The 123,578-nt window shown below is 42.1% G+C and overlaps 5 protein-coding genes across 7 annotated transcripts; 2 read left to right on the forward strand and 3 right to left on the reverse strand.

Moving 5' to 3' along the window:
• Window positions 1–8,734: 8,734 nt before the first annotated feature.
• Window positions 8,735–13,282, forward strand: exosc3 (exosome component 3). Its single transcript, XM_033967108.2, has 4 exons — window positions 8,735–9,034; window positions 9,973–10,122; window positions 10,625–10,776; window positions 12,670–13,282. The coding sequence occupies exons 1-4, from the start codon at window positions 8,810–8,812 to the stop codon at window positions 12,875–12,877; spliced, it is 735 nt and encodes a 244-aa protein (XP_033822999.1). The 5' UTR covers window positions 8,735–8,809; the 3' UTR covers window positions 12,878–13,282.
• Window positions 13,283–14,788: 1,506 nt separating this feature from the next.
• On the reverse strand, window positions 14,789–20,973 carry LOC117371425 (polyadenylate-binding protein-interacting protein 2-like). Its single transcript, XM_033967110.2, has 4 exons — window positions 20,860–20,973; window positions 17,488–17,604; window positions 16,928–17,113; window positions 14,789–16,296 (listed from the first exon to the last, which is right to left on the reverse strand). Exons 2-4 carry the CDS (start codon window positions 17,596–17,598, stop codon window positions 16,231–16,233), a joined length of 363 nt encoding a protein of 120 aa, XP_033823001.1. The 5' UTR covers window positions 17,599–17,604; window positions 20,860–20,973; the 3' UTR covers window positions 14,789–16,230.
• Window positions 20,974–24,579: 3,606 nt separating this feature from the next.
• On the forward strand, window positions 24,580–47,149 carry matr3l1.2 (matrin 3-like 1.2). Its single transcript, XM_033967097.2, has 24 exons — window positions 24,580–24,782; window positions 26,896–27,451; window positions 28,507–28,740; window positions 30,374–30,435; window positions 32,213–32,251; window positions 32,419–32,507; window positions 32,886–32,932; window positions 33,012–33,125; window positions 33,549–33,671; window positions 33,952–34,146; window positions 34,621–34,745; window positions 35,113–35,235; window positions 35,327–35,585; window positions 35,893–36,042; window positions 36,480–36,552; window positions 36,628–36,644; window positions 36,719–36,841; window positions 37,539–37,667; window positions 38,378–38,500; window positions 38,761–38,888; window positions 39,849–40,290; window positions 43,262–43,427; window positions 46,143–46,258; window positions 46,800–47,149. The coding sequence occupies exons 2-24, from the start codon at window positions 27,083–27,085 to the stop codon at window positions 46,833–46,835; spliced, it is 3,282 nt and encodes a 1,093-aa protein (XP_033822988.1). The 5' UTR covers window positions 24,580–24,782; window positions 26,896–27,082; the 3' UTR covers window positions 46,836–47,149.
• Window positions 47,150–47,276: 127 nt separating this feature from the next.
• LOC117370907 (matrin-3-like) lies at window positions 47,277–66,896 on the reverse strand. 3 transcript variants are annotated; one of them, XM_055221679.1, is made up of 23 exons: window positions 66,728–66,896; window positions 63,667–63,847; window positions 63,009–63,358; window positions 60,437–60,843; window positions 59,401–59,462; window positions 59,287–59,328; window positions 59,163–59,212; window positions 58,505–58,536; window positions 58,246–58,359; window positions 57,338–57,463; window positions 57,030–57,146; window positions 56,689–56,819; window positions 55,689–56,014; window positions 53,528–53,561; window positions 53,180–53,243; window positions 52,991–53,060; window positions 52,517–52,551; window positions 52,306–52,428; window positions 51,887–52,011; window positions 50,808–51,771; window positions 50,674–50,731; window positions 48,361–48,470; window positions 47,277–47,508 (listed from the first exon to the last, which is right to left on the reverse strand). In XM_055221679.1, the coding sequence occupies exons 2-23, from the start codon at window positions 63,801–63,803 to the stop codon at window positions 47,476–47,478; spliced, it is 3,510 nt and encodes a 1,169-aa protein (XP_055077654.1). In that variant the 5' UTR covers window positions 63,804–63,847; window positions 66,728–66,896; the 3' UTR covers window positions 47,277–47,475. The 3 variants fall into 3 exon arrangements, with proteins under 3 accessions (XP_055077654.1, XP_055077655.1, XP_055077656.1); XM_055221680.1 differs by having other exon boundaries at window positions 47,283–47,508; window positions 60,437–60,795; window positions 66,728–66,874; XM_055221681.1 differs by lacking the exons at window positions 60,437–60,843; window positions 63,667–63,847; window positions 66,728–66,896 and having other exon boundaries at window positions 47,283–47,508; window positions 63,009–63,084.
• Window positions 66,897–68,278: 1,382 nt separating this feature from the next.
• Window positions 68,279–119,906, reverse strand: LOC117371415 (phospholipid-transporting ATPase ABCA1-like). Its single transcript, XM_033967096.2, has 49 exons — window positions 119,863–119,906; window positions 116,800–116,876; window positions 115,016–115,109; window positions 111,525–111,666; window positions 110,568–110,686; window positions 106,070–106,191; window positions 104,620–104,823; window positions 103,702–103,794; window positions 99,852–100,092; window positions 98,614–98,753; window positions 98,337–98,453; window positions 97,942–98,127; window positions 96,683–96,885; window positions 95,994–96,170; window positions 95,595–95,817; window positions 94,654–94,875; window positions 92,539–92,743; window positions 91,791–91,901; window positions 91,226–91,400; window positions 90,614–90,745; window positions 90,043–90,320; window positions 89,466–89,692; window positions 88,665–88,740; window positions 87,998–88,269; window positions 87,181–87,232; window positions 86,806–86,928; window positions 85,808–85,953; window positions 85,112–85,236; window positions 84,747–84,845; window positions 83,855–84,044; window positions 83,672–83,766; window positions 82,795–82,827; window positions 82,285–82,390; window positions 81,443–81,517; window positions 80,438–80,607; window positions 80,136–80,313; window positions 79,526–79,641; window positions 78,948–79,092; window positions 78,743–78,866; window positions 78,032–78,161; window positions 77,442–77,568; window positions 76,674–76,736; window positions 76,400–76,506; window positions 74,698–74,839; window positions 73,112–73,246; window positions 71,213–71,316; window positions 70,883–70,975; window positions 69,793–70,036; window positions 68,279–69,513 (listed from the first exon to the last, which is right to left on the reverse strand). The coding sequence occupies exons 2-49, from the start codon at window positions 116,863–116,865 to the stop codon at window positions 69,388–69,390; spliced, it is 6,873 nt and encodes a 2,290-aa protein (XP_033822987.1). The 5' UTR covers window positions 116,866–116,876; window positions 119,863–119,906; the 3' UTR covers window positions 68,279–69,387.
• Window positions 119,907–123,578: the final 3,672 nt, after the last annotated feature.

Here is a 123,578-nt window from a genome sequence, read left to right on the forward strand (position 1 = left end):
GAAAGAGAGAATCCAATGGTTTCAAAGTAGAGGCTGAAGTCTGTATGTACATCCCCATAATCCAGTACGAAGAGGAAGGTTGCTTGTACTATTTCTTTTCTGTAATGTATTGGAAAACAATATTTGTTTCTGTAATAAAATGATCATTTAGATTTTAAACTGTTACATAATTCTGAGATATGTTTTTTAAAGGATAAGTTTCAGGCCAAAATCAAAGATATTTATAAGTGTCGACTCTTTCAATGGATATTCCATTTAGCATATAAAGATTTGTAGCTTGCATGTTACTTAAATGTTTTTTTAGGAAAAAAAATTAAAATATTCTTAGTTTTACTTGGATTCAAAAACAGTTTAAGATTTAGGAGGGAATTTTGTATTTCATTAAAATCTTGCTGCAGTTTTAAAAGTGCCTGATCAGTAGAGGAAGCACTTGCAAACAAAACAGTGTCATCTGCATATAAATGTATATAGTTTTCTTTTAAATTGTGACCTTTAGAATTAATAAAAATTGTAAAAAGGAGGGGACCAAAAATTGAGCCTTGGGGCAATCTGATTTAAAACCATCGGCCACGACTGCCTGGGTTCTGTTTGTACATGTAGCATTGTCAAATTTAATCTGCTTCAGACGCTTCAGGAGGACTTCTCCTGTTTCCAGAACTAAATTTCTCATTCATTTTCCCCATAGATTTTCAGAAAATTAGTTAGAACGTAGCTGGTTAGCCTCTGCGATGCCTTTGAACTCTTAATATTAAACCTTTCTGAAAAGTTTATGGGAAAAATGTATGGAAAATTTACTTCCAGAACCGGAGCCAGCAGTCACTGTTTCAATCACTCACACCACATTTGTACTGAGCAAGATGCTGAAGTGTCTTGCCTAAGGAGACAACGGCAGTTTGCACTAGACATTGTCTTTCTCAACTGGAGCTGTTTTTTATTTGTTACCTCCAGTGGCTCGTGTGGCTCTGTGCTAGGATTTGGCACTGTATGAATCATTTGGAACAGTGTAGGCTCAGACTCATGTAGCATACCACACTGTCATTCATTTACGAGTAGGCCACACATTAACAAAGTAATTCTCTTTATGAATATCCAAATAATGTGGTTGTTCCTTTCCCAGAATTTTGGATCAAGGCGTGCGGACCCCATGACCCCACTTTTGCCTCTAAATGCCCCTAAATCACATCCTCTTTGTGGCGGCACTTGGGGTTAAGCGAGAATCTCCTTTATTTCAGTGGAGAATTTGAGAAAAGTTTTAGCACTAAAATCTGATAGACAGTATGTTGTGTAATCTTCTTTTACAGCGATTGTCTGGAGGGTTTAAAACGGCTCTGTCCCTATAGAACATATTTGCTGTGAGATTGGCCCCATGTAAAATAATACAACTCAAATGACGATGGCGGCTAACAGAATAATGTGAATTAATACTTAGGTCTAAACAGGTCTAAACCAGAACTAAAGACGGTTTAGACCAAGACACAAAGAGTGGATGAACCAGGACTCTAGCATCCATACCTCCTCCCTCCCTCCCCCCTCCCTGGGTGCTCTCCGTTTTTCCCAGAATGCCGTGTGGCTGCTCGGGCTGATGTTTTGGCACTGGCGCGGTGATTACCGTCTGTGCCAGAAACTGTGCCGAGGTTTGGGACCGAGAGCCCAGTCTGTGCTCTCACCAGAGGCATGCGGGAAACAGAGCCAAAATGGAGGACGAGAGGAGACTGACAACTGCTGTAGACCTGCATAATATAGTCCTGGTTTAGACCTGGTTTAGTCCTGTCTTAAATCTGGTTTAGTCCTGGTATTAGATCTAGTTTAGTCCTGTATTAGACCTGGTTTAGTCCTGGTATTGGACCTGGTTTAGTCCTATATTAGACCTGGTTTAGTCCTGTATTAGACCTGGTTTAGTCCTGGTATTAGATCTAGTTTAGTCCTGTATTAGACCTGGTTTAGTCTTGGTACCAGATCTGGTTTAGTCTTGAGCCAGTCATGATTTTTTTTTTTTTTTTAAATTGTAATCTTGAACTTGGCCTGATTTTTTGCTGGTTTAGTCCTAGTTTAGTCCTAGTTTAGTCCTGGTTTAGTCCTGGTTTAGTCCTGGTTTATTTCTAGTTTAGTCCTGGTTTAGTTCTGCTTTAGACCTTGTTTAGTCCTGGTATTAGACCTGGTTTAGTCCTGGTATTAGACCTGGTTTAGACCTGGATTAGTCCTGGTATTAGACCTGGTTTAGACTTGGTTTAGTCCTGGTATTAGATCTGGTTTAGTCCTGTATTAGACCTGGTTTAGTCTTGGTACTAGACTTGGTTTAATCCTGGTATTAGATCTGGTTTAGTCCTGTATTAGACCTGGTTTAGTCCTGTCTTAGACCTGGTTTAGTCCTGGTATTAGATCTGGTTTAGTCCTGTATTAGACCTGGTTTAGTCTTGGTACTAGACTTGGTTTAATCCTGGTATTAGATCTGGTTTAGTCCTGTATTAGACCTGGTTTAGTCCTGTCTTAGACCTGGTTTAGTCCTGGTATTAGATCTAGTTTAGTCCTGTATTAGACCTGGTTTAGTCCTGTATTAGACCTGGTTTAGTCCTGGTATTAGACCTGGTTTAGTCTTGGTACTAGACCTGGTTTAGTCCTGTATTAGACCTGGTTTAGTCCTGGTATTAGATCTGGTTTAGTCCTGGTATTAGATCTAGTTTAGTCCTGTATTAGACCTGGTTTAGTCCTGTATTAGACCTGGTTTAGTCCTGGTATTAGATCTAGTTTAGTCCTGTATTAGACCTGGTTTAGTCCTGGTATTAGACCTGGTTTAGTCCTGTATTAGACCTGGTTTAGTCCTGGTATTAGATCTGGTTTAGTCCTGGTATTAGATCTGGTTTAGTAATGTATTAGACCTGGTTTAGTCCAGTCTTAGACCTGGTTTAGTCCTGGTATTAGTCCTGGTATTAGACCTGGTTTAGTCTTGGTATTAGACTTGGTTTAGTCCTGGTATTAGATCTGGTTTAGTCCTGTATTAGACCTGGTTTAGTCCTGTCTTAGACCTGGTTTAGTCCTGGTATTAGATCTAGTTTAGTCCTGTATTAGACCTGGTTTAGTCCTAGTATTAGACCTGGTTTAGACCTGGATTAGTCGTGGTATTAGACCTGGTTTAGTCCTGGTATTAGATCTAGTTTAGTCCTGTATTAGACCTGGTTTAGTCCTGGTATTAGACCTGGTTTAGTCCTGGTATTAGACCTGGTTTAGTCCTGTATTAGACCTGGTTTAGTCTTGGTACCAGACCTGGTTTAGTCTTGAGCCAGTCATGTTTTTTTTTTTTTTTTTTTTTTTTTTTTGTGTAGTCCTGGACTTGGCCTGATTTTTTGCTGGTTTAGTCCTAGTTTAGTTCTGGTTTAGTCGTAGTTTAGTCCTGGTTTAGTCCTGGTTTATTTCTAGTTTAGACCTGGTTTAGTCCTGGTTTATTTCTAGTTTAGAAATAAACCAGGACTAAACTACAAATAAACCAGGACTAAACCAGGTCTAAACTAGAAATAAACCAGGACTAAACCAGGACTAGTTTAGTCCTGGTTTAGTTCTGCTTTAGTCCTGGTTTAGCTCTGCTTTAGTCCTGGTTTAGCTCTGGTTCAGCCCTGGTTTAGTGGTGAATGCAGAACAAAGTTTGGTGGTCCAGGCGCTTGTCCCTGTGGAGAACCTGTCCACACCGGTGCATTATGGGATGTGAATAATAAATAAATAAACACACGACAAACAGTTCATCCATATTCATCAGGCTTTCCACACAGACATGAAATCTACCGCCACAGGGAAGCCACAGGCACGCAGGTTTAGTCCCTGCTTTAGTCTGGGTTTAAATCTGCTTCACACCTAATGTCCTGGGTTTGGTTGTAAACTAGACCTTTTTTCCTGGTTTTGTCCATGTTTATATTTGGTTTAATCCTTCTTGGCATATTGCTTTAGTCCACTTTCAGATCTGGTTTGACCTTGTTTCTGTTCCTGTTTTAGATCTGTTTTAGTCCTGGTTTGATTTAGTATGGTTTTAACTTGTATTAGTCCTCATGCTGGTCTAGAGCTGTCCTGATTTAGATTTGGTTTAGTCCTGATTTAGACCTGCATTAGTCCTGATTTAAACCAGGTTTAGTCTTTACTTAAACCAGGTTTAGTCCTGTTTCAGACCAGCTTCAGTCCCACACAGGCCTGTGTAAGTTCCTAAAGCTGTCACTGTGTGTTGAATACAAACGTGAATAAAACATGGAGATGTTTTGTTCCTACTTTGTTCATTTGAGCGTTTGAATGTCATCTGTCTGGTCCACTTATCCTAACCTCTCCTAACTCCTGCCTCCTAGCTCCTATCTCCTATTTCCTAACTCCTAACTCCTGCCTCCTAGTTCCTGTTTCATAACTCCTGTCTCCTAGTTCCTGTTTCCTAACTCCTGTCTCCTAACTGTTGTTTCCTAACTCCTGTCTCCGAGCTCCTATCTCCTACCTCATGTCTCCTAACTCCTGTCTACTACAATATCTCCTCTCCCCTACCTTCTGTCTCCTGACCCTTACCCCAATCTTTTGTCTCTGACCTCCTGTCTCTGAACTCGTGTCTCCAAACTCCTAACCCTTAACTCTCCCTCCTGTCTCCTAACTCGAGTCTCATGTTGAACTCATGTAGACACCATTGTTGTCTCTGCCCTTGCCCATAATCCCCTGGTGTGACAGATGTCCTCTTTCCTCACCTCCTCTCCTTGACCCCTTACCTCCTCTCCTCATTCCCTCCTGTCCTTGTTCACTCCTCTCCTGGTGTAATAGATGCCTCCTTCCCCTTGTCTCCTCCTCTGCTTGTCTCCTCTCCTCACCTTTCTCCTTTCCATCCTTCGTCTCCCCTCCAAGTGTGACAGATCTCTCCTTCCCTCCCCTCCTCTCTTTGCCTCCTTTCTTTGCCTTGTCTCCTTGTCTACCTTCCTCATTGCCTCCTCTCCTCTCCTGGTGTGACAGGTGTTTCCTCTACTCCTTCCCTCCTCTCCTTGTCTTGTCTCCTCCTCTCCTTCCCTTGCGTCCTTCCCTCCCCTCCTTGTGTCCTCTCCCACACTTCTATTCTTGTTTCCTTTTCTACTCCTCCCTCCTCTTCATTCCTCCTTCTCTTCTCTCCTTGTCTCCTCTCCTCCTCTCTTTCCCTCCCTCCTCTCCAACTTCACTCCTCTCCTTGTCTCCTCTCCTCATCTTCCCTTGTCTGTTTCCCTCCCTCCTCTCTTACTTCCCTCCTCTACTCGTCTCCTCTGCTCCTCTCGTTGTCTCTTGCGTTCATCTCCTTCCCTTGCCTCCTTCCGTACTTTCCTTGTTTCCTCTCCTCCTCTCTTTCTTCCATCCTCTCCTTGTTTCCTCGTCTCCTTTCCTTTGCTCCTCTCCTTGTTTCCTCTCTCCATCTCCCCTCTCCTCTCCTTGTTTTTTTCCCTTGCCTCTTTCTTTCCGTCCTCTCCTCTTTCCCCCCTCCTAGTCTCCTCATCTCCTCACCTCCTCCACTCCTTTCCTTGCCTCCTTCCCTCCGTCCTCTCCTCCTTCCCTCCTCTCTCCTCTTCTTCTTGTCTCCTCTCCTCCTCTCTTTCCCTCCACTTCTCCTTCCTTCCTCTATTCGATTCCTCCTCTCCTCCTTCCCTCCTCTCCTCATCTCCTTTCCTTCCCTTGTCTTCTTCTCTCCATCCCCCCCCCCCCCCCCGTCTCCTCGTCTCCTCACCTCCTCTCCTTCCCTTGCCTTCTTCCCTCCCACCTCTCCTGATGTGACAGCTGTGCCTCATGTTTTTTTAATCCTGTCTTTTGTCCCTCTTTGTCTCCTGTAGGATCCACACAAACGCGCGCTCTGAAATATTCATCCCTGCGCTCCACGGGGCTCAGAGGCACTCCAGAAACTCAGGGAATTGGACCCACAACTGGCCCATTGCACTTTCATGAGAGGAAGAATACAACATCAGGCCTGTGGCGCACAAGTGATCTGGGTCTCTGGAGAGGTCAAGTCCTGGTTTAGACCCGCTGTAGACCTGGTCTGATCCTGGTCTGATCCGGGTTTAGTTCTGGTTGTAGACCTGATTAGGCTGTGTTGACACTTGTCCTGGTTTGGATTGGTCCTGATGTAGACTGATTTGGTCCTGTTCTAGTCCAGGTCCTGATTAGTCCTGGCTTAGTCCTGGTTTAGTTCTAGTTTAGTCTTGGTTTGGTCTTGGTTTAGTCCTAATTAGTCCTGGTTTAGTTCTCATTTTAGTCCTGGTTTAGTTCTCATTTAGTCCTGCTTATTTCTGCTTAAGTCCTGGTTAAGTCCTGATTAGTCCTGGTTAAGTACTGGTACAGTCCTGGTTTAGAGCTGGTTTAGTCCCAATTAGCCCTGGTTGAGTCTCGGACTACTCTTTAGTCCTTGTTATGTTCTAGTTTAGCTGAAAAAGAGAACTCAAAAGTTGCACTAAAATGAGGCTGCAGTTATGATTTCAATTTAAATGTAAAATTATACTACTCCATTATAAGTACATTTCAAAATCTACTCAAAAAAGTACTTTGACCTGTACTATAACTATAATATTTCATAGTTATCTTCCCCAACTTTTCACTTTTACTTCTAACTTCACTTTGAATCTGACACTTTTCCAAGCAGACCTGATTTGGAACTCGTCCTGCTCGTCTGTATTCACTTGTATCTGACTGTGTTTTAAAGTGTCGATAAAAACATAAAGATTAAAAATGGCGTCTGCGGTCCCCAGGTGAATCCTACAGACTAATTACCCCCAAAGGAACGGGCTGGACCTGCACCAGTCTGAGGCAGTACACAGCCAAGTACTACGAGCTTCTGTTTGTACTGAAGGCGCTCGCAAAGAGAGGGGCCTTTGTGAAATATGTAAATACATTTCAGTGATTCCATATAAAAGAGAAAAGATTTTGCACATAAGGAGTGACCTGCAGGATGGTAGAAGGCTCTGGAAAGTGTCTTGCTTCAGAAAGGCATGGGCAGATCTTGGGCCGGGTTTGAACCACAGCCCAAATCTCAAATATCTAATAATACTTAATAAACTTTATATTATTATTTATTATTATTATTAAGTACAACAAGTTGTAAAGTACTATATTTTTACACATTTTAGGTATTTTCTGTACTTTATCTGAGTACATTTTAAAGTGCATACTTTATTTTTACTTCACTATATTTGAGAGCAGTATCTGTACTTTCTACAGGACTGAAAAGTAAAAGTATTTTTTATTATGGTATAAGATGAAAAGGTTGAAAGTTTATTTTTAACATGTTCATAATTTGAACAAACAAAAATATTTAAATAAAAACAGATGTAATAAAAGGATCAGTTCAGTTGTTTCTGTTAAACCAAATTGAGCACCAATCTCTATCAAAATCACTACATTTGAAGCTTTATAAGACCTCAAAATCTGGACGAAATACTTTAATACTTAAGTCGATTTTTCAATGTGATACTTTTACTTTTACTTGAGTAACAACATCAAGTACTTCTTCCACCACTGCACACACCAGTGCACACTTGACTGTCTTGTATAAAATAAATACAAAATATTAGCTTAGAGGAAGGAAACAGGTGTCAGAGGCTTTTCTGTGCAGTGCCCAGACTCTGGAACAGCGCCCTCTGCCTGTCAGATCCTCTCAGTCTTTAACAGTTTAAAACTAGACTGACAACCCACCTCTTCTCCCTGGCATTTAACGCTAGCTAGACAGGATATACAGGTGTTTTATTGATCTTTTTCTATGTATTGTGTCATCTGTATATCTGTTTTTTGTTTTGTTTTTTGGTTTTTTTTTTTAATGTGAAGCACTTTTGTCAGCTCAAATTGTTTTAAATGTGCTATAGAAATATAATAATAAAATAAGTTGAACCGATTTGATAGCCTAATAAGTTCATCCAACATCTATTTCATAATTTAATACAAATGTGAACATCATCAGGTTGTTTGCTGCAGCTCTGTCCATGTCCTTTGTTTGGAGAGCATAGGGACTACAGTGGTGGTTCCCTGTGGGGGTCATGAGACAGGCCTCTACTTTGACAATGTTTAAATCCAGGCTCAAAACGGTTCTGTTTAGCTGTGCATATGACTGAAAGGTTTTTGTTTTTTTATTATTATTATTGTTCTGCACTCTTCTCTTTTAATGATGATTATTTATGTTTTAAATTGTTGTGTTGTGATTTTAATGTCTTTCTTTTTCTGTAAAGCACTTTGAATTACCTTGTTTACAAATTGTGCTACACAAATAAACTTGCCTTGTCTTATCTGAGCTGGATGTTACAAGAGAACTTAGAAGATATCGTTTTAAAATTCTGTTTAATATGATTTATTATTAATGATGGCGATATATTTTAGTCAAATTATGTCAGATAAAACAATAGAAATAATAAAACAGAGATTGAATACAAGTCCATTTCATTTTGCAGAGGGATCCTGGGTCGGTTGCATGGTTCTTTTGGGGGGCTCGACCCGCTGCACTAACGGAGGACAGCTGTGTAATATAAACAGTCCTTCAGCGCCACCTGCTGTCACAAAGTAGCTATAGCAGTTTGTTCTTTTCAGTCTGGGTTTAATTCAGTTTTACCTGGTATAGTCCGTGTTTAGTCTTGGTTCCCGACATCCTCTTGGTATAATTTTTGATTATTTAGTTTATTGACATGTTTTCTGCGCTGCCTGGTCTTGTGTATGTACGTGCAGTACCGCTCTCCGTCCAGACGGGGGCGGTAGTGCGCCTCTCTGCACAGATGCTCCCGGCACGTGGTGCGCGCGGACACAGACGCACAGACCCGCGGAGCTTCGGTGTATACAGTGTCTCGATGCACTGCCCCGCGTGGAGATGATATCCGCTCTGAAGGAGAAAGTGGGACAGGTGCTGCTCCCGGGGGACCAGTTCTTCTGCGAGGCCGAAGAAACGCTCTCTCTGTCGGCTACAGCGCGCAGAGACACCGCTGTGTGTGGACCGGGGCTGCGGAGGAGCGGGGACCGGGTGCTGGTGTGTGTCGGCGGACTCCTGCGCCACAAGGCCCCCAACGTGTTCTGGGTCCAGTCCCACAGCAAGAGGGTGAGAGCCGCTGATCCAGCAGCAGTAATATGTGGTACATTGGTCTGGAAACAGAGACGTGACCATAATAAGACAGAGGAAGTCGCCCTCTTTGTATCAGTTGCAGAAGAGCCAATAGTTAGGAGGTAGTTACTAACAGAATGGCAGTACTTACTTTTTATTCTGCCCGGTTTTCTTTGCTCTTTTGTATTTTTGTAAACATAATACTTTTTCAATACGGTTTTTACTATTATTTTGCAAAATTGGTACTTAAAGATGCACTGTTTCACTTTCCAGGTCGAGGACACTCCCTCCATTATTGCTTTTTCTCGAATGTTTCACGGTATAGCACAAAACTTATCTTTTTCTATAGAGACAGATGCCTCCAGGCCAAGCCAGATCTGTGGAGAGGCCCTGCTCACAATAGTAGTTCAGTTTGTAGAGTGCTTATCCTCTGATCTGAAGGTTGGCGGTTTGAATCCCGCTCTCAACATAAACATCATCAGTTGAGTGGTCAGATCCACTGATCCACAGGTTGGAATTGTGATTCCAGCTCCCACAAATGTGTCCTTGGACACTTAACCCCCCTCTCCCAGTGTCTGCATACATTGGTGTGTGAATGGCTGAAGAATGCATGTTTTTCATTGTATTTCTGAAACGTAAAACGTGCTATATTGTGGAACATTCTAGGCAAGGAATGTCATTGCCATGGAGTCAAGGAAGTGTCTAACCCTCCTCCAGAAAAGTTACATAGTGCACCTTGAAATTACTATCAGGATTATACTATAGTAAGTGGGAGTAGTAGGAACCCTAACCCTAGTTTCAGAGTTTAACAAGTATTTTATTGTTGTATCGTTCTTCTTTGTCCTGCAGTACTTGTCTGCAGTACAGTACCTGTCCTAGTAGTACTACAGTTTGTTAGTACTGTCGCCGTGTCCATATCGTGTCCTCTGTTTCAGTACGTCCCGGCGAAGGGAGAATGTGTGATCGGCATCGTCACAGCCAAGTCTGGAGATGTGTTTAAAGTGGACGTAGGCGCGAGCGAGTTGGCCTCTCTGTCCTACCTGTCCTTCGAGGGTGCCACCAAGAGGAACAGGCCCAACGTGCAGGTAGGGGGGAGTTAGACCTGCTTTAGTCCAGATTTAGTCCTGGTTTTGATTTGCTTTAATTCTGATTTAGACCTACTTTAGTCCTCATTTAGTCCTGACTTTGTGCTGGTTTAGTCCCATTTTAGACCTGGTTTAATCCTGGATTAGATAAACCTTACACCTGGTCTACATTTGCTTTAGTGCTGGTTTAGACCTGCTTTAGACTTGATTTAATCATGATTTAGACCTACTTAAATTTTGGTTTAGACCTACTTCAGTCTTGGTTTAGACTGGTTTTATTTCCAGTTTAGCCCAGCTTTGGTCCTCATTTAGACCTGTTATAGACCTGATCTGGTTTGATGTGTTGATCCTGTCCCATGATAAAGCTCGCTAAACTCAGATTTATCCTGGATAGGTGTCCCTAACCACTAGGATGGACTAATCCAGCTCTTTCTCTGAATAAGCTTGGTGCCCGGTTCAGTGCCCGGTTTAGCTCTGGTTCACTCGTGTTCTGTGGTTTCAGGTTGGAGATCTGGTTTATGCTCAGTTCTTAGTGGCTAATAAAGACATGGAGCCTGAGCTGGTGTGCATAGATGGGGCCGGACGTGCTAATGGACTCGGGGTGTTTGGCTCCGGAGGACTCATGGTCAAAGTGTCTCTGGGACTAGTGCGAAGGTGAGACAGATTTTCTAAATAAAATGTACATTATACTGAAAAATCCTACCACTCCTTTAGAACAACACACTATAGATGAAGATATACTGTTATGAATGAACAGAAACTCACTATTTCTTACACTCTGTTTTATTTATAGAGCCATTGTTCAGTGTTAAAGGTCCCATATTACGCAGCTCTTGTGAGCTTTAAACCATGTTAGAATGTTGTTACGTCCTCAAAAACAGACCTGGAGATGTGTTTTGTTTCATTCACACATATGAGTATTCCTGTACTATTAGCCTGTCTACATTTCCAAAGCTCAAAATGCTCTGTTCCACCTTGTGATGTCATGAAGCGGTAGTTTTCAAGTTTTTGTCCAGTAGAGATTTTCAATTCTAGAGTGAAATTATCCAAAGGATTCTAGTAAAGCTGTATGGAAAACACCATGGAGCACTTCCTCTATTATCACATGACATCACAAGGTGGAACAGAGTGTTTACTGTTTGAGAGAAGAACTCAGCCTAAATATGCAGGGTTTGTGTATTAAATATGTGTGAATGAAACAAAACACAACTCCAGATTTGTGATGAGGAAACAACATTATAACATAGATCAGAAAATGGTGGAATATGGACCTCTTTTTCTTTAGCTTTATGTTCTCTTGTGCTCTCTGATTGGTCACCGTTTGTTTTTTCTGGTACCGTACAGCTCTGATTGGTCGCTGCTTGCTTGTTCTGCATTGTTTAATTGTCTTATGCAGCTGGAGCAGGAGGAGACTAGGGGCCAGACGAGCAAAAACTCCTGGGGCGACAGCTCGGCCAAATTTTTATACTGAGCTGTTAGTTGATATAGCAATCATCATAACGGGCCTAGCAACAGCCAATTAGTGAACACTTTTGGACAGACATCACACTATTTCCTCCTCACCATAGGGTCCTTTTTGGTCAGAAATGATGCCTTGGTCCATTGACCCTCAGCTCATGTCTCAGCTCCTCTCTCTTCTGCTTCTTTCTCCTCTGTTTCTCTCTCCTCTGCTCCTCTCTCCTCTCCTCCTCTTCTCCTCTCTCCTCTGCTCCTCTCTTCTGCTCCTCTCTCCTCCTCTGCTCCTCTCTCCTCTGTTCCGCTTCTTTCTCTCCTCCTCTTCTCCTCCCTCCTCTGCTCCCCTCTCTTCTGCTCCTCTCTCCTCCTCTGCTCCCCTCTCTTCTGCTCCTCTCTCCTCCTCTGCTCCCCTCTCCTCTGCTCCTCTCTCCTCCTCTGCTCCCCTCTCCTCTGCTCCCCTCTCCTCTGCTCCCCTCTCCTCTGCTCCTCTCTCTTCTGCTTCTTTCTCCTCTGTTTCTCTCTCCTCTGCTCCTCTCTCCTCTCCTCCTCTTCTCCTCTCTCCTCTGCTCCTCTCTTCTGCTCCTCTCTCCTCCTCTGCTCCTCTCTCCTCTGTTCCGCTTCTTTCTCTCCTCCTCTTCTCCTCCCTCCTCTGCTCCTCCCTCCTCTGCTCCCCTCTCCTCTGCTCCCCTCTCCTCTGCTCCCCTCTCCTCTGCTCCCCTCTCCTCTGCTCCTCTCCTTTCCTCTCCTCTCCTCTGCTCCTCGCTCCTCCTCTGCCCCTCTCCCCTCTTCTGCTCCCCTGCTCCTCTCTCGTCTGCTCCTCTGCTCTGCTCCTCTCTGTGTCTCTTCTGTGGCCAAGACTTCTTCACCCATTTCCTACACGATCGAGGAGAGGAATCAAGGAGAAGGAAGCGAGGAAGGAGAAATGAGACACGGTCTTTCGAACTAGTTTTGTGTCTCGACCAATGCCTCACATATGTTTGTCCAACAGTGTTCTCTGATTGGCTGTTGCCTCGCAGATATCGCTCCGTTTTGTTCCTAGTTACTTCTTCATCACACTGCTCTCTGACTGGTCTGTGGTTTTGTGTGTTGCAGACTCCTGGCTCCAGGCAGTGAGCTCATGGCTGACCTTTCCGGGCTCTTCCCCTCAGAGATGGTCCTGGGTCTAAATGGTCGAGTGTGGGTCAAGTCCTCCAGCGTTCAGCAGACCCTCATCCTTAGCAACCTGCTCCAGAGCTGTGAGACGCTCAGTCCTGACCAGAGGAGGGCGCTCTTTCACAGGGTCAAACAGGGAACGCTATGACATGGACCAAACTGGGGCTAAAATAAAGACTAAACCAGGCCCAAGTTGAGGATCATACCAGAACTGAAACTTTAACTGAACCAGGACTAAAATCCAGAACTAAACCTGGACTTAATTAGTACTAAAACAAAGACCTAACAAGAACTAATCCAAGACTTAAAGGGGCTGTACCAAATTTTCCCATTATAAAAATGTAATAAACAGAACAAGGTTTGCAGTGGTCCAAAGTTATTCCTCACTTACCTTATGCATTCTGAGCATTCTGATTATTCACCACGATGAGTTTATAAGCGATTTTCACAACTTTCAGACCAGAGCAAAGTTTTCCCCTCATGGTAATGCTAATATCTAGCATGCTAACGGTGCACTTCCTGATTCCTGGACAATAAAAATACATTTCGATGCAGATGGTACATGGTCTCATTTCTACCACAAGAGTTGCTTATACACTATATCTACAGTCCCTGACAAAAGTCTTGTCGCTTATCCATTTTGTAGAAACAAAAGCTTATAACCTGACTTTAAATTAATCGATTGGTCTTAGAAATGTGTCATATGGAAGCTAAAACCCTCCCAAATTATGCTCAATATACTGTCTGGTGACTGGGCTGGCCAGTTCTGGAGCACCTTGATCGTCTTCGCCTTGAGGAACTTTGATGTAGAGATAGAAGTATGCGATGGAGCACAATCCTGCTGCAAAATTTGACCCCTTTTATGGTTGGGAATGTAAGAGGTAGCTAATACTTATTGATATTTTAGGTTATTGATATTGCCTTCCACCCTGCAAATGTCTCGCACACCCCCATACTGGATGTAACCCCAGACCATGATTTTTCCGCCACCATACTTGACTGTTTTCTGGGTGAATCTTGGATCCATGCGGGCTCCAGTAGGTCTCCTGCAATATTTGCGGCAGCTGTGATGTAATTCAACCGAGGATTCATCTGAGAAATCCACCTTCTGCCACTTTTCCAGTGTCCATCCTTTTAGCAGGCTGTGGGCCTTGGCAAATGCCACATGTTTTTTTAATTGCCTTTTGTTTTGTGCTGGTTTCTGTGCACTGATTCGACCATGGAGGCCATTTCGAGACGGAATTTTACAACCTGTTCTGGTTGACACAGGGACTTGAGGTGACCAGGCCTGGTGGAGCTCTGCTGCAGTGGAAAAGGGGCTGGCCTTGGATTTTCGAATCAACAAACGGTCCTCCCGAGCAGTTGTCTTGCTGGGTCTGCCGGACCTGGGCTTGTCAAAAACATCTCCAGTCTTTTCAGATCTTTTTCTTATTCTTTGTACTTGACGCGGAGACACATTGAAGGTTTCAGCCACCTCAGCAATGGATCTGGTCTTCAGCCTCTTGATAATTAACGCTTTGGTCTCAGGGTGGATCTTAGGCATGTTGTCAGAGGTCAAGTTGCAGTTGATGTGAAGGTCTGGTGTGCTGGGGTTCTTTTTATGCACACCCACTAATTGATTGATCAGTAACTGATCACAGGTGAGGCTGTAATCTAGGATTGGGTGCATCATATGACAAGGTGACAAGACTTTTGCCTTGCCAAAATCTGACCTTTCTGTGTTCATTAAATGATCAATCTTTCTTCAGTGAAGCAAATTTTAGTATATTAAGCATAATTTGGGAGGGTTTTAGCTTTCATATGAGACATTTCTAAAACCAATCGATTAATTTAAAGTCAAGTTATAAGCTTTTGTTTCTACAAAATGGATAAGCGACAAGACTTTCGTCAGGGACTGTATACTAGGGAAAAGCTGACTTTGCTCAGCTACACAGAAAAAATCCTGGTTATAGATGAGCCACATTTGCACCAGTAAAAACAGGAACTAAATAATTCTAGGATTCTCGGGACTAGACCGGGACTAGATGTTTGAAATAAAAAGTAAATAATTCCAAGTGCATTTTGTTCATAAACATTTATTTGAAATATCTTAAGAAAAAATATATTTTTACATCGATTTTTCACTTTTATAACTTTTTAAAGTTTTTTTTTTCAGTGCTTTGTGTAAAATTCTAACAGACTTCAGAAACAGTGCAAACAGAACAGGACTCTAGTGCCACCTTTTGGATGAACAGGCCACTTCAGACCAAGTTTAATACAAGAGGATTTTAGTCTAATAACTTAAGGCATAAAATGGGATAAAACCAGTTCTTAGCAAAGACTAAGTTGGACTAAACCAAGACTGACACAGGACTGAACTAAGGTCTTAACTAGATCTAAACCAGGACAAAAATCAGCTAAATTGGGCACATTTCAAAGAAGGCATTTTCAAACCAATGGAAATTCTCTATTAAAAAGTCTTGTCTTAAACATGTTCTGAATTATTGTAACATTGTAATAATACGATAAAAACAGCAGTAGAACCGTTGAGTGGCCTAGAGTCTCAAACACAAACAGAACTCAAGCAGGACTTTGGCAAAGCGCATCCATACTCCGAAGAACAGGACAGAAACCAAACACAACACTAGAGTGGACATAGCAACCTGTCCTGTCCTAACTACGGACGCCATCTTGAGATTGAAAACAACTAAAACCAAGAAGGAAATGTCAAAATATACTGAATGTTGTGTAGAACATGGATAAAAAAAACATGAAGCTGATTAAAATTAAAGGAAAAAAAGAAGCTTAGAATAAAATGAAACAAACCTATGGCGGGTGCAGGCTAGTTCACTGCGTCTTAAAGCTAATTCTAAGTTTTATCTGAAATGTAAAATAAAAACCAAAACTTGATACAGTTTAAAGTAAAGACTACACAATATTTTTTATATGTAGTGTACTTCAGTTAGTGGCTTTATTTTAATATTTATTATGAAAGTTAAAATTAGTATTAAGATTAATGTTAATGCAAATTTTTGACTCAGAAGTGTCCTCCAGGGACATACCAGTATTCAGCCCATTTGTAAAATGTTTAACTTGTCCCTCCTGATCTTTAAATATACTTTTTTTTTTTTTCAGTGAGCTAGACATTTGCCGCTGCGCAGAGCCAATTTCCCAAAATACTGTTTTAAATTGAATAAAATGGTACAATTTAGGTCTATTTACTTTTGTGAATATTTGCCCAACCCTAACTGACATTTAAATGACAGTGTGTGAGATCTAAAGTGTGTTCATCCAATTACTGGCTATTCTTTACATGACAATTCCTTCATGATTTTTCCCTATTAGAATGGGAAGGACAGACGATAGTAAAAATCAGAAATACAAAAAATGAAGTGAAGTTCCCTGTCAGAGGTCACAAGATGGCTGCCGAGCATAAGCTGAGTGACTGTGGGTAACCATGGCAATGTCCACTCTAGAGTCCTACCCCAGGTCTCTGGTCACTCTGGAGTCAGGCGGTGAGGGTCACATGATGTGGCTCTGGATGCCCGGGGTGAACTCTTTAGCATTGGGGTTCAGACTGGACTGGAACTGAGGACAGAACGAGATGTGAGTGGATACTCTTAGGTTGGGTCTACCCAGATCTTAATCAAGAGTAATAGAGGACTAAGCACAGATTAAAGTGGAACTGATCCAGGCCTGACCAAGGCCACAGAATTGAAATGTTGGCCCTACATGAATATAATATGTCATTTTGTCTTTTCTATTTAAATGTTTCATTCATGTATTTTAAATAGATCAACCTAAAATCTCAATTATTTGCTCCATTATTTAATTAGGGGTCTGGGTCAAAGTCATTTTTTGGAATGTAGTAGATCATTTGATCCATGTGAATAGTCCCAATAAGTACAGAGACAAACTATTTAATTGTAAAATACATATTAACAGGCCAGACCTCCTTGACATAGTCTGATCTCATCATATCTCAGAGGCTAATCAGGGCTGGGCCTGGTTAGTACTTGGATAAGAGACTGTTTGGAATACCAGGTGTTAGGGGCACCACTGACAAAAGTAACATTTCACTGATATTGCCTAGTATGAACATGGTGTAAGTGTTGGTGGAGGTCAGAGGGGCCAATGGTGCAGATTGGCAGCCTCACTTCTGTCAGTCTGTCCCAGGGCAGCTGTCATAACAGCTAACGATAACAGGAACGTGTCTCACCACAATGTCTGAAGAATAGGGGGTGCTGAGGTAGCCCTCTGTTTGGGTGCAGCTCTCTATCAGGCTGTAGGGGGCACTGTCCTGGGGCAGGTCTCTGGATGGAATGAACCACTCCCACTGCTCCTCCTCCAGCATCTGGTTAAAACAGGACTCAATAAAGTCCTGCTCCCACAACTCCTCCTCCACCTGCAACACATGTGACACAGGAATGAACCAGGCCCAACCAGGAGAGGGTCAGAGAAGCAAAGGATGCAGAGGAGAAGGTCAGATGAGCAGAGGATGTAGAGGAGAGGATCAGAGGAGCAGAGGATTCAGACGAGAGCATCAGAGGAGCAGAGGAGACAGAGAAGCATAGGATTCAGATGAGAAGGTCAGAGGAGCAGATGATGCAGACAAGAGGGTCAGAGGAGCAGAGGATTCAGACGAGAGGAGCAGAGGAGACAGAGAAGCATAGGATTCAGAGGAGAAGAGGATGCAGATGAGAGAGTCAGAGGAGCAGAGGAGAGGGTTAAAGGAGCAAAGGATGCAGATGAGAGAGTCAGATGGAGCAGAGGTTACACCTGTCTGTCAAACTCCTCTTCGTTTTCCATCCACATGTACTCAGCAAAAGGGTTCTCCTCCACCTCCAGAATCAGCTGTTCTCCCAGAGGCATGCGGTTACTGATCGTCATCCTCACCTGACAACCAAACAGAATCTAGCATCCATTCATCGATCAATAAAGAGTCCAGTATCACTTGGTTTGGTATACCTTTCTTTTTTCATTGGTTTTACTGTTTAAAATAGTGTTGAATTTCCATAAAAAGTAGTGCCATCTTTAAAATATCATTATTATTTGCTATATTTTTTCTAGTAAAACGTTGTACAGACTTTTTAAATGTATCATTCAAAAAAGGTAGCGTTGTCAAAAGTATTGAAAATTTGATACTGATCGATACTAAAACTAGTATTGAAACTAGACACTCATGTGAGCAGGTATTGATCATAGACTGTATATATAAATGGACAAACTAACCCGCTAGCCGCCGCGTTCCAAATAAAAACTGAGCATGAGCATCAACTCTGGCTACAATTCACTCTCTATTGAAGAACAGTCACCCCTCTCTCTGTAACTGGTGCTGTCAGGCTCATCTTTTTGTTCTTAAAAGGTTCATATTGACCTGCTCTACATGATCCTGGTATTTTTATTTTGCAATTGTGTCTATAAATCAATATATGAACATTAATAACAGACAAATCCGGTGCCTTCTCTCTCTCTGCTCTGGCTAGCATTAGCAGTAGGTTCGACTGACAGCACTGCTATGAGTCCACTCCCTGCTAAACCAGCGGTGAGGGCGGAAAGGGGCGTTACTTTCAACAGTCTTGCTCCGGATTAGCTCTTTAGTTGCTATGATACTTGTGGCTAGAATTCCAAATATGGAACTCAGCTCCAAAGTGCCCCCTATAACTGCTAGCCTCGATGAGCTTCATTTGATTGGAGAGGAACGCTGTGGGTGACGTCCACTTCTTTATCCAGTCTATGGTATTGATACTCAAAAGTCACATTCACAGGACAGAAATTAACCTTTCCTGAATACCTTTAGAATGATCTTGAGCTGTATCAGAACAAGTATAAGACACATAGACTAGTATACACCCATGGACCACTATGGAATCTACCTGGACACTGAGGGATCACACAGATATAAGACATTCTATTGTTTATAAATAAAGAGACAGGTAACACCATTGTAAATAAAGAGTTTGTATTTTTTATTATCATGGTATTCAAATTGGTATTGAGTATCAAGTTTATGCCTCAGTATCAAAATAGAGTTTGAAATTTTAGTATCATTCTAACACTACTCTCTCTCTCTCAAGACATCCTGCCTCTGGTCTGTGTGTTCAGCCTTTGACCCGGAGCTTGGAAACAGCTGAGATTCTTTTAAAGACTCACTGCAGCATGTTAAAGCAAAGGGCCTGTCCACCTGTCTCTATGCTGACGCATGTCTTTGTGGCTCAGAGAGGTGCCACTGTGTCCTCAGCTGTCCAGACACAGTCCACTCCTGGAGACCACGGCAACCACATACTTTAAGTAGAACAGAAGTAGAACTGCTCATCCAGTTTAATTTAAAAAAAATCTTTATATTCACACTGCAGGAAATATCCCTGGAGTCTTGAGGTTTAGAAACAATACCATTAGTGTTGTAATGATGCATTTTTTTAAATAAAACTTGATTTCGATAGTAAGGAATACATTTGATCCTCAATAGTTTTAGTTGGGGAACCCGATGAGAGCACTTGGACTCTCTTTATCATGGGTGCCCTGTTCAAAATACAAACAAAAACTAACAAAACAAATAAGCATTAGCACATATACTGATACTGATTCCTTTATCACAATGATAATTTTAAAAAATCTTTCTTTAGACAATAGAATGTGATTTTCCACATTAAATGGTAGTACTCTCTTTTATATGGTATGGTATGGTATGGTATGGTATGCTTTTATTTGAACAGGGACAGTGCACAACATTACATTGACCTTAGAAAACAGGAAAGATGTCTGGTGCCAGGTTATAGCATAAATACTAATTTCCACCTGTAGTCCCATATTCCCATGTGGCCGTATATCTGTGTAATCCCTCAGTGGTCCATGGGCGTATACTACTCTGTGTGTCTTATACTTGTTCTGATACAGCTCAAGATCAGTCAAAATACATTCAGGAAAGGTTCATTTCTGTTCTATGTAATTATTTTTTTAGTATCAATACTACATAGTTTAGATTAGTATCTAATTTTCCATACTTTTGAGAACCCTAGTGACTCTAAAACCTATGGTAAGACCCATATCTTTAAATTTGGGCCCTATAAATAAAAGGGCCAAAATTGTATTTTTTAATAATGTTGTAGTCCTGGTTTTGTCTCTGTTAAAGTTTTATTTTCAGAGTTTTACTAGTAAATTAAAGTATGTAATTCTTTTGTATTGCTAAAATTGAAATTATTGAGCTAAAATGTATATTAAAATAGCGCAGTTATTTAAATATCGCAGTTCTTAAAGGGCTCATATTATGCAACTTTCTGATCTATGTTGTAATGCTGTTTCCTCATCACAAACATACTGGAGTTGTGATTTGTTTCATTCACACAAATACACAAACCCTGTATATTTAAGCTGAGTTCTTCTTTCAAACGTTAAACACTCTGTTCCACCTTGTGATGTCATGCGGTAATACAGGAAGTGCTCCACTGTGTTTTTATACACATACACCTTCACTAGAATCATTTGGATCATTTCGGCTCTGGAATTGCCAATGTCTGCTGAACTAAAAGGTAAAAAAGAGCAGTTAACTTGAAAACTAACACTTCATGACATCACAAGGTGGAATAGAGTGTTTTGAGCTTTGGAGATGTTACAGACTAATAATAAAAGGATTACTCATGAATGGTTGAAAGAAACAAAATCCAACTCCAGGTATGTTTTTGATGAGGTAAGAGCATTATAACACACCTTAGAGCTCACAAGAGTCAATTGTGCGTGAAATAGGACTTTTAACAGCCGTATCACATAACGCATAAATGTTCAACATGGTGCAGCAGTACAGGGGATTACCGAGAGGTGGTACACAATAATCCACTGAAAAGTATTTTTGATAAAGTACATTTGATTATTGGGTTTGCTAGTTAGTTAGTTACATACAGAATTATCTGCGTTTATTAAAGCTGTAACACAACCTTGTGTTCACCTCACTGTTGTATGTGAATGATTTGTACTTGTCATTTTAGCAAATCTTTCTTTTATTCAACTTCGCTTCCAGTTCATTCTGTCCTCATCCCAACAGCCATCTCTCCGCTCATTTCAACACTTTTCCACCTCCCACACTGAATAACAACTCTCACAAATGCATCTAATTATCAGGCAGAGTTACAAGTTCACACACTGACAAATGTTTACCTGAAAAATTGGTCGTATTTGTTGTAAAACCCGGAGCAGGGCGAACTTTGCAATGTTCTGTCAGGGGTGAACAACAGCGTAATGGCGGCTCTGTTTGTTTACAGCGCGCACATCGCCCTCCCCTGCGCTCCGATTGGTCCAGCAACCCCTGCTACGTCATCACGTTACCCCCAAAGGTTTTAGACGCTTAAAAACATAATAATAATAATAACAACACATTTTTCATATTTCGCTATTTGTGTATTATTCTATTAGATTTTTTGATAGACCTGCCTTTTTATTTTTTACATTTACACTATTTGGAAGTGATTTTAGTCTAGATCATCTAAACTTTGAAAAGGTGATGTAATGATATATAAAATACGTTATTTAAACGTGGCACTATGAGCTGACCTTGTTTAAATTTCAGTTTTATCGGGTGATATTTGTAATTCAGTGTTTGAAGTACACAGCAACATTCAGAAAGTCTTTTGAGACTAAAATAGTCAAACAACCTAAAGTGACCTTGGCAACACATTTGTTCTGTGCCTGTTTCAAATACTTTACATTGAGAAGGTTAAACATAGATGAGCCCCAGGTGGATTTTCCAAAGGATAATTGATAGTAGGTTGCAAGTGCAAGAACAAAATACTACACCAATAACTAGTTTATTATTTCAACCACATTGGCTCCTATTAAGGTCTCTGACTAACTGATGCAATAACGTGCCACTACATGCGTTATTTATAGGAATGTGACTTGTCAGTCTTGTAGAACAAGCAGAAGTAATAATTAATTATACCTGTTATGTATGGAGCTCAACAGTGACTGCCCAACTCACAGTTCCACAACAAAATTTCCCATTAATTTTTCTCATAAAGTTTGAAAGCTTACCCTGGGGTAATACCAATGTGGTAAGTAATGAGCACAAGCTATAATTTTATTTAAAATCTGTTTATGAAACTTTATAAACTGCAAAGTTATTTGTGTTTCTTTTTGGACTTAAAGCAACTACATTATGTAGCCTATATTAGTTATCACGTAGCTGGTTAGCCTCTGCGATGCCTTTTAACTCTTAACATTTGAATTTCTTGAAAGGTCTTTGGGAAAAATGTATGGAAATGTTACTTGCAGAACCAGAGCAGGCTGTCACTGTTGAGCTTCACAGGCAGACACATCCAAACACTATTAAGCTTGCATGCTGGCTCCAAAAAACAAAACTGAAGGTGAAAAAAACAGAAAGCAGGCCTGCAAATGTTACATGTGGTGTTATGAGGTCAAGGACATATTCTGAAACACTGTGAAATTTTAGAATGGCAACACTATGAGTGTCAATGTTGAGTAATGACATTTTCTTCTGTAAGCTCAAAACACTAAATCTAAAATGTGACAGATCTGCTGCAATTCAATACCAAATATAAAACTCTACCACTCTGCTAAAGATTTTGTTTGTACTTGACATCTAAAACAAGAAAAGGAAGTAGTAGAAGACCAGTTAGTAGTAAACACTAGCTAAAAAACAGGGACACAGCAGACTACACGCATTTATCACTTCACTGATACAGAATTTGGATTAGACACTGTTTCTTTCTCAACTTAAATAGCACAGCAACAACAGAGAAACTACTTTCAGTTTCCATGCTGTTGTATAAAGATAATTTGAGGGAAAAAAAAAAAAAAAAAAAGCAATAGCTCCAAGGACAAAAACAGGGCCAAAAAGAAACACATTTTGTCTGTTGTGCTGCTCATAGTTTTGCCTCAGTGCCTCTGAGTGGACAATATATTCCACTCTTTACAACTGGCAGGGATCAGATTGAAACATTTTTTGTATAAAATGGTTTTGGATAAATCTACTGGGACAGGGGACATAGGGCTTAAAACTGGGACTGTACTGGGTAAATGGGGACATCTGGTCACCCTAATCCTTTGAAAATACCAGTTTTTTGTCTTTGTAATGACATAACTTCAAAGTATAAATTAGATCTTAAATCCAGACATAATCGGATACTTACAGTTAGCCTACTCTTACTTATTTCTTACGGAATATACCATTTTTACTCTAGGCCACACATTGGCTAACGTCTGTGCTACTTTGAACATGTGTAATGTTATTTGGAAGCTATAGTGACTGTTCCACCTCTGGCCTATTCTGTTTCTCAAACTGTGGTTCCTGCCATTTGTTTTCTTTAGAGACAATTCTATTTTTATTTTTTTCATCCTCCTGTGGGTTGAGCATAATTTAGAATGGGCAATGTTTTTTAGTTTAAGTTTAGACCTGGTTTAGTCTCATTTTAGAACTGGTTTAGTCTCATATTAGCCCCTATTTTGTCTCATATTAGACCCGATTTAGTCTAATTTTAGAACCAGTTTAGTCTCATTTTAGAACCAGTTTAGTCTCATTTTAGAACAGGTTCAGTCTCACATTAGACCTGGTCTAGTCTCATATTAGCCCCAATTTAGTGTAATCTTAGACCCGGTTTAGACTCATTTTAGGCCCGATTTAGTCTCATACTAGATCCAATTGAGTCTCAGAACAGAGTTTAGTCTAATTTTAAACCTAGTTTAGTCACATATTAGATCTGGTTTAGTCTCATTTTAGAACAGGTTCAGTCTCACATTAGACCTGGTCTAGTCTCATATTAGCCCCAATTTAGTGTAATCTTAGACCCGGTTTAGACTCATTTTAGGCCCGATTTAGTCTCATACTAGATCCAATTGAGTCTCAGAACAGAGTTTAGTCTAATTTTAAACCTAGTTTAGTCACATATTAGATCTGGTTTAGTCTCATTTTAGACCCAGTTTAGTTTAATCTCAGACCCAGTTTAGTCTCATTTCAGTACTGGTTTAGTTTCATATTAGACCAGATTTAGTCTAATCTTAGACCTGGTTTAGTCTCATTTTAGACCCAGTTCAGTCTCATATTTATGGAAGCCCGTTTCTGTCATGGAAAAAAAAAGCCCTACAGGAATTCGAAATTTTGAGTTTTAAACTCATAATTACGAGTTTTAAACTCATAATTACAAGTTTTAAACTCATAATTACGAGTTTTAAACTCATAATTGGGCTTGTAGCCAGTGCGCACATTTCACGTAATTGTACAGAGCAGAAGAGACAAGAGGACTGTTGTGTTTTATCACATACGCTCTTTTATGAATAAATTAAGCGTCAGTAAAGTTTCTGGCGTCTTGAACTAGTCAGTGGGTCGTGAGCACTGTTCTGATCACTGTTTTGTGCTGGGAGCGTTATTCTAGCCACTCATCAGCTCTGGTCTGGGTCTGTGTGCACTCCTCTTCCTGGTCTGAGGGGAGTGCTAGTTTGGTCACAACCCCTGCTGCTTTATTGAGGAAATTATTAAAATACCAAATTAATTTAATCAAAATGGGTGAGGTTCACATTTTGTAAATGTTACATCCCCACAATTACCGATTTAAAACTCTTAATTAGTTTTAAAATTCTTAATTACGAGTTTTAATCTCTTAATTATGAGTTTAACTCGTAATTAGAAGTTTCCTAATTACGAGCGAAATACTGTCTTAGGTGGTACTTTGTGTTAAAATCTGGCTCCAAATTACCTAACAGTATTTTATTTTTTTTAATTAATTAATTAATTTATTTATTTAATTATTTATTTAATTATTTGTTTGTTTGTTTGTTTATTTGTTTGTTTGTTTGATATAACAATGCTAACTTAACCAAAAAACAGGACACGCTTGAATCCAGAAGTCGGTGCTGTTTCTTCTTGTGTATTTCCGCATTAGACGCACTCACTTCCGGCAGCATTGGATCCGTTTTGTGAGACACTAGTGAATTCGTCTCAAACTGCGCTTAAAACACACAATTTACCCCCGCCACAGGTAAAAAGGACGGATTTAGTCATTTACGTACCTCCTCGTGTTTCGTGCATTACGAACCACGACTAATTATTCCACTGGACTCGCGCAAAGGTGAGTGAAATGACGCAGACTGTTAGCATGCAAGTAGCGGCTAAAGCTAAAGAAACCATACAGTCTCTGCAGAACACAAGCACTATGCGTTTTAAATGTAATTTCGTAAAATTAAGCAAGTAAACCACGCATTTCTGCGTTGTATGCGTGTCTTGCTAATTCATTTGCGCATAATTTCGTGATCAGTTCTGTCGTTTGCGGTTTGAATAAGTTTGATTGTTGCAAAAACCGCACCACTTTAGTTAGCAGCCCCGTTCATGTCGCAAGGGCTTGTAAAGTGCGTCGTGCTCTTACCGGGCCTGAGTGTCTTCGGTGCTATGGACGTGCTGTTCTTCATCAGTCTGAGGATTCCAGCTCAAATGTCTCCTCTTCGTCAGGACTGCAGCGCCAGGATCTCACATCAAAACACATGTGTCTCTACGTCCTTTTGTAGCCATTTTAAAGTTCTTTTTAGGCCTTGGATTGGACAGTCTACTGAAATCAGACATGCATTAAGAGTATTTTTGTCCCATTACGTTTTGCATTTCTGACACCTCTCTTTATAAATATGGAAGAACACAGGATTTGACGATAAGGCTGTTTTTGCTACAACATTGGTGACTTATTTACATGCAGAAGAAATTAGTCAAAGTCTATAGGAAATTCCTTTGCTTCACATTGTTTGAGTGCTTTTTAGTTGGTGGACTTCACGTGTGCCTCTGTATTGCTTTTCAGGATGTCAGTCATGATGTTGTTATTGTGAGCTGCAATGCTGCTGTCCAAATAAGAGTAATTTGTTCATTATTTACACCATAACACTAGCATTTCAATGACTTCCTCACTTTTGATCACCATTTCCAAAGCTGTTAATTTGCAATTTTATTTGTATTGATGATCCTGAAGGACTGTATAGGCATACAATATAATATCCAGAGAGAACTTTCCCCCTAAAACTCTTGTGACTAGCCTGACTAGCCAGCCCCTCATACTTGTTTTTCCAAAGCAACAGACTCACCAACCCTTTTCTGCAGAACTTTATGAACCTTGTGTTTTTTTGGTGAACATCATAATTTGATTTTTTTTTTTTTTCTGTCTGACTCTTTGTCCTGTTTCCATTGCCAGTTTGAAAGCATTTTAAAGCGGACCTATTCTGCTAAATTGACTTTTCAGAGCTTTTAACCATGTTATAGTTGTTTTCCTTCTCATTTCCCCATCAAAGTTTTTTTAGTGATTTGTTTGTGTTTGAGAAATCTTTAATTGGTTATTTTCAAGATGCCATTTTGCCACCGGCATACACCCACTACTGTTCTTCAAAATTTTCTTAATCTGTGATACACATAGAATTCGGCAACGTCATGTAGTTATTTTGGTGCAAGTGGGAAAATAATCTGCTACTTGCTAGTGCAGCTATTCATAGGAGGGGCTGACAACTGCATGGCTCTTTGTTGTGTTGACGTTTATGCTGACGTCAGCTATCATTGAGTACCGCAGTTTTTTAACACAGAAGTCAGTGGCCTTGTTTCTTTTATTACGTCGTTTTAGATGAATATTGCAATTTAAAATGTGCACATGTCCCACCAGAGAATATTTGTTTTGGGAACGAAGTGCAAGATGCATAGATGTCAAATAGACAGATAAATTGTAACATAATGATCTACGTCATACATTTGAACTATATGGCAGACATAAGCACAATAGGTCTGCTTTAAGTCAAGTTAGGGACAAAAGCTATGTTTTTGAGATGAGATGTGGCCTCTTGTTTCACTGTTTTGATTATGCACTGTACCTGTCTTTTCCTACTTGAACGTAACCAGGTGCCTGACAGAAGACTGGCTGGGCAGGCTAGTCAAATCCATTTGTCATTCTGACTTATTTAAATGACAACTTTTTATATATATATAAATATATGTAGTTTCTTAGTATCTCTCCTTTGGGGTTGTTCTGGGCTTGGTCACTTCAGCACCTTGCACTGTTTTAAATGAAAGCTTTTACCTTTTATTCTAATGTGCTTGTAAAACATCATAAACCTTTTCTCTACTCGACATGACCTGCTGTCTGCTCGACATGTTCGGCACTTTCTCTTCAAACACTATTCTGAAATGGCTCTTCTATTATTGTCTTCACTGTGTTTCAGCTTCAAGTAAAGATTGAGGAGCCTTCTGCTTTGAAACAAGAAGAGGACTTTTGCTTTTATCACAAGACTGCATTTGCCTTTAGTGCTGTGCCCTAAAACATCTCAGTATCTTCAAAGATTTTGTGATATCTTAAACAAAGCAACCAAAGTTCTTTTTGACACTGAGCATCTGTATTTGAATTCCCTAATGGCTCAGAAAGGAGGTGGATTTAGTGCGGGTCGCGGTTTACACTCTGCAGCAAACTTCAGCCCTGGGCGTCCAGGTGGGGGTATGTCTTCAGGGGGCAGTGGGGGTCATGGCCCAGAGCAAATGGGGAGGCCTCACAGTTCTGCAGAACACCTGAGCAGCACCTCCATGAAGCTGTTCTCCAGCCTGGGCCTGTCCCCCTCGGATCTAGATGCACTAGCTCAGATTCCTGAAGATCAGATCTCTGTGGAGACTCTGCCACACATTCTGAGGCAGCTGAAGAACCGCAAGAGCCACGAAGGCTATGCAGAATGGGATGAACCACGTGCCAGGGAGGGGCCACGAGACCTGCAGTATACTTTCAGACAGGTATGAGCTGTTGGAGTATCTTTTACAGGGAGCAGTTGGCAGCTAAAGTTTCTGTCTGCTGTAGCCCCAAGTAGTGCTCAGTGTAAAAACATCAAGATTGGACTACTTGACAAAGTGTAGTGAAGAGTGCAGTGTGCATTATATTGGAGAAACTATACAGCCACTCCATAAGAGAATGTACCAACACTGTCATGGGAGCTCCAGTCCATCGTACATCTCCATCTCAATGTCACTAACCACTCTTTTGAAGATGGTGAGGTACAGATCTTAGCCAAAGAAAATAAATGGTTTGAGAGGGAATTTAAATAAGCAATTTATTTTTTAGGAAAGACAATCCTTCCTTGAACAGGAATGGGAGCATGAGACATCATCTCTTCCCCATCTTTAATTCCTTTCTCAGACCCAAAGAAAACAAAGAGAGCAATAGAGCAAGTGACTCTAGGTAGCTCCTCCATTCAGATAGATATAAGGCAGTGTCCACCTGCAATCTTGGCTTTTACTACTTTACGAAATGTAGTCTTAGAAAGATTATGAACTCAGGCTTGACTTCACCCTTCTCCTTGTGAATTAAAACATTTTATGGTCCAGCTACAGGCGGCTACAGGCCCTTTAAGCTGCAATTCCACTGGTACGGCTGTAATAGCTAGATCATGTTTCAGGTCTAACCTGTCCTAAGTCGGACCAATTCAGTATAATTGTTTAGACTACATAGGACACATACATTGATGACATAAAGGCTGTGCCCACGGGGCCACATCCTGTTTTAGTACCTTGCTGTAAACCGAACCCTGGACTAACCATACAAACCACTTTGCAAAAGGGTATAAGGCAGACAGTGCATTATGGCTTGCTTTGACAAAACTGTCTTCACCCGACTGCTGTCCCTCTGGAAATGCAGCTTCACAAACAAATATAAGTTTAAGCTGCTTCACGTTGAATCAACAATCAAATAAATGATAATATACTTCCCTAATTGCTTTGGTACATCAGCAGATATATCTGAGCCCGCTGCACTCTTTCCTCTCATTCTAACTGCCATACATGCTGATACCCAGGACTCTGCTCAGAGCCATGACTTTGGTCGAAACTTTGGCCCCTCTGGAGACTTCTCCCAGCTGTCTCGACATGACTTTGGTATGTCACCCTCTTCTGACTCTACGGGGTACATGCAGGGGCAGGGACGCGTGAGCCAACCATCTCAGGGCAAAGTGGAGGACTTCCTGGGACTGAATCCACCCCGCTTCCCACATGTGTGCTTGCTGTGTGACTTTGACATTCACTCCATCATGGTGAGTACTTCCCACTGCTTCCAAAATGTCCAGTCAACTCAAATGTCTTCTCAAGTCCTTTCTTTACTTCTTCTGACAACCCCTGCATCATCAAAGGTCTTATGTTATGCTTCCCAGGTCTTTCAAATGCGTTTGGTATCCAGTTAGTGCTGGCATTTCATGTTTTAGAACTCAATGTGACACTCATGGGCTCTTTTGTCTCTACTTTCAGTAAGAGGATATTAAGCATTTTAAAAAGGGTTAGGGTCACAGTATGTTTTTCCCAACACAATTCTGCCGAGATGTTCTAGAGCCACCACATGTCCTTGTCATTGAGTAACCTAAACTGATATGCCAACCCTGTTTCTTAACCTAAGCCTAACCATTAGCATACCATAACCTTAATCTTAACCTAGCACTATTTAAATCACTACAGCTGGCAGTGACTGAAGCGTTTCTTGTTCAGCTACTGAGTACTGAGAAACATATTCTTATTTTGTTCATATAGACCTTACGTGGCTTCAGGTCCAATACATCTGGTGATATGTTGTATTCTTTACATGCCCAAATTGGGTTCTGGCAACTTCGAGAATGGTTTGCCTTTTCTTATTATTGCCTTTACAATTTTGGTGCGTTCAGCAGAGTCCAGGCCAACAAGAACAGCTTCAAATGACACTTACTACAACCTTCAAAACTCATGGTTTACTTTCTCTTCTCCTATCTACTTAAAAGTTACACTTGGGGTAATTAGGGTAGACATTTACTTAATTCATCCTTCTGCCATCTAAAACAAAAGCTAAATGCCATATCCTCTTGGAGATGATTTGTTTGGAAATCTGCAGAAAATTCTTTTCAGTTGAACATAATCCCTGGTAAATGTTGGTATTTACTTTTTGCTTTCCAAATTCTTTCTTTGAGTATGCAATAATTAGCCTTTATACTTTGGGGTGTTTTGTTTCCTGGTCATTCACTTTGCTATCTGTCCCATGTCTGCATGAGTTTTTCAAGGAGGGGGGTCTAGTCTACAAAAAAAGGTCAAAACCTAGTTCACTTTTGCTTTTCACAAATGTGTACATCGGGGTGCTAAAGCTCTACCTTACTTTAATATGGTCCGCCACTATCATGTCAAATCTGCCAGAGAGTCACACTTTGAAGAAACAGGTAGCCTGTGGTGTCAGTCTGGGTTAGTCCTCACAAAGTCTTGAATCTCCAGAGATGTGTCATTGGGATCTCCAGTCTGACCTGTGATTGTACAGTATGTAGGGCGGCCCATGATCCCCTTCAACTCAAGTCTTCACTGTTTGCTTCTAATGCAATTGCTTTTTGAAGCCATCAGTTTTCTGTGATCAGCCCTGAGTACTTTGTCTTTATATGTGGGTGTAGTCTTGATGTCCACCAGGTTTAGTTAATTTAAGGTGTCACTTGGTACAGTAAGTTTGAGAATAACTACATGTGGAGCAGGTGACTGTCAATTCAAACACCACTGGAAGGTCATCTCCAGGTAAACCCATAATTTATCTGACTTGATGATAAAAAGGGTAAAAAAAAAAAAATACTGCAGTGGAGCATTGAAATAAATGTGCTTTTCATTTGTAGTACATTTGCAGTACTTTACACTTCTTGTATATGTACTAACACTTGTGGTTTCTCTCAGGAGTGGAACCAGCACGTAAACGGACTCCGACATGCAGAGAACGGAAGAGTGCTGCTTAACATGTGAGTGTTTTAGAGTAAACATACCCTTGCTTTAGCCATAGTTTGTTGGTGTATTTTACCATTTTTAGCTAAATAATATCAAATAGGGCTACAGCTAACTTTACTTTTATTTATTTATTTATTTTTATTTAACCTTTATTTTACCAGGCAAAACATTAAGAACAAATTCTTATTTACAATGATGGCCTGGGCCAGACCAGGCAAGGGAAGTGGAAGGGGAGTTAACACAATTAGACTCACATCATTTCATTAAAATATAAAACAAACATTTACATCTGTCACTAAAAATCTCCTTTCATATCATTAGTAAAACATTTACACATGTCTTTAAAAATTACCTTCAGTTTACATTTAAAAGAGAAATGAAGGAGTCCAGTTTAAGTGACCTTTGAGCCAAATTCCAATCATTAGCAGCGGCGCATCGACATGACATGAGGCCAAGAGAAGACCTAGAATTAGGAACTTTCAGTTTGATTAGCTGTGAGGACCGAGTGTTGTATCTGGAGGGAGACTCTTGTACGAGCAGCTGACTTAGATAAGAAGGTGTGAGCCCTAGCATGGTTTTATAGACAAACATAAGCCAATGCATATTTCGTCGAGACTGCAGTGAGGGCCAGCTTACCTACCTGAGTGTACAGCAGACAGTGATGTGTCCTAAAGGGGGCATTTGTAACAAAACAGATCGCAGAATGATAAATGGTATCTAATTTTGCAAGGTTACTTTTGGAAGCATGTCGATAAATGATGTCGCCATAGTCAAATTGTGGAAGAATGGAGATCTCAACAATGGCACGTTTAGCTGGGATTGTGAAACGGGAGCGGTTTCTGTACAAAAATCCCAATTTAGCCTTTACCTTTGCCTGTACGACAGCGATGTGCTGCTGGAAAGCTAACGTACTATCTAGCCAGATTCCCAGATATTTATAATCTGTAACCTGCTCAAGGGTGGTTCCATCTGCTGTGCTAAGAAAAAGTTTGAGGATTAGCAGTTTTAATGCGGCTAAACCAGATTGCCCTTGTTTTTTTGCATTTAGTGTTAAGTTCAGTTGCAAAAAGGCTTTCTCTACATTAAGAAAACTTTCTTGTAAATTTTGATTGACTATTTCAGGGCTAGGGCCAGAGGAATATAAAATTGTATCATCTGCATACAGGTGAACAGTTCCTTTGCTAACAGACAATGGGATATCATTAATATAAATGGAGAAGAGAGTTGGTCCCAGGACTGACCCTTGAGGGGCTCCCCTGGAAATGTGGAGAGGTTGAGAAAGCCGAGAGGCAATCATTACCTGTTGTACTCGGTCTACTAGAAAATTTGAGAACCATGCCAGAGACTGATTGGAAACCCCAACACGGCGAAGTTTTTCCTGTAAGATGTGGTGGTTAACTGAATCAAAAGCTTTTGCTAAATCAATAAAAGCTTGACTAAATTACTTTAGTGATCAGTACAGAATTCCCACATTAGAAATGTATTGCATTTTTAAGTGGCCACTGTAGTCTGGTTTAGCCCCCCCTCTTAGGTAAAAGCTAAAGGTGTGGCAGACTATAATTTATTTTGGCCGTCAACCTTTAGCTGCTGCTGAGACCCTGGTTTAGTCTTGGTTTATACCCTGGTGTGTACCCGGCGAGGCCCTGGTTTAGTCTTCATTTAGCCTCAGCGAGGCCCTTGGTTATGCCTTGGTCTATACCCTGATTTATACCTGGTGAAGCCCTGGTTTAGCCTGGTGTACTTGATTGAGTCCTTATCATTGTTTCTTCTGTGTATCTCTCTTCTCTGCAGGTATCCAGACTGGGAGCCACCCATGTCCTCCAGCAGAAGGTCACAAACTTTGACAATACAAATATGAACAATGACATGTCCTTTATGGCCAACCATGTTCTATTATCTGTGTGTTTTGGTCTGTGAGGCGTGTGTGTGTCATGAAAAGCTCTATACAAGTGCTATGTATTGGTTTTATTTCTATTACTCTGGTCTCCTTCTCTCAGTGGGGGTATGGACACTCCCAATCTCTCAGATGGGATTTTGGGACCTGCTCCCTTGTCCGGCCAAACTTCAGGACTATCCTCAGGCTGGGGTAAGGCCTTCTGCTTGGAAACCTGAGTCACATCACTCCAATTCCTCTAATTCTTATACTTTTATATGTAGTATTAAGTTTTATTTTGGCCTCTTTACAAGTGGTAAAAAAGGCAAGGCAGGTTTATTTGAATTACTTTCTGTACAAACTGTGCTATACAAAGTGCTTTACAGAATGAGAAAGACAACAAATCAAAATGTAAATGATCATCATAATATTTACTTAGAAGTACAAAATAAAAAGTACACATAGTAAGTCACCCACAATAATGGTTTTATTTGTTTTGCTTTCATAGTTTGCTTTCACATTACATTAATACTGTAACAATAATTAGCATTAATGTAATGTGATGTATTGGTTTTCTATGGTGTTTCTCAGGAGGAGCGGCTGGATTGGCTCAGAGGAACACACAGGGACAGAACACGGTCAGTATTGCATCAGTAGCATATAGTTTGTACACCAGCCGCACACATGGTGAATGTCGTGAATGTTTTCTTGCTTCAGAGAGCCAGAGTGGTGGTGGTGAAATACGACCGCAGACCTCTCAGTGACAAATCCCTCTTCAGCTTTGTTGAGCCGTTTGGACGATTAAGAGAGCACCTGCTGCTCAAGAACAAGGTACGACTTAAACCACAACCACCTGTGTCATACTAATACTACTACTACTTTAACAGCTGCTACAAATACTACTACTCATACTACTGCCACAGTACTCAGAACAATCACAAAACAAGGTACTACTGCAACTCTAAGCACAAACACTACTGTCTTACTAACACTACTACGACCATTGTACTGCTGAAGAACAAGCTGCACCTATTACTGCTGTTAGCACTTATATTAGTAGCATAAAAATATCACTATCACTGTTGCTACAGCTTCCATACTCATAGTGTTCAGTGTACAGGAGATACTCTGAATTAAGGTAGCACTACTCCAAAAAGGACTCAACATAAATAAATGAATGTACTCTTCATCAAAATCAGTAATGTGTACACTAGAGTATTAATTTACATACATTTTTGTTTTGGCCCCGTTTAGGGCTTCCTGGAGATGAGCACCCACGACGAGGCTTTGGACATTATCAACTACTATCAACAGAATCCTGCGACTTTAGGAGGAAGACCACTGGTGTTTGAGCTGTCTAAACGGCTTTTCATAGAGGTACAAGGTTTACAATGACTATAATGGAGATTGTAATATTTCATATAATAAATGCTGCAAAAACAGCTGACTAAAAATAAACAAGAAAAAACAAACTTGGCAACTTCCAACTAAAGGTACAAAGATTAGACAGCATTGAGAAATGGTGCCTAATCTTCAAGCATCAGGTTATTTAGCACAGTAATGCATTCAGTGAGTACAAATTTTAGTCTTCAGTTACAAAATGTGTGTGCATCTAAACCAGAGCTGCTTTATCCTGACCTAAAGACTGTCACTGCAGAAGCCACAGTCCCCTCAACAGCCCCCCAAGCCAATGGAGCGAATTGTGAACCGCAAACTCCGAGATGACACCCCCGCGGTCAGCCAAGTGGTCTACTTCTCCAACCTGCCACGAGGGGAGGACAAGAAGAACGACCTGCTCACCATTGCAGGGAGGTTCGGGACTGTGGAGAAGCACCTTTTCCTTCAGAAAGAGGTGACTGCTCAAACTCACAATAACGATGCACGATCAGCTGCCATTATTATCAAAGAACTTCTATAAAAGCGCCTCACGACCAATGTTACTGCTCCTGCTGGGTTTGGAATGGGCTTACTGAATGAAATCATAATATTAAAACATAAATCACATATATTGCTGTGTTTCAGGTGACATCACCACATTTTACAGGCCAGTCATATTTAACACAGATGAGGGGCAGATAAAATGAATATTGTTCAAATGTAGATTTGTGTTCTTGGGTCTAGTCACTGATAGAAATGATCAAGTTCAACATTTGAGAATTAACCTTTTGGATATTTGATGGTTAAGTACAGTGTAATCAACGCAAAAATCTGTCTCTTGCTCCCATCTAGGAGTATGACATCATCACATGCTAGAAACTGTAAACCGCCAATTGTTTAACTTTATGGTGTGATCCCAATGTGCTGAATTCCATGTCCTTGTGCTCAGGGTTTCATTCAGCTGTCCTCCCCTCGAGAGGCAGAGATGATGGAGAAATACTACAGCATGAACCCCCTAGTGGTCCGAGGGCATCAGGTCCGCTGCCACGTCTGCACCAAATACAAGACCCTCAAGTAAGTCGTCCTCATGTTTGAGCCTACACCTGGGTTAGACCTGCTAATGGGCTCACCTTCACACATCACATGTTACCTACCATAGAATTTACATGTTTAGATGAAAGCGCTAGTTTCACTTCAGTCTCTCTGTGCTTTAAAAAAATAAATAACTGGCATTGAGCACTTAACTCCAGGCAGAGTAACAGCTGACCAGCAACCACAAAATGAGCAGCTTTTAAAGGATCAGTATGTAGCCTGCACTTACTTACAGTTTAAAAAATGTAATACAATCAAAACATACTCTTACAGACTACTTTTAGCTTCACAAATTTATACTTTATAATTTATTCAGATTTTAAATCTGTGTAACTTTGTTTCTCTTCAGCGTGCCACAGCAAGGTAGCACCAAAGGCTCTGGTTCCCAGGGCTCACGCGGGGCAAGATCAGCCAGGTCCTCCAGTCCCAGGCGTTCCACAGACAGGAAGAGGAGTCCTAGTCCTAAGCCCAGGTGCCTCCTCTGCCTTTGCCTAAACTAGTCCAAAAATAAACCAAGAACTTTGTCTGAATTCTGTTTAAACTTCATGTTCTCTGTCATACAGGACCAAAACAGAGCGCAGGAAGGAGGAGCGGCCCAAACCAAAAGCAGAGTCTAAACCTAAACCTAAACCAGAGCTGAAACCAGAGCTGAAAGCAGAGATTAAAGCTGAACCTAAAGCTGAGCCTAAGCCTGAGCCTAAACCTGAGTCTGAGTCTGAGCCTAAGTCTGAGCCTAAAGCAGTTGCAGTGACGGAGGAGAGCGGCTGCGAGGATGAGCGCCCAAGCATTCAACAGGAGCCAGAGGGAGAGGGGGAACACAAGGTGAGAGCACCTTCCAAACCACATAATGCAGTCCTGGTGCGGTCCTGGTGCAGTCCTGGTGCAGTCCTGGTGCAGTCCTGGTGCAGTCCTGGTGCAGTCCTGGTGCAGTCCTGGTGCAGTCCTGGTGCAGTCCTGGTGCAGTCCTGGTGCAGTCCTGGTGTAGTCCTGGTGTAGTCCTGGGCTTATCAGACTAGAGGAATTGAAGACAAAAACCATACCAGCACCACAAAGTTTAAAGCAAGGCAAATGTTTAGAGATGTATTTAAAAGGTACAGTATAATGACAATGTGTTTTCTTTGTGTAACAGGTCTCTAATGGTGATGGACGTTCTGAGGACACACCTGAGGAAGAGGGAGGGGTGGATGAAAAGGTGAAGGGGGTGGAGTCTGAGGAGACAAAAGACACCATCATAGCTGACACTGAGGAGTGTGTTGAAGGAAATCTACAGGAAGATGAGGTAAAGCCACCCCCACAGCTGCTGTGCACCAAGACACATTAATGCCTCCTTTAATCTGTATGAGTGCACACTGCAGCCTCCCGGCTCCTTGTGTGTTTTCATGATCACCCCCCTTCAGTCATGTGACACAGTTGCAGTCCTAAACTAATCTTTGATCATGTTTTCACAGCTTAATGTGATTTTTTTCAGAATTTAGCAATGATGAGTCTGTTATCTGGAATTTTAAGAGTAATCATATAGTATGTCATGTGAGAGACAGTCATTGCATTAAAACTGCTTATCTGCCCAGATGTAAAATAGTCTCATGTATTTTAAATAGATTAAATTAGATTAGATTAAATGTCATCTGTTTATTTATGTGCACTTGAGCAGATACACACACACTTACTTTGTGCATGTATCTACAAACAGCATTGTGACCTATGCTTTGTTGTCAGGACTTTCTGGAGAACATGGATGACATGGTGGTTGTGGATGAAATCGAAGAGGAAGATGGGGCTGATGCCATAGGTACATGTCAAAGAGCCAGTGTGTCCACACGATGTGTAATGTGATGTAAGTCTAAACATGTGTTGTGTTTTACAGATAACTCTGAGAAAGGGGTATGTATATTTAGTGTGTTTGTCATTAGTCCCTGTTTGGTTTCCATGGTGCTATCGTGTGTCATGTGATATAGGGCATGCGTGTGGTGCTGGTTGTGGGCTTTAAAAAAGGATACAACCATCTGAATGAACTCATGCAGCTGGCCCAGCCCTTCGGCAAAGTGGTGCGCTACCTCATCCTCGACATGCAAAACAAGGTCTCTTGGATTATCTTTCCAGCCCTCTCTTCTCTCCATCTCCTCTTCCTCTTCTCTCCAATCTCCCTCTCTTCTCTCCACCTCTTCCTCTTCTCTCCCATCCCTCCTTCTTCTGTCCCATCTCCCATCATTTTTGGAAAAGTGCCAAAAAGAGAAGACAAGAAAGGGTTCTTGTCTTCTCTTTTTGGCACTTTTCCAAACCCTCCTCCTCCTTCCTTTTCCTAGGCACTGCATCTTATGTGACTGCATCCTATGGGGTATTAGCACCATGCGGTGCCTATGTACTGTATTCTGCAGACAATAATATGCATTAACAAAACTGCCACTGCTATAGTGCCTGTCTGGTATTAAAATGATGGATTTAATATGAAACTTTGATTCGACATTTGTGGACTGTGCTTTCCTGGTAAAGAGGTGTGTCTCTTCTGCACAAGCGAAGGGAGCCTATTCCAAAGCTACAGCTCCAAGCTGTGAAGGATACTTACTGAGTGTTAAGTGGAATTCGGGAGGAAGTAGGAACAGGTTTGGAAAAGGGCCCCGTCTCCTTGTCTTGTCTCCTCTCCTAACTCCTCCTCTTCTTGTCTCCTCTCCTAACCACTCCTCTTCGAGTTCCCTCTCTCCTCCTTTTCCTGTCTCCTCTCTCTTTCTCTCCCAGTCTCCTCTCTCATAACTCCTTGTCTCCTCTTGGTGTCCTCAGGCGTATCTACAGTTCTCCACAGAGGAGGAGGCTGTGGCCATGGCAAAGTTTTACAATGGAAATGTGCAGGCTACAGTCTGTGGACGACCGGTTAAGATCTGGCACTACACTGCACAGCCCACCATACAGGTACTACTGTTACTACTACTACTGCTGCTGCGATTATAACTATTACTAGTGTACCACCTTTTGCTATTGTTATTTAATTTAATTTATCTATATACATTTACATAGATATTATCAAAAAATAAGATGCTGACATGCATGTAAATGTTTACCCATTCCCCTTAGCTTCTCCCACCCTCCACCAACTAGTTTACTTGGCATTGAATCCTAGGTCATGGAGAAAGCATAGACTGTATATATAAACGGACATGGCTAACCTGCTAGCCGCCACATTCCAAATAAGAAGTGAGCATGGCTTCAATTCACTTTGCATTGCTATGATACTCCATCCATTTTCTTCCGCTCATCCGGGGCTGGGTCATGGGGGCAGCAGTCTAAGCAGGCACTCTCAGACGTCCCTCACTCCAGACACATCCTCCAGCTCCTTCTGTGGGACCCCAAGGCATTCCTAGACCAGCTGAGAGACATAGTCTCTCCAGCGTGTCCAGGATTTCCCCCAGGGACTCCATCCGTTGGGACATTCCTAGAACACCTCCCTAGGGAGCCACCCAGGGCTATGATAACCCCCTTTCATATGACTGTAGCCAAACGCTATGGGTGACGTCACACTCTCTTAGTACACTTCTTTATACAGTCTGTAGCATAGTTTATAGTAAGGTAGTTCATGAAACATCTCTCATCTCATGAAGCTGCTGTTGTGTGTTTTCCCTCAGTTTGGTTTCGTTGTGTACATTGGTAAACTTCCTGATGCAAAGTACACAAAGGACGAGGTCCTGGAGTTGGTGGAGCAGTTTGGCAAAGTCAGGAAGTACTTTCTGCACTACATTCGCAGAGAGGTGAGTGTGCTCTTGTCTCTGGCATAGAGGGGGTACTAAACCTTCAGTATTGGCCCCACTAGAAAAGAATCTCACTAGATAGAGCTTATAGCTCACTTTCGACGGACAAATACAACTATGGGAATACTAGTGTGTCTCTGTATACATGTGTTTTTAGAGTTTCTGTAGCATGTCTTTAGAGTGTACTAGCCTGTGTCTCTGTAGGGTCTCTGTAGGGTCTCTGTAGGGTGTACTAGTGTGTTTGTGTGTACTCTTCTCAGTGCTACATTGAGATGGATACAGAGGAGCAGGCAGAGCGAGTGGTGGAGCATTACAGACAGCACCCAGCTGTTCTCTACGGCCAGCGCCTCACCATCTATGTCAGCCGCAAGTACAGAGTCCTGCGCGGGTTAGTACTGAAAATACTGTACTATTACAAAGTATCACACAGACAGCAACACAGAACCACACATAGTAAAAGCCAAAGTTAAATCTGTCAACTGGACCAAATGTTGTCGGAATGAAGACGTTTCGCTGCTCATCCAAGACCCTTCTTTAGTTCTGGCCAGATTGCTTGCGGACACTTCCTTATATCTAGCTGAAGGGAGGCGCTAACTACACTGAAATCTAGCTCCTCCATCCAACCACACACATCCACTGCAGTGTTATTTCACTTTGCTACCCCCTGGAGGACAATTTTCAGATGTAACACAGCACCATTCAGAAACGTCTTCTCACATTCCCACAGCCATCAACACAGCTGTCAACAAGCTAAACACATCCCATAATTCTGCTGAATTATACAGGGTTCCCCTTGAGTGATGTCATCTGTACAGAGGTTTATCGAGCAGCCAAAAATACTCAAATATGGGTAACACTACTTAAAAATAACATCACTTAATTGAGTAGTTTCTTAGACCACTACTTTGTACTTCTACTTAAGAGTAAAAAAGTATTTGGACAAAGTAATACTCAAGGGTAACTGTCTAACATCTGATTTATGATTTGAAGTTATTGTCATTTGAAGGAAGAACATTGAAAATATCACATGTGCAGTATTCAAAGGAGAGACACACAAATGAGACAAACTAAATCATATCTGAAGCTGATATTTCATATTGTAAAAGCTCAAGTCACTTAGACTTTCTCACAGTGGGAAAAGGAACCACAACTTTTACTCAAGTAAATGTATGCTAATAGGAAAGTACTCTAAAGTTGTTGTTTTTTTTAAGTTATTGGGTAAATGTAAATGAGTACTACCTATTTCTACATCTGTTGTATTGTGATGAGGGGTGAATGGGCATTCCTTTTAAATGTATAATTCAAAACAAATGTTCCTGCAGCAACATTAAAGAAAGTTTTTTTGTAGGCGACATGTGGTGATCCCAGGCTCTGAGAAGAAGGCCTCAAAACGAGAGAAGGATTCTACCCCAAAACGCACATCCAACGATGAACCACCAGTCAAAAGAATAAGGGAGGAGAGAACAGAGAAGAAAGAGGAGAGAACAGAGAAGAAAGGGGAGAGGAAAGAGGAGGCAGTTAAGGAAGTAGGAGATGGGGACGCATCTATGAAGGATGTAATTGAGGAACTGAAAGAGGACACATCTAAAGAGAGAGGAGATGAGGAGAGCAAAGAGGAGGCATCTAAGGAGGAAGGAACCATGGAATCTACCCAGGACGTAAGAGACGAGGAACAATCCGAGGAGAAGGAAGATGAGGATCAGAAAGAGGAGAATTCTATAGAAGATAAGGAGGAGGACGATGACACGCTGTTACAGACGTCTGAGGACGAGACACTGGACCAGGATCAGGTGAGAGCACTCACTGCATATCAGGGTTTATTTTGTCGAATTTAGCATAAAACCACTAGTGAACCAGGGAATGGGGCTGGAAAAGATTTAAAAGCCCTGAACCTGATTTTTTTTTTTCCTTATGTATTTAACCAAATGAGTCTCGCTCCTGTACCGATATATTATATAAGCAGCTCTTGAAGTCAAAATAAGTCCACAGTGTACTGTCTGCATCTAATTATAAAGTGTTTTAATATCCAAGACTCAGGAATTAACACTGTTAGCATGCTACTTGTTGTTAGCGTAACCGTTACTCTGTAAAACTCCACACTAGTTTCTGAAAGTTCTGAAAAGTGCTTAATAAACTCTTCCTTGTGAATAATGGGGATGCTCTGAATGCATAAGGTAAGTGAGGAATAACTTTGGGCCACTGCAAACTGTTTAAAATGATCTAGTTCTGTTTTTCACATTTTTAAGACTGTATTTTCTGGACTATACATTGCTCCAGACTTCAAGTCGTACCAGTAAAAAAAATGCATACTAATGAAGAAAAAAACATAAGTCGCACTGGACTACAAGTCACATTTTGGGGGGAAATTTATTTTACAAAATTCGAGAGCAAGAACAGACATTTTATCTTTAAAGGCAAGTTATGATAACAATAAAACAACAGGCTGAAAAGCAGTACAGCACGCTAACGTAACACAACGAACTGAATACGTGTCTGGTATGTTAACATAAGATATTAACAGTTAATCAGATAACTACATGAACGTAACATATGTCGGCTTGCCCACAAACACGAAAGACACAAGAGTTCTTTTCACTGATGTTTACTGTGGTCTTACTTCATCACAGTTCACACTGTAGAACTAGCAAACACATAAAATATAACATAAGCTCTGGCTCATATTACATATACACACAGAACTGCATATGAATGCATGGAAAATATACACACCACTTTGACCTGCTATAAAACAAACCGGTGAACCAAAAACTTTATATTTTACTTTTCAATTGTTGTTCTGCCGGGTAAGACTTCACATTAGCAAAAAGGCTGAACTGGAAAACAGGAAGTAGTTTTCGTGACCTTTAAGTAAACTTATGATAAACTAAACATTTACAATATGAATGAAAAATTATCGCCTGTATGGTCTTTTAAATGAAGGGGAAATAAATAAGGGGAAATTAAATATGAAATGTATTAAAAAAAAATGTTAAGTCAATTTTCTTACAGGTATTACAAATACATCAGTACCATATATTGGTCAAACAAGTGAACTGTAACATGTATAATCAACCGTTGGATAACACATATTTATTCAGCTACATGAAGCATAGACAAGGAACTGAAAAAAGGAACTGTTTATATCTTACGTTAACATATCAGACAATCAGATAACTAAAGCATAAAAACAAGCTAACAAGTTTACTCTTGATCTCTCTCCAAATCACTAAATATATTGAATTCTTCATCCTCTGTGTCACTTCTGAACAACTCCACCTGCTCTGCAAGTACATGAAGTATTGCTCCAGCATAGCTGTCATACTGGTACACAAGCCTAGAGTGTCCTCACACAGTTGTCAGTGTGACAGTAACAAAGACGTGAAATTATATATTTTGATAGTTTCACATATAAGTCCCATCTCAGTATAAGTTGCTCCCCTGGCCAAACTATGAAAAAAAAGTGCAACTTATAGTTCGTTAAATAAGGTAATTCTGCTCAGAAGTCTGATTTATAGTAACAATACTAAATCAGTGATGGATGAAGTACTCAATTTTTCTTAAGTAAAAGTACAAATGCAAAGGTAAAAAGTTACTCTAGTAGATTTTTTCAAGTAATACTTTTACTTAGTTGAAAGTGTTTAAGTACCAGTTTAAAAATGTACTTAAAGAGTAAAACGTAAGTGTTGTTAATTTGTTTAAGTGTAAATGTTGATAAAAACAATAAGTAACAGTAAAGTAACAATACCAGTCAATTTCTTTATTTTCCGTGTGAATTTTGGTTGTTTTTGTTTGCTCAAAATCAAAGCTTGAACTCATAAACTTTAGTCAGAATGTTATCATGAATATGGTAAAAATAACCCCTTAAATCATATGAAAAGTACTTTTTAGTTTCTACTCCACATTTTTGAACTGGACTGAAAAGTAAAAATACCTAAAAAAGTCAACTTACTTCACCAGAGTTGAGAGCAGGTATCTGCTTTACTACTTGTACTTTGTTACCTTCCACCACTGTAATAAATGCATGCTTTGTAACTAAACTGTTGTATTTTGACATGGCCATATTCCAGTGGACCCCATTGAATTAACTTTATTTTTCCCAGAGCTGTATTGTAGTCTGGCACATTCATAGGCTGCATATATAAAACAAAGGTCTATGGACTACACCAGAAATCACTTCACCGTAAACAATCTGAACACTACAGCCATAACGTTTTAGAGAAAGTGAAAGAGGAGCTGCAGCACCAGTGAATAAAGATTTGTTCTTAAAGGTGTAGTACCTGATTTTACCATCTTAAAAACATGAAAAACAGAACTAGTTTTATTCACCACGATGAATTTATAAGCACTTTCCACAACTCTGAGACCAGAGTGGAGTGTGCTGATATGCCAACAATAATCACTAGATGCAGACAGCAGACTTGTTTTGACCTTAGTATACAAATACGTATATATGCGTATATGCTTATAATATATCTGTTGGGTACAGGACCTTTAGTGTTATGTGTAAATAATACAACTAGTACCATATTCCCAGAGGTATTTTATAACCCTAGCAACCTTTGCTATTTGTACCAGTTCAAAATGCAGTGTTGTTTTGATTAAAATACATGGTGCCACCTAAACATAAACAAGAAATCTTTGTATTTCATAATAATAATGAATTTACTAATAATAAACTTAATAGTATCCTAAATAGTATCCTGAATGGTATACTAATAGTAATCTTTTTCATAATGCAGCCTTGTGGTCTTTCCCTTGTAGATTAAGGAGGAGGAGGAGATGGAGACCAATCTGGACTCTCCTCAGACTGAAACCTCTCCCTCTGAGTGTGACGCCCCGCCCCTTTATTCTGAAGCTCCACCCGCTGACAGTAAACCCACCGTGGCCTCGTTACCACTGCCCCCATATGACCCAAATACTCCTTTAGGTGAGATTTGCCACTATTACTTGAGGCTGTAATAGTAGTAATGTTTATGTGGATTGTAGTTGCAGAATATGTACTTTCCTATTGATTGATGGTCATCTTAAGGTGTTTACGGTACTTATGGGATTGTGTCATCAGATTTTTTAGCTTTAGCTTAATGTTAACATTAATGATTTTAGATGAGGTAAGATGCTAAATATTGACTTGAACGTTCATTCAAAAGTACTAGTTACTGGCATTAGTGACCCAGCAGTTAATTTTACATTTTGACATTGTTTTGTTCAATCTGGAACATTCCCAAGCGCTTTGAAAACTGCGGTTATCAAGCCTCCCCTAAAGAAGAGCAGTCTTGATGCCACAATATTGAACAATTATCGACCAATCTCAAATCTGCCGTTTTTTGGCAGAGTCCTCGAAAAAGTTGTTTACCAACAACTTATTAACTTCCTCAAAATGAACAACTCCTTTGATGTCTTCCAATCAGGTTTTAGACCCCACCACAGCACTGAGACTGCTCTTATCAAGGTGACAAATGACATCCGCCTGAACACTGATGCAGGCAAAGTCTCAGTTTTGATCCTGTTAGATCTGAGTGCTGACTTTTACACTGTGGATCATGGGATTCTCTTACAGAGACTAGGGGACTGGGTGGGCATCTCTGGTATGGCACTAAACTGGCTCAAGTCCTAACTAGAAAACGGAGTACTTTGTTGAAATTGGAAAATGTATATCAGGTAAAATGTCCCTGACCTGTGGGGTGCCCCAGGGTTCAATCCTGGGACCCCTGCTGTTCAATCTCTACATGCTGCCGTTAGGCCAGTTCATGCGCAGCAATAATGTGTCTTCTATGCAACTATGCAGATGACACTCAGATCTATCTCACTGCAGCAGGTGAATATGGACCAGTGGATTCACTCTGACACTGCATCCAACAGATCAGTGTGTGGATGCAAAACAACTTTCTTCAGCTAAACTCAGACAAGACTGAAGTCATCGTCTTTGGCCCACAGAAACATGAGAAAGTGTCAGCAGTCACCTCCAGTCTCTCTCTCTAAAACCTTCAAATCAGGCTCGAAATCTAGGAGTAATAATGGACTCAGACTCAGAACTTTAACAGCCACATCAAATTAATAACATCTGCAGCTTTTTACCACCTAAAAAAACATTGCAAAAATCAAAGGTATACTGTCAAAGCCAGACTTAGAGAGACTTATCCATGCATTTGTCTCCAGTAGGTTAGACTACTGTAACGTCCTGCTCACTGTCCTCTCCAAATGAGCCTTAACACAGCTGCAGTACATCCAGAACACTGCTGCTCGGGTCCTGACTAGAACCAGGAAGTACGAGCACATATATCCTGTGCTCAGGTCTCTGCACTGGCTCCTGTAGCACAAAGAATAGACTTTAAAGCAGCTCTGCTTGTGTATAAGTCTCTCCATGGCCTAGGTCCAAAGTATATCTCCGACATGTTAGTGCCATATGAACCATCTCGCACTCTGAGGACTTCAGGGACCGGCCTCCTGCTGGTCCCAGAGTCAGGACTAAACATGGGGAATCAGCGTTTCAGTTTTATGCAGCTAAAACTTGGAACAGTCTTCCTGAAGATGTGAGACAGGCCTCTACTTTGATAATGTTTAAATCCAGGCTCAAAACAGTTCTGTTTAGCTGTGCATATGACTGACAGGTTTTTATTCTGCACTCTTCTCCTTTAATGGTAATTTTATGATGAAAAAGAAACATGGACTGACGGACTTGTATTAGACATAGTAAAGTGACAGGAAAGTTTTGTAAAGTAATGGGAAAGTTCTTAAACTGATCAAGACGGTGTTTAAAGAGTGAGAGAGTTTTTAGGGTGCAAACGAGTGGGTGAGAGAGTTGCAGATTGGGTGATTATTTATGTTTTGATTTGTGTGATTTTAATGTCTTTCTTATTCTGTAAAGCACTTTGAATTACCTTGTGTACAAATTGTGCTATACAAATAAACTTGCCTCGCCTTGGCTAAAGTGCAGTGGAACAATCTGATAATGTATCTATGGACAATTTGCACAACTGCCAGAAATGTGTCACTTTCCATTCCAAGCCCCATACTCATTTCTTTGCCCCCTTTTAAAAGAGTCCTGTCCCCATGAACTGTTTCCCATCAGGTAAATTAATAATTTAATCAACAACATGGTTTAAACAAGGTTATGGTTAGGCAAGCAGTAACCAAACCAAAAAAAAAATTCAAACCATGAGTCAGGAACAGGTTTTGGTTTGAACCTTTAGCCCCACCCACTTAGTCCTTTCTGCTGCTGTAATGTTGCACCATGACACAAAAACAAGTGTGGTATCGAGTCATGCAGTTGTTTCCTTATAGTTCTCAAATCTCTGCTATCATTTTCTTTTTCACTCTTGAAAATGCACCATGTCAAAGAGTCAAGGGTGTGGGATAGTGTTAGGCCCGTGAGTTTTGGTTACATATTTTCATGCAATCAGGGACATTGTTACTGTCAGTAGCTTCTTAGTTATTCAGAAAATCCAATGTAAAATGAATGGATGATCTTTTAGTCTCATTTTTGTTCTTCTTTAGCTGCTTTTACCAGACAATGCCCTGATTGTAAAGAGCATTTATCAAATCAGATACAGGCCCTTAAAATTTAGGATCCGTCTCCAGAAAATGAATGCAAGTCAATAGAATGTCCCCGCAAAGCATGTAAATGGAATGTATGTGTTCTCAGGAGTGGAGCACGTGAAGATGGGGTACTACTGTCGCATATGTTTCCTGATCTACTCCAATGAAGAGACGGCCAAACGCACCCACTGCAGCAGCCAGGCCCACTACGACAAGCTACAGGTCAGAGCTCAGAGCTACAGGTCACATGCTTTAGGCCTGCATTTTTATTAGGATTGAAGTGCATAAAACAGATTTTCATGCATTTTCTAATTAGCACTGGTAGTATGCCACCAAACAAAGTAATAAATATTCTAGTTTTATATAACTTCAGGGGCAGTTTCTGTAAAAAAAAAAGTTAAAGTACAAAATAACCGGAAGAGGTCAAACATGGGCTATATTTAATTCCATAATTATCTGCTGCCAATGTCCAACCAGAAGGTAAACAATGAACTAGATAGATATATGGACTTTAACCTGCAGGCTATGAAATGCCATCGAGAGTTACCCGTGATGATGGTCCAGGTTCTAAACCAGATCTATTTTAATAGACCCATCATTCAGATTTGTAGTACAGGCCTCTGGTGTAGACTAGTGTTGTCACGCTTCTCACCCTTGTTATCTCTTTGCAAACTCAATACTGAAGATGGATTTAAGGACTAAATAATTGATTTTGTTATGTTATACAGAATCCTAAATAAATGTATTTTCCTTATTTTTACAGAAATACCTGGAGAAGAGAAAGACGTCACCAAAATAGTTGTTTTTTTCATTAAGTTTTATACAAACCTAAAAATACGCAAAACATCGGCTCTAAAAGATTTTTTAAGTTGTGCCTTTGGTATGACTAAAATAGTGAAAAAGACTAAATCTTCCTTGTGGACATGTCTGACGTCACGAGGAGCTGATCAAATGTACAAGGTTCTGTTTTTATTAAGCTCATACTCACTGTTGTTCATAAGTGAAAAACAATACTGCAGATATGTTGACATATATACAGTGAACTACCATTACCTTTGGGTGTCTTGGTCTGTTTTATTTTTTTTCCTTGTACAAACTGCATCTTGGATCAAAGAGAAAACGTTTTTTTAATAAAAGAGCATTTCTTTGAAGACTGTTTTTTAATGCTCCTAAATCTCTTGTTTCATTCTGTAGGTCAATAGTAAAATGTTCCCTCCCACTCACTTCAAGAGGCATGGTTGGAGTTACAGCTTTTTATTGTCATGTTTCAGCACAGCACGAGCATTTGACCTACTTAGTACAATGAAAACAGTCAAATGGGTCGCTCAGCTGCTAAACTCAACTAGTTTACGTACAATGAAATAGAGTGAACAAAGGTGTGATGTGAGAAGGCTCTGGGAGGTAAGACCCAGTGTGATTGTGGGTAATGCAGTCTTGTCTCAGCAGCTCCAGGGATCCTTTCCTGTGACCTCCTGTAAAAACATAATTTTGGTGAAACACTTTGGTGCATTCTGGTATTGTAGCATAGCAGTGTATCAGTCTTAGATGGTATTTGAGAGAGTTCTCTGATCTTAGTACTATTTCTGGAGAGGTAATTAGATCCTCTTCGTACACTGATGTAAAGGCTCTTTGTGCCTTTAAGGTGAAAACCACCACATGTGACCATTTACCATGTGACCATCCAACACATTAAACACTGCTGCACAGTTAATTCTGGTGGAGATGCGAGAGGAGAATAAAAAGGGTCTGGGAGAGCCCAATCACAAGGTCAGATTGTAGAAACTACTAGAATACTATAGAAATTATTCACAAGCCAAAGGTCATCACCAGTATTAAGACTATTAAAGATATTTAAGGTCAAATGTAGTACTGCTTTAAATCCCTGTGATAGCAAAAGAAAGGTTCAGTTCCGTCAACTGGACAAATGCTTGGAGTAAAGCTGTGATGGTCAAATATTTTCAGGGTATTTGAAGCATCCATGGTCTCCCTGTGATATCTGTGTGTATGAAAATCAACTTTGCAATATGACCGACCCGGACCGAAAAGAGTTCTGGGAAACCCTGGTGCTTTTTTTATTTGCCAATATTTATGTGATTACACAATCTTATTTCAATGAAAAAAGACTCGAACGTGTTTTCTTTCTTGACTGTGCACTCTCATAAGGGAGGTGCAGGGAGAGCTCTATTACTGAAATTACATGCAAAATAGTGTTTATGCATAAAATGCATGAAAAGGGCCCAATATCAGCTCATGTTAAGCGAAAAGTAAGTCCTTCAGTATGACCAAGATTGGAGGAGAGTTTGCAGTAGCAGTAAAGGTGTTACCTGGTATTTGAGGTAGTGCTCATGGCTGCTGCAGTGGGACACTCGGGCCTCCTGGTCATCAGAGATTTTTACATGACACAGGTCACAATACAAGAGGAGAAACTCAGTCCCTGAAACACAACACAAGGTCATACACCTGCTCAAACTAAACCACTATCTTCAATATCCACTCCATCTACGCTCACAAGTACCACAGTGTGTAACACTTGTTCTGGTTCAAACATAGATGGGTGTTAATGAATTGCGACTATTTGGCAGCACATTACGACAGAGCAGATTGGCTTCAACAAACATTAAAGGCCCGGCTGCACACAATTGTTTACCATAGTAAAAGCCAAAGTTAAATCTGTCAACTGGACAAACAGTTGTAGGAGTGAAGTTTCCCATGATTTGAATGTGTCATGCCCCTGGACAGATGTAGTGTATAAGCAGCTTTTGACATCTCAAAAGCTCAGCATCTAAATATAAAGCATTGTATTGTCCAATAATCAGGAAGTGTGTGTAAGCATGCTGGTTGTTGTTAGCTCTACCATCATGGCTAAATTCTGCTCTGGCCTCTCAAAGTTGTGAAAAGTGCTTATAGATACATTGCAGTGAATAATTAGGATGCTCAGAATAACTTTGGCCCACTGCAAACTGTTTAAAATTAACTACCGGATTTTCCGGACTATAAGTCGCACTTTTTTCATAGTTTGGCCAGGTATGTCACACTGACAACTGCGCGAGGGCACTATAATCCTGTGTACCAGTATGACAGCCATGCCGTAGCAATGCTTCATCTACTTCCGGAGCAGGCAGAGTTGTTCAGAAGCGAAACAGAGGATGAAGAATTCAATGGATTTAGTGATTTGGAGTGAAATCAAAAGTCAACTTAACTTGTTTATATGTTTTAGTTATCTGATTAACTATTAATATCTTATGTTAACATACCAGACACTTATTCAGTTTGCTGTCTATGCTTCATGTACATCTGTGCGCATGTGTTATGTAACGGTTGATTATACATGTTACAGTTCACTTGTTTGACCAATAGATGGCGCTGGTGTGTCTGTAACACCTGTAAGAAAATTTACTTGACTCGTTTTCTTTTATAGACTTCATATTTAATTTCCCCCTTATTTATAAGACCATAAAGGTGATCATTTTTCATTTGGAAAAATATTGCAAATATTAAAAGTTTAGTTAAAAATATAAAATTTTAATTAATCTTAAGTCTAGTTTAAGGTCACGCAAACTACTTTCTGTTTTCCAGTTCAGCCTTTTTTAATGCCAAGTCTTACTTGACCGAGCACTATTTAAGAAACAACTGAAAAGTAAAATATAAAGTTTTTGGTTCACCAGTTTGTTTATTAGAGGCCAAAGTGGTATCTATATTTTCCATGCGTTCATATGCAGTTTTGTGTGTATATGTAATATGAGCCAGACCTTATGTTATATTTTATGTGTTTGCTAGTTCTACAGTGTGAAATGTGATGAAGAAGTAAGACCACAGTAAACATCAGTGAAAAGAACTCTCATGTCTCTTGTGTTTGTGGACAAGCCGACATATGTTAAATTTGCGTAGCGTATCTGATTAAGCATTAATATCTTACATTAACATACCAGACATGCATTCAGTTCATTGTCTATGTGTTATGTTAGAGTGCTGTGCTGCTATTCAGCCTGTTCTCTATTTTGTTATTATTATTATAACTTGCCTTTAAAGGTAAAATGTCTGTTCTTGGTCTCAGATTTTGTAAAATAAATTTCCCCAGAAAATCCGATTTATAGTCCAGTGCGACTTATATATATTCTTCATTCTTCATTCTTATGCATTTTTTTTGCACACTTGTGCAACTTATACTCTGGAGCAATGTATAGTCTGGAAAATATGGTAGTTGGTTTTGTTTGTACTAGGAAGTATTAGTGTTACCACAATACTAAAATTCAAAATCAAGTTTGACAGTGAAGAGTATACTCAATACCCTTTTTGATCAATTATGATTAAAAATGTATTACACAACAGACAAATAGCAGTTTATTTAATATTACTATGTGGTCTTGTACTAGTTCTGATCAAGATCTGATTTTAAAGCTATTCAGGAAAACCCAATTTTGTCCTGTTTGTGATTTATTTTATTTATTTTTTTGCAGTACTGATACCTGCTCAAATAAGTATCTAGATTTGATACTAGTTTTAGTTTCTGGGTATCGATATCTTTGACAGCCCTACAAATTATCAATTCCAAAAATATTTCAACTGGCATCAAAAGTACCACTACTGCGGTGACCTTGAGAGATTGTTTGAGTAAAGCTCCTACCACTGTTACTGACCTACGGGCTTGCTGGGTCTTCTCGTCTCAGCAGTGCCATCTTCTGTTTTCGTGAAGTCCTGAAAGAAGGAAGGAGCGCTTTAGTTTGGCTTTGAATCTTCTCTGAGCTGAGCATATGATGTACCTGTGCCTCACCTGTTTGAGTCTCTTCTCTTGCCCACACTCTGGTCCTGTCTCTGCCTCTCTGCCTCCCTTCCTCTTGACAGCCTTGACTTGTTCGTTTCCACTTTCCTCAGCTCGGTCACATGACTCCTCTTCGAGTTCCTGCTCATTTTTCAAGGCATCCTTTGACTCTGCCATATCTTCTGACTCTTGTTTTTGATCTCCAAGATCTTTTAATGAAACTACGCTTTCCTGCTCATTTTTCAAGGCATCCTTTGACTCTGCCATATCTTCTGACTCTTGTTTTTGATCTCCAAGATCTTTTAGTGAAACTACGCTTTCCTGCTCATTTTTCAAGGCATCCTTTGACTCTGCCATATCTTCTGACTCTTGTTTTTGATCTCCAAGATCTTTTAATGAAACTACGCTCTCAATTTTGACCATTAAACTGTCCTCATCCTCCTGCTTGTCCATGTCTTCATGAACAACCCAGCCCTGTTCCTCATTATCGGCTGTGGCTGGCCCCTCCTTCATTGCCTGGCTCTCGTCCACTCCTGCCAAAGGCTTCTCTTGAGGCGATGGGCTCTTTGATTTCTCAGGGGTGTCCATTTTGTCAGTTTCTCTGGATTTTTCTGCAGATTTGGACCTAGACTGGCCCTTTGACCTATCTCTAGACTTACCCCTGGATTTGTCTCTAGATCTGTCTCTGGACCTTCCCCTGGACTTGCCCCTGGACTTGCCTCTGGACTTGCCTCTGGACTTGCCCCTGGACTTGCCTCTGGACCTGCCCCTGGACCTGCCTCTGGACCTGTCCCTGGACCTGTCCCTGGACCGCTGGCGAGAGTCAGTGATTTCAATTTGGGGATACTTGTGACAGCCCCAGTTGCATTCCAGTTGTGAATGCTGGTAGAGGTATTGACTACCCTCACGTTTGGGAGAGTTGCCAACTCGGAAATGTCTCACAATTCGTCCAGACTCGTCATACTCCACTCCTCTCCTGAGAGAAAAGAAACATCGTGTTAAAGGGCAGGTTTCTGGTTCTGGTCCAGTCCCACTCTGTTCTTTGATAAGGCCCTAGTGTGGTGTTGGTCCCTGGTTTGGTTTAGTCTTACCCCCAGGGAAGCCTGTTATATTTGTTGGATATAAAGACATCAAGACAAGATCCCCCAAAACTGTAGTTTTGCATTTGGGCCACAAAGCCCCGAGATTCATCTTGACTCTTGAATTCCACCAGACCCTGAAACACACCATAAAGAAGCAGCTTTAATGTGATCCAAAACCACAGGTGGCTTTTAGACATATAAACATCAGCTGTCTGAAGAGAGCCAAGGCCTGCACTGATCCTACACAGAGCACTACTGCTACTTTTGTTCAAATCATATTCTGTGTTTTAATGAATACAATAAAAAGCTTTGTGTTTACTGACTTTAATAGGTGGAGGAATTGTGGTCCATTAGCATTAGCACTGTTTGCAAACACCTAAAATAGACCTAACCTTTTCAGTACCTCAGAGAAGATGGTGAAAGCTTACCATTCTCTGCTGTCTGTTGATGAAATATCGCACGGGTCTGTAGACCTGCTTGACCATCTTTATGAATTGTGGGTCAGAGAACTTGCACATAGGAAGGTTTCCAATGTAGACCACTCGAGGAGACTAAAGAGAAAACTGTGTTAGTACACTTCGCCCAAACAGTGTTAGAACAGAATACCAAACCCAGGTGAAAGAGGTTAGACAAACTTACATCTTCATCCTCTTCTTCCACGTTGGGTTCAGCCTCTGCAACACACATTTTAATGTAGATCACTGGCTGGATCTATAATAAGACTGAACTACTGGGGAAAAGCAGACTGAGAAATGGTGAGTGTAATGTGGACTGGCACATTTATGCATTATTGTTTTCAGATTCCAAAATCCCAGCTCCTTTATGGTCATAAAGTTGTTTTATGTTCATTATTCACTTTTGAGCCATAACTCAAGATCAGCATCAGTGATCTTAGATCGTGACTACAGCCCAAATCAAGCAGTGGACACCCAGTATAAAAAAGGCCTCCATAAACATTGCACACAGACTAGATTACCCTCTTAAAACAGGTTATTAGAGCAACTGTAAAGTGTTGCAATGGTGGAGTCTTCACTGAACACATTATTGTAAGAGCATGTTAAAATTCCTGTTTTTGAAGGGCTCATTACAGATTTAAACACATGGTTTTCTTACCAGCTTCTTCCGAATCACTGACTTCATCCAAAGTGATGCAGTATCTCAGATCAGGAGGGCAGTCTGTGTTCTACACAAATGTCAACAATGATAATCAGAATTCACCATAAACATACTCATACTGTGGCCACACCTCCCTCATAATACTACTACTAACTACCAGTACTAAAACCACTCCTCAGAACTCACCTCATCGTCTGTCTGCTCTCCAACCACCGGCATGCCCTCGATGTCACTGTCCTCTCCTGATTGGCTGTGGACATCACAAAAAGATTACATTAGGATTTTTGACTAAATCTGCACTATTATGCAGGCTGTCCCTGTTGCTGTTTTATCCTACTCCTAGATTAGTGTAAATTACCTGGATAGACTAAGCCTGAAATTAGTTTTGCCTCTGAAGAAGCAGTACTATGAAGCTAAACTGTCCAAGTTAACCCTGGAATTGGCCAGTTTAATAATAATAATTTATTAATAATTTTGAGAGAAGAGACAAAGTCTTCTGGTTCAGGTTAGTCTTTCAAGTACTGGTAAACTTACTTGTGTCGATCCTCCCCCTGCTTAGTTTCTGCCTCTGAAACATACAAACAAAAAATGCATTCATATCTGTGACAGGCATGTGCAGCAGTCAGAAAGACACAAGATAACTACAAATAAATGCAAGACAGATACATGTAATGCCATACTGGGGGAATATTCCAGGCAAAGAAATAAAAGCTTTTCAGACAGCAGGTGATGGTTCTCCACAAGAAAGGTTACTTAGCTTTTTGTGAATTGTTGATGTTATCAGTTGGACCAAGTACCGTATTTGACGGACTATAAGTTGCACTTTTTTTCATAGTTTGGCCGAGGGTGCGACTTATATGTGAAATTATTAAAATATATCATTTCTCATCTTCATTATTGTCACACTGACAACTGCGAGGGCGCTCTAGGCTTGTTTACCAGTCACACAGCCACGCAGAAGCGGCGCTTCATCTACTGGAGCAGGCGAAGTTGTTCAAAAGCGACCCCGAGGATGAAGAATTCAATGGATTTAGTGATTTGGAGTGAAATCAAAAGTCAACTTAACTTGTTTATATGTTTTAGTTATCTGGTTAACTGTTAATATCTTACATTAACATACCAGACACTTATTCAGTTTGATGTCTTAGCTTCATGTAGTTGAATCAATATGTGTTATATAACGGTTGATTATACATGTTACAGTTCACTTATTTGACCACTAGATGGTACTGGTGTATTTGTAATACCTGTAGGAAAATTTACTTTGACTTTAATCATTTTCTTTAATACATTTCATATTTAATTTTCCCTTCATTTAAAAAGGTGATCATTTTCATTTGGAACAATATTGTAAAAGTCTAATTTAATGCTGTGAAAACTACTTTCTGTCTTCCGGTACAGCCTTTTACGCTAATGCTAAGTCTTACCCGACAGCACTATTTAAGCAACATTTGAGTAAAATATTGAGGAGTAAAATATGAAACTGGTTCACCGGTTTGTTTACTAGCAGGCCAAAGTGGTGTGTATATTTTCCATGAGTTCATATGCAGTTTTGTGTGTGTATGTAATATGAGCCAGAGCTTATTTTTATAGCTTATATATTTTAAGTGTTTGCTAAATGTGAAATTGTGATGAAGAAGTAAAGACCACAGTAAACATCAGTGAAAAGAACTCTTGTGTCTCTCGTGTTTGTGGACAAGCCAGCATGTTACGTTAGCATAGCTTATCTGATTAATTCTTAATTAATTGTTCCGTCAGTCTGCCCCAGGGCAGCTGTGGCTACAGTAGTAGCTTACCATCACCAAGTGTGGAAATGAATGAATAATGACTATAGTGTAGCACTTTGAGAGGCTTTGAAAAAGCGCATTACAAGTGTAAGCCATTATTAATATATTACGTTAACATACCAGACACGTATTCAGTTTGTTGTCTATGTGTTACGTTACTGTGTGCTGTACTGCTATTCAGCCTATTGTTCACTATTTTATTATTATAACTAACCTTTAAAGATGAAATGCCTGTTCTGGTCTCGGATTTTGTCAAATAATTTTCCCTAAAAAATTGGACTTATATTCCAGTGCGACTTATATATGTTTTTTTCTTCATTATTCCGCATTTTTTCGCTGGTGCAACTTATACTCCGGAGCGATGTACAGCCCGGAAAATACAGTATGTGGCATTAAGAGGCTAAAGCTAAAAGGAAACAAAACTACCTTTTGTTTATCGTTGTTTTTCCTGAATTTATTTAATTTCACTGTATTTTAACCCTCTTTATGTAATACTGTAGGTTTGGCTCATGTTAAATGCATTATGCACTGGAAATATAATACTTGATGATCTTTATGTGAGTGACATGCATGGATAAACAGGTAGCAGCTGTTGCTAATGTGCTAGCTTTGTTTTGGTAACATTTCGCCACAACATATAAATCACATCACTGGAAATACGGTGATTTATCACAAGATCAAGTCAGGGTTTGGTGAGAAATCATTATTTTGTCTGCTTTTTGCCATTTTCTTTTTGCCTGAGTCTGTGTTCTCTGTTGTCCAATCACATTGTTTGGTTGTTTTAACCTGGTACAGTTTTAAACTGTACCAAAATCTATTCCCCCAAACCAAATGCTAATACTCCCCCAGGATTGGCTCCATATAAGTGACTTGTATGTCATATGATAATGAAGGCATAGCAGTATCACCTGGGCTGGGTTTGGAGTCGGGTTTGGAGTCGGGTTTGGAGTCGGGTTTGGAGTCGGGTTTGGAGTCGGGTTTGGAGTCGGGTTTGGAGTCGGGTTTGGAGCGGTCTCTGGATGCACTGCTCCTCTCTCTCCTGTGTCGGTCAGAAGACACAGATCTGACACTTCTTGCTTGAGATTTGCTTCGACTTTTCCCTCGGCCGTGGCGGCGTTCTCTAGCAGGACTGATGCTTGCACGGCTCTCATCCTCTTTCTTGCTTGAGTTAGGCTCTTTGTCCTCAGATTTTTCCAGCTGGTTGTTGTCATAAGGTCTGGCTGTAACACAGCGCCTTAGAACACAACAGTGGGGTTACATGTTACAGAGTCTGAGTTAAGCCCTGGTTTGTTATCAGTCCTGGATCCCTGCCATTTAATTATGCTCCTAAGGCTGGGCGATTTTGTCTGAACATAAAATTGCAGGTTTTTCTCTAAAAATCCAATTTTCGATTCAATTTTCAATTATGTGTTCAGACTATAATTTCACTTATACTTGATTATCATAATGTTAGTGCCATTAAAGCTCTGACTGTCGACCCACCCCGTTGTATTCTCATATATCACCACTAGATACTATCTACGGTACTACAGTCTGATAGTGTGCCAGCTTTTGTCTAACAGAAGAGGACCAGAGAGCACAGGTAAGTCTGAACAAAGGCCCACTGAGGGGAGGGGCCAGGTAAGGGGGGATATCAACATATGTTCAATATATGAAGCTGGAATTTTGGGGGGGGTCAGTATTTATAGTGTGTACATTTTCTTTGCACTAATGGGACATTTCTGATTATTTTTTGGCAATATAAGATTTAAGCTGTTAAAGGCTGCGTGGTATAAATTTGTTCCAATATTATCTTTTATTGTCTATATTTACATCATCAATATATCTTACTTCAAAATGTGTTATTGTGACATGCCTAGTTCTGAAGATGGCTGGCAGCTAACAGCTAAAAGAAAAAGATGAACTCACTCCAGATTCCTGTATTCCTGGGAGAAGGACACTTTGATGTCTACTCCATTCATTTTCAGAGGAGTGTCGGAATAAAACTCCACCATTTTGTGAGCGTCAGCTGCATTCTGCATCTCCACATAGGCCTCCATCTAAAAACAACAAGACAAATCTATGCTTTTTCTCCTTTAGGTCCACTATTCTGAAAACCAAACATGAGGGTATATTACTAAATATTTACACTGCTATAGTAGAACATTTCACTCAAATTCATTTTCCAGCAACATTTATCTCTATGCTGTATCTGTCTTGAAGTGAAAGCCAAATATTTGTAAAAGTTAGAAAAAAAATAAAAGCGTTACCCTCTTTGAGAGGAACATGGTGTAGCGAGGAGTTCCAAAGCGTTTAATGATTGTCACGAGATCCGACTGACCATCTTTACCAAAGGGAACAGGGTGGAATTTCAGCACGAAAGAACTCTGGAGCAAAAGAAAATACATTTGGGTTGGATTATCATAATGCCATCACCTTAGGGTGCCATGAAAAACGGCAGTACTTCTCAAGAGACCCAAATAAAACAAATCAATGTTGGAGTTTTACCAGAGAAATGCACCGAAGGTAAGGTGACTCTACCATTAAGACCCCCCAGACCCTCAGCTGAAGTTCTCACCTGTAGGAAGTTGAATGTGGTGGAAATGGTAAACTCAACCTCTTGATCTTTCACTTTGTGTGGAGTCTTGGTGTAGTAGTCGATGATAAGATGGGCTTGTTCTGGTGTTTCCAGCTCAACAAAACCCTGTCATATAACATTATGTTTAGTTAAAGCCAAAGCTAAATCTGTGAACTGGACAAAAAAGTTGTAGGCGAAGACATTTGGCTGTTCATCCAAGCCACTTCTTCAGTTCTGGTCAGTTGCTGCTGGTGGACACTGCCTTATATCTATCTGCAGGGAGGAGCTAACTAAACTGAAACTGTAAACAGCTATTGTTTACAATTTCAGCCTGAACTGGCCTACATTCAGCCTTAATGGGCTAAAACAATAGCTGTTTACAGTTTCAGTGTAGTTAGCTCCACCCTTGAGATAGATATAAGGCAGTGTCCACCAGCAAACTGACCAGAACTGAAGAAGAACAGCCAAATGTCTTCACTCCTGCAACTTTTTGTCCAGTTAACAGATTTAACTTTGACTTTTACTATGGATCAGACCTGGACGACTGAGGGATTACAAAGACATTTTGTTTAGTTTTAATTTACTTTAATAAGAATGCATTAAAAGTCATATATATGCATTCTTCCATTTTTTCCCAGTTTGTCACCTGCACCAGACAACTGTAAATTAATTATTATAGTGATAAATACGCTATGTTCAAGGCAGGCCTCCCAAGTTTCTCTCAGTTACACTCTTACACCATTTCGGTTACATTTTAAGTAAAGATTGACGTCAGAGGTTCTTAAGAGGTATCTGTCCCTTTGTGGCCACACAGGCAGTTTTAGTTCTCTTCGAACTGGAGATAAAATGTTTTTCTGAGCCCTGGTTTAGCCTGTATCAGCCCTGGTACATTTCACTTATCCACTCACCAGTGAAGGGAACATGGCGACGTGCACTATATTTCCAAACATTGCAATGAGTTTTCGGATGTAGGACTCGTCTACTGATTGTGGAGGGAATTTCACACACACCACTTTTGCCGACTGCAACAATCAGAGAAAAACGTGTAAAATGTGAATAAGACATACAGATAAGTTTTGTGGGTGCTGTATTATGAGTGGCATAACTTACAGGAACTCAAATGGTCATTTTGAGGTAACTATAGAAAGAACTGAGGAGGAAGTTTACCTTTTTTGTATTTGTCGTGGTAGTTTCTTTCTCTAGAAAAAAATAAAAATAAAGTATTCTTTAAACACTGTGGCAAAGAAGGACATGATGTAAAAGTCCTCTTACTGTAAGAACAGATGGTAGAATAGACTTTGTTCTTTCATCAACAACATACCTAGAGTTGTATTTAGCTTAATGTGATAAGACAGATTAGACATTTCATAGGATGTCTGCTATATAGTTATAATCTATGATACAGTGGGCGTGTACCAGTGGCGAGAGTTGATTGACAAAATGCCATCTTGAAAATAAGCGATTAAAGATTGCTCAAACATGCACAAATAACTCCAAATACAGCTAAAATAAGATAAGATAAGATAAGATATGCCTTTATTAGTCCCACAGTGGGGACTAGAGAGAGAGAGAAGAGAGAGAAGGTACTGTTCCACCAAAACATGTCACATTAATTCATGCTTGTTTGGTGAATCTTGTGTAGTAAGTTCCCCTGAGCTCACAAAATCCATTGTATTGAATTTTTCCAGGATTGTTGTACCACAGGTAGAACCTCTGCACAGTTTTTAAGTCCAGATGGCCATTGACAATACAAATAGTAGCTGAGACCTGTTAGTTTACTGCAACAACTATTACTCCCAGTAATTATTAGATTAGAGCTTCTTACTGGTCTTTTTTGCTGGTTTCTTTGCCGGTTCCTTTGGCTGCTTGTCATCACTGTAAAAAAAAAAAAAAAATAATAACTTTAAATTAAATTTTTACATATTAGGATAAAATAGTAAAAATCTTACCTCTTGCAAACAGAAGACATACGACAGTCCCAACTTGGGAACCTGTAAAGGAGATACGAACATGTATAATGCAAACAATGACAAAAATTATATTAATATTGGGTTAAAACTAACCTCTGCAGTAAAGCTAGTTGACTATCTGCATGTAGGCTTGAAGTGACATGCTGAGTCCAAACCTAAGACAAGAGGGCCAAAAAATCAAATTAAACTTTACATTCAAAGAATGTTAACTAAACAAAATGTAGTTAAATAGAAATTTAACTAAACAATTTCTCCTGGAATATTAGTCTGAATAAATATCCAATACAAAGAAAAAGCAGTTTTGTTTTTTTTTGCATGTCCAGGCGACCACCTGACTGTAGGTAGATACATGAGGCCCTTTGAACACCTCATCTTTATATAGCCTAGATGCATTTTATAATGTACTATATTTTTTATTCTACTTGTACATAAACAAATCTGTGTAGTTGTACTTTATTTGATAAAAAATATTTTGCCATTTTTACTCATTTTAGTACCATTTATATTTTTGTTGTTTGTCATAATAAATACGACAAATAACCAAAAAATAAATAAATAAAATTATGTGTGAGCTACTATGTTCAAGTAATTTCCCTTGTGGGTCAGTAAAGTTTATCCAAGTGTAAGTCTAAATCCACAAGAAGAGGGTGCTGTACGGTCTGCCCCAGATATGGGTACACGGCAGTGTTAAAAGAACGTGGTAAATAGGTCAATAGGTTGTAACACAATAGAAAAAAATCTTTAACATTCTGGGCCATGAAAAACACTAATATGCTTGAATCCAACCATCATAGTGCTTTTAATACTGTGTCTGAGGCGGGACTTGTGTGAAACAATAAAAGCACAAACCTTAATGGAAGCCATATAAGGAAGAGTTTCCCCAAAGGTTGCCATGTGTGGTTGCCAAAATTATTATAAAGTCATCAGTGTCTACAAAGCACTAGACCAAGACTCTTCATGTGGATCACAGCACTCCCAAACTCAGTCAGTTTCAGCTTTCTGAATCTCTGTCTTGTCAACATTTCCTGTTCAACATCTAAATATTGAACTCTATTTTGTATTATTTTCTTTCGATCTGCCCAATATGAATCTAACGGTGCGAGGTGTGATTCAGTCGTATGGTACTTACAAAGTCAGACAGTACGGTGACATCGCAGAGAGAGCAGGAGTAGGGGAATGCTGGAGGCTTCATCCCATGGAAGTCCCTGGCCTCAGTTTCCGATGGTATAGAGGACAGTGCAATAGCTCCCAGTAAGGGTGTTCGCTCAACGGATCGTCTGAATTCCTTTGAGCCATGAGTCGTAAAGCCTGAGGAGGAACACGGCGGGCGGTCCGGAGACTTGCGTGTGTCCTGTGATGCTGTGCAGTGTCCATATTCCACCACAAAGGAGGATCCACCAGGAGCAGTGGGGGGAAAATCCGCCTTTGACGGGCCTGGGTCCCGATACATGCTCAGTGATTGCTCCATATCTTGCCTAGGAGCAGGTCCTGCGTATAGAGCCTCTGATTGGTCATACTGTGGTATGGGGGTACGGCCTTAGAGAGAAACAAATGAACAGAAAGTAGAATGCCGTGTTCAGAAGCGTAGCGGACTTACCAGACTTGACCTGAACTTAATTAGTAAATCCAAATCCTGGACAGGTTGAAGTTTAGTTTTAAGTTTATAAATATTTTGACCATTGTACAGTAATGTCCAATGGATTATTTTAGCTTCATCACCTCTCACCTTTGTCTTGAATGACTTAAAAATGGTTTAATCCAAATATGTACAAAAATACAATCCTGCAGGCCTTCCAGAAAAGTTATATTAATTTTCTTGGCTAAACTGACCAAAATCTGTTTTTGGAAAATGTTACCGTTGACACAGTTTTATTAATTAATTTATTTATTTTTTAAATAGTTCACATTTCAATACTTGCCAAAAATGAATGATACTGTCCAAAACCCACTGTCTTTGACATGAATCCTCCAGCTCTGATCCCAGCAGAACAGACAAATGCAGATCTGCAGTGTTCCAGCTTCTGTGCTCCGAGGGCTGTCAAAGGGTTTCCTTCTCCATGTGACAAACTTGAGGACTGATCTCAGCTCTGAGGCGCTGACAAATATTCACAGTGGATTGTTGTGTCCTGCCTGTATACTACATGTACAGGGCAGAGGAACTTGGGCCTTAATCCAGGTGTATTCTGATGGGACAATACAATTCCAAGCATGTTCTCGGTTTTGGTTTTGTTTCCACATTATTCAATTTGTGGGGTGGACCATGGTTAAATCTCACCTGTAAAGTCCAACATTGCTGTGAAAATGTGATAAAATGCATTACGCTTTTCTGGCGAATGAGCAGTTTCCAGTGGCATGATCCCATACAACATTCATTCTGAAATTTCATCCAATCAGATCTGGCCTGTGGAGTAGTGTAAGCCATGTCGTTTACACGTAAAGACCACTCCAAGATCATCAAAACTATTTTTTTTCTATGTGGAGTGACTTGTGGATGGGTTTGCCCACTCCAACAGGAATAGACTAAAGTTTTCCTTTGTGAAAAAAAAAAACATTTTATTTGACAATTTAAAGCAGGGACGTCAAACACATTTACAGTGAGGGCCATATCAGTAAAATGGCTACTCTCAAAGGGCCAGATGTAAAATAAATCTAACTACTTTTTAAACTTGTTAATTAAATATTTCTGTATTTATTACTTATTCAGGTTACAAATATTGTATATGCATTTTCCTAGATGTAAAAATATGGCTGTGTAAGTGCGTATGACATTTCAAGACCATCATACCTTCTAATTTACCATGTCGAGGGCCACATAAAATGATGTGGAGGGCCACATTTGGCCCGCGGGCCTTGAGTTTGACACATGTGGTTTAAAGAAACAATAAACCTAGCAACAATGTTAAAATCACTGTAATGGGCTCAACAAACAGGAGCGTCATTCATTTCCAATGGGACTTGTCTAGAAACAAACATCGAGCCAATATTTGTTATTTTAGAGGGTTGACTATCGGCCTTCATTCTCCAGCAGAGGCTGTTTGGTCCATTCTGCTGCCTACATACGCATAAAGAACATATACAAAAAGCGTTATTTGAATATTGAGTCCAAAAAGGGCACTGCAGGTACAGTCCAGTTTGTAGTAAAATAAGGTCTTGAATGAGTTTGTACTGAATTCAAATGAGATCATTTGGGAGAAATGACCACAATCCGCTCCAAAATATTGGTAAAGCTTATCAGCTATTGTTTTCTCCAGATTCAAAACAATCGATATCATCATCAGCTATGAAAAAAAACAAAAACATATTGGTTGATTTCTAGACTTGTCTATGCCAAAATGGCCAGTCTTCCTCAGCTGGGGGACAAGCTGGGGGGGATTTTAAACCTGATTAGTCGCTCTGTGGTCTAACCAGTGACTAAGCAACACAAAAGGATCTCAGGTCTATCAGTGCTAAGCCAGGTCTAGAGCAAAGCAGGACTTTGAACCAATCATCACTGGGTTGAATTTGAAACAGAGATTCAAGTCAGTTTGATTATTTTGGGACATTGTTGTGGACACAACCCTCTACCAACTATTGTGCAGCACAATGATAATAGTTTACTTTGGGAAATAATCTAAAGTCTAATTTAATTTATAAATTACATATTTGTTTAACTAATCCACTGATCCTATGTGCTCCTTATGTGCGTGAAGTGAGGACCTTACCTGGGGGCAAGTATCCAGGCAGACCCGGGTCCTTCTTCAAGCCCTTGATTTGTTTAAGGAGGAGGGGCAGAGACTTGAGTGTGAGTAAGTCCTCTGGAAGTTCTGCCAAAGCAGACAGGTCTTCAGCATCCAGACCACAGCTGCTCAACACACCTAGAGCACCTTCTGCTGTTGCTGACAAATGAGAGGCAGCCGGGCGGCTCACAGACCAATCAGAGGGCTCGTGGGGACGTGGTGGCCAATCAGATTCAGGAGGGGGATGGGGTGGCCAATCCTGCTCAGAAAGAGGCCTGTGGAGGGGAGCTCTTTGGGGAGGGGGCCTGTGTGGAAAAGGTCTCTGTGAGGGGGGCCTGTGAGAGGGAAAGCAGAACAAAGTCTATTGGTCATTTTAACAAAGCGGCATTTTTAAAAGTCAAAGTCAATTAGACCAAAGAGATGCCAAAGCCCTGTTTAGTCCAGTGTTTCTGCAGGTTTGGTATGTCTTCACGTTCCTTTGAGTTTGTGCATAAATCTATATTGCATTAGTAAGAGTCCACTTTAGTGTATTATGTGGGCAATAACTGACTGATTGATATGTGTAGCACTACACACTGATGGTGTGTCGCCACTTACGTTAACAGTGTAGGGCCATGGTGTTCTCTAATGATGGTGCTCTCACCTTACTGCCCAAGATGGGCGGGCTCCAGGAGGGGGCGCTCTGAACATCCTTCTTCCTCGCTCTACACCCGGGGCCATGGCACGGGCAAATGGGCGGTGGTCTGTGTCAACAGGGGGTGCTCTGAATCGGTGAGACATGACTGCTGTTGTAAGGCCGTGTAAGAAAGGAACGCTGGCTCAATCTGAAAGAAAACATGGGTACTCTATTGAAAGAAAACTGGTTCACCCAAAACCCCGAGCCAAAACAATGTGGTCAACTCCATTCACTGTAGTGAAGAGTGCAGTGAGCATTACATTGGAGAAACTAAACAGCCACTTCATAAGAGAATGTACCAACACAGTCGCGAGAGCTCCTCTGGACCCCAGTCCACTGTACATCTCCATCTCAAAGACACTAACCACTCCTTTGAAGATAGCGAGGTACAGATCTTAGCCAGAGAAAATAATTGGTTTGAGAAGGAAGTTAAAGAAGCAATTTTTGTTATGTTATCCTTCCTTGAACTAGGGGCCTTAGACATGATCTATCCCCCACCTACAACTCCATCCTCAGATGCAAAGCAAACAAAGGAAACAAAAAAAACAATAGCTAGCCAGGATGTCAATAGGTGTGAAAACACCCATTAGGAGTTGTATAAATATGCTAAGTACCATGTTTTTTGGACAATAAGTCGCACTTTTTTTCATAGTTTGGCTGGAGGTGCCACTTATGCTCAGATGCAACTTATATGTGAAATTATTAAAATATATAATTTCACATTTTTGTTATTGTCACACTGACAACTGCACAAGGGCACTCTAGGCTTGTGTATACCAGTACAGCAGCCATGCTGAATTGTACAGATTTAAAGCACATTTGCACTTAAAATGTCATTTCATATGGAGCCATTAAAGAGGGGTATTTTATGGGTATTAACTAATATATTTAGATCACCAGGTTTCCTTGTGTTTCCTTTATTGTGTTTAAAATGCTACTGATAAGGCCCCAGGCCTCAGGCTCCTACTACAACCATATATGTCAAGTCCCTGCAGCTGATCCTTGTTTTTATGTGCAAACGTCAACCAACAGAACTCTTCTGAGATTGGTGCATTGCTGTCAAACTGGCCCCCCTATTGGCTGCTAAGTCCTACGTGCTGATTGGTGCAATATCGGAGAGCTTGGCCTCCTGGGCCTTCACCTGCAGCTGCCATTCCTTAAAAGGACCTGCCCCCTGCCACTCCCTGCTGCTGGGTTCTGTGTCACTGTGTGATTGCTGTAACTTTAACTTGGTAAATTGAGACACTTGTCAACTAGTTTTGAGACTGATTTGTTTTGTGTAATTGTAATTTGTGTGCTTTTGTTTTGTTAGCTTCTATTAATTTATACATTGAAAGTACTATGTTAAGAGCCTCTTTTTGTTAGTTTTTACATTAACATTCATTTTAAATAAATTATAACTTTAGTTATACAATTTACCATCTGGTTTGTTACTTCCCTTGTCCCTAGCTGAGCTAGGTTGTATTGATATGTTTTTTAAGTTTCACTTTCGTCTTTGCTCCCTGCGCTAAGTCACTTCTCCTTCAGAGTGCTATCATAACACAATCGGAGTGCGTCCCGATAATGAATCTGCTGCACATCACATCAGAGGGGTATACTACGAAGTGAGACAGGTGGCTAAACTGGGTTAGTCAAAACCCAAGATTTCCTGTATCACAAAGGTGGCTGAGTTTTCAGCACGGTTAGATCACTATAGCAACAGAGTGACAGAGCTAACCTGGTCCGGGGCAGGTTCAGAGTCCAAGTTAAGACTTACAACAGACCTGTCTCTCTTTCTGCACATATTATTGATCAGTGCTATAGGTCGAGTTTGTGGACAATGGTTATACGCTGCAATCAACCCTCTCCATCACATGTATTCACTAAGAACCACAAGCATTCAGACGGAGGTTTAACTCCCTGAGGCTTAACTCACTGAGGCTCAAAGGCATAGCGCTGACCAGAGGGGGCGCTATTACGCTTAGCTCTCCAGTCCCTTACAAGATCACTTTCTTTGGTCCTCGCAAAAAGTCTTAAGATTCAAAAGTTTTACATTTCATTGTATTTGCAGCACAGCTCACGGTATTCATCCACCAGGGCCTCGTGGAAATGCCACTTTGCTCCTGGTTCTGCACATTTATGCTCAATCTCTTGATCCACATCACAAACTATTGGATGAAGCAGTGAGCCTAAAGTGTGCTGCTTTTTCCAATGTATTTTGGTCTACAATTTATTAAACTGAGCCTGTTCAAATGAGCAATGATCAGCTACACATGGGTCAATTTACACAAATCTATTTTGTTTGTTATAAGAAACTTTTATATGAATATTGAATATTTTATAATTAGTTGTTCAGCAGACGGCCGTTCTGTGCATAAAACTGGTCAAATGTGAGCACGCAGAGACTGAAGCTCAAACTTTTGAAAACCTCTTCAGGCATGTTTTTGATGAGGGAACAACATTATTGTATTACCATAACATGGTAAAGAGCTCCAAAAATTGATTTTGCATCATACCTTCTCAACATATGAGGTCACAACTGGAAACAGACAAAACTAAACCGAAACTAATTAAACATTTAAAATTTGAATACATTGTTTTCGACAAATACAGCATTTTAAATCAGGTAACATGGTGATCTAAATATGTTAAGTGTTAACAATTAAGGTATACCCCATAGACGTGTAATACCCCCTCTTAAAGGTTAGGGCCAGGGTGAGGGGTCGAGGCCATGGGTTTAGTCTCAGGAAACACAGCTGTGGGGACACAGAGCAGTGGGATCACAGGGATGCTTTGTCTGATGTATTCCGGGCCTTTTCCACGTACAGATTTAGAAACCGTGTTAAAAGCATCACACACAGACCAGGTCCTACTGAAAAACCTTAATATAGTGCACATTTGGAGAACTCTCCCTTTAACCAAAATACTGTGTCAAACCATGCATATGATATTGATGCGGATCCTGCAACGTTCATCCGGCTTCTCCGGCTAATGCTAAATGCTAAATAAACTGCAAACAAACCGTAAATAAACGTAGATGTAAATGTACCTGGATCTATTGTGTCGGATTAAAGCACAAACAGATGAGCCGCAGCTCCATGCGACAGATGAGAGGTTTAAAACAAGTACAATAGAAGAATTGGGTGTTAAAAAAAAGGCTGTTTACAAGTGTGCGGCGAACACACAAGCTAACGAGCTAACGCTAACGGAAAGACTGTGAACGGAGCAGCGCCTCCACCCGGAAAGGATGAGAACTACAGCCTGAAAGTAGCGCCGAAACAAATTCTTTTTTTTTCATTCTTCTTATTGATATTTCTGGGATATCGTAATTAATTCTTTTGATGTTAACAATCATAAATTAGGTGGGGAATGTAAAGTTGTGACTTTGATTTGCCTGAATCTATAATAAGAACTTTTATTTTATTTTTATGATACTTTTATTATACAGTGCTTCCATTACAGTCTTTATACAGTCTATGGTTAGGAAGGAGTTGAGATGTTGTAAGTGGCTTTAAAGTTTTATCAGATGTACCGACTGTGAGGTTTACTCTCGTTTTTATTCAACAGCAGCATCTCCTGTGTTCAAACACTGGGGTCATTTAAGTACAGTGACGTGTTGACATTTTCATCAAAATCAGTTTTGTGAATGTTGCAGATTATTATTATTGTTATTTTTATTAACAAACAGCTGTAGCATCACGTGACTGCCCCGTTGATCCCGCTGGTTAGGACTGTCGGATTCTCCCATTGATCTATTGGACTCTCCAGGGGCAGCTGAAGCTCCTTTTCCTGTGGAACTAGAACTCTACCTTTGGAGGTACGTCACGTGGTCAGTCAAGTAAAAGAGTTAGGGACTAGGACCTAGGAGCTATGATCTGAGCAAGCCTTCAGAACAAACCTAGGTTTTTACTATTCCAAGCCCAATACTAAGGAATACTAGATGATTTTATAATATATATAAAATATATATATATATACACAAAATATACTGTGAGTTTCCACATTAAATAGTAGTACGTTTTCTATTCTCGTGTGGCCTTACATCTGTGTAATCCCTCAGTCGTCCATGGGTGTATACTAGTCTATGTGTCTTATACTTGTTCTGATACAGCTCAAGATCATTCTAAAGCTTTTAAAAACTTTTCTAGTATCGATATCTGCTCTAGTTTCAATATGAGTAGGCTTAATATAAAAACTAGTAATTGTGCATGGAGCATTAAATTGATGACCAATTCTAAGAAACAGTGAGAGGATTTTAATAGTTTTGCCCAAGTTTAGCCATCGTTTAGATTCATTCCTTTTAAGACTCTTTATACTAAACAGAGACAGGGAGACTGGAACGAGGTATTTATTTTTACACTTTAAAAAACTACAAAATCAACTTCTTGATTGGACACAGGTCTGTACTCTGAAGTGCTCTGTCCTCCTCCATGTCTACCTCCTTTACGTCCTTCCTTTGTGGGATGCTTCCTAGTTTAGTGCTGCCTTCCTAAACTGTAAAGTTCCTCAGATGTCCACTAGATGCTCCCATATCTTCATATAAAATATTTTTTTAATCCAAGAAGACCCATTCTGCTTGTGTCTGCTGTATTAAAATAAGAATACAATTAAAATGTGTCATGTTGTCGACAAGTCTTGAAACAGACTAGACCACAACAGAAAACAAATTAAATGAGAATATTTAAAAATAAAAATTTGCTGTAAATTTAAGCATTTGGAACAGTTAGGAAAAAACTACAAATCCTTCAGATCAATCAACTAATTCCTTGAGTAATTGGTTGTGCATTAACGGATATCATCTACTAACCTTATTCAGTGCATTTAGTGACATGACCAATCCTGGCCTCACAACACTTTAAGGGGCTTAAAGGTCCTATATTACACCAAAGTACTCCTGTGATCTTTAAACCATGTTATAATGCTGTTATCTCCCCCAAAACAGACCTGGAGTTGTGTTTTGTTTCATTCACACATGTTTGAATAACACTTTATTATTAGTCTGTCTACATCTCCAAAGGTCAAAATGCTCTGTTCCACCTTGTGATGTCATGAAGTGGTACTTTTCAAGTTAAGAGCTCCTTTTACCTTTTGTATAGTCTAGGGCTGGATTTTAAAAACACAGTGGAGCACTTCCTGTATGATGACATCATAAGGGGGAACAGAGTGTTTTCTGTTTGAGAGAAGAACTCAGCCTAAATATGCAGGGTTTGTGTTAAACATGTGTGAATGAAACAAAACAACTCCAGGTCTGCTTGTGATGAGGAAACATTATAACCTAGATCAGAATATAGCATAATATGGGCCCTTAAGTACAATACTGAAATAGGTAGGAAAATAGAACCTTAAGCAGTCTCCTAGTTCCTTCTCTCACCTCCTACCTCGCTTCCTTCAGAGCACAGACCGAAAATAAACCTTGTAACTTGCCAATATCACATCAGCACAAGTTTGGATTTGACATAAATAAAAACATTTTTAAAAACATAATCAAACATTCCTTTATAAAATTGGCTTTTTCAGTAAAATTTCTGAAATGATTCGAACAAAACAAAGTCGGAGATGAAGTGGAGTCCTCCATCCAAGGCAGCAGTCGTTCAAGTTTTAACACTTTGTAGAAATGTCTTTGTTTTTGCATTGACTGGCTCAAAGGGGCAGGGTTTAAGGAAGGACGGGTGGGTGGGGTTTAGAGTCCAGGGGGTGAGGAATGGAGTGTCACATGACCGTCTCCTCGTCATATGATAGGTCAACGGTGACTGTGAGGGGTGGGTCTTTGCGTCGCACCGAGGCATCTTTGGAGTGATAGTCATCGCTCTGGTCTTTGGCAAAGTTCACGAAGACCTGAAATATAAGAACAGACCTGGTTTAGTCCTGGTTCAATCTTAGTTTAGTCCTGGTTCAGACCTAAATTAGTTCAGGTTTAGATTTGGTTCAGTCCTGGTTCAGTCCTGGTTCAGACCTGGTTCAGACCTGGTTCAGACCTGGTTCAGACCTGGTTCAGACCTGGTCCAGATCTGGTCCAGATCTGGCTCAGTTCTAGTTTAGATCTGGTTCAGTCCTGGGTCATTCCTTGTTTAGATCTGGTTTAGAACCGTTTTAGACCTGGCTCAGGCTCAGTACCTGGTCTAGCGTGGTCTGGCTCACAGAGTAGTCCTCAATGCTGAGCCGGCTCTTGTGCAGGGCGAGCGTGTTGAAGATGTGTGTGAGGGAGGTGAGGCGGGAGGGCAGCTGGTACTGTAGCATGTTACGGTGCTTTTCTTTGAGGATACTGCCACGGAGTGAGGACTCTATGAACTTCTGCACCGGGACCAGGTCTGGGTCCGGACCGGCCACCCGCAGCACGATGGTGTAGCCATCTCCAAATCTGCACAGCCACATCATAGGGGTCAGAGGGCACCAGGGGCAAATGTGCTTGGCTTCCATTTTCAACTATTTATATTAATTGTCTTTTTAAAGGTCCTGTATTATGCAAAATTTACTCTATTTTTTTCTAAATCAAACTCCTGAACAGAACCATGAACGCTCATATTGATCAGAGGCCCCTGGCGCTTGTTTAAATCCATTTTAGTTTATCTTGAGTTTTCCAGACAATGTTAAAACCTTTCTAGGAGTTATAGTTAATGTGTGCACCACTGCTGAACATTCCACCATAGAACAACCATAAAAGAACACCCCCATCGTGATGTCACTGCAAAGTATCAATAATGTTTCAATAAAAGTATATTAAAAACAAGAAAACAAAACTCCATACCTCTTTTTGGACATTAAAAGTTAATTCTGTATTACTCACGTTATGTTATGAAGGTACTGAAATTGTGCCCCATGCCTAAAATGTAACTTAAAAGGTGTAACTTTTCTGGTGGAGGGTGGTTTTTAACTAAATCATCACCAGACTCGTGGGCATGTCGGTTGTCAAACTGGGTAAAAATACCCAGTTGCATGAATATATTAGGGCATGTTGCTTAATTTGCTAGTTGTTCAATAGCTGCCAGTAGCAGCAATGAACTATTTAAATTAAGAGCACTGGATACAAGCAGAGGAGCACAGGATACCAAATACTGCATTTTCTATATGAGCCTTATCTTAAGTTCCTAAAACATGAAAGGTATGTTTATAGACTAAAAACAATAGAATTCAGAATATGTCCTTTAAGTGCTGAAGAGATTTGTATATACAGCTAATCCCAGAGTGTCCAGTAGGGAGCGCTGACCTGTTCTTGAGATGCTGTACACTTCCCAGGCAGCGAAACCTCCCATTCACCATGATGGCCATCCTGGTGCACAGGGCCTCACACTCCTCCATGCTGCAACACAAACACACAGTTAGGCTTGCTTTACAACAGCTTGTTGTTGACCTGGCTTGTATATGACATGTTTTAGTGAACTAGGTTAGTTTAAGTTAACCTTAGTCCCGTCCTAGTCCCGTCCTAGTCCCGTCCTAGTCCCGCCCTAGTCCCGCCCTAGTCCCGCCCTAGTCCCGCCCTAGTCCCGCCCTAGTCCCGCCCTAGTCCCGCCCTAGTCCCGCCCTAGTCCTGTCTCACCTGTGTGACGTGAGGACGATGGAGCGGCCAGTCTTGATGAGTCCGTGGATACAGGTCCAGAGGGCGCGGCGGGCTTTGGGGTCCATGCCTGTGGTAGGCTCGTCCTAGAACCAGGTCCACGGCCAGAGACACCAGCGCCCACAGGTGAACCAGGAAGAGCAGTGAGAAGGTGAGCAGGAGGAGCAGCATGGGGCAGCCCAAGGAAGGAGAGTCAACCAGAGCGCAGCCCAAGGAAGGAGAGCCGGTCAGAGAGCAGCCCGGGGGAGGAGAGCCAATCAGAGAGCAGCCCAAGGGAGGAGAGCCGGTCAGAGAGCAGCCCAAGGCAGGAGAGCCAATCCGGGTGAAGTCAGGAAAGGTGAGCCAATCAGAGAGCAGACAAGACAAGGGAGAGCAGCCAAACAGGTACAAAGTCAGTTAAAAACATCACTACTTCTGTAAAAAGACATTTATTGCTTCCTAGTCTCCTCTTTTTAGTCTCCTTTCTCCCTTGCTTCTCCCTCCCTATCTTCTTTCTACTTTTCTCCTCTCTCCTTATGTCCACTCCCAAGTATGCTCTTCGTGTCTCCTTTCTCTGTGTCTCCTCTCTTCTCTCCTTACGTCCTCTCTTCTGTCTCCTCTCTTTAGTCTTCCTCTCTCCTTCCCTCCTCGCCTCCTCTGTCCTCACTTGTTTAAATACTTTCTCCTAAATGAATGTTGTGTCCCACTTTTCTTGGTCTTAATCTTTAAGTCCTCTGATTGGTCAATGCCATTATGTAACTGACACCATACAAGGTTTCTCAAGAATATTTCAGCGTGGGGTAGAAACCAAAGTACTACAACTACTACCGTTACTGCAGTATTTTTACTGTAGTGATACTTAACAGTAAAAGTAAGTAAAAAATCAGAATTTGAGCAGTTTTGACCACACCAAGACATTACAGAAAAAAATTAAAGATAATATCTTGAATTAAGGGCCACTGTAAAAGTTCTGCAGTATGGCATTAAACTGACCGATCTTGGATTTATTTAATTACATGTGCTTTTATTGCTCAAAATACCTTAAATACATGCATTTTTAATGTGATCAAGGTCGTCTATCCACAGATCTGACTTGGCCTTGTGGCTTGTCTCCATGGAGATTGATTGAATATTGTGTTTATGAGTGCTATATAGTTGCAATCTATGACGCCCGTGGGTCATTATGTCATAAATTACAAAATTCATCTAAAACAACTTAAAAGAAACAAGTCCGCTAATACTATAAACATCATCACAACATAACGGCGTATGCTGTTGGCCCCTCCTATAGATAGCTGCACATCACACAAGCAAGCTGCAGATTAAAAAAAAATTGTACCAAAATAACTATGCAACGCTGCTGAATTGAACACACATCATAGATTAAGAAACTAAAATTAGAGAACATAGTAAGTACGTCACAGTGGGTAGCGGTGGAGGTGAAAACAGGGTCTGACCAGATAATAAGCGATTAAAGTTTACTCAAACACAACTTGAAGTACAACTTTAAGTGAGTAAATGGTGACCAGTATGCCGTTCTACTCCAAACTCTGAGGTCAGTCTTAAAGCTACAATATGGAAATTACTGGAGGTGGCACGTCTCCTTTATGATCCCATGGAAATAGAAAAATAAAACCAAACAATCTTCATGGAAATAGATACTGTTTATCTTATACTGAAGAATATTTTTGCCAAAGAAATAACATTTCCATGGAAACAAGTAGCAGCAAATAAGAGTCCAGTTTATGGCAACGTAAGGATGCATTTATCAGTGCAATAAATAGTCATGTTTTTTTATATAAGTGTATTTTTTGGGCAAAAAGGTTACACACTGTGACTTTAAAGATGATGTCTGTAAGCAATAGTAGTAGTAAGTAAGTAATAAGTTTTTGTGTAACGTACCAGAAAAACCACAGGGGGCGCTCCGATGAGGGACATGGCTGTGGACAGTTTCCTCAGGTTACCTCCGCTGTAACTTCCCGCCTTTTTATCAGCGTACTTCACCAAACCAAGTTTCCGGATCCCCCACTCTGCAACCTGACCAAAAAGTACACTTCAGACAGGAGCAGAGAGCCAGAGGAGCAGCGAGCCAGAGGAGTAGAGAGCCAGAGGAGCAGACAGCCAGAGGAGCAGAGAGCCAGAGGAGCAGAGAGCCAGAGAAGCAGATATGAGCACAGAGCCAGAGGAGCAGGGAGCCAGAGGAGCAGACATGAGCACAGAGCCAGAGGAGCAGGGAGCCAGAGGAGCAGAGAGCTAGAGAAGCAGACATGAGCACAGAGCCAGAGGAGCAGGGAGCCAGAGGAGCAGGCAGCCAGAGGAGCAGGGAGCCAGAGGAGCAGGGAGCCAGAGGAGCAGGGAGCCAGAGGAGCAGGGAGCCAGAGGAGCAGAGAGCCAGAGAAGCAGACATGAGCACAGAGCCAGAGGAGCAGGGAGCCAGAGGAGCAGGGAGCCAGAGGAGCAGAGAGCTAGAGGAGCAGAGAGCTAGAGGAGCAGAGAGCCAGAGAAGCAGACATGAGCACAGAGCCAGAGGAGCAGGGAGCCAGAGGAGCAGGGAGCCAGAGGAGCAGGGAGCCAGAGGAGCAGGGAGCCAGAGGAGCAGAGAGCCAGAAGAGCACAGGAGCAGGGAGCTAGAGGAGCAGAGAACTAGAGGAGCAGAGACCTAGAGGAGCACAGAGCCAGAGGAGCAGGGAGCTAGAGGAGCAGAGAGCTAGAGGAGCACAGAGCCAGAGGAGCACAGAGCCAGAGGAGCAGGGAGCTAGAGGAGCAGGGAGCTAGAGGAGCAGAGAGCTAGAGGAGCAGAGCTCCAGAGAAGCAGACATGAGCACAGAGCCAGAGGAGCAGGGAGCCAGAGGAGCAGGGAGCCAGAGGAGCAGAGAGCTAGAGGAGCAGAGAGCTAGAGGAGCAGAGAGCCAGAGAAGCAGACATGAGCACAGAGCCAGAGGAGCAGGGAGCCAGAGGAGCAGGGAGCCAGAGGAGCAGGGAGCCAGAGGAGCAGGGAGCCAGAGGAGCAGAGAGCCAGAAGAGCACAGGAGCAGGGAGCTAGAGGAGCAGAGAACTAGAGGAGCAGAGACCTAGAGGAGCACAGAGCCAGAGGAGCAGGGAGCTAGAGGAGCAGAGAGCTAGAGGAGCACAGAGCCAGAGGAGCACAGAGCCAGAGGAGCAGGGAGCTAGAGGAGCAGGGAGCTAGAGGAGCAGAGAGCTAGAGGAGCAGAGCTCCAGAGAAGCAGACATGAGCACAGAGCCAGAAGAGCACAGAGCCAGAGGAGCAGGGAGCCAGAGGAGCAGAGAGCCAGAGGAGCAGAGAGCTAGAGGAGCAGAGAGACAGAGGAGCAGAGAGACAGAGGAGCAGAGAGCCAGAGGAGCAGAGAAGAGCCAGAGGAGCAGAGAGACAGAGGAGCAGAGAGACAGAGGAGCAGAGAGACAGAGAAGCAGACCTGAGCACAGAGCCAGAGGAGCAGAGCCAATACAGACATGAGTGTGGTACTTACGTCGCAGACCTGCTCCTCTGGGACTCCACGGAGGACGGCGTACAGCTCCAGATGTTCTCGTCCTGTAAGGAGTTCATTCACTGCGTCGAACTGTGGACAGTAGCCCATGTTTCGGTGCACCTCATCGATCTCACGCAGAATACTGACACACAGGACAAATATGGGCCTTGAGTAAAGTAGCAGTAGTGACATTGTTCCGCTAAGTATTTTAGACATGTATACAGTGTTGGGAAGAATACCATACTTACTAATGTATTGACATATAGAATATTGAATACCTACTTTAATATGCATTTTGTTTCATATTCTGATACATGGTCCAATCAGAGTACTGTATTCTGAATACTTTTATGTTGAATTGCATTATAATATAATACATAATATTTAGGGGTTTTTGGTATTCAGTAATGAAAACCTGTGTGCTTGTCCCTGGTCTGTGCAGTGCTGAACCCCCACCTGTGTCTTCAAACACCCTGAATAAGGCCTGACAGAGCTGAAAGGCAGTGGTGTGTTTTGATTAAATAAGCCATGTTCCAATAAAGGCTTTTTAATGGGAAACTCTCAGCCTCGGAGTCCTTGGGCTAATCATTTTACCATCTTTGGGAGTAACCTCTCTTTGAAGTACAAGAATTCACCTGCTGTCTCCAAAGAAAACCTGATTGTTCTGATGCACCTTCATGAAGCTTCAACAGCTTTATGCATGTTGCAACAGTCGTTGTATTAACTGTTTACTTAATAATACCATCATATCAAAGTAACAAATGTACAGTTACTAAAAATCCATATTCTGAGTATATATTTTTTTATGTATGTGTTTAGTTACTTCCTCAGTATGCAGTAGAAGTACAGTACAATATAGTAGAAGTATAGTACAGTGCAGTAGTGTAGGAAACAGGGCAGTACTGATCCAGGGGTTTGCACAAAAACATGGAGCAACACTGGATTAAAGTATTAAATCTACTGAGGAGTACATAATCTGAGGCCCAGCCGGAGCAAAACACCACTGTCCCCATTCACCGCAAACAGTGACCCTGGTTTGTGGCCCGACGAGGGCCAGACGCACCATGAGCCATGTGAGAGTCCAACAGCTCATCGGCGAACTTATTTCTATAACAGCACTCTTCAAACGAACAGACAGAGCCCTGTGAATGCATGTGTATTCACAGGGCTTCCCCTAGCATGCACTTTTACTGTGACCATGGACTGAGTAGGACGGCCCAAGGTCCACCACAGTCACCTTGCTCCAGAGTGTGAGTGGAGCTGCTCCGAGACCTTCTGTTTGAATCGCTCTCTTACTGATCGGTTTACTGTGGTCCAGATTAAAGATTATGAATAAGATCAGAAGATGGCTTTTTGGCCATTCAGAGACAATGGGGGAGGGGAGTTAAACCTGGACCAGGAGTAAACCAGCACTTAACTAGGTCTAAACAAGGTCTCATTGTTCTGTAAACCAGGTCTACACCGGATCTACACCAGGCCTACACCAGGCCTACACCAGGCCTACACCAGAACTACACCAGGACTACACCAGGCCTACACCAGGCCTACACCAGGACTACACCAGAACTACACCAGGACTACACCAGGACTACACCAGGACTACACCAGGACTACACCAGAACTACACCAGGACTACACCAGGCCTACACCAGGACTACACCAGAACTACACCAGGACTACACCAGGACTACACCAGGCTCACCTCTTGCCGTTGAGGAAGGCCTCTCCACTAGTCACCAGAGTGTCTCCTGTCAGCATTTTGAACGTGGTGGTTTTCCCGGCTCCGTTCACACCCAGCAGACCGAAACACTGCAAGGCAACAAAGGAACAGCCAATCAGAGCCAGGACAAAATATAAACAACTAATCAGAACACAGAATTCCGATGTTTCTCATAACTCAAAACAAACCAAGTCCTCCATCAGTCATAAACCCCTCATACAATACAAGTGAAGCTAAAGAGGAGAGGGGGTCTTACTTCTCCAGGGGGGATGCCCACACAGAGGCGGTCCACAGCAGGCTTCTGCTTAGCCTTGAACACCTACAACAAAAGCACAAGTCATTCAGAAACAGACACATGGCACCATGAGTATTTTGTAACATCAGTAATCCTGTATATTATGCCTGTCTGCCTCTCCAAAGTCAGTTAGAATTATTTTAACTTTTTTATTGAGCAAAAGTCCTCAAAATGGTTCCTATAAAGACTAAATAATGTCTGATTGTCAGTGATCAGCTTGGGTGCTTTAATGCAGAGGTCCACAGCCAATCCTCTGTCAGTAGAAGACTGTGGTTTGGAACAGACCCAAGACAAAGGAGGCTTTTTTGTTGAATGGACATGATTAAAAGTCTGTATTGTTTATGCTCAAGAAATGTGTATAGAAAGACATTTTTAAACAAAACAAAACTACTGAACCAAGACTAAACCAGGAGTAAACCAGGACCAGATCTGAACCAAGACTGAGCCAAGACCGAATCAGGACTGAGCCAAGACCAAACCAGGACTGAGCCACAACTGAACCAGGACCAAACCAGGATTAAGCCAGGTACACAGCAGGTACACAGCAGGTCAACAGGAGGTCAACAGCAGGCTACACAAGGACTACATCACAACTGAGCCAAGAATGAACCAGGGTCAAATCAGAGCTAAACCAGCGCTAAACCAGGCATAAGCCAGGACCAAACCCGGGACCAAACCAGGACTACAGCAGCACTACAGCAGGATTGAGCCAGTGCTCAGTGTAGTGACCTTGGTGAGCTCGCGCAGCTCCAAGATGTCCCCATGTCCCAAGCCATGGACGATCCTCTGCCTCTCTTTCGACACGTCCTCGTCCTCGTCTCCCAGAGGGCCCAGCTTGTGTAGGGAGCTGGTGGGCCTGGAAACACACAGGGACACCATCACCACTGAGTCACAGCCTCCATGGGGCAGACTGACAAAAGAGTGGCTGCAAAAAGGAGTATCTACTATTGTTGAAATGACTTTTGAATATTTGTTTAGATTAGGTTGGTCGAAATTTATGACTGTTTGACACTGTTTTGTCAGATAATTTAAATTTGGTGCACCTTTTAAGATGGCTTAAAAGTCTTTATTTCACTGTAACTTCTAGAGGAGTGTTACTCAGTAATTCCATAAATAAAGAAACTAACCCTAATGCCATACTGTGGAACATTCCAGGTAAAGTAATAATATTTCCATAGAGACAAGCAGGTGGATGCATTGTGCTCCTTTATAATGTGTAGACTCTGTACTCACACAAGGCGGGGAAGAAGTGTTTTGCACAAAGGCACAAAAGCAGACTTGAACGGACAGACAGAATGGACTTGAACCATGGATCTGACCTGGGCTTGATGCAAAAGCGGTACTGGATGAGGACTGTGATGATGAAGAAGACCACACCCTCCACGGCCATTGCAAACAGGTTCTTTCCCACCATGTCCCACTCCAGAGGCGAGCGCAGCCGGTTCTCCCCTGGAAGCACAGAGTTAGAGTCTCAAGGTTCAAGGTTCAAGGTTACTTCATTGGTACCAACAGGTAAATTTAGTTTGGCAGTGAGTCAGCTCATTCATTCATTCATTCATACATATATCTTCATCTGGAAAAATGACAGCAGTGCATAATGCAGGCTAAAACGACACGATCGAAACGACACGACCCAGATAGGTGGTGGGCTCCGACGTCCAGCAAAAATAGACTCACAACAGAAAGAATACAGGACGCCACAGCACCTCCACCAGCACCACTGCAGTGGCGCTATTGTGAACCTTTGTGTAACTGGTCATTCAGTGCATTTATCCACTTTTACGCCAGACATTAACATAAACAGACAGGGCTTTGCAATCTACTCCCACTATCTGGAATATGGACACCACTGTTCTAGAGTTTAACACAGCATGCTACAACTATGCTATGGCCAATCAAAATAATGAGTTTTCATCACGGACTGTGTAGTGCACCATCAGACAGCCTCATGCAGAGCCAGTACCAGCCGCTCTGCTCCACACTGACACAGCCCGGCTGTTGGTTTGTTTGTCTGTTTGATGTTTCCTTACCAAACCTCTCGAGTGCGTCGGCCATGGCCTGGTTCTTCACCATGTCGATGAGTCCTCGGCCCAGACAGAAGTGAGGGAAGATCAGTAGAACATTCTTCAGGATGTCATTAATGCCTCCGATCTCCTGAACACAACAGCCACAAATACATTCAAAATACACTACACTACACCTTCTGAGATACAGGCAGATTTGAACAGTACTGACGTTGTTTCCGAAGAGCTCCATGACGAAGGTGGAGATGCTGCCATTGATGCCGATCAGGATGTTGGCACTGGTAAGGACCACATAGGCTGTGGACGGGATCGTGAAGAAGAACGAGGCGGGGTACATCAGGGGAGTGATGGACCAGCTGAAACACAAATATAAGCACTACTACTACAAGTACTATTACTACTACAGGGGGTACATCAGGGGAGTGTAGGACCAGTTGAAACACAAATGCTGCAATATAAGTACTACTACTACAAGATGGACCAGCTAGGAACACAAATACTGCAATATTACTACTACTGCTACTACTACAACAAATACTTCTATTATAAAGGGTACATCAGGTGAGTGACGGACCAGGAACACATACACCAAACCAAATGAAATCAATAATGAAAACTATTAATATTTTGTTTTTGAAAAATTATTCTTGATCACCGCAGCATATACAGCAGTCTATGATAAAATATGGTAAAACAGTGTATGTGGGACACCGTACTGAGCCGTAGAGCAGCAGTAGCAGTAGGATAGTAAAATACTGTAATATTCTGTATATGTGCTATAGTACTAACCCGTAGAGCAGTAGTAGCAAGGCAAGCACAGGCAGGTTGGTGGAGGACACGTAGGCCTTTTGTTGGAAGCAGACAAAGATGAGGATGACGAGCGTCGCTGGCACCACGTAATTACACTAGAAACAAATACTCCGTTTATAGTACAGTTACAGGAGTAAAATAGTACAAGACTCAAACTATGTCTACATCAAAGATCAAATCAATGGCAGAGGCTAATACTACTCGACCTAGTCTAAACCAGGTCTAAACCCAATCTAAACCAGGTCTAAACCCAATCCAAACCAGGTCTACACCCAATCTAAACCAGGTCTAAACCCAATCCAAACTATGTCTAAACCCAATCTAATCCAGGTCTAAAACCAATCCGAGCCAGGCCTAAACCCCATTTTAGCCAGGTCTAAACTAAATTTAAACCAGGTCTAAACCCAATCTAATCCAGGTTTAAACCTAATCTAAAACAGGCCTAAACCAGGTCTAAGATCAATCTAAACCAGGTGTAAACCCAATCTAAACCCAATCTAAAACCAATCTAAACCCAATTTAAACCAGGTTTAAGACAGGTCTAAACCGGGTCACAACTGGGTCTCAATTCAGTCTAAACCTGTCTCACCATGTCCCAGATGAAGTTGGCCACCCAGTACAGTAGAGGGTGCACCCCACTGATGAACTGCATGTGCTTGGCTTTGGACACGCGCTCCTGGATGAGGAAGACCACGAAGCTGGCAGGCACGAAGGACATGGCAAAGATCACACAGATGGACACCAGGACGTCCACCGAGGTTGTCACCCTGTGAGGACAGAAGTGTTAGGACCAAATATACAAAACAATTTACACTACTATGAATACTAGTCAAGGTTGGCATTTATTTTGGGTCTCGGTCCCCTAGTTTCAGTCCCAAGTCCACTCCTTACAGTGCCACTTGGGAGAGCTGCTCCTTGGTCAGGTTGAGAGGGTGGTTGAAAGCGCTGATGCCGTAGTGAGTGGGGTCGGCCTCTGGGGGCAGTGCAGCACGTAGGATGGCGTTGTTCATGACATTGAGGAAGGCGCCCACACTGTGCCAGCCTTTGTTGTTGAACCAGATCTACACCAGGTCCAAGACAGGACCAAATTATTACCACACTCACAGGAGTTAGATGTACTCAAGATATAAGCTTTTCAAATGTACATTTATAAACAAGCCAGGGTCAACATCAGTGCATTATTAAAGGGCCCATATTACACCATTTTCTGAACCATGTTATAATGTAGTTTCCTCATCACAAACAGACCTGGAGTTGTCTTTTGTTCCACGTTCGCTACATAAACCTGTACATTTAGGCCGAGTTCTTCTCTCAAACTGAAAACACGCTGTTCCACCTTGTGATGTCATGTGGTAATACAGGAAGTGCTCCACTGTGTTTTTAAACTCCATATACAATAGAATAATTTGGATCATTTCAGACCTGGCATTGCCAGTCTCTGCAGAACTAAAGGTAAAATAGCTGTTAACATGAAAACTACAGCTTCATGACATCTCAAGGCAGAACAGAGTATTTTGAGCTTGGGAGATGCAGACAGCCTAATAATCCAGGATCACACAAACATCTGTGAATGAACCAAAACACAACTTCAGCTATGTTTTGAGGAGGTACCAACATTATAACATGGCTTAAAGTTCACAAGAGTGAAATTTGCATAATATAGGACCTTTTTTTGTTTAAATTTAAGATCTTTAGATGTACTCTGATTTGCATGATTTCCCCAAACATGCCTGAATCACCTCAATCGGAATACAACTCTGAGTTAAACTACTAATGATGACGAATCATGGTTATAAACTCATACAAGTGGATTTTGCATAATGTGTCCCCTTTTAGCACACTTTTGTAAGAGAATAAGATTTTAAAGTCAAACATGATGCGAGTGGATAGTCAGACCTTGACGTTGTTCTTGGTGTCCAGGCCATTGATGAACCCTGAAAGACTGTCCAGGAAGCGGTCCGCTGCTGTCCCCTGCAGGACACAAAGAGAGGTGCAGCAGGAGGATTGAGGTAGTATAATAAAATCAGAATCAGAAGACTTTTATTGCCATAGTCTGTGAACACAGTTCACAAACTAGGAACTTGCTTCGGTGAAAAAGTGCAACATAAACACACTGAATAAATACAAATACAAATAAGGGCATGCACAAAGTTAAAAAGATATGCTTAAAAAAATCAAATGAAATACTTAAAGGGAGAAAATATATACAACAACAACAAAGGAACTGTATGTAGCCTGTGCCAATGTTTTAAAAAGATCACAACTGAATCTGTGTTGCCACATACCTCGTGCGAAAGCTCAGAACCTCTCATAATTCAGTGATGCACTAGCACTGATTCATAATTGTCTGCAGGTGCCGTGGTTTAGGTAGTGACCATTCAGATCAGAGAGGAATTTTAGGTTTAAACCAACTCAATTTCAGCATTGAAACTGGCAACACAAATTAGAGACTCACGCGAGACTCATTCTCCTTTATCTCCTTTATCATTAGATAATCGTCTCGAAGCAAAACACCAAATTTTAACAAATGAATGGGTCATCATGTCAAGTGTTTTTTTGTGATTAAGAATAAATCAGCATTACAATCGTTATTAGTAAAACATATATTTGATATGAACATGTTTACCTTGTATCTGGGGACACAGATAGGTCATGTTTATGGAATTTAAAATCAAAATCTTACATACTGATCCATCATAATAGTAACTGTAAAAGTAGTGTGGTGGTAAAAGTAGTACCTTCTCCAGTTCAAAGATTTTCCTGACCCTCTCTATGGCGTCATCAATCTCATTGGCTGGAGGCAGGACCTGAGTACTGCGAGCGCCCAATGAGAATCCTCCATATCTGCTCAGGTAAGAACACACAGGTGAGTGGGAGGGAGAAGAGAAAGAGGAGGGAGGGGATCAGAGAGCAAATAGAGGAGGAGAATGGAGAGGAGGAAGAGGGAAACAAGACGAAAAGATGGAGAGAGGAGGAGATGGGGAAGAGGAAGATGAAGAGGAGGAGGAGGAGGAGGAGGAGAGAAGAAGGATGAGAAGAAGAAAGAGAGGAAGAGGATAAAGAGGATAAAGAAAGAACTGAAAAGAAGGAGAGGGAGGAGAAGAGAGGATGAGGAAGAAGAGGACAAAGAAAGGAGGGGATGAGATAGGGAGGAGGAGGAGGAGGAGGAGGGAAAGGAGAAAAAGAGCAGATGAAGTGAGAGGAAGAGGAAAGAGAGAAAGAGGAGGAATGACGTTGAAGGGACTGACCTGAACTCATTGACCCACACTTTGTTCTTGAGACTAAAACAGACACAGGCACATTCTGTTTGTTAAAGTCTAGTTTCACTAAAAAGTCTCATTTTTTAGGGTAAAATCGAAACAGATTTATGGTTATGGATACTAAAAAATAAAAAAATAATGAAATATATATGTTAATGTTTATTTTTACACTATAGTTTTTGGTCTAAATCAAACTAAACTAAACTACTTTCTTTACATGTGATCCAGTCAGAGGCTAAAGGTCTAATTCCAGTAGCAGCAGCAGTAGCAGTAGCAGTAGAATAGCAGCACCAGTAATGACTGTGGTAGTAGCAGTACTAAGAATAGGAGTATTTTTGTAGCTGGAGTTGTAGTAATAGGAGTACCAGAAGCACTAACTAGCTGTAGGAGTATACTTGCAATACTACTAGTAATAGTATGATTAGTAGTAACAGCAGCCATAGCTTAAGAGTTGCAGAAGCCGCAGCAGAAACAGCATTAATAGTAGTAGTATTAGTAGTAGTAGTAGTAGTAGTAGTAGTAGTAGTAGTAGCAGCAGCAGCAGCAGCAGCAGCAGCAACAGCAGCAACAGTAATACAAGCAGTAGAGGTGTTAGCAATAAAAGCAGCAGTAGAAATAGCATCAGTAGTAGTAAAAGTAATAACAGCAGCAACATCAGTAGCAGTAGTAGCTATGGTAGTAATAGCAGCAGAAACAGTAACAGCAGCAACAGCAGCAACAGCATTAACAGCAGCAGCAGCAGGAGCAGCAGCAGCACTACTGATAATAGCAGCAGTTGTAGTGGTATTAGTGGTGGTTGTCGCAGCAGTAGTAGTGGTGGTGGTAGTAGCAACAGTAGTAGTAGTGGTTGTAAGAGCAGTAGTACCTTTTGCCAATGATCTGGGCGTAGGTCTTGACCAGGTAGTCTGAGATGTTCCTGGAGGTGAGGTTCTGCAGTGAATCCGTGGCACTCAGCTTCATCTGAGCACAGACACAGCACATACTACATAAGTTACACATGTGTGTAACAGAAAGTACACATAAAGGATTACTGTTACTGTCTCCTGACCTGAGGGGGCGGCAGGCCTCCAGCTCCGGCCGGACACTCCGGGAGCATCCTCTTGTTGCCATCACAGCTGCAGTAGCAGGCGGGAGACGGATCACTCATGGACCAGTTCCCAGCGGAGAAGAGCTCCAGCAGGTCCTCCGGCACAGGAGGGGTGGACCAGTCCTCGTCTCCCATGGTGCAGGGGGCATCACTGTGCACACACACCACACACACGCATGGTACCAGGGAGGACAAAAACAGCATTATATTTTAGAGCCTGGATCACAGAAATATATGAAATGAACCCTTCAACGTTTTTGAAATCCAGTTTTCTACACTGACCACATTTTTCTGATCTATGTCCTAATGTTGTTTCCTCAGCATAAACATACCTAGAGTTGTGTTTTGCTTCATTTAACACAAAAAACCCTTATATGGAGACAAAAACAAAAAGTTTTTTATCTCCATATAACCCAGCCCTGTGGTTAAATATATCATGACACATTTAAGCCTTTTACAAATATGCAGGTTCAGCCAGACTGGAGCCTGCTACTATGGAGAACTCTACACTGTTTATACAGTCTCTCTACTTTTCCCACCTGGAGGTGACACTTCCTGGGCCCTAGTGCTGAGTGGGGTCAATGAGCTGTTTATCCAGAGCAGGAGCAGCTCCGTGTTCAGTTGTTTTTTGTGCCAGAGGATGGCGCTGTGTGTAAAGTTCTGTGTTCCACCACTGCTTTTGTTGCACTTTTGCTTTAATATTAAAGGTGTGTTAGATCAAGGACACGTGGTAAAATATCACTGTATTCATTGCTGTGAGTATTTCTCTGTTAGCTTTGAGTTGTTAGCTGCCGCACTGATACAACATCATTCCCCACTGCTCCCCCAATAATCCTGTGTTAGTACAACTCACGGTATGGAGTAGCCTTTCATGCAGCGTGTTCCAAAGCCAGGGTCCTCCAGGAGAACGCTGAGGAGCTTCTGCATGTTAGCTTCGCCAGGAGCATCGTTGCTATGACAACAACATAAAGCATTTTAATCAAATAGAAAGAGGAGGGGTTCTGAGCACAAACACACTACACTACGCATGAGTTTGGAAGCTCAAAGTTTAAACCAGGCCAAGGTCTAACCAGAAGAAATCAAGAATAAATCAATTCTGAACAAGACCTAACCTCTCATCTAAACCAGGTCTAAAAACCCAAACCAGGACTAAACCATTCTGACCCCGTTCTGACCCCACACCTTCTGTGTGACCCCTGTGGGACCCTGTTGCACTACCTGATGAAGGTGACCTGGTCCTCGTACATCCAGGGCTGCAGCTCCAGACTGGGGTATTTCCCAAAGGGCGGAACAATGAGGCTGAAGACCAGAGCGATGCACACGAATACAGCCGGCAGCACGATCTGCACGCCACAACAAGGGTCAGAGGTCAGAAACACAGGTCAGAGGTGAGGAACACGGGTAAGAGTGGTCTATCTGTAGTAGTTAGTAGTACTATGTAATACACAAGATGCCAGCAGAGGACGTAATGACCCCATCTGCTAATACAGTGCAGAGATTTTTGGGTGCTAGTGCAAGAGTTGATTACCGTGTAGTAGAGGAAAGAACAGATCAGTCTGGTCAAAAGTAAATGGACTTCAAAATCACAGAGGAGCTTCATGAATTACCACTAGGGGGCAACAATTTGAATGAAACTAACCAATGCTCCAGGTATGTGTTTTGATGAGCAAACAATTGCAGTATTAAGCTACACTATGGGACTTTTCTGGTGGAGCGTCTGCCACCTGCTTGTCTCCATGTTAATGTTATTACTTTGCCTGGAATGTTCCAGAGTATGAAATGCAATATAAGCTTATGACAATGGAAACAAACAGTTGATGCTACTAGGTCAAAATATAGGTCAGATCTGTGGAGAAGTGAGCCTGCTCACTGTATGAATGCATGTTTGAAGTGATGTATGTCTTGATCTTGTACCTGAGCGAAGAATCCTTTGCGAGAGCGCCGGGCGTACAAGAAACGCTTCCACATGAGAGCCACAAACTGCTGCCTCCTCAGAGCCCAGCCAGCCTCAGTGTACGAGCCTTTACCATCTGTGCAGTTCAGCCAATCAGAGTCCTCCGCTGCTAAAGACAGGAACAGCATGAGCCAATCACAGAGAAGATGGATTTTACTGCAAGTGATATCGCTCACAAGTTGACCAAGTTCAGCTCTGCTGAGCTCAGGTTGCCTGGATGGCACCGCTCTCCTGACGACTCCCTCAGTCCTTCTGCTGCAGACGAGGAGATGAGTGAATGGGGCCCGCAAACCATTTTTTGATCATAGGCAGTACTTTTTAGCACCACAACCTCAATAACAAACATTGCATTGTAATAAGTAATTAAGACTAATGTTCCAAACCTTTTTAAATGCACGCTGGTTCTGTTATGTATTACATGCATCTCTCAATAACTTACTGTACTGACTGCTGGTCATGTGGCTCTCCGCTCATTTCACGCATGTAGTCATATGTGAAAAGGGACCGTCGCTAATGTCACTACTGTTGTGTGTGTATGAACCAGAGTCTTTGTCAGGATGACCTAACTGGAATATTAGCCTACTACCTATTTTAGGTTGATGGGGAAAACACCACACAGAAATGCTAACCACTCTGCCACTGCGACATGGCAAAGTAAGGACCAATGGCCTTACTGCTATGCTGACAGTCCAGTCTGTTGTCTGTCAGACAGTCACACAAAAGGCAAAAACAACTGTTGTAACTGGTTTGGAGAAGTTCTTTGCTTAGTTATGTTTGGTAGATGTGTTCCATGAGTCTGATGAGCTCTGATGGCCACTTCTAGATTCAGATGAGGTTAAATACTTAAACACTGAGGTTACTTGTAATAACCAGGTGTGGTTAGTGTCATATAGTTGTCAGACTGGTAGTGCCCGTGGTACATGGTGCATGGAGCTTAAGGGCAGAAGGGGGCTCTGACCTGGGTCTCCCTCCGACTCATTGCCTTGCAGGTCATCCTCTGTCAAGGGCTTGAGGCAGCTCTGATGGTCCCCTCCTCCAAAAGCATGGGTCCTCCTCCTGCGCCGCACCGGCAGAGTGCCATCTGAACACACCACAAAATTAGGGACTTTTTGCATTCTGTTGTTATTTTTACAAAAGTGACAAGTTCATTTTTGATCTTTACTTCCACTTAAGATACAATTGTGGAGGTCGCTATGGATTTTAAAAGCTGAATATCGGTATCGCCACATATCGGTTATCGGCCACAGCAGCAGGCCAAATATCAGACATGGGTATTGGCTCCAAAAATCCACATTGGCCCATCCCTACAGAATTACACCAGTGTGGAGCTCACCTGAAGGAACCTCTGTGTCCACTCCATTGTCCTCTGCCACTTTGAGAAAAATCTGGAAAAATAATGATGAGAGAACAATTTTATCATACAGCAGAATTCACTAAAATGTACCAGATCACCCTCCTCCAGGCAGTTGGACGATAATGAAAGATGGTTTAAATTGGGACTGAAACCAGAATTGATTAAGACTAACTCAGGACTAACTCAGGACTAACTCAGGACTAACTCAGGACTAACTCAGGACTAACTCAGGACTAACTCAGGACTAACTCAGGACTAACTCAGGACTAACTCAGGACTAACCCACTTACCCAGGAAGGAACCAGGACTAATGGTGTGATCACACTTGTCATTGTTTGGTCCTAAACTGAGCCCATTTTAGTCCTGAGGTAAACTTTGATTGGTCTTTCTTTAGTTCTGGTCTACTCCAGGTGTAGTTTCGGCTTTAGTCCTTGTTTAGTTCAAATTTTGCTGTTATAAATGTGTGAATATGAAAAGACTCTAAATCAAGACTGAAGCAGGACTAAACCAGTAGCAAACCAGGAATAAAACAAAAAGTCAATCAAGACGACGGTAGTGTTAAATTAGGGCTCAACCAGAACTGAAGCAGGACTAAACTAGGACTAAATCAGGACAAAACTATACCTGTACTACAACAGGATTAAACCAGGACTAAACCTGGACTGAAGCAGGACTACATCAGAACAAATCTAAATCTCTATTAAAATGAAACAAGACTAAGCCAGAATAAAACCAGGACTAACACCAGGACTAGAACCAGGACTAGAACTCAAACTAAAGTAGGATTTGTGCCCACCTCCTCCAGGCTGGTGTCGGACACTCCATAGCTAGAGATGCTCAGCTGGTGCAGATTCTGGTCCAGGGCCCTGAAGAGGTCTACGAAGGCCCCATCTTTGGCAGCAGAGTACGGCAGGATGTAGGTGAGCTCATGCCCCAGGTCCTCCACCAGGCGTGCCCCCGGGATGTGCCCCAGAATCAGCGCTGACACCTGGGCTATATTGGCCGGGACCAGGGGGTGCTCAGGAGGGGGATCTGTGGAGGCTCCCCCCACACTGCTGCTGGGAGGGTCTGACAGGGAGCGAGAGGCAAGGAAACAAAAAAGAGAAAGAGGACAGAGAGTATGGAAAGATTAAGTTTTTACTCTTCATAAAATTCTTTCACACATTAAAAGGCGCAGTATAACTTTTTTTTCTGGTTGAAGGATTTGTATTTTCCGTGTCATCAAATGTTCCACAAAATGGCATTGAACTTTTCTATCTCCATGGAGACTAGATCACAGTAAGAATGCATTTGTCCACCTGTAATTTAATAGATAAGTTTAATGCCATACCATGGAACATTCCAAGCAAAGTAATAATATCAAGCTGCACATCCTTTTTGCACAGTACAGGCAGTACGGTACAGTTCATGTCATCTCGAACAGACACATACATTTGCATTTGAATAACACAAAGGAGTGTTACCGATAGTGGCTGCTTCACTCTCATGTTCAGAGCCCAGTCCTGCGTCACTGGAGCTCACCGACGCACCATCTTCATCCTGACAACACACAAGCACCAGCTGCAGTAGTACAACAAGAAGTAGTAAAAGTTGTAGTTGAACAATAATAGTACATTGTATGTAGTAAGTCTAGTATTGGTAGGAATAGTAGCAGCAATAGGAGCAGTCGTAGTAGTGGCAGCAGTAGCAGCAGTAATTATAGTAGAAATAGTAGTAGGAAGTGTAGTATGAGCACTAGAACTGAAATGGTGGTACTACTAGTAGCAGAGACTGACAATATTTTCGTACCAATCTGACGTGATAGAAAGGGACTTCAAGTTTTTTATTAACCAGGAGATCAAACCAGCAAACCAGGCATAGTTGTAGAAGCAGTAACAATAATAGTAAAAGTAGTACCAGTACTGGTCGTAGTATTATGAATAGTAGACAATACAGTAAAAGGTCCTTCTTTCAGTCAGACAGAGTGGAGTATTTTCACAGTAGGGGCATTATTAACCCTAGTTGTAGTAGTAGTATCTTCTTGCAGACAGACATGGAGTATTTTCACAGGAGTAGTAGTAGTGGTAGTAGTGCCAGCAGCAGTAGTAGTGACAGTAGTACTTTCTTGAAGTCAGAAACAGTGGAGTGTTTTCACAGTAGTTGTAGTAGCAGTTTTTAGCAGTAGCAGCACTAGTACCTTCTTGCAGCTGGACACAGTGGAGTATTTTCAGTAGTAGTAGTAGTACTAGTAGTAGTAGTAGTAGTACCAGCATCAGTAGTAGTACCTTCTTGCAATCAGACACAGTGGAGGAGGAGTTCCTGCAGGAGGACATGGAGGGCTCTGGTTCAGGCTCCTTCTTGACCAGGGTCAGGTAGTACCCAGTGCCCAGGTGGGTCTTCAGAAATAGGGAGGAGCCCACACAGCACAGCTTTCCGTGGGAGATGATGGCGATCCTGTCCCCCAGAATGTCCGCCTCGTCCATGTGGTGAGTGGACAAGATGATGGTCCGGCCTTGAGCAGAGACACAGAGGTGAAACAGAGACTGAAATAGAGACTGAACCAGGGACGGAAACAGGGACTGAACCAGGACTGAGAGAGGACTGAGACAGGACTGAGAGAGGACTGAGAGAGGACTGAGAGAGGACTGAGAGAGGACTGAGAGAGGACTGAGAGAGGACTGAGAGAGGACTGAGAGAGGACTGAGAGAGGACTGAGACAGGACTGAGACAGGACTGAGACAGGACTGAGACAGGACTGAGACAGGACTGAGACAGGACTGAGACAGGACTACACTAGGTCTGAACTAGGTCTGAACTAGGTCTAATCCAAGTCTAACCCAGGTCTAAGGCGACTTGTCTCACCAATGCGGTACTTGAGCAGCAGGTCCCAGATGCCTCTGCGAGCATAGGGGTCCACTCCAGCAGTGGGCTCATCCAGGATGACCACCTTGGCTCCACCCACAAAGGCCAGCGCCACGCTGAGCTTCCTCTGCATGCCCCCCGAGAGGGCGCTCGTGCGGGCTGAGCGTTTGTGAGGGAGCCCCGTGTCCGTCAGGATTTGCTCCATCTCAGAGCGCACCTGGGCCTCCGACAGGCCTTTGAGACGGGCGTAAAACCAGATGTGCTCCTCCACCGTCAGCCTGGGGGGCACAGACACTGGGGTTAAGATAGACAGGGATAAAGCAGGGCGAAGGAAGAGGGCTGAACCAGGATCGATCCAGAGCTAGACCAAGACTAAAACTGTGTTGTTAAAGCAAGACAAAAAGATGGCTACACTAGGACTAAACCAAGACTAAATTGGGATTAAATCAGGATTTAACAAGAACAAAATTAGAATTAGAACAGAACAAATTTAAACCATGACTAGAACAGAATTAGACCAGGACTAGACCAGGACTAGACCAGGACTAGACCAGGACTAGACATGTCTCACATGCTGAAGAGGACATTGTGCTGGGGACACACTCCCAGGCTCTGGCGGATGGCGCTCAGGTCTGTCTTGATGTCTCTGCCCAGGATGTAGGCAGTCCCAGAGGTGGGTGGAAACAGGCCTGTCAGGATCGACCTATCAGAAGAGACACGGCTTTCAATCAGACAACAGGATGTCAACTGTAAAACTAGTCAAAACTTTTTTTAGATTAAAAAAAAACAAAACTTGTTTTAGATAAACTTTTTTGACCCACAAGGGTATTGACTTGGAAATACCGGTTCCTGTCATCTGAAGTAGTGGAGACTAACACAGGGATAAGCAGGGCTAAACTAAACTAAAATAGACTCAACCAGACTAAAATGAGACTTACAAATTTAACTACAGTTCTATGAATCCCGGATGACCTCCATGGGGAGATACTGAAAGCTCTGAATGATTCCTTTTGCGAATACACTGGGAATCATTCACTGCTTCTAGCACTGCCCTCTGGTGGCCAAGAAGGATGAAACAGAACAGGACAAAGTTAGACTAGACTAAAGCAGGACTAAAGCAGGACTAAAGCAGGACTAAAGCAGGACTAAAGCAGGACTAAAGCAGGACTAAAGCAGGACTCACATGGTGGTGGTCTTGCCGGCTCCGTTGTGTCCTAAGAAGGATGTGATCTGTCCTTCGTAGAACCCCAGAGTGAGCCCGTCTACGGCCAGCTTGTTCCCATGCCTGTAGACCTTCACCAAGTCCTCGATGTACACCCCAGGTTCCAGGTGAGCAGGCTCCTCCTCCATCACTATCACTGTACATATAAGACAGGACAGGAGAGATGGGAACAGAGAAGCAGGAGGAAAGGAGGAAACAGAAAGAACAGGAGGGAAGAAGAAGAGGAGAGAGGAGTGAGAAGAGGAGACAGTGTGGAGGCGAAAGATGAGAATGGAGGAGGAGAGAAGGAGGGAGAGGTTAAGATGAAAGAGAGAAAAAAGATGAAGTAGAGAGGGGAGAAAGGAGAGAAGGATGAGAGGGGTGTTAGAAGAGAGTGAGTAGAGAGAGGAGCGAGAAAGATGAGAAAGGCGAGAAAGTGACAAGAAGGAAGAAAGATGAGACGTTTAATCTGATGAAACCAGTCCACTAATCAGGAGAGAGCATGGGCTGTGCTGATAGCTAATTTATGGCGGAGGGTTGGGCTCACCTCCAGGGTTCCTCCTCCGGTTGAGTGGGATCTTGGTGCCTCCATCCTTCTCTCCAAACCAGTATGACTTAGTGAAGGGGAAGAACCAGGGCCGCGGAATCCCGTACTGACCTGCAGGGGGGATCACAGCACTATTGTGGGCACAGGTTTGAGCAAAAACAACAGTGAAAGGATTCCAGAAAAAACAGGGTATGAGGAAGAAGGAGGAAAAGAAGAGTGCAGGATTTACCCAGGCAGCGGGTCTAGACCAGGTCCAGAACGGGTCCAGAACAGGTCCGGACCAGGTCCAGACCAGGTCCAGAGAGGTAAGAGCCAAATGACGGAAAAGGAAACGACTAAATGAAAGGAAAGAATAAAAGAAAGGAAATACTGAAGATTTTTGTTTTATTAAAACCTGAGATTACTGAAAACTATATAAAGTACTTATGAAATTAACTAGGACTAAACCAGGGCTAAACCAGGCCTAAAGCAGTTCAATCCCAAGTCTAAACTGGGTCTAAACTTAAACCAAGACTACTTCCATATCTCAACAAAGGTTAAACCAGGACAGAAACCAGAAATAAACCAGCAAAAAGAATAAACCAGGATTAAACTAAAACAAAGTTCATTCATTTTGACTGGACATTGTATGTAGTTCACGATTATTCTATACCATCAATACCAAGGCAGAACTAAACCAGGACTAAAACAGAACTAAACTCTCAATCTAAACCAGTCCCAGAGAGAAGCCCACAGTGGTGAGTCTGACCTGGAAAGACAGCCTCCAGGTACCAGGTGAGGACGCCGTAGAGCACCGCGTCCACGTACATGAGCGTGATGGTGGTCCTCAGGCTGAAGTCGTCCTCCTCCATAGGACTGTTCAGAAGATTAGACCACTGGATCCCCACACCCTGCTCCTCAAACAGGGCAAAGTACTCACAGCCAAAGCCAAAGGCCACGGGGGACAGCAGGGACTGAGGAGAGACCAGAGACAAAACTCAGACCTGAGCGCAGACCATGTTCAATGCTGAAATCCAGTTGGTTACACCTAAAATTACCCTTACTGATCTGACTGACCACTAGCTAAACCATCAGAGAATTAATTCTGGAGGTTCTCAGCTTTCACATGAGCCATGGCCTGTCCATATACTGAGAATGAGAAATCTTGTATGTGTCCTCTAGCTGCAACATGGGTTTAGTTGGTCGTAGGACAGTTTTGTTTTTTTTTACTGTAAAGCCTGACACACAGTGCAGAATAATTTGTTCAATTTAGGATGTGATTTGCAGTTTTTAATCCACTGCACTCCTCATGTGTGGTGTCAATGCAACTTTGGGCTGCTCAGTCATATCGTAACCACAAAACATCACCACGGCAACAGGCAATAAAACAGAGCACCAGGGTGAGACCAAATAACACACACAGAGCCTGTAAGATACAAACTCAGGAAACCGTGAAAATAATGAGGCGGCTATGCCTCACTTAGTAGCAGCTGAATATAGACCAGTGGATTCACTCTGACACTGCATCCAAGAGATCAGTGTGTGGATGCAAAACAACTTTCTCCAACTAAACTAAGGCAAGACTGAAGTCATAGTCTTTGGCCCACAGAAACATAGAGAAAGTGTCAGCAGTCACCTCCAGTCTCTCTCTCTAAACCCTTCAAATCAGGCTGGAAATCTAGGAGTAAAAATGGACTCAGACTTGAACTTTAACAGCCACATCAAATCAATAACATCTGCAGTTTTTCACCATCTATTCATGCAATTGTCTCCAGTACGTTAGACTACTCCAAACGAGTGTTGAGACAGCTGCAGTACATCCAGAACGCTGCTGCTTGGATCCTGACTAGAACCAGGATGTACGAGCACATATATCCTGTGCTCAGGTCTCTGCACTGGCTCCTGTGGCTCAGAGAATAGACTTTAAAGCAGCTCTGCTTGAGAACAAGACTCTCCATGGACCAGCACCAAAGAACATCTCCAACATGTTAGTGCCACATGAACCATCTCACACTCTGAGGGCTTCAGGGACCGGCCTCCTGCTGGTGCCGAGTCAGGACTAAACATGGGGAATCAGTGTTTCAGTTTTATGCAGCTAAAACCTGGAACAATCTTCCTGAAGATGTGAGACAGGCCTCTACTTTGACAATGTTTAAATCCAGGCTCAAAACGGGTCTGTTTAGCTGTGTATACAACTGAAAGGTTTTTATTCTGCACTTTTCTTTCTCTTTTTTCTCATTTTATGGTGATTATTTATGTTTTGATTGGTTTGAATTTTGATTTTCTGTAAAGCACTTTGAATTACTGGATTACTCTGTACGAATTGTGCTATACAAATAAACTTGCCTTGCTCTCGTCAAGGTGTAAATTTAAACTGCTGCAGTCTCATTCTTCAAAAGTAAAAAGGCAAGAGTAGATCCTCATGTGTGCCTATTTACATCCACACACTGAGAATCAGGACATGACTCTACTTCCTCTAGTTTATCTCCAGCCCTCTGTGCATTAAAACCATTTATCTGAACTACTGCACCACATTTCACAAATAATAATGTTTTCACTTGCATCTAAACTAAAGTGCAATGCTCAGATCTTTGGAGCATTTAGAGTCTAAAAGTGAGTCATTTTACTGTAGACAGGAAACAGCTGACTCGAGGTGCACGGTCTCTCTGCTGCAGTCTGTGTTTTTTAAAACTAATCTGACTTTCCTCATGTCTGTGGTCTATACTTTTTGTTGCATGTTTAAAAATTGTTTAAGACTGAAAACTCCTGTAGTGTGTGGTGGGCTTTAGAGCATAGGCTACATACAGTTCTTTTAAGATTTTTTTTTTTTTTTTTAATATCACAAACTTCATGTGGAAAGAACCACAAAGCAGGGCATACTCACAGCGAAGACTTTGGCCCCAAAGCCGATGTAGTCGGACCAGGCCACACAGAGCACATAGGGCAGGTACAGGGTGAAGTAGATGATGCCTCCACAGGCTGCTGCCAGGTTGGCTCTGGCGAAGGCTATACTGAGAAGGAAGCACTGCATGATGGTTACCACGGCATAGGAGCCCAGGAACAGGAAGACCACACCCGGGTCAGAGTACGGCAGCAGGTTACCCATCTGCGTGAGAGACACAATACACAAAGTCCGTCCACAGTATCTCTACGTGCAGTCTGAGACAGCATCTCTACATGCAGTCTGAGCAGGGCTAACACTTCTACTATCACTATTACCAGAACCAAACATCCAATGAAATTCGTTTTTTTTTCAGTGACACATGTGAAACGAAGGAGCTCATTGGTCAACCATAATTTCCAAACAAAATTACATTTCCCTCCCCTCAGATGAATAGTTTAGTGCGTTCCTCATCAATTCTACTGAAATCTGCAATGTCAATGTCCCCTGTGATAATATCGTCCTTTATTTTTTCCCCATAAGCAGGTATATTTGTTTTGATAGGACGGACCATGTGTCCCCCCGGTTGGCTGATTCACCTGTCAGTCACGACCATCTGAACTCAGGTAGCTTCACCAGTGACTATAGTCACATCTTCATGAAGTATTGAAGAAGTGTGTATTCTGGATCTCAGGCAAGACAATTAGAGCTCACATAAAGGCTTAATGCTATATAAAATAAGAAAACTTTCCCTATTAGTCCAAAGAATAGGTTCAAAAAATTATAATTCTTTCATATATTGAACAATACATTGATATTAAGCCCACAGTTGATAATGAACAAAATACCAATAATGTATGTAATAATAACGTATGTATGGCTTAGTTGAATACAAAATACCCCAAAAAGGCATAAACAGTCTTGTAAAATGTCCCGTCACTGACCTTGAGAAGCAGCACCAGCAGCCCTGCGCTCACCAGAAGAGGAACCAGGCTGCTGATAAACCAGCTGAACCACAGCATACCATTGTCCAGCCCCATGATGCGCATGGTCTCCTTCAGCCGAGCCTCCTTTTCATACACCACACTCTTCAGGATGATGGCCACCGAGTACATCCAGGCTAGGGTCATGAAGAGGGGCATGGAGCGGGACATGACACGCAAGAAGCTGGAGGCAACATCAGGGAGAGGGTCAGGAGGGTCAGAGGAGCAGAGGAGAGGGTCAGGAGAGTCAGAGGAGCAGAGGAGAGGGTCAGGAGAGTAGAGGATGCAGAGGAGATGGTGAGAGGGAGCAGAGGTGAGGGTGCAGAGGATTCACAGTAATGGTAGGAGGTGTGTGCCTACATATCGTCCACATAGCAGGGATAGGGCATCTGTTGTATGTAGACTCCAGTCTTCTCCTTGGTGCCGGTCATGGCGCGGATAATGCCTTGCTCAATAACATCCTGGAGGTAAGTGAACCCTCCCCAGATGTATCTCATGTCCTCGAAGGGGTCTGCACGGGGGCCAGGGTCCCAGTATCTGACAAATGCATAAGATGACATTAATAAATATATGAGGTATTTGGGAAAGTACTACTACCATTAATACTATACAACAGAGGAAATATCTCTGGCACTGACTTTGTGAGGGCTAACAAATCCACCCACTGTCAATCCACTCTCTCCAGTATGAACTACAGTAGTTGTAGTATTAGTAGTATTAGAAGGGCAGTAGTAGCAGTCATAAAAGCAGTAGAAATAGCACTTGTTGTAGTGGTAATAGTTGTTGCACCATCAGTAAAAGTAGTAGTAGTGGTGGCAGTATTATTGATATTAGTAGAAATAATGGTAGAATTGGCAAGATCAACAGTAACACAGTAGTAGTAGTAGTAGTAGTAGTAGTAGTAGTAGTAGCAGTAGTGTAATATTGGTCACAGTAGTAGTGACAGCAGCAGCAGTAGCAGTAGCAGTAGTACTAATGGTTGTATGGGTAGCAGTAGTTCTAGTGGCAGCTCTGGCGGCAGCAGTATTGGCAGCAGTAGGTGTACTCACGCGTCCTTGATCTTGTTGGTTCTCTCCACGTTGTCGATGTCCATGCGGATCTTGTAGTCGACATGTGGGGGCAGCTCGGAGGCATTGCGGGGGATGTTGAAGACGATCCCGGCCCAGAACTTGCGGTCCTCCAGCAGCACCATGGATCGGTTTACCAGCAGCTCCTCTGTGGCTACGGGTTGCAGCTTGTCCAGGTTCACACACTGGGAATACAAGAAAGTCTATGTTGCATGTGCTCTTATTGTCTATTCTCTACAAAATGTACCACAATCAGAACTGAACCTGTATCTGCAGGTTAAGGCACTGGCAATTGAGGACACACACGTTTTTTCACATTCTCAGTTTATGGACAGGCCTCATGTGAAAGCTCAGAACCTCTAGAATCCACTCACTGAGCTACAGAGGCTGTGCTAGCACTGACTCATAATTGGCTGGAGGTGCTGGGGTTCAGGTAGTGACCATTCAGGGAGAGTCCTTTTAGGGTTAAACCAATTAGATTTCAGCATTGAATCGAGAACTTAAACACCACATCATAATTGGGCCATCATGTCAAAGCTTTTGTAATTAAGAATAAATCAGCAGTACCACTAAAAGCTATATTTAATTTAAACATATTTACCTTGTATCCAAGTCATGTTTTTCTTTTAATTTAATTAACTCTAAATCTTACAATATAGTTCCTTTAAGTCAATCCTAGAAGGTATACAGATGGACATGTTTACAAAGGTTTGTCAAGGTTTCAAAATTCTGTATCTTAATAACAGTACTGTCCATAATAAAGAAAATTGTCACATTGCTGAAAATAAAGTGCAATGAGGTTTTTCAGTGATATTTCTGCACTTTAGTGATTCATTTTACTGTCCATACATGTTTTGACTAATACTTAAATAATAAAACCCAACCCAAGACATTTAGTCACGTTTGAGCATGTTTTTGAATACCCAATTATAGTTACCTGAAAAAAGTGGATTCTTATAATATCCACACAAAAAAATGTAATATTTATTGTTATAAATCACATCTACTCCTGGTGTGTTATTTAATTTCTGGTTCAAGTAGAGCAGATCAACGCTTTAGTCCTTCTGACCCCACACCTCCTCCCCTTTCACTCATCCTTTAAGCCTTCCTGACCCGGGCCCTCGTCCCCCCTAACTCTCCCCTTTAGTCCTCCAGGCCCTGTCCGCCCTAGCCCCTAACCCTCCCCTTTAGTCCTGTGTTCCTGATACAGTTGTTAATGCTAATTGTGGCTTTGTTCTGACCTCCATGAAGCGGGAGATGCTGGCAATGGCCTGGTCTGTCTCATTGAAAACATCTCTCCAGGTCAGAGTGCCCCCTGATGAATCTTCCTGTTTAGCCAGGAAGCGACTCACATCTTCCACCGTCCAATCAGTGTTAGCCAGCTGCGCCCCGAAATACCGAGCGGTCACATTGTTCCGCAGCAGACTCTGGAAGAAAGTGCATTATGTAGCCCGGGTTTAGTTTTAGTCCTGGGGGGTTCAGTCCCGGGGGGTTCAGTCCCGGGGGGTTCAGTCCAGGGGGGTTCAGTCCTGGGGGGTTCAGTCCTGGGGGGTTCAGTCCAGGGGGGTTCAGTCCTGGGGGGTTCAGTCCTGGGGGGTTCAGTCCTGGGGGGTTCAGTCCTGGGTCCAGTCCTTACTCTGAAGAGGTTCATCTGCTCACTGTTCTCCATGAAGTCCCAGACCTTAGGCCTCATCTCTTCCCACATTCCCCCCAGGTCTCTGAAGACCCCCAGCTCCTGGAAGGTCCGGTTCACCTGGACAAGACCAGTATACAATCATCCCTGATGCCATAATGAAAAACATGTACCCTGAACCGGGAGGATGGGACAGTGTGAGGGTGTGCTGAAGGGGGGGGGGGGGGTGGGGTTATGGGGGTGCAGAGGAGGTGTGTAATGGTACAGAGGAGTTTTGTACCTGGTGGATGATCTTCTGCGTCAGTGGCGTCTGGGGGGTGTAGAGGATCTGGCCCAGCAGCAGGGGTTTGATAGCGGTCCAGATCATGCGGGACATGGGGTTGGAGTCCAGGTTCTGCACCAGGCTGTTACAGTATGGGGCTGGGACATACAGTGGGTACATTATACTCTCTACTAGCGTGTTAAATTTGTTAAAAGGACACATATTATGCATTATTTGTATTGCCATTGGCCTTTAAACATGCACTTGAGGACCTTTTCTTTGGCGTCTCATATTTACAACTTAACAAAAACAAAATAATACCGAATCAACTTCAGCGCTCTGGTGCACTGGTTTGGTGATTAAATTATCATTGCGAAAACAATTAAAATAGGTAATAAGGAACATGCCCAGACATGTAAATGTAAGCACACAGCCATAATGAACTTGATTTGAGTCTGGCAATGATTTATAAATTTAAAAGCTGCACAGGGTTTCTACCTGTGATGCAGCAGTCCTAGGAAAATTCAAACATTCACATACACAAGACAAAACATGAAATCTGTGAATGAAGAAAAATACAACTCCAAGTATGTTTTTTTTTTTTTTTTTTTTTTTTTTTTTTAATAAGAGAACAATGTTATATTGTGGAAAACTCAAGAAAGCCAATTTTGCATAATATGTGTCCTTTAAAGGTAAACTATACTGGCCAAAAGCCAAACAAAGCAGGAGAGCATGAGGAATAATACTTAATGCAAGTCTGCTGGTGCCCTGACTTGAACCCCTGTTAGACCCTGTTCTGCTGATGATAAGGAGAGGGAGGGAGAGGGGTCTAATTGGATCCCAGCCAGAGCTATGAGGCAGGTGTCAAATGCAATTTAGGCAGAGGTTTGTAGAACAGTAGGGATTCTTCTAGGACAGTTATGAAAGAAGACCAAACAAGATCACACTAATATGATGTAAGCACTGCTCTGTCGTTGTTTTAACCAAATGAACCTGGTCTAGAGCTGAACTAAACCAGGACTATCATAGGGTTAGGAGAGTCAGTAGTTTGTAGTAGCTTTTGTCTGGTTTAGTCCTCCTGTAATGCACTCACTGAAGTAGTAGTCATAGGCCTGGGTTAGTCCTGAATCAGTCCCTCGATAAGTCCCCTGATTCACTCCCTGATTCACTCCCTGATTCACTCCCTGATTCACTCCCTGATTCACTCCCTGATTCACTCCCTGATTCACTCCCTGATTCAGTCCCACTTTACTCACTGGAGGAGTTGTCATAGAGCTGGTGTGGTTGCTCGTCGCTAGAGTTGCTGTTCCCGAACAGGGCCTTGTAGTTGCTGTCTTCGTACCAGTTGAGGCTCTTGATCTGTAGCCCTCCTCCTTCAGGATGTCCACAGACGATCCGGGAAACGGCAGAGTACATGACGCTCGGGGAGGATGTGGCATTATGCATCAGGAACACGATCTCATTCCTCAAGTCCAACCAGGACTTCATCCCTGCGAGCTGAGCACAGGTATATCGGGCAGGTGGAGTGTTAGGGTGTCGAATTATGGGCATTTTGGAAAATTAAACATACAAAAGGCATTTCTAGAGACAACCCAGGAATACAGATAGGAAATTGATTTACAGAACTGAATAAATAGCAGGGCTGCAATGAGTCAACAAGTCAAAAGATTATTTCAACCAAATAAAGGTGGAAATGTGGTGAATAAAAGCTTTTAAATAGAGAATATTTATGAACAAAGTATATTATAAATACGTTGGTGCTGATGTCATCAACATTCCCTCGGGATGTGATGCTAACTGTAAGCACTGCTCTGTCTGAAGCTCTGTTTCTCAAGTTAGACTTTATGGTCAGATTGTGTTAAAACAAAGCTCAGATTAAAGAACTGACTTAGCAGAAAATACAACAGGTGAGCTGATTTGTGCTGCTAAACAAGTCTCTCTCAAATAACATTACAGTTGCAAGTTAGCTAGCATTAACAGTTTTTCAGTTAGTCACTGTCATCATTTTGTTGAAAATCAAACTCCTAAAATGACCATAAACCCGTGTCTTGATCAGATTCCTGAAAAGCTGTTGTCTAAATCCATTTTGTATTTTTTCTTCAGTTCTTGAAACTTTTTGGCAGTGTTTGCTAATGTGTGTATCGTCACCATAGTAACTGCTGAATATTCAACCATAAACATGTATATAGAACACTCCCCACGTGACGTCACTGCAAAGCATCAATTGATGAAAATGAGAAATGCTTATTCTTTTTTATTGGCATTTTGATTTAATCATGCCATTGTCTGTTATAAAAAGGTCTTTTCATGTGTTTGAGTCTGTATATTCCAGATTACAATTGACCCGCTAGCTAGCTCACTGTGTCTCAAAGCTAACTGTCATTATTATTAAAACTTGGTCTAAGTTTGTCCTGAAACATGGAAGAGGCGGTGAAGACTAGACGGTAATCGAATTACTGCCCAGATTAATCATTTAGATACATGGTAAAAATCTGTGAGGAAGTGTACGAGCTGACAGACGTGATCCATGTACAGAGTAGCGTCATTGAGGCTAAAGCTAAGTTTGTTTTATGTGAGCGAGCCAGCACACGTCAGCTTTATTCTGAAGGAAACAGGAAGTCCACCACCACAAACTGCAGTCTCAGCTTTATTCTGAAAGGGGAAGTGGCAACAGCAGCTGCTTTTGTTTTTGAACATTGTGCCAGATTCTCGGGTCATTGATAAAAATTAAACCCTGACACACTGACTGCTTGGACAGGTGATGTCACTTCCTGTGTGGACATCACTTCTGGTTTCACGTCTTTGAATAGCAGGATAAAACAGTTGAGCCATGTCATTTTTTTAAGAAGTGCTAAACTTGTGTTCATGTAGCTGCAGAGATATTTTTACAGTTAGTAAACATAATCAAAACTGTTACACATGTGATGACAGATAGAAGCCCTTATTCTGCATTATTCCTGCCCTTTAATACTAGTTTTGGTAAGATGCACTCTGCAACTTTTCTAGCATAACGTCCGTCATTTGCTCATTACTATGTCTGAAATATTCCAGAGTATGGTGTTTAAGCTAGCTCCATGCAAACAAGTTTTTCTAAGTGTTTCTGAACAATAAAACACCTACATGTAAGAATGCCATACAGAAAAATCAAGGAAAAAAGGAATAACATCTCCATGGAGACAAGCAGCAAAAAGTTACGCAGTGCAACTTTAAGATTAATGCATAAGGTAAAAGCATCTTAACACTGATGGAAAATGTTAGAGTTGACTGTAGAAGTGTAGAGTGTATTGCACATCCATGGGGTACTGAAGAGGGAGGTATTTTACTTCTATGGGGTATTAACATATTTAGAACACCACTTTACCTTTTGTTGTTTTGAAAATGCTATATTCACTGAAGACAATGTATTAACATGTTTTTGACAATCTGAGTCCCCCCTCTGCTCTCCACACCCCCTCTTCAGAGCATTACAATCAGTGTGCATCCTGCTAATGAAACTATTACACATCGCATCAGGTTTGGGAAACTGTAGTGTATTGTTTTGTACCCTGCTCCTGTATACTTAAGGAAAATTGCCATGTGGGAGCATGGGTGTCTTGTGGGCCGAGCACTGGGCACGATCGTACTGCTAACTATAAGGAGGGTTCGAACAGGGCCCGGGAGAATACTCTGTGGATCACATAGAATACATCTTAAGGCACGCTATAGGGAACAACGTTATAACATGGTAGAAAGCTCCAAAAAGTTCATTTTGCATAATACCCCCTCTTTAAACAAGACCAAAACCAAAAGCGGCAAGGAGAGTTGAGTCTGGTGAAGGTGTATGGACTTAAAAATGCAGAGGAGCACTTCTGGAGTAATCAAACTGTCTGAATTCTGTATATATTTACTTATGTGAGGCTTCCATAGTCATTGCTGTCAAAGTCTACTTCTCCAATCTTCTATGTCCTTGTTTAACCTCACCCCCTGCCGTGTCTCCTGCTCCCTCCCTCTCCTGTCCCCCAAGGTCCCTCTTTTGTCCCAGGCCTGTCCCTAAATCACTGTGGGGGCCTTGAGTTTGCCCCGAGTCCAGCTGGGTTTAGGCTCCATAAACACACGGACAACTCGGAGGAGTGGACAGCAGCCAGATGAACCCAGAGACTCCAAACTTCACTACATCAGTTCTAACAGCCAGGAGACAGGGAATTCAACCCACAAACCTCCCCACAAATAGTAACGAGCTGGGGAAAGAGACTGCTCAAAGGTACTATGGCAGCTAAACCAGATCTAAGCCAGTACTAAGTCAGGACAAAGGACTAGAGCAGAACTCTAGTCCTTGGAGCTAACCCAACACTAAACAGGACTAAATTAGGGCTAAAGACTTAGACTGTATAAAGAAGTGGACTAAGTCACCCACAGCGTTCGGCTACAGTCAAATGAAGCTCATCGAGGCTAGTAGTTATAGGGGCTAATTTGGAGCAGAGTTCCATATTTGGAATTGTGACCAGAGGGATCATAGCAACCAAAGAGCCAATCTGGAGCAAGGTTGTTGAAGGTAACACCCTTTCCTGCTTCCTAGCAGGGGTCAATCAAACATGTTGCTAAAACCAGCAAGAGCAACTTCAGGAAAGAAGGCGCCACAGTTGTCCATTTTTAATGTTCATACCTTGATTTACAGATAGCCAAACAAAAAAACAGGATCATGTTGTGCAGGTTAATACAAACATTTTAAGACCACAATCACAAGCCTAGCAGCAGTTACAGAGAGGAAGAGCCAGTTTTTCAATAGAGGCCAGATTTGATGGAGCTGTATGTGTGCCTATGATCACTTCTTATTTGGAACACAGCAGCTAGCAGGTTAGCTATGTCCATTTATATATATATGGTCTATGGTCATAATCAGGACTAAACAAGGATTAACCCAGGACTAAACTAGTCAAAATCAGGGCTAAATAAGGACCATGTCCAAGTAAATTCCCTTATGGATCAATGGACTAACACTGGACTAAACCTGGACTAAACCAGGACTAAACCAGAACTAAATCAGGACTAAATCAGGACTAAATCAGGACTATTCCAGGTCTAAACCTTTTCTCCTACAGTGACATACAAAAGCTCTGAGACACTGACCTCCACTGCCAGTAGGCCCATGGTGTCCAGCAGGTTGTTGGTGGCCTCGGCGACTCTTTCAACAGCTTCAGGGTCAGAGGTCACGTCTCTGTGCTGAAGAAGAAAATTAGATTAAGATATTAAACTTGTGCTTTACCAAATATGGAATCATATTTTGCAGCACCATCACACTGAGGGTCTTCTGTATGTATGCAATCGCATTTCATTTGACTTTTTTCTATTGTACGTTGCCATAACACATTTAGTTTTTTTTAATAACACATTTTTCTCTTTTTCTCACAGTTTGCTTTAAGAATGCCTTTATCTGTTAGCATAAATACTATAAATACTATCTAGAAGTTTTGGAAATATATCTCATATAGGCGAGAGTGTAATAATGTGAAGCAGAGATATGATCAATGATTTGTCCTTATTATCAATGGCATACATTATTTTCAGCAACATGAGGAGTGGACAGACCACGCATTTTGCAAATGTGCTCCCAGATTTTAACATCGTGACACAGGAAGGCAGGGCTTAGTAGCACTTTTACAACAAGGACGGACAGAATACACTGCTCGGACCCTCCTCTCCTGCTTCACATGTGTGAGGTAAACACACACACAAACACACTTCAAACAGCAGAGAAGAGGACCAAAACCTGCAGAATCAGAGGCAGTAGAGCTCAGTCTGACCCGGAGCTTAGATCTACACATGTACCCTCTGCTTTTTGTATGAACCACTCACCTGTCTCCTCACATTCGACTGAAGTTGGAGCGCTGATGACCAAACTTAACATGTGATTAATTTGAGTCAAAAAAATTGTTACAGTTAAAATGACTTCGCGTTAACACAATAATAGAGTAATAAAATTGACAACCCTAAAGTATGTACATGTATTCAGCTATGATCATTTGAATTAGTTAATGCAAGTGAGACCTTGATGGGTTTGAAGAAGTCCAGGTTCTGTAGGAAGAGCTGCTCCACCGCCTGCAGCCAGGAGGGCGGCGCTGTGCAGATTTTCTCCATGAGCTCTGATTGGATGTCAGGGTCAGAGATGGTGATGTAATCGCTCAGGTTTCGCCCCTTGTGTTTGGACGGGCACAGGTCAGTGAGGTGCACCCCAAATCCCTTTGTTAAGACCTAGACCGGGTACAGAGACAGAGACTTACTGTTACTGCTGTAGAGGGCAGAGTGGACCCAGACACACACTGTTACTGGTGTAGAGGGTAGAGTGGACCCGGACACACACTGTTACTGCTGTAGAGGGTAGAGTGGACCCAGACACACACTGTTACTGGTGTAGAGGGTAGAGTGCACCCAGACACACACTGTTACTGCTGGCAGAGTAAGCTCAAATCTTATCGTATTACAACAAAAATACCTAAAATATCTCCCCTTTTACAAAGAAATTGTACAGACAATAAGTATTGAGACCTAAAATATAGTTCCAGCTTTCATATACTGAGCAATAAATCGATATAATTATTATTGTGACAGGCCAAGTCACACTTTGTGCAGTGCCCTATTCTTTGGGCATACGGTTTGCCCAAACAAAATATCAGCCTCTGCAAGTAGATCATGTGACTTCCAACTTTGTGAAAAGACAGAATTATGCAGCTGAACTGGGGGACAGGTCAGAATTCTATGGCATAGTTTCCTGTTTAACTATCAAAATTCAGATGGTTGGAGATAGTTTTAAAAACTGGGACAAAGTTCAACATATTCTCTGTCACTACAAATTTCAATTACACAGATTACAATGGTTAAAGTTATTAGCATTGTACAGTTATAACACTGAGCGAACGTTACCTCTACAGTACTGAACCAAAGAGCTACACTGGTCTGGTCTTTCACAATCTACAAGGTCCTGCTCCTACTTCAGAACTCCACTTTTGGATCTAACCTTTCATGTAATTATTAAGAGTGGACTTTTCCCAGATTCTAGTCTCCCAGGATCAGGTTCAGGTTCAGATCAGGCCCGAACCTGTCCTGCATCTGCAGCTCGGTCTGGGTCCACGGGCGCTTTTGGAGAGCGGAGGAGAATGTGGGTGGAACACACCTATCAGGATTACCTCACTGCAATGTTCTGTGTTTACCCAGGGACATTTCTCCAGAGCTGAGCCAGGATCTAGGTCAGGAGAACTTAGTTGAATCATGGGTGTTTTTGTTCTCCCCACTTCATACCACCATTGTGCACTTGTACACGACAGGGAGGTGTTTTGCACAATGACAATGGGGACTGTACCTGGTTGAGGTTGACTGGAGCAGAACCAGGTTTAGACTAGGACTAAACCAGACCTAAACCAAGGATAAAACCAGGACTAAACCAGACCAAATCATGACTTGTATACTTGGTTTGGTCCAAATAGTGGCACTGGGGTTGTACCTGGCTGAGGTTGACTGGGGCGGACAGGATGTGGTCCACGGTGGACTGAGGTAAGGAGGCGTTGGTCTTCAGAAAGTGGCTCATGGTCTCCTCCTCCTGCAGGAAGTGTTTCAGACGGAACCCTAGAGAACACAAAAGAGAGAAATACTGAGATCTGGAACACTGGGATTAAAGCAGGGCCTCGCTCAGGGCCTCGCTCAGGGCCTCGCTCAGGGCCTCGCTCAGGGCCTCGCTCAGGGCCTCGCTCAGGGCCTCGCTCAGGGCCTCGCTCACGGACTCGCTCACGGACTCGCTCACGGACTCGCTCACGGACTCGCTCACGGACTCGCTCACGGACCAAACCATGGATTTTATAATAGTGGACTAAGGCTAGCAGTTACAGTGGGTAATCTGCAAACAGAGATCATATTAGGAAATCGGAGCACAAAACCAAAAAGCCAATCGGGAGTGAGGCTGTTGAAGGTTCTTAAACCTTACCAAACCAGTAGTGTGAGCGGGAAGGGACAAGACAGATTTAATCAGGACTTTTAGATTTGGTTTGGTCCTTTTCTTTGGGTGTAGTCCCAGTTTAGACCTAATTTTCATACAGTGTGTGTCCTAGTGTGAACACAAAACAAAGACTAAATCAGGACTAAACCAATACTAAACCAAAACCAAATCAGGACTAAATCAAGAATAAACCTAAACCTAGAACTATAACAGGTCTTAACCAGGATGACAACAAGACTTTAAGTGGGAATTAACTAGGTCCAAATATGGATTAAATCAGTTCTATTCAACTAAAATCAGATCTGACTGAACCAGGACTTGGGACTAGGTTGGGCATTGTTTAGCTATATTTATACAGTCCAATTAAAAAGCTAGAATACCTGTTGCTAGGCAGAGCTAAGAGTTGGGTCAACCTCTGATTGGCTCAAAAGCAGCTTCATTGTATCCAAGTATTTACAGGACTTTAAATCCCACAACCCAGTCAACAAATGTGGGTGAAGTCGTGGTTTAGATCTGACACAGCCCTGGTGTAGTTTAGTCCTGGTTTAGTCCCAATTAAGTAATTTGTTTAGACCTGGTATAGTCCTGTTTTTTTAATTAGGTGGTACTTTGAGTAAAACATTCTGCCCTTGTAAGTTTCACTAGGACTGCAGTAGTGAATATAGTAATGTGCAGTACTTTAGTAGTCTTGTTACTGCAGTAGTGTGTTGCAATAGTTGTACAAGTACTAGTGTGTGGCCGTCCCTCTGGTCCGCAGTATCATGCAGCTCTGGTTACAGTCTTTGTCACAGCTTTAGCCTAATTTAAGTCTCACAAAAGAGTTTGGACTGAAACTGAGGACAGACAAGTACTACTGTACAGGAGAAGCACGGGAGGGGGAGAGAGGAGGAGGGGGAGGAGGAGGAAGAGGAGGAGGAGGAAAGTAGAGGGAGAAGAGAACAAGAGAACAAGAACTACTGTGCAAGACTAAGAGAAGAGAAGGGCTGGAGAGAATGAGGAGGAGAGGAGAGAGGAGGAGAGGAATGGGAGAAGGGGTGGAGGAGAGGTGGAGGAGGACGAGAGGAATAAGTACCACTGTAGAAGATCAGGAGAGGAGAAGGGGAGGAGAGTGAGCATAGGAAGAGAGGAGCAAGTACTATTGAACAAGACCAGGAAGAGAGAGGGGAGAGTAGGAGAAGGAGGAGACGAACAAGTACTACTGCGCTAGCCAGGGAGAAGGATGAGGAGGAGAGGGAAAGAGTAGAAGAAGGAGTTGTGAGGAAAGGAGACGAGGAGAGGAACAAGCAGGAGGAGAGGGGAGGAACAAATACTACTGTCCAACACCATGAGAGCAGAGGAGGACGAAAGGAAGGAGAAGAAGAGAAGGAGAGGAGAGGAACAAGTACTACTGTACAAGATCAGGAAAAGAGAGGGGAGAGTAGGAGGAGGAGGAAACGAACAAGTACTACTGCGCTAGCCAGGGAGAAGGGTGAGGAGGAGAGGGAAAGAGTAGAAGAAGGAGTTGTGAGGAAAGGACACAAGGAGAGGAGGGAGAGGAACAAGCACTACTGTACAGATGTGAGAGGAGAAGGAGATAGGAGGGAGAGGAGGCAGGGTGAGGAAAGGGGAGAAGGAGTTGATACGAGGTTAGAAGGAGCAAAGGGGAGGTGACTGGATAAAGACGCAAAGAGAGTAGATACAGATGTGAGATGAAGTGAGGAGAAGAGAACAGAACAGAGGGTAAGGAGACAAAGGGAGGAACAGGGTAAGGAGATGAAGAAGGAGGAGATGAAGTGATCGTATACACTGAAATGAGGAATTAGGAGGCTGTAGAAAGTGGGGGAGAGGGCAGCTATTAAATAATAACCTCTAGTGCCCCATTTTTTAGCAACTTCAGCTGAGGGTCAGAGTTTTCACGTCCTCAGCTGAACAAACACAAGCTGATCCAACCTCCTGCTAAGAGGCTAACTACTCTGGCACAGCAACACAGGGAGAGCTGGAGTCTAACCCACTACCTCCTTACTATGAATGGGGTCATCTCCACAGATCTGAGTTGTAACCTAGCCTGGTTATGTCACCTACTCCAGGGAAATAGATTTAATTTTTTATAAATTTAATGCCATACTGTGCAACATTCCATACAAATATCCTCTTTGCCTTGAATGTTTCAGCGTATAACAATAAACTTCTCTATATCCAGGGAGACAAGCAAATGATCCCACAAGGCTAACTTACAGGTAACATCTGTGGAGAGGCCCTCTACTCACGTTAAAGAGGGGTGATTTTACTTCTATGGGATATTAACTGCTAACACATAACATATTTAGATTACAATGTTACCTTTTATTATTTTGAAAATGCTATATTCACCAAAACAAGGTGTCAAGGTACATTAACAATACGTTCATTTATGACTTACTCTTTGCATTAAGTCACTCCCCCTTCAGAGCGCTATCACAACACAATCAGACTGCACCCCGCTAATGAAACTACTGCACATCTCATCAGGGTTGTCAAGTCATAGTGTATTGTTTTGTATCATGTTTTTGTATATTTATGGGTGACGTAGGCTTGTGGGCTTAACATTGGATTGGATCATACTGCTAAATGTAAGGAGGGTCCAAAGGGGGCCCATAAGAGATTATTTTTGACAGAGGAACAATGTTATAATATGGTATGGCAGGCATTTCTATGGTTGTTGAGCCTCCACCAGAGAAGTTAGCATTACATCTTTAAGTGCAGATCCATGGCAGAGAGTGAGAAAAACCCAATGTGAGAAACCTGCCTTTGAAGTTCTAATTTCACATAGAAAGAGAGAGAGATTGATTTAATCATTTGTAATAGTTTACATGACAGAGCATGTTAAGAGTACAAACTAACCCAAACCCATTGACAAAACAGTGAAAGCTGACGTGAGGCTGTGGCGTGTAGAGGAGAGAGGGCGGTGGGAGAGTTTTTATGTCCCCGGGCTGTGCATAGGAGAGTGACTCAGGATTTCCTGTCTACGCCTGCCCCAGCGCGTCCCCCAAAGCACACAGAGAGTACAGGAGAATACAGAGAATACAGGTGAGGGGGCGAGGGGCGGGACATCTGGATCACCTGATGGCACACAAACAAGAAGCCGCACGCACGCTCACCCCGAAGCACCTATCACCAAGCAGTATGCTAACGTCATGGCAACAAACCAAAAAAAACTAAATCATTTTTTATATTTCTCTGATATGTGTGCCACATGCCCTCCCATTAACTGATGTTTGCAGATGTCGGGTGTGGGAGGATAAATGCAGTGGGATAATGGACCTTGTCACTAAGAGAAACCGTCAGGCAAAACATTTGTGGATTTATGTTTTGGAGATTTAGTTGGTTAGATTTCTTCTTTGTGGAAAACTGAACCATTCTCCAGATCTGAATCATGATCCTGATTGCCGTGGTTGGCAGCTCTTGTGGCTGACTGGCTGGCACACTGAGCGGGCACACTGAGAAGAGTTAAGGAAGATTGGATTCTGTGATTTGAGCAGTTTTTTTCCTGTATCCATGGCAACCCTGCATAGAGTTAGCTATGCTAGCCAGCTAGCTCTGACATGCTACTGTCTCATCACTGACCAAAACAACAGAGCGGAGGGAGAGGCTTTCCTTTTATGTGTTCAGAGTTTACCTGGCTCCCCCTGGAGGCTGTGTGATACTGCAGGACACAGGAGGGACACTTTTGTCCTGAAGACTGATACTCCCCTCAAACTGTCCTGACACAGGCTCTGATGACCCTGCCTCTTGCACTTTTGTTTGAGCTTTTCTATTATTATTGTATTTACTACTCAATGTGCTTAAACTGAACTTAAGGGACAAACACAGTGACTTGACTGATTGAAAGGATTCTTGAGCAGGTTTTAGGTTGTTTGTGAATCTTTAGCAAACCCAGCCTGACACAGGGAGAACAAGCAAACGCCACACAGAGAGATTTTAAAGTCTGGAAATCAAACTCATTCTCGACTCTGCCACTGTGTATGTAGACCAGTGTGCTGGTGTAACTGACCTGTCCTGCTCTCCTGCAGGCCAGTGAGTGCAGTAGAGAGCTCCTTGAAGCCCTCCAGGTTCTTGTTGTTCTGGCCGTACAGCAAAATCTTCTTCGCGTCAGAGAAAAGACGAGAGATTCTGACAAACACAAAAGAAACCTCGACTTTAAAGACTCTCACTCTGGGACCTTTGGCAACAGTCTGGACTAACATACTGTCTAGAGCTAGAACAAAGTCTTGGTCAACTAAAGACAGCTCCTGCCAATCGAGTACTCGATTAAAAAGGGGCGTGGTAAAAGCTCATCAGTCGACTAATACATGTTTTGCTCAACTAAAACTCCATTGGATGATTAATCAACTAAATGACTACAGCATGAACCTAATACTGTCACATCTGTTTAAACTTAAACAATGGCAGTAACCAAGTAAAAAGTAAGTAAACTAGTAAGTACTTTGGCAGTTTTCTACACCTGATGCCCTACCTGATACAGCCCTCTACATTTATGACCGGCTACAACACGCAGAAATTGTGGTTGGAGTTTTTACTCAGTGCCAAGCTTGTCCCAAAACACGGTTAAAACTCCTGTACCCAATTAGCTCTTGAGTTCAAAATAAGCCCTGCTGTGTACTGTCTATATCTAGTTACAAAGCATTTTATTGTCTAATAATCAGGTATGCTGCTAGCATGCTAATTGCTGATAACTTTACAGTCACAGTAGTCTCGAGTCTCAAAGTTGTGAAAAGCTCTTAGAAACTCATTGCGGTGAATAAATTAGGACGCTAATGCATAAGATAAGTGTGGAGTAACTTTGGACCACCGAAAACTGTTTAAAATGAACTAGTTCTGTTGTCATGTTTCTAAGACAGTAAAAATCAGGTGGCCAAATGATACTATGGGGGCTCTAAGGAGGAACTGTAAACTTCCAGGGTGGGGTTTTAATCGGTCGTGTTATCAGTGGAGATGCCCTGGTTCTTACATGGAGTCGTTGAAGTTCCCAACCACCCCGGGAGACTCTCCAGGTGTGGGGCTCCTGAAGCATGGGTTGTTGGCATTACACAGAATCCCTTGTATCCATGGCAACGTGCCCGCAGACGGCATCGCCTTGTTCGGGAAGTGACCTGCAAAAAGAACACCAAAACCATGGTAAGACCAGAGTAAGACGAGGACTAGACAAGAACCTAACCATGATGACACCATAGACTGTATGAAGAAGAAGTGATGTCATCCATAGAGTTCGATTCTAGCCAATGAAGGTCACTGAGACTGGCAAGGGGGCAAATTTGGAATTCCGACAGTAAGCATCATAGCAAAGAGTCAATCCGAAGTGAGGCTGCTGGCAGGAAGGGGCATTACCGTCCCGCAACGCTGCTTTAGCAGGGGGTGGGCCCTTACCAACGCTGTCAATCTGGTCTAGTATAGCGGGAGCAAACTCAGGGAAAGAAGGCGCCTTATTGGTCTGTTATTAATGTTCATACCTTGAGTTACAAACACAATAGTGAAATAAAACTACCAGGACCATGTAGAGCAGGTTAATACAAATATTTTAAAATCCAATGACGAGCCTGACAGCAGCGTTTACGAAGAGAGAGGTGACAAATTTTCCATAAAAAGTTCATTGGAGCCAGAGGCAGTTGAACCGGAAGTGCACCCATGCTCACTTCATATCCCTATGTCCATTTATAAATACAGTCAATAGACCACACCAAGCCCAAACAAGGTCTACAACAAGACTACACCTGGGATAAAGCAGGACTATATCAGGACTAAGCCATAAATGAACCAGGTCTAAATCAGGACTAAACCAGGGGACCAGGGGACTAAACTACTACTATACCAAGAGTCAGGACAACCCAGATTTCATCGAGGAGTATGTAAGTAGGTGACAGAGGGTGAAATCATGTTGAAAAGAGATCAAAATAAGTCCTAATCCCAATCCAAACACAGTGTAAGCCTGTGGGTGGGTGAAATGAATGCGGCTGCATGAAGTGGGCAGGGCAAGGCAGAGGTGTCGGGACATGAACTGAGCACGTGCAGAACTAAACAAAAAAAGACCGAACGTGAGCCTGAAATAATGTCTTTTCTTTGTGGGAGATCAGACCTATCGGAGCCATGGGAGCAGCCCAGGAATTGAGCCGAAGTCGAGCGAGCCAGGGCTTCACGAACCAGCACTACACTAGGACTTCACCAGGACTACATCAGTTATAAGCAAGCAAATACAACACACAAATGCTACACACCTAAACCAAGACTAATCCCAGACTAACCCAGGACTACACCAGGACTACACCAGGACTATACCAGGACTATACCAGGACTACACCAGGACTGCACAAGTTCTAAACAAGAGGACCAAAGTATCAAAAATCCAGCATTTCACCAGGACTAAACAAGAACTAAACCAGGTCTAAACTTGAATGAACCACCATTAAACTGAGAATAAACCCAGATTAAGCTGTAAATAAAGAAGGTCAAGGCCAGTCCCACGTCATGTTATTAAAGATGCTCCTGGTGCACGTGTACTCCGGCCCACACCTGAGATAATGTTTACAGCTGCACTGAACTTTGGCGTGGGTCCGGCTTTGCATTGGATCTGATTAGATAAAAACTGCATCCTCTGCTTCAACAAACATCTAACAATCCTCTTTGGCTCTCTGCTCCTCTGGCTCTCTGCTCCTCTGGCTCTCTGCTCCTCTGGCTCTCTGCTCCTCTGGCTCTCTGCTCCTCTGGCTCTCTGCTCCTCTGGCTCTCTGCTCCTCTGGCTCTCTGCTCCTCTGGCTCTCTGCTCCTCTGGCTCTCTGCTCCTCTGGCTCTCTGCTCCTCTGGCTCTCTGCTCCTCTGGCTCTCTGCTCCTCTGGCTCTCTGCTCCTCTGGCTGTGCTCTAATGGTCTTTGATAACGTCATCATTTCTCAGTCTTTTACAACATACTGAGATTTCACTTTCTACTTTGGCTCGTACTCCTCCTTTTAACGTTCAAATTGCTCTACCCATTTCCGCCTTTATCAAGTCTATGTAGTCTATGGGCCCTTGGGCTCTCGTACTTCATTAATCCGATTCTATGAGTCGATTTAAAAGGGACAATCCCATTTCTTTCTGAAAAATGTTTCTTAGATTCCTTGTCTCCTTGCTCTAAATGCTTCCTAAATCCATTTATGACTGAAATTTGGAGTGACATGGTGAGACGTTGCTAAAGATAGGCTAAACTACTTCAGTCATCATTTTCTAATTCATGCACTGGGTTTGAAGGTGGTTTCTTCACATGTTCCCTATTGTCATGTGACAATTCAACATGAGATGCATCAGTACACCAAAAGCACAGTTGAAAAATATAACTTCATTTGCTTACTTACTGAAGTTGTTTTCAGCTAATATATTGCATTTAGTTTATAGCAAAATGGAACATGGTAATCTAAATATGTTGTGTTAGCAGTTAATACCCCACAGAAGTAAAATGCCTCTCTTTAATGTTTGTTTCCCCACAGTTTAGAATTACTAAACCACAGTTTAGATAGTGAACTTACTCCCAAACTGGCCCATCCCATTCCACACTGTACTAGTAATTAGTCAATTAATTCTTTGGAAAAGAGTGAATGTGTCCTAGTCCCTTCACTAGCTCCTCGTTCCTTCGGTCTTTAAAGTGAACCTGGAGGCGGTGGATTTCACTCTAGATTCCAAACATGTCTCAACAAGTCCACATTTACCTCTCTATACTGTGTTCCCAAAACCAGGTCAGAACCAAAACTATGTCAGAATGAAACCAGAACTAATGCCAGTGACCAAACCAAGCCACCGAAAATAAGTATACTAAACCATAAAGCAAAACACAAATGGCTAAGTAGACCGTAAACCAGTTCTAAACCATAACCAAGCATGGATCTGAAAAAAAACAGGACGAAACCAGAGTTTATACCATAACAGGCTTAACAACTACCAACCGTTGATAAAACCTCACATGGCAAAAATTATGTCTAAACCAGGACTCCACCAGGACTCCACCAGGACTCCACCAGGACTAACCCAGCACTAACCCAGCACTAACCCAGCACTAACCCAGCACTAACCAGGCACTAACCCAGCACTAACCTAGGACTAACCCAGCACTAACCCAGGACTAACCCAGCACTAACCCAGGACTAACCAGGCACTAACCCAGCACTAACCCAGCACTAACCCAGCACTAACCCAGGACTAACCCAGCACTAACCCAGCACTAACCCAGGACTAACCTAGGACTAACCCAGGACTAACCCAGGACTAAATTAAGGATAAACCAGGACTAAAACAAATCTACACTAAGAATAAAACATGACTAAACCAGCACTAAACCAAATCAGGGTGAAACTATGAACCAACCAAGAAACCAAGGCTAATCCAGGATAATATCATGAATAAACCAGGTCCAAACTAAGATTAATGTCCAGATCAGGACTTAATCAGGACTTAGCCAGGTAGTAGTTTTTAACACTCACATTCATGCTGCTCGTAGGGGGGGTAGTTTAGTCGGACGGCGATGAGGATGAAGAAGATGAAGAGCGGCCACAGGATCTCCACCAGCAGCTGCAACTGAGCACACACAGATACACATATATGTTAAGCTCTAAGGTCGGAGGTGGATTTTTTTTTCATGTTGTAATTAAAAATGTTGGAATTAAAGATTTGCCTTTTTTTTTAACTAGATGGTCAGATGTAGCAGAGGATGCAGAGGAGAGGGTCAGAGGAGCAGAGGAGAGGGTCAGAGGAGCAGAGGAGAGGGTCAGAGGAGCAGAGGAGAGGGTCAGAGGAGCAGAGGAGAGGGTCAGAGGAGCAGAGGACACAGAGGAGAGGGTTAGATGGAGCAGAAGATGTAGACGAGAGGAGAGGAGTGAAACAACAGAAGAGTGAACAGTGATCCCTCCTGTGCTTCAGAGAGTCCTTGTTTGAATTTATGTCAGTGTGAGACTTATTTTAAGGAAGATCATCAGAACTAAACCAGGACTAAACCAGATCAAAAGTGAGGTCTAAAGCACAAATAAAGCTCTGAGCCCTGAACAAAGACTAAACCAGGACTAAGACTAGACCAGAGCTAGGTTTAAATCAGGCCTCTGAGCATCTAGGCGCGAGAGACCTCCTGTGTAGTAAAGGGTCTGTGCAGAAGCACCATGTCCAACAGGAAGTGGCTCGTTAGGAAACATTAATATTGGATTAGAATCGATCTATGCTCACACTTACAGCCTGAAAACTACAGAGCAAGAGGAGATCCCGGTTTAGATCCCGTGTTAGATGGACCCCGGGTTAGATGGATCCCGGGTTAGATGGACCCCGGGTTAGATGGAACCCGGGTTAGATGGAACCCGGGTTAGATGGAACCCGGGTTAGATGGAACCCGGGTTAGATGGAACCTGGGTTAGATGGAACCCGGGTTAGATCCCAGGTTAGATCATGGATTACTTTTGGTTCTGGTTTTCATCCTGGTTTAGAACTGGTTTAGTTTTGGTTCTGGGTCAGACCTAGCTTGGTGCTGTTTTCGCTGAGTATTTTCTTGAAGTGAGTCCTGCTCTTGATTATCACATTTTATCAGGGCAGATAACAGAGTCACTGTGTCCTCTTCTGCACTATCTGTGTTATCAACTCCACCTGAGGACACAAGGAGCTCTGAACCAGGACAGAAACCAGGACTGAACCAGGACTGAACTATGACTGAACTATGACTGAACTATGACTGAACTATGACTGAACTACGACTGAACCAGGGTCTGAACCGTGTCTGAACCAGGTCATGATACTAATATTTCAGACTCTATTTTGATACTAAGGAATAGACTTGATACTCAATGCCTATTCTGATACCACAATCATAATAAAGATCCCTTTCGTTAGAAAATATATTGTGATTTTCCACATGAAATGGTAGTAGTTTCATGTCTATTCCCATGTGGTTTTATATCCGTGTAATCCTCAGTGGTCCAGGTCTGATCCACAGTGGTCCATTGGTGTATGTTAGTCTATGTGTCTTATACTTGTTCTGATACAGCTCTAGATCATTCTAAAGATATTCAAGAAAGGTTCTGTCCAGTGAATGAGACTTTTTTAGTATTGATATCTGCTCAATTTTATTAGCGATTAGTATCTTTTTTTTTCAATACTTTTGACACCCCTAACCAGGACAGGATCTGCACTTTCCTAGATGTTCTGAAATTGTAGGAAGATATAACATAACAGAGACAGGAGGAGAGGCCCGTGGATAGAACCCACAGCCTCAGTGTCATGTTCTTACTGTCTGACGTCGTCTGTAGGTGAAGTTCTTCCACAGCAACAGTCCCAGCTGAGTCCAGGCCGACATCCTTCAGGGCCCTGCAAGAAAACCACACGTGAGCCAGATTTACAGCCAGACTAAACAAAGTCTACAGCCGGACTAAACTGGGACCAGGTCTACAGTTGGACTAAAACCGGGACCAGGTCTACAGCCGGACTAAAACCAGGACCATGTCTACAGCCAGACTAAACCAGGACCAGGTCTATAGCCAGACTAAAGCAGGACCAGGTTTACAGCTGGAATAAAGCAGGACTAGGTCTACAGTTAGACCAAAGCAGGACCAGGTCTACAGCCGGACAAAAGCAGGTCTATAGTCAGACTAAACCAGGTCTACAACTGACCTAAAGCCAGACTAAACCAGGACCAGGTCTACAGCAGGACTAAACCAGGACCAAGTCAACAGCAGGACCAACCCAGGATCGGGTGTATAAAGTGGTCCCTCGATATATCACAGTTCACCCATTTTTTGTGTAATTTTGCATGCTTTTTTTTACAGTGTATGAACGTGCGTTGTGTCCTGATTGGCTAAGGGACTGTAGAGCATGGTTAAGCAATCTCCTCCGTGCTGTGTCTCCTGTAAGGTCCAGAATGCGTTCAGCCAAATTTACAAAAATGTTTGATTGGCACTACAGCGGAGCGGCACCAGGACGAAGAGGCACGGACAGAGGAACTGAAATACACGAGTCACTATAAATTAATTAAACAAGAGAGAAATATGAGAAAATGTTAATGCCTGTCTGAGGAAAATGTATAAAGTGTGTGGTGAGGCATTTTACAGCCTTAAAACATATATAATAATTTAAAAAAATGAAGCTGACTACTTTGCGGATTTTGCCTATTGCAAGTTATTTTTAGAACATAACCCCCGCGATAAACGAGGGACCACTGTACAACTGGACTAAACCAGGACCAGGTCTGCAGCAGGACTAAACCAGGACTACATTCATTTAAATCAGTACTGAACCAGGTTTCGACTAAACCAAGGCTAAACAACACCTGATTAGAGCCACAACAAGTTCATCAGTTGATCACAACTAATCAATTATTGAAAAAAATCATCAGCTAATTGAATAATGGAGTAATTGTTAACTGGTCAAAGCACCTGCTCCAAAACATGCCCTGAGCTGAGAGAAGGACTCAGAGCTCTAACTAGATGAAAATAATGCTGGAAATGAATTTTGTGCAGGAAAACAGCATATGCATGGGCCTTATGTGTTCTAAATAACTACTCCATTAGTTGAAGAATAATCTATAGATTAATCGATTAGTAAAATAATCGTTAGATGTAGCCCTAATCCTGAAATAGACAGACAGAGATTGGGGCTAATTGCTAATGATATACCCCAGACGTACATATATTCCACTATTTTCTGAGAGCTGCATATTTAGGTTGAGTTGTTCTCTCAAACAGAAAACACTATTCTACACTGTGATGTCATGTGGTAATAGGAAAACCTCCACTGTGCTTTTAAACTCCATACACCTTCACCAGATCATTTCAGTCCTGGAAATTCCCATCTCTACTAAACTAAGGTAAAGGGAGACGTTAACTTGAAAATTACTGCTCCATGACATCACCAGGTGAAACAAAGCATTTTGAGCTTTGGACAGACTGACAGTAAAGGGTTACTCAATCATGTGTGAATGAAACGAAACACAACTCCAGATCTGTTTTTGAGGAGGTGACAATCATCACATTATCACACAGTCCTGACTGTGGAGGCTCTGTCGAATGTAATTTTAGTCCTGATGTTTTTTTGAGGTTTGGTCCTATTCTAGCCCTGGTTTAGTCCAGACCTAGTCCTGGTTTGACCTTGACAGGTTTGTGGAGATGCAAGCCCACTCACAGTAAGGATGCAGATTTTTGTAAAGTTTTTCAGTGCAATTCATTAAGCAGCCTTATGTATATCTTTTTAGACTCTCTTTAGACGTAGGGACCATACAGCTGACCTAAAATGGTCCCATTAAACCACGGCCCCTCTCTATATCTGATAATGCACTGGACGTGGCATTCCAGCTCTCCCTGCTTTGTGACTTCTGTTCCCTTTTGGATTCCGCAAGATTCCGAACACAAGAGTGTATCAGTCCCTGAGCACCTCACGGTGCATTCACTGACACAGGTAAAGGGTCATCCAACACAGCGCTCCGGGTTCAAAGGTCACTTATCTGAACTTTCATTAGAGATTGGGATAAGGGGAGGAGGTGAGGGGAGGAGACAAGGAAGCTCCAAAGTACTATTACTATGATAACGACTACCATTAGGCTACTACTACTGCTGCTACTAATGAGCATAGATGAGAATAGATTATTTACTATCAAACTTTAATCCGGACTAAACTAGGCTGCTGTCAGGTCTGGTTCAGTCCTGGTTTAGACTGAGGCTTTAACCTCCCTTTTCACAGTGAATGAACTAAGAGTGAAGGATTGTCAGTCTGGTCTGGTCCCTGGTCCGGTCCCTGGTCGAGTTCCTAGTCTAGTCAGGATGGAGCAGGCGGACCTTAAACTAATCGTGTATGGATTGATCAGCAGACTCATCAGACCTGCGGGGTCGCGCTTGGACCAGACCAGGACTAGGCTACTCCTGGTTCAGTCCCAGATTAGACCTAAGACTTGTAGAGTACTTTTTTTGTTATTGAAATGCTCCTCTCTTCACATTGCCAGTTCTCCGCCTCCTCCTCGCTCCTGGGTTTTTTCTTAACTTTTTATCCCGTTATGGGCCGAGTTCTTTTTAAATTAAATTAAAAAGTTTGAATCAAATGTCGTGTCACATGAATCACATACGCGTCCCATTGCAAATCCTTCGGTTCGCGTTCCTCCGTGAGTTTCACACCTCAAACACCGCAGCAGCAAACAATCAACATCAACACTGTACTTTACCCCAATCCTCTGAAGAGTCCTGCGGAGAGCAAAGACTCTTAACCCGGGACAGCGCGTGTCTAACCCCGGTGCGTCCCCCGGTACGTCCCGTGTACGTGCCCGGTGCGTGCCCGGTGCGTGCAGGTATGTGCGGGATGTGCGTCCTACCGTGCCGCTCGCTCTGCCGCTGCGCTGCATCTGCCGTGGCCCCGGGGCTGAGCTACACCACACTCACCGGCACGAACGCGCACGCACACACGCACGCAAGGATGCATGACTTCCGGTCGGACCTTCAAAAGAAAACATCAAAGACAACCATAACTTGTAGAAGTCTAGACATCTCTTCAAAAAATATTCAAACTGCATATAAATCCAAGCTGTCTGGATCATTTGGGGCTATTCATTTGTATATAGCTTTTTGTTATACATTGTAGTTTTAGGCTATAGTCTTCGTCCTACGGCACATGCAGCCCAATACTGCACTATTGTATGCTTATAGATTACTTACTAAGCTTAGGTCTAGTTTTCGACACCATTTTCCACTTCATGTACTGTTGTTATGATAAAAAATCTTCAGTTCTAAAGTCCGTGTTTTATTGTGAAGGCCGTGGCCGTGCTCCCGCTGTTTCCGGTGTGGACAGCTGTTCTGAGGGTACTCGCGGTCAGATGTCAGCTGGACCCGTAGGATCTCAAGTGCCCATAGCCCTCCACCAACCACACCACCATATCCCACGATGTCTACGCAATTACAGTAACTTGAATAATCAGTTGTGTTCCGCCTGCATATACAGCACTTAACCCTGTGGCTGTGAAAAGAAGAAGAGGCTGAGGAAGCACGAGGGTCTGGGGGCAGTGGAAGTGTGACTGTCCACGTGTGGTTCCTCTCGGATAGCTTAGAGATAAATTTATGGTATAGTAGTTTATTTTTATAAACCAAAACCACAATGCCACCTGTGCACAATGGCTTTCAGAGCAACTCCTGGTATGTTTTTGAGGAGTTACCAACATTATAAGCTCACTCAGCGCTCTGCTGAGAAGGTGATTGGCTGCAGCCTTCCATCTATACAGGACCTGTACGTCTCCAGGACTCGGGGGCGAGCAGGCCGTATAGCAGCTGACACCTCTCACCCTGGACATGGACTATTTGAGCCACTTCCCTCTGGCAGGAGGCTACGGTCCATTGGGACCAGAACCTCTCGCCATAAGAACAGTTTCTTCCCCTCTGCTGTTTGTCTCATGAACACTCTATAATATCTGCACTAAACTGGACACTTTATAACACCGGTCACTTTAATAAGCCACTTTGCACTGTTGTTCTGATGCTGCTATTGTACATATTTTTTCCCTTTAAGTATTTCATTTGATTTTTTTAAGCATATCTTTTTAACTTTGTGCATGCTCTTATTTGTATTTGTATTTATTCAGTGTGTTTATGTTGCACTTTTTCACCGTATCAAGTTCCTAGTTTGTGAACTGTGTTCACAGACTATGGCAATAAAAGTCTTCTGATTCTGATTCTGATAACATGGTTTAAAGCTTACAAGAGTCCATTTTGTGTAATATAGGACCTTTAAATGAAAGACTGGACCCAATTTAAAAGTCTGGGCCCGCCAGTGATTGCACAGACACACACACATACACACACACACACACACACACTTAGTCTGTCTACATCTCCAAAGCTCAAAATGCTATGTTCCACTCATGACATGAAGCAGTACTATGGAGCACTTCCTGTATTACCACATGACATCACAAGGTGGAACAGGGTGTTTTCTGTTTGAGAGAAGAACTCAACCTAAATATGCAGGGTTTGTGTGTTAAATATGTGAGAATGAAACAAAACACAACTCCAGGTCTGTTTGTCATGAGGAAACTACATTATCACAGAGATTTTAAAATGGCCTAATATGGGCCCTTTAAACTGAGTAAAACGGGCCCTTTAAACTGAGTAAAACAGGCCCTTTAAACTGAGTAAAATTGGCCCTTTAAACTGAGTAAAATGGGCCCTTTAAACTGAGTAAAATTGGCCCTTTAAACTGAGTAAAACGGGCCCTTTAAACTGAGTAAAACGGGCCCTTTAAACTGAGTAAAATGGGCCTGTTAATGGCAGAAGTGGTGAAGATTGACAAGCAACTTTATTTGGAAATAATACTGCTCAAGTAGAAGTGCAATAGTGGTCAGTGAAATGACTCATTATGGGGAAACTGCTACTTAAGTAAGAGTAACTGTCTGCACATCATGTCTGATTTATCATTTGTTTAAAGCCACAGTGTGTAACTTTCTAGACTAAAATAAAAGCTTGTTTAATTAATTGTACATGTTTCTATTGCACTGAGAAACATCTCCTGTCTCTTATTTGGCCTGTTTGAGGGTCATAATGTTACACAGTATGGCATAAAACATATTTATCTCCATAGAGAATATTTCGAAGAATTACTGTAACTTTCTGTTTCCACGGAAACATGCAGGTGACATGCCATCTGCAGAAAGTTACATACTGTACCTTTAATGCAATTTAAGGACAAACATTAAATAATGCAATAAATCTGTTTTTTTAAAGGATAGACACAAAAATGAGCCAAACTAAATTATATCTGAAGGAGCTGCAAGAAACACAAATGTTCAAATCATTTCATATTGTCGACATAAAGCTCAAGTCACTTTAGACTTACTCACAGTGGGAAGAGGAAACACAACTTTTACTCAAGTAATAGTACTGTTACACTGTACAGTATATTACTCAAGAGCAAATAAAAGTATGGTGTTTGAAAACTACTCCAAGAAGCACAACGTAGCTGAGTACTACACCCCTGCGGTTATTGGGCTGGCATTCAACATAAACATTTCATTTTTTACAGTGTACACCAGGCAATGATGTGGAGGGTTTTGCGCAAAATGGCAATAAACTACATACTTCAAACACTACTGCAATGAACCACTAGTACTACTACTGCTTCTACTTGACTGTGAGTACTTGTGGGTGTCCCGCCTCAGGCCCACAGCTGTAGAGGAGGCTGATGTTTCTCCTGTCTGATGCTCTGAGGTCACTATGTCCTGTTTAAATCTGACTCTGCACTTACTGTGAATGTGCTGAGAAAACAAGAGACCTCTGACCCAAATCTACACCAGAGGAGGCGGCCTTCGCTTTTACTTGTATTGTAATATTTTCATTTGAAGTAAGAGTAGTTTTGCCATGAGTAAGACCTGTGGATAATCTTCCCAACACAGTCACACTCAAACTGGGACTAGACCAGTATGGACCAAGTAAGGGCCAGAGGTGGGCAGAGTAGCTAAAATGTGTACTCAAGTAAGTTCATTAGTATATTAAAGGGCCTGTATCTAATTTTCACATGTGTTTGAATAAAATGTGTCTTGTCCTACTACAGATATACTGTATAAGCAGCTCATTAGGCCAAAATATATTTGTTGTCTGTATCTAGCCTAACTGTAAAGCGGTTTACTGTCCAACAATCAGGGAGTGCATGTTAGCGTGCTTCTTGTTGTTAGCTTTATTGTCTCGGCAAAACTCTGCTCTGGTCTCTTAAAGTTGTGAAAAGCATTTATAAACTCATCATGGTGAATAATTAGGATGTTCTGAATGCATAAGGTAAATGAGGAATAACTTTGCACCACTGCAAATCGTTTAAAAATAACTAGATCTGTTTTTCATCAAAATCAGGTGTGAAATAATTAAAACATTGAAATGGCTCTTTTCTGATCTATGTTCTAATGTTGTTTCCTAATCACAAATGCGTTTAACACATACACCCTACATATTTAGTTCTTCTCTCAAATAGAAAACACTCTGTTCCACCTTGTGATGTCATGTGGTGATACAGGAAGTGCTCCACTGTGTTTTCAAACTCCATACACCTTCACTA

This window comes from Periophthalmus magnuspinnatus, chromosome 5 (genome assembly GCF_009829125.3).
Source record: "Periophthalmus magnuspinnatus isolate fPerMag1 chromosome 5, fPerMag1.2.pri, whole genome shotgun sequence".
Classification (NCBI taxonomy): Eukaryota; Metazoa; Chordata; class Actinopteri; order Gobiiformes; family Gobiidae; genus Periophthalmus; species Periophthalmus magnuspinnatus.

What these genes read in the sequence shown, in the direction of transcription:
- exosc3 (XM_033967108.2), top strand. Translation starts at nt 8,810, where the DNA reads ATGATATCCGCTCTGAAGGAGAAAGTGGGACAGGTGCTGCTCCCGGGG. An exon ending in TCCAGTCCCACAGCAAGAGG is followed by an intron (nt 9,035 to 9,972) that starts GTGAGAGCCGCT and finishes CCTCTGTTTCAG; the next exon opens with TACGTCCCGGCGAAGGGAGA. An exon ending in TCTCTGGGACTAGTGCGAAG is followed by an intron (nt 10,777 to 12,669) that starts GTGAGACAGATT and finishes TGTGTGTTGCAG; the next exon opens with ACTCCTGGCTCCAGGCAGTG.
- LOC117371425 (XM_033967110.2), bottom strand. Translation starts at nt 17,598, where the DNA reads ATGACGATCAGTAACCGCATGCCTCTGGGAGAACAGCTGATTCTGGAG. An exon ending in AAGAGGAGTTTGACAGACAG is followed by an intron (nt 17,114 to 17,487) that starts GTGTAACCTCTG and finishes CATGTGTTGCAG; the next exon opens with GTGGAGGAGGAGTTGTGGGA. An exon ending in CCTATTCTTCAGACATTGTG is followed by an intron (nt 16,297 to 16,927) that starts GTGAGACACGTT and finishes TTCTGTCCTCAG; the next exon opens with TTCCAGTCCAGTCTGAACCC.
- matr3l1.2 (XM_033967097.2), top strand. Translation starts at nt 27,083, where the DNA reads ATGGCTCAGAAAGGAGGTGGATTTAGTGCGGGTCGCGGTTTACACTCT. An exon ending in ACCTGCTGCTCAAGAACAAG is followed by an intron (nt 33,126 to 33,548) that starts GTACGACTTAAA and finishes GGCCCCGTTTAG; the next exon opens with GGCTTCCTGGAGATGAGCAC. An exon ending in AAGTACAGAGTCCTGCGCGG is followed by an intron (nt 38,889 to 39,848) that starts GTTAGTACTGAA and finishes GTTTTTTTGTAG; the next exon opens with GCGACATGTGGTGATCCCAG.
- LOC117370907 (XM_055221679.1), bottom strand. Translation starts at nt 63,803, where the DNA reads ATGTCTCACCGATTCAGAGCACCCCCTGTTGACACAGACCACCGCCCA. An exon ending in CCACGACAAATACAAAAAAG is followed by an intron (nt 58,360 to 58,504) that starts GTAAACTTCCTC and finishes TGATTGTTGCAG; the next exon opens with TCGGCAAAAGTGGTGTGTGT. An exon ending in TATAACAGGCTTCCCTGGGG is followed by an intron (nt 51,772 to 51,886) that starts GTAAGACTAAAC and finishes CTTTTCTCTCAG; the next exon opens with GAGAGGAGTGGAGTATGACG.
- LOC117371415 (XM_033967096.2), bottom strand. Translation starts at nt 116,865, where the DNA reads ATGTCGGCCTGGACTCAGCTGGGACTGTTGCTGTGGAAGAACTTCACC. An exon ending in GCCGGCAAGACCACCACCAT is followed by an intron (nt 90,746 to 91,225) that starts GTGAGTCCTGCT and finishes CTCTTCTGATAG; the next exon opens with GTCGATCCTGACAGGCCTGT. An exon ending in CTGTGTCTGATTGCAAGAAG is followed by an intron (nt 88,741 to 89,465) that starts GTACTACTACTG and finishes GTGTGTTGTCAG; the next exon opens with GATGAAGATGGTGCGTCGGT.